The sequence below is a fragment of the Buteo buteo genome, chromosome 9, assembly GCF_964188355.1.
Source record: "Buteo buteo chromosome 9, bButBut1.hap1.1, whole genome shotgun sequence".
Classification (NCBI taxonomy): domain Eukaryota; kingdom Metazoa; phylum Chordata; class Aves; order Accipitriformes; family Accipitridae; genus Buteo; species Buteo buteo.
Genome location: NC_134179.1, coordinates 16034392 through 16174656, shown reverse-complemented (window position 1 = coordinate 16174656; position 140265 = coordinate 16034392). Strand labels below are relative to the sequence as shown.

The window sequence follows — 140265 nt, the reverse complement described above, 5'->3', positions numbered from 1 at the left end:
CTAAGGAAACCATAATAACCTGTGTGCCAGTGTGGACGATCAGCAGTTGCTTGGGGAGAAGCGCTCAGAAGAAAAAGCTGTGGAGGATAGCAAGAAAATAATGCTGAAAATATGTTCTTGCTGTCATTTCAGTTAGTGTTTTAACTGATAACTCAATATCAAAATTAGAAATCAATAGATGAAAAATTCCACATGACAACCAGGGTCAAGGGAACTTTCCCAAGTGAGAAGGGACCTAGAAGGACCAAAAGGAAGGAAGGGAGCAGACATACAAAGTGGACAGAATAACATCTAGTTAAAATAGCAACTGGTTTACACAAAGGGAAACGACCTCTTCTGTACTATTGGACAGAGAGAATGCAGCATCATTAAATAACATGACTTCTGAAAGCAAAAAGAAGTATGCTTTTTAATAAATAATGCCTAGCACTGTAGAAATGAGTAGTGGGATTCAGACAGAAAAGTGTTGAAACCTGAAGAACAAAGAATTTCTCCACAAATCTAAGCATTTTTATGAGACAAAAATCTCTTCCACAGATAGCATAACATTAGCAAAATCAGTGGTCTTCTGTCTAGTTTTTAATGTGGACTGCTGCATTTTTTCAGTAGACCTATGGATCCCTGTGCAGTTCCTGAGACTACTGACAATATATTTGCTTTTCTTAGCTGCCTGTTGCTGCCCCACAAATTCATAAGCTACAGGCTGAAAATCTCCTTTCTGAAGGATTTCAACCCATGGAGCTCAGGACACAGTCATCTCAAGACCAATTAAAAAAAAACAGCTAGTGATGGGAATGGAAAGATTCTCCATTGGACTTAATTATCTAGGGCAAGGAGAAAACATCCCTTTCATCCAGGCATTGCGTAATTGTCTATTATGGGCTACAGTCTTGGCTTTAAAATGAATGACAAAACTCATACTGAATTAAACCGAAGAAAGATTTAACCCATAAGGGTTCAGACATTTTGAAGCATCTGATTTGCCGATCACTGACAAAAAGAACCTGGGAAAAATAGTTCAGTACTTAGACAACATACTTGCAATGTCTGATAAGCCTCTCTCAAAAAAACCCACAAAACAAAACACTAAACCAAACAAGAAACCTGGGCTGATTCTGCCTGTCTCCACAGTGTACATGTGCATTTGTGAGAGGAAGTAAGTTTGCCTGTTGCCCAAGTGGAAGTCCAGGCCATACAGAGAAAATAAATTTTGTGTGTAACTTCGGGGTTTCCTGAGGCTCAGGAATGTGTGTATATATGTTGTATAATGTATATATATTATTAAATAGAAACAGAGTATAGGAAATCCAGAAATAATCAGCACTCAAAAGAGTGGTCAAGGCTATCGTTACAAATAAAGAAAACAGGCTAAGAGACAAGTTACAGTGTGTGTTAGGCTGGCAAACTGGATTTTAAATTAAGTTTTAGCTGGAATGATTTTCTAAAGTTATTTTTAGCCTCAACCATGTGAGAAGCACATGGCTACATAAATACATTCCCCTCAAGAATAAGTTAACAGGGGTGGGGTGTGTGGAAAGAAACAACCTAAACAATTCATTTAAAGTTAATAACTGAGTTAAGAATTTTATAGCTTTGTTTTTTAAACATTTGTCATTAAAGTGTGATTGACTTTTGCGATAACAACCATGCATATACCAACAGTGCATGGGACAGCAGACTGATGAGAGGATTCACATGGGCTCCTATTAGCCTACAGCATTCCTGGGTCCCCCCTTGGAGCTGAGTGAGAGGGGACTTACTCACAAGAGCATTTTGGTGCAGCTGTGGTAGGCTCTGGCTCTGAAATGCTCCATAAAGGAACCTGCCTTTTCCTTTGCTTATTCAGAGAGGGCTTTGGGAGACTCAGCTTGCGCGAAAGCCTCCAGGAATCATTTTGGAAGACTTGCACAAGAAAAAAAGTAAAGAAAAGAAGAGTCATGCAATAATGCTCATACATTTTCACCAAATGTGTTTGGCCTTCCAGTGGAAGAGGGACATGAAAAAGGACTTGTGTGACAGAAATCTAGTCTGGTTTCCCAGCTACATTAGCAGATCTTACAAAAAGGCAATACTTCTTCTACAAATTGGCTCCTCTGGGTAGAGATAAAGATGACAAAGGGCTTGAGCAATTAAACAATATCATTATGTCCTCAGTCTGCAAACATTTCAGTTAGGAGACACTCCTGAGCTTGAGGAGAAAAAAAAAAAAGGAAAAAAAAGGGCGGGGTGGAGAGAGAGATAAATGGGGCTTATTTATTGTGGTTCATTCCCTGACCTAAGAGGTCACAGGCCTGTCACTTGGGTGCTGCAGCTCCCTAGGTCTGCAGGTTGATGAGCAAATTCAGTCCTGGTAGGAGAGTAGACACACAGGACTTTGTTGCTTCTGCAAGATAGAGGCATTTTAATCATTCTGTTAAGTCAACATAGGCACGAAATTGCTGTTGTGATGGTGAATTTGGCTCCCAGTCTGGAGAGGACCCTCTGAGGGGTCTCCAGGACCATCTGTGGCCAACAGGGCCATGGAGCGAGGGCAGCTGGACCTCCATGCTGATGAAGGGCCTGGAGGACTTAGCTGGCCCTTCCAATTTGGGAGTGTTATTATTTATTTTTGTCATGCTGGATGGGAGGTGTAAAGGTTTTTGTCTCATTTTATATGACTACTTTGTTACATTGGATTTCCTGTAGTAGATGATCCACATAAAGGTTAAAATAAATGTAGTCACTATGAAATCCAGAAAAGGGACTTCATTAGCTGAAATGGCAATGAATTGTATTTTTTGGCATGTGGGAGTCTGGGTTTCACCTCCCCGCTGTATATGTCCATGTGTGTATCTCTGACTACAGACTTGATTTTCTTAAACTCTATAGAGATGTTTATCTTTGGTTATTTCTACTGTGGACTACTGGCTTTGCCTCTTTTCAACATACAAATCAAAGACATTATGTAAAAACAGTGCAATTATGACTAAAACACTTTAAACTCTGTTACTGTGATTTCATCCAGATTTTTTTCCTAGGTTTGTATTAACACTCATGTGACTCAATCAGCATTTGTAGCAATAAAATACACGATAATCCCCTGCTGATCCATCATTTGCACCCAGAAGACTTAGGTGGCGCAGCTTGTATTTTATTTCCTTTTTCTAGCCTCTGTCAAAAGTACATGCCCTTGTGAAATGTACATGTGATACTTAGAAATCAAAAGAACAGCTAATTAATTACATCCCACCTCCTCATATGGAAAATGGATCTAAACTAGCATCTAAAACACAATGTGTTTGCTTTAAATAGCCAAACGCAGAGGGACCAGAGAGATCTGTGGGGAATTTTTGGCACCAGATGAAGATTCTTTCAGCCCTCGAATCCCCCACCCTTGAATTCTGTGGTGGGTTAGTAGGGAAAGGATATAAAATTGTGGAATTTTTTTTAAAGGCTTTTCTCTTTGTTTTCTATTCTCCTTGGCTGCGCTCTTATATTTTAATACCGTATAATAGTAAGGAACAAGGAGGGTCATTCAAAAATATTTTTTAATCTTTATTAAAAACAGAACTGCCTTTTGCTGCTGCTGGACCACATTTACCTACAAAGTCCTAAAATGGCTGAAAGAACTGCAACCATAGCTTCTACTTAGGGGTTTTGAGGGGTGCCCACACAAGTCTGAATGACTGCTGGCAGTGGAGAATACCAGTCTTTCGCTAAGTTTTTACATGGTGCTGACCACTTCAGCATCAAGGCATTTCCCAGGGGTCCAAAATTAGATACCAGCATTGCTCTTTAGCTTCTGAAACAAAAAAGATGCTTTGCTTAGGCCTGACTTTTTCCACTTAGCCCCCCTTTCATTAAGGCATATTTAACTTTAATTCACCATGATGGGACAGTAGGATGAATTTAAGGGTTTTGGTGAATGAGGAGGGCATTGCTCACGTATTAATAACTATGAAGTGCCACAACAGCAAGAGATGGAGTGAGTGCTTGGTCTTGGCTGTGAAGTGAGTTAGTTTCTTGCTTCCAAGAGTACATGTACATTTGGGCTTTTTTATGGCTATATACATACTTGCACTTTCAGACTTAATTTTACTGTCTGCACCAGAAAAAGGAACTCTAAAGGCCTGAAGAAGGTTTCTGGAAGAAATAAGGAGGATATAGGGAATATGAGGGTTTAGAACAGAAGGTTTAATAATTCAAACGTTAATATTAAGGGTGGCCCAGCCTATTCCAGTATGGGGGATGGAGTGCCTATATTTGCTTTTCCTTCCTCCCGCATGCTGTACAATCCCAGCATCTATTGCCATTTGCACAAAACAATAAAGCCCCAAATCACTGGAATTAATGGGTTTCTTCCACCTGGGGGGATTTCTATTTCCTGCCTAGTTTGTAAAGCATAATGTGCACCCCCACTTCCATGCCATGGACAAGATCTCAAATTTCTATATTGAAAGAAGTCAAACTCACTGCTAATACTTATTGAGACTAATCAGATGATCCACGTGCTTTGCTTACACAGGCACAGCTACTGGGAATTGAATTGCTGACATCATCTCATATACTCTGTGGAACGTAACATTGAACTATTAAGGAACACTAATATCAATTAGCAGTCGTCTTATTTAAAAACAAGTAAACAAGAATTAAATAAACATAAAAGTTAGAAACAGTTCATTTTAAAAGGAGAAGAATTTAAATGTTTATACACAAAAAGAAGAGCAATATAAAAAGAATTTCAAGCTGGCTTGTATAATGCATGAGGATGTCTGGGATTCTCCATTATTATCTTTGATCTTGAAAAAAAAATTCTCAGAAGATTAGAGAAAAAAATCATTAAAAAGAGTAAAATGCCATGTTAAAATCACAGGAAACATTCTCATTAGAGTGTACGCATCCTACCTCACACTCTTTGATGTAGTTACAATGGAATATTTTTTTTTCTTATAAAGAATGGGGAAAAGACAACTTCAGTACATACTATGTACCTACCAAAATAAATGGATCAACAGCATGTCATCTTGAATTGTCTTGGGAAAAGTATCCAGCAGAAATTACAGCAACATCACAGATATGCAGACCAAGTATCTTAGACCAGTCAAAGTATCTATTATTGCTTGTTTTTATCTTTCTCTAAAGGGAAGCTATGTTTGACCTCTAAGGAAGGTCAACAACTTAATTATTGTACTCAAGACAAAGCTACTCTGTGCACAGGAAACGAAAGCTAAAGAGAATCGCTTTGGAAAGAAAGACATTTTACACTCCTAAATAAATGAGACCTGCAAAATTCAATATTGTTTTCATCCTGACCAAGCCTTCTGGCTGGATGCTAAGTGATGTTCACTGGGTAAGGACAGGAAACCCAGGAGCCTTCCTGCCTTTGCAACACAAGAGTTGTAGCAGGGCAAAGCAGCTTGGCAGGCAATAAAAGAAAAAAAGTCTGTACAGGGAGGGCTCTCACAGCCATACTTCGTTAGAAAGCCAAATCCACTTGCTTGAGAAAATGAGCACCTTGAGGCATTTTGATTAAAAAACCCCCAATCACTTCTTATGCTAGCACACTGCTTAGAAGAGGATAGCTCAGATCTTCTAGAAAGTTGCAATCTGAAGAACAAGGAAGAGGCAAGAGCAGTTAGGCTCTGTGACATGCCACCTTCTGAGAGAACACCTAACATTACTGTTCACCCCAAAAGTCCAAAACAACAAAAAAGAAGAAAAAAATGTGTCTCACCATCACAAAATATAAGCACTGTGCTCTGTTGCTGAGCTTTTTAACTAATACTGCTCTGCCAGCATGTACCTCAGTTTTTACTTTACTGCCATACATAGGAGCTATGAGAGGTTTGATTGACCTTTGAGGTCCTGTCAGTAAAAACACTATGCTGTTATTTGGGTTTGAGCTAACTGGTGCTAATCAGGCCAGCAGGAAGGACAGGCTGTAGCTCATGGAAAGCAAGGAAGGGTACAGCAGGAATGTGGAGCATTAGGGTTTCAGAGAGAACCCAGCGTCACCAAAAAGCACAGAGAAAGGATGCTATTCACCAGTGTTGGAAAGGCATGAAACTTTAACGAGGGTGGTCTGGCAAAGGGTGTAAATCACCAGCCACAAGCCTTTTCCAGAGATAACAATACGCTGCTTCCAGTGAATAATGCAAAGACTGCAGCCCTGCCCTGGCTGAGGAGGGGAGTGACCACTTTACCATCAACCAGACGAATGTCCAGATTACATGATCTTGGAGTGTTCTTAGTCAGGTGGACGTGGGTAAGTGTGTATGTGTGTGCTACCTCTTTCTAGAGCTTAACAATACATTTTTCCAATATCTGTATCAAAGTTTGTGCCCATAGGTAAGCACCTCCATAGAAATGGTCTGATTGATTGTTACCAGTGCAGAATGTTGCAGCTTCTCCGGTGGTCAATGGAAACTATCAGCAAAGTGCACTGTAACAGCCAGGCTGCTTCTGCTGAGCCTTCTGCTTATGGACTGAACACCAAAACTCCCACCACCCATCATCATAGCATGGCCTATTCCCACCCTGCAGCACAGCTAAGCAGCTCCATCACTGCTAGTCCTCTCTCTCCCCACCCCATCCTACTGAGGCTTTGAAATACCTTCCTGGTGTTATATGGAGGAGGTTGGGAAGTCCAAGAGGGTAAAGAAATCCCTTCTGGCTCCTTACCTGTGGTATATCCCCACCTGTGAGGCTGGCTGATGCTCATTTTTGGGCAGTTTACCTGTTCGGTGATGACTCAACTGGATGGTGTTTTCCAAGAACACCCCAGTGATTTACAGTTCATGATGCATTTGCAGAAGTCACATTGAACTTAGGAGTCTGTATTAAAAATAATGCAAATGGCAAATAATAAAGTATGGGACCTGTGGAAAAATCAATAGCAGTCATGCAATGAGAAGCTACCTTAATCCCCACTCACAAGGAAAATCACTTTAGTTTGCACAGATAACTTTAATCCTGGCATTTCTTACCATTTGAATACCTGACAAATTCTTTCTTACATACAAGTAAGAACAATCTGAACTGCTCAGTTTTGAAGGGTTTATGAGCTTCAAGAATGCAAGAGTGATCTTTCCAATCCAACATCACCATTCATCCAACAGATATTTAGAGATGTTCTGACCTCTCTGATTTCCACAGGGCCTCGTTTCTTCACTTACAATTGGCAGAGCTGCCCTAAAACTAAAGCCATCGTCAGGTAATTGGTGTGGTAACTGGCAATGTTCACAAATGCAGGATGTTCACTGCAGGTGATAAGGCATTTCAGAGGGAGAAGAACCAAGTTTCAAGTTCAAAATCAGGTACTTTCTGCCTTTTTCCAACCAGTGGGAAAATGGGGAAAAATTGTCCCAAGTGAGCAAACTTTCACTGAAGTCTGCACAGTGGCTGAGAACTGCATGGTCTGTCTGACAATAATGACCCATTATATAGATTTAACACAAACTGATTTTAGAATGGCTGGGATTGGGTTTAATCTGTCTGCATGTACGTATTGACAAAGCCCACAGCCTGTATCTGGGCTAAAGCTTTCACAGCCGCTGCTTCCAGGATGAAAACTGTCATCTGTAGTCTTTGTTCTCAAATGTATGATCTTGCATTTTGCTGTTTTAAAACACATGTTCAGAGGAGTCTAGTTTACCAAGTGTTGCAAATTGCAACACTTGATCCATCTTGTTTATTTACCACTATGGTGTATCTACAACTTTTCCAGCAGCTAATTTATTTATTTTTTCTTTCAAATCCTTCATAACAATAATAAATAACCTGAGGGCAAGAACAAATCATTGCAGAACCTTGGTAAAAATACCCTCCTGATACCCTTCTGTTATATCTGTTTACTCATTTAATACGTGCTACATTTTGGGTAGTGACATTTTAAAACTATTTTGTACTGCCATTTTTATTATCAAAACTATATTGACTGGTGTCATTTACGTCACCCTCTCTTTAACTACACATTGACTATTTCGCGCATCTGATTTTCTTGCAGTTGTCTCAGAACTGACATCAGGTTAACTGGCCTGTATTTACTTGGGGATGCTGGGAGAAGGTGGTCACCTCCTTCATCCTTCTAAAATAATGAAACATTTGTTCACTTTTAGCTCTTTGGAATTTCCCTAGGACCTTATAAAATAAGGGGGCGCACAAGAGATGGTGATATAAACTACAGACTGCTATGAGCAAGAGAAAAAAAATCTCGGCCTTGAGGCTTGGAAACAATGTTGTAACACTTGATTTCAACCAGATCAGTATGGAAATGGGTAATATTTGTTTCTATGGATTAGTAACCTGTCCTGGTTTTGATACTGGTGTATTCAGCTCCCTTAAAACTACATTCAATTCTGCAATTTACGTCCATCTAAAATCTCCAATGTCAAATTACTGAGTCACGCTGACTCCAGCAGCAGCATGATATGGCATTACCAAGCACTGCCTGGTTTCCACCTGTTAAAGTAAATTTCCTGCATTTGCGCTGAACTGCACCCCAGCTTGCAAGTAGCAGTGCAACTGGCCTGAATTGCAGGATTTTATTAGACCTTCTAAAGTAGGCAGTTTTAGCTGCTTTCCAGTTGCATTAGTAAAGCTTTGCTCCAGCTTCAACTATTTTTAAGGGTAACACACCTGTTAAAAATGGAGACAACTATTCATCCTTCAGGAGAACATCACTGCATGGAGACATCACTAGGAGACAGTGTTTGACAGCAGACATATATTTGTAATCTTTTTCTCAACCTAATTTTAAAGGCTTAGAGAGAGATGGTCTTTGGCTTTTCCCTACCACAGTAAACGAGTTGTCTCCTCCTTCACAATTCTCTTTTTTAAGGCTGTGTCTACATGGGGCCATTTTAATGGGACAGTAGGGTTGCACTGAAGTCACAGAGTGCTCTCTGAAGGCCTGACAGATAAAGAGATGGCAAAGAAAGGGAGTTCCTAGACACCAAGGAGCTGTAGTCAGTAGATACGCCTCAGAGGAACAGCATGAAGTATGTCCTGAAGTACATGCAGCTATGTCCAGTTGACATTTCTCCTATATACACTGGAGAGAAATCTATTATACTGAAAATTTTGCCTTTGACACTAAACCCATCTGAAATCAGATCCTTAACTCTGGAGGAAAACGGGTATTTAAACATTGATATCAAATTAGGAGAAATCCAGCAAGAGAGACCTCTTTGGTTAATGATCTGTCTTTAAGAGACTCACCATAGATTTCCAGAAAACACACAGTAGATTCAGCTGCTTTCCTTCATTCTTGGGAGGGGGGGGGGGGGGGCAAAAAAAAAAAAAAAAAAAGAAGACATAGCTAGAGTTAGAGATCCCTCTTGTCTTTTTTTGTTAGGGTACAGCATATCTGTTTGCTTAGGACATTATTTTCCTTTCATCAAGAAGTATGGTTTTCACAGATGCACTGTTTACATGGGCACAGGGGCAATCTCTGTGCATTTTCTTCCACCCCTACTCACAACAGAAAGAAAAGAAAATTGTATTATAACAGAATAGCTTTCACCACTACTTTTAGGGCTGATCCAATATCAGCATTTCTCTTTCAAGAATAACTCCTACTCTCAACATCACACAAGTAGAACTGCTCTTTATTCTTCATTAAACATCCAGAGGGCCAGATACCCTGCTGGAGTGCATTAGGGTAGTGGCCACTGAGCTCAGATAGAAAGAACTCATTCTTCACCATGGTTTCTTTCAGTTCATTGTTTTCCACAGATGAAGCCTCAAATGCACCTGCAGAGACAGATTCCTAAGCTTGAGAGGCAGTACCAGCTCCATATCCTTCATTTTCACACCTATTTCTTTAAACATTTATTCAGGAGGACAAAGTCTTAAACTACTTGATGACTTTTTGTAAATCAAGAGCACTCCTGTTTGGTGACTATTCCATGGCAATAGAAGTTTGACCAAAAGGTTTGGTCAACAAGAGTATGTGAGGAGTCCCAGTGGTTTAGAGAAGGATGGAGAGCTCCAGCTGTAGACTTTGTGTCTTAAGGTTTGCTACAAATAAATTTATGCCCTGTGAAGTTCCTTCTACTCCTTATATGGTGTTTCAGGACATGTCCTATATCCACTTAAGATTTTCATTGATGTTCCTCAAATTTGTAATAGAAAGATTGCACTGAACAGTGACACAATAGTTCAACCAGACCCCTCTGCTTCTTAACATTTCTGCAAAGACTACGCTCACCACAAATTTGGGAGCACTAGCTGTGATGCACAGTGAGTGCAATCCACCAGTGGCCAGGCAGAGATAGCCAGCCTCTCTCTCCAAAATTATAGCAGTGGAGTCCCAGCTGCACTTTCTCTCAGGTGTTATTCAGATCAGGGGTAGGAACAACCCATAATAACTGCCTGGTTCAACTAATTTTACTGTAATCACATCCCACATCTTCACTGACCTAACTGGGTACAAGCTGTCAGCAAAAATATGCTGGCTCCCTCTTGCAGTATTAATTCTGCAAGCCTTACAGATATTATTTAAAAAAAATGAAAACCTGTTAAAAAGAACATGTCTTTTGTCTCTATTAATAACAAAGGGTGGAATTCAATGTCATCTTGATGCATTTGTTGCCAGAAGAGTTTCCTTCTAAAGTATAAAAAGCCACTGAAAATCAATGTTTTTCATTGATACAGCACTGATAGTAGAGAACTTTAAAACCTTTTGCCATGCTGCTTCTCATGTGGAGAAAGTGGCTAACTCTGTCCATATACACATGGGTAAATGCATGAAGTTCTGTCCATAGCTTGTGCTTTGGGCTGCAGCAAACAAGCACTTCAATTTATAACAGACACTGGAGAATATGAATATTTTCTTTACTACTCAGCTCCAGGAAAGGATAATTACTGTAAGCAAAACCAGATGAAAATCTGAGAATATTTTATGATCCACTTTCATTAAAAAAAATCTCTATTAGCCTTAGAACAATGGGGCCAAATTCACACTTGGGGTAACATCACTGACATCAGTAGAATACTACAATTAATTTGGCCCATGGGATCTACTTGAAAATATTACATACTGTCACACGGATGACAGCCAAATGCTGTGGAGGAAATCTTTCTATACCGACTAATTTGGCTTTAAAAAGACAGCACAGCTGTACAAGCAGTAATCCAGTGGGCTGGATCTTCAAGTGCAACTCTGCTTACATCTGCATTATAAAGCTCAGTTGTAACTACCTGAGAATCTCTCCAAGTGCCTTTTCCAGACCAAATGGGAGATCACAGTATAAATATTATTCAGCACCAGAATGATGCCTATGTGACACTCAGAAAAATAAAGAGAAAGATACTGGGAGGTAGAATTTAAAAGCAACCAGGTAGCCAAAGATCTAAATGAAATGCTGATATCCCTTGCTAATCATTTCTTATCCTGGCTCCTCTCTCTCCCACCAAGCAGTCTCCTGAACCATATTAAGCTGCAGGGAGAATCAACAAGAAAAGCAGAAGGCTCTTTTGCTGTTTCTGTCATCATTTATTTATTTTTAAACAGAAAATTCTTGTCCATTTCAGTGATGACATTTTAATGAATCCATCAATCACTGCAAACTCCAAACTAGAATCCTACATAAGAGAGACCTATTTGTAATACATGACCTAAGCTTATACCTAAGGAAATTAGTTCTCAGGGAGACAATTCAGGTCTTTCATTGCTGTCTCCATGGAATCGTAATGATTAAGCTGGACAGAGCCTTGTGGGTCCTCAAATCCAATCCCCTACACCTAGCATCACTTTATCCCTGCGTTGTTCCCTTGAGTGCATTATCTAATCTTTTGCTGACTGATCGTGACCCACCTTACAACTTCTCTTCCCTGGGCAAGTTTTCACTGTGTGTTGCCTAAGTAAGCTCTTGATCACCCTTAGAGGTCTTCAGTTCCCCTGTAGCAACGATTTTTAGGGTGTTTGGATCCACGCTATCTCCTCTTTCCTTTATTATTTTAAGTCTTTCCAACACTGCCTTTTGCTTTTCTTGATTTCTCACTCATTTGCCCTGTACATCTCAGTGCTGCAGGTTCTATTTCAAGGGTAGCCCAGCCAATGCTGCATCACACCTCTGCCACCATGTTGGGCTCCTCAGGGCACATTCATAGCCAAATCTTTGGCTTGTTTTGCCACTGCTATATGCAGTAAATTCCCCAATTTCACTACATTATGACTCAATTCTTTCCTTCCCTTTTTATGACTAACAGACCTGTTATGAGTTGCTCTCATTACCTTTGCACCATTTCTCTCAGGTTGACATTTCATAGTTCCTTTATGCCTCTGCTTTCTTACCACAGCACTGGTTTTCTTTGCTACTTGTCCTGTACCTACAGGATCTGAGCTTACTTCTTATACCCAGATTGAGAGGATTACTTAACCAGTTGGGTCGAGAGCATTCTCCCTACCAACTCTTCTTCCCCAAGACTCCCCCCAGTGACACCACTGAGATGCAAATCCCTAAGATGATTTTTAAAATAAAATTTGACTTAGAGAAGATCCTGACTTCTGAGCTCTCCACTCTTCACTGACTTATTTTGGCTGCTGGTGATTTAAACTTATGTACACGATTTAAATGCATTCAGTGTGCTGCATCCATGGACAAATCCATGAACAAGTATCCCTGCTGGCTTCAGAAGTATCAAAGAAAGCAGTTGCTGCTCCCTCGTGGTCATCAGCATCATCCCTGTTCTGAAAGTTACCATGGCCTAAACTTTGCTTCTATTTATGATCTTCTATCTACTGTCTGTCTACAGAGATGTTTTTATCTATGCTTTTGGTTAAGTCAAAGTGAACCAAGGTAATGAGGACTCACTACTGAAACAGCTTAAATCAAGCCATGTCTGCAGCCTCACGTGATGACTCGACAAGACTCACATCGGGACATTGTTACAAACAGCAGTTTCTAAAGCAACTGGGCAATCCTGAACTCCACATCCTTTTCCATTTTCTTTTATACCACTTGGTAAAATGTTTTCACTGACTACATCTCCTGTTAGTACTGTCTGGCATGACTGTGAAACCGTTTTAAAACTTAGGTGGCCCCTTGATTTTCAAAGAACAGAAAGAGACCAGAACACTTGTATACAATACAGAAATCAAAACTTAGATGTTATCGCACAGCTGACTTCCTTCTGTGCTCACCATGGATGGCATCACACAGTAAATCTGCAATTACAACGTGAATGGCAATTTCAAAACCTTTAGAAAAAAATATTTTCATATATTGGGACCAGCACAGAATGAATACTTTGTTGTCAGTGTACCTTTAATCTTTTGAGGTCCCTTGACCCTTAGTATATTCATTACCAAGATATTTCTTTTCCCATCTGTTAAAACCCAGCATGAAAATCAGATGGGGCTTTTGTGCCCATTTCTCCCTGTTTTACACTTGAAGGCTGGCTTTACTCACTGTTGCCAATTTTAGTCCTGGAAGGCTAGTATAATAAGTGGCCAAATGGAGACCACCCTCCGAGAAGAATCTGCTTTAGCTGTTTGCCTCTCAGTGATCAAACATGCCCAAATTTCCTTCACAGAGCTAGTTCTGAGGAATTATATCACTTTTCATTACCTTATCATTTTCCATTTGGACTGGAAGAGTTCTGTGGAAAAACTATCGGACCATCTGTATCTTAAAGCATTGTCCTCTCTCTGTTGGAGTTGTTCTAGACCTGTTTCCGCAGTATCACTTATCCTGAATAGAAGACAATCCTTGTTCCCATCAGCTTTCCTTATTTTCTTTGCCACTGGTTCACATCTAACATTCCTAGTTACGGAAGAACAAGGCATCTCTCTGCTTTTTGGCTCCACATTGTTCCTCCCCTGTTCTAAACAACCAAGAGACCTGTCTGCTGTCATGGGCACCCATGTCATACTGGTGTGGTGGGATCTCCTTTCCTGCTTGTCTGAAAATCAGTCTGTCTTTTCTTTCTCCCTTCATTCTCCCCTGGGGAGTCTCAATCCTGGCTGTCTCCACTGTCTTGTCATTTTGTCTTCGGGGGGTAGTTTCCTTTCCCTTCTTCTTTGCCTCTGAATTGTTTTCCTTCTCCAGTTGAACAAATTTGTTGTTCAGCTTCATCTCTCCTGCACTAGCTAATTTCATGCTCTCTCTTGCACTTGGGTAGGGTTCTCCCATGGATAACCTTTCCCACCTTTCTGTTCTCCAGGCCTTCTTCTTCAGAAGGTGTTGTGCTCTAGTGTTTTTTGTGCTGTCTCCTCAGGATATTCCTCAATCACATCTTTGAATTCCTGTCTGAATTTCAAGTTACCTCCACTTGCCTCTTTAGCACTCGCATAATTTCTTCCATGACTTTGGTCAAATTATATTTCATACATATGTACCTTCCATCGTGTGCCACACCCACTGATGTGCAACTGGGAGATTCTACAACCATCCATCATCTTTGTGAACCCTTTCCTCTTTTGTCCATTTCAAATTATTCTTCAGAAGAGCCTAACAGAGTTAGGTACCAAAATTCCACTGATACTAGGTGCTAGGTGCATTGGTTTATAATACATGTTAGAGAAACAGGAGACTATCACAAGCTATTAAGCAATAAAAATCCCTGCAACATGATCTGTTGTGGTTGGACATTTTATTAAAATCCTGGATAGTCATTTGCAAAAAAGCTGACATGCAGAGTTTGGATTTAATCTTCACATTTCCACTCAAACTGTGGCATTGTTTGAACACAACAGCTTTGGGATCCTGGCAAAAGAGTAAAACTGTCCGAGCTGTTCCACTCTGTTTTGAATTATCTCTCTTTTTATTTATTTATTTTTAGCTTTGAAGTCTGTGTACTTTAAAAATCAATGAACATCATATTAACAAGCAGACACTAATTACATTTTAACAAACTGGAAAAGCTTGGCTACAAATCTTTGAAAAGATAAATTCACATTTTAAAAAGCTTCCTAATCCAACTGGCATCATTGTAGTAAGACACCGACAAAGCCTGCACAGAATGGAAATGTTAAAAGAACCTGTTTTCCAGAAATTTTTTCTATGATTTATAATTAGTCTTCATCATTTTGCTGTCTCATACACTAGGTCTGGTAAACAGAATACTTGTGACTTTTACAGCATTAATGGAGAAGTTCCGAGATGTAGAAATTAAAAGATCACTCAGATAATAACAACACTTAGCTCTTTTGTAGGTCTTCTCATCAGTTCAACTTAGTGTTTTACAAATAAATCAGGATCACTATCACAGTTTTACAGAGGGATAAAAATAAGGCAAAGAATGCTAAAGTGTCTCATCTGCAGTTACTTAGCAGAGCAGAGACAGATCAGAACTTGGGTGTCTTGCAACCAGTTTAGAGCTCTGGTCCATAGGTTACAGTGGTTTGCAGAGCAATTTTTAAAATACGGGTATTGGAGCATGCAGTGGGAGTCAGAGAGTTTGTATCAGGATGTTCTGCAGACTGGGAAATGCCAGAAGTGTAAGTAGAAGATCCAGGATCTATGAAAAATATCATGCCTCTTCTGACCACTCTGGCTGAAAGAGTAGCTGCATCCTTGGTATTAGGGTTTTTTTGAAAAGCAGCTCCCACATGAAAGTAGGATCCCCAGCAACATGCAAAACAGTTTCTGTACAGTGCAGAGAGCCAAGTCATCACGAGGGCTGTGTGGTAACAACAAGGGTAGAGTAGGACACACACAGGATACTTGTGTCAGAGCAAGCTCCAGGAAACACACAGGGGAAGCTATGCTTTTGAAATGTCCCCAGTGATTTCATCACTTCTGTGCAATTCCAAAACAGCTGCTGGAGAGGTCAACAGATGAGGAACCCGCTTCAGACGAGAGGCTATCTGCAGCACAGCGAAAGCCACCCGGTGTCAAGAAACACTTACTTACTGCAGTGCCATGAACCATTTAGGGTCATATTGGACCCAATAGGCTTAGCTGTCCACTTTATGCTGTGCTCTGAACTGGTAAGATAGACTTGCTGCTTGCTGTGCTGGGAGTGGAAATGGAGCTATTGAAGATAAGGACAATAGACATGACAGTACTTCATGGTGTGAGAGATCAGTTCTCCAGGAACTGGTGTATACATATACATTGGCCCATTCACAGGATACTAGAGTCAGCTCACATTCATAGCAAATTCTTTGAGACCATTTCAACAGAGGTCATAGAAAAGCAAGCTTCACCCATCACATCTAGTAGCATTGCTCCATGTCACCCATACCAAAATTTCTCTGTCTGTTACTGCAGGTACTTGACTTACTTGTGAGAATCGATTTTCTAGACTTCCTACAGTGTCCTGCTTTCATGGCTACACCTTCTGGTTGAGCTGATTTGCCAGAAAGAAACTAATCTGCTGGAGTGACCTACAGGCCATGTCCTTCTGTATCTGCAAAGAAGAGGACATATTGTCATGCCTGTCCTGGAGTCACATCAGTTACACCTGGCAGAGCAGCACAGGCAGTTGTCACCATACCAGAGCCACTCCCAGCAGTGGCATCCCAGCAACGATGCCCAATGAGGGCATCACAGTTGTCAGTCATGCTGTGCATGGTTGTCACTAGAATGGTGTCTGAACAATTTTCAGCATCAGCACTGTTCTCTATAGATGGTGGCTCCAGCATTACTGTAAACCTGGTAACCCCTGCAGCACAAGTTTTTGAACTCAGGTATACTGATAACAATTAATACTTGTTGGCCTTGGCATAGCATCTGGCAAAAGTGTCTCTCCAAAAAAGATCTACGAAATGAAATAGAGTACCAAGTGTCAGGGACATCTGCTATGGCACCGTATATAACCTGCCTTCTGTTCATAAACAAACTGGAGCAGCACTTGGGGTGCAGTATTTCTCTTTGCCTGCTTCACAGTCACTATTTTGATATTAAAGACCAATTTTTCCACCTAGATGGTTAAAAAGATTTAATAACTCCTGTAACACTTGCACAAAAAAATTTCTTTGCACGCAGCTGGATCTAGTCTAAGTCTCCAGGTCCACCATGTCTCTCCAGATCCTGTGCCTCTACATTACCCTTTTCATTTGATTAGCATGTGATATAAATGGATTTAACATTGTTCCCTTATGCCATTGTCACTGACATACTACGTGTGTAGAAAGAAACCGCTCACCTCTTAGGTAGCTGCTGAGCAACCAGTCTGATTCAGACCCCAGACTCCTCTTCTGATGGTGCCAAATTATTATTTTGTGTGGTCACTTGGGTGTGGTTTTGGGACCATCCTGACAGGTCTGAAGTTCTGTCTCACTAATGGATAGAGTGAGAATCTCATTAGCTTGTGACTGGTCTGCAGTGAGCACAAAAAACACCAGATGTGTAAGTAAATGAGGGAAACACACAGATACTTTTTTTGAAGGCCTCTGGAGGCTCAAACATTCAGCTGCCAATATTGGAATGACATCTGTCATTTTTCAGCTGGTGGTGTGGTTTCTTTAAAAATTGGTACTGATCTGTGTTTTAATTTAACAATTAAACTCTATGCATAAATAAAAAGCAGATCATATATTAGAGAATCTCTATTGGATTTTGCAGCAGGCTAGAAAGTACATAAACACCTTTAGTGTAGATTGCTTTTTTCACAGCATTATTTTGTTTCCTTTCTCAGCAGGACAGGAAAATACGTGATGCACCTTCAAACACACACATTTTTTGGAAAAAATAAAAAAAAAAGAAATAAGAGAAAATTGAAATCCTACCTTAAATAAATCCACTCCCATATCTTGGTCCCCTGTGAAGAGCAGCGGCTATGAAATAGTCCAGAGACATCAGCTTTCAAACCCCTCTGAAATAAATGCAGGCAGCTCACCTCATGGTGACAGGTTGCTCTCATGGTTGCACTCATTTTAAACCAACAGTATTGTCTTCAAAGCAAGATTTAACTGGATCTACACTTGCATGAGTGATAGATCAAGCCCATTCTTGGTTCAACAGCTTGGCCAGTTCAGATTTGGTTCAGCTTAGAAATTTAACACCATCAGTAGGAAACTTTTTTTTGAACAGGAAAGCTGGAAGTCTGCAGAAGCTGATGTGGATACCCGGAAAAGCAGGCAGAGTGAGGCAATGCCTAAAAAGCCAACTGTTACACTTCAGGTCCTCTGCAGCTGCCAGTGTGCTTTCCCCTAGACCCAGAGGACAGAAACTAGCAGAACAGAGAGAACAACATAAAGGGGCAGGAGAAGTGGATGGGGGAACCACCTTGACAAGTTTGATAAGCTCAGGAAAGGAATGCTTTCTAAAAGATGAGGTGGGATGAAGGTACAGGAAAGGGCAAACAATTCAGATACTCTGTCAAACAGACAACGACAACTCTTGAGTCTTCCCATAGCATGAAGGTTAATCAAGATTTTATGTACGATAACAAGATGCTGGAATTGCAGCCTGCTAACAAAAAGTTAGTGTATTCATACTTACATTTCCACTGGATTAAAATATGACAACTTGAGCAATTTTTATTTATTAAAGGCAGCTCTTCTTCAAAACCTTCTAAAACAATTACAGAGAACTCCATCTCCTGAGAACATGCATGCCTGAAGATGGAGTATATTCTAGGAAATATGTGATCCTTATGCTAGATGTACTAATTCCCTAATAAGTACTCCATCAGTTTTTTGATTAAGCTAGCTAAAATAGAGTCTCCAAGTGCTGATCAACTCTAAATCTATTAAAATTGATGTAAATGTGGAAAAACTCCACTGAAATTACACTGGTGGAAAAGCCAGTGCCAGACCATAACTAAGCCCCATGGGGAAAAATCTAAAAGTCTGAAGTTCCTGGGAGTTTATTATTACACCAGTGGAGCAGGGATTTCTCCCTAACTGTTCCCCAAGCCCAGGGACAGTCAGCCTGTAGTTTCTCTAATGTGTAAGGGATGGAAGAAATCAGAAGAGAGCATATAATAAATCAACTGACAGTCTCTGAAAAATAGCTGTCCTGTCTCCTTAATATGAGAGAGAGTAATGTTCTGAGGGCAGGAAGAATTTGGCTTTAGACAGAAAACATTCCCCTATAGGGGGAAAAAAGTGATCATTCTGTTGTTTAATCAGTCTCAGGCCTCTCTTTGAGGGAAATAGCATGTTGCCTGCAACAGCACATGTAATAATGTTTGCTGAAACATAAACTATGGCCATATACCCCAAGATGGAAGGTCAGAAGTCAACTGAGGATCTAGCCACAGATGTTCGACAAGAGAGATCAAAATGCAGTATATCAAATTCAGTACTTTTCCTCAAGGAACAGGTTGCAGAAATTTCTCAACCTATCTCCTTCACAGTAAAGTGCACTCACCCTGCATGTAACAAAGCTGTACATCTCAAATTGCCAGGTTAGTCAAAGACAAAGTTCACTTACCCTAATTTCTCCTTGTCCTGTGCTTGAGTATTTTAGTATTTATACAGTGAGTTTGCTTTTATCCACAAACACAGCTCCCTTGAACCTCTGTAATGTTTTTCAAGTCTGTCTACCAAAGCGAAGAATCATATGACACCATTTAGTCCTCCCCCAGCCCTTGATATATGTTTCCTAAAGCTGACATTTGATATTATGGAATGTGTTGTAATCAATTCTTAAAGTTATAGCACCACTGGATTTTTATTAACTTGCACAACAACAACAAAAATCCAAAAAAAATGGGCCCTCATAACCAATCAGCCTTGTTATATCCTGAAAGCTGCTTTAACAAGCAGGGAGTAATATAGTGTAATTGGTATTCCACAATTTAATTGTTCTGTTCTTAAATCTAATATTGCAGCTGTGGGTTAAGTTTACACCACAGCTTTCAAGAGAACATGAAAGTGTGCTACATCTGTGCAACAGAAAGCTAAACATCTCTCATCTGATGTGTTTACAATGACATTTGATAGCGTGGAATGGTTTGGAGTTCATTCTTAAAGCTGCAGAACCACTTTTCAACGCTGCAGAAAAGGGAAAAAGCCTCCAATCTCCTTCAGACAACTCAGCCCACATAAACCTGATGATAATGCTGCTGCAGGCATTGCAGGGAAGTTGCCGGCTGTAACAATTCCTTCAAGTATCTTTGAGCATTTGTCACTCAGGCAGTGGAAAAGGGGACAAGGACATCTTCCCCCTCAGATGACACAATCAATTATTTGAAAAACAAACCACTCAAAAGTCTGCAACTAGCCAAGTAAAACAACCCCTGACATGCATAAACCAGACAAGAATATGTCAAGAAATGTTATTAAGTGGATGACTTTAGCACATTTAGAAATGGTGGAGTTTTCAATTTAACAGGTGGCAGAATTGCTTACGGCATCTTGATCTTCACATTCTGTATAACTGACAGCTTCAGAATTATGTACTTGTTAGTGAATTTATTAAGCCCATAACTAGTTCAAGAAACTTAGGAATGGGCCCATAAATGTCATCTGCAGTTTGTGAACTGCAAGTATCTGACTGTTTTGATCAAGGTTTTTACAGGAAAGTTAAATGGTTATTAAAATTATTTACTACTGCTACACAAAAAGGGACCAAGCCTGCTGAAGAGCTTACACTGTGATAAGATGTGATAGGCTGTGGGTCAAATGCGTTAGCAGAGAAGCATTTCTGTTTATGTCTAAGCCCAAATTTTTGTACATTATGAAGCTTACAGTGTATTTAAATAGCTGAGAAAGGGTCTGAGGAGCGGAGGAGACATTTTCCCTTTCCCATAATCTGCTGTCTGAAATACATGATCTGATCAGGCTACTTTTCTTGTTCTCACCATGAGACACCTTCTAATATTTTCTGTCCTTGGAGAAATGCATGATAGGGCAACTTAGTTAAAGAGGTTACTTTCTGCTTATTTGTCTATAGCAGTCCACACCAATGTCTTGATTTATGCTCTTTAACAGATAAAAGCAATCTCACTGATGAAGCTCAGTTATATTACCATACTACACTGGAATAAATTCAGTTTTTAAACTTTATTATTTCAGTCACAATTAAGACTATCTGAAGCCTCTTCATAAAAAGGGGCCATAACAAAAGCTGAACATTAGCAACTTGATCAATGGATGCATTCATTCTGCATCAAAAATACCATAAGAAGGACAGATCTCCTGGGGACGCAAATCTGTATCGATATTTCAGTCTCTTGAATACAGAAATTTGATACAATAAAATGCAACACCTGAGCTTCCCCTCCTTTCAATTAACTGCATAACAAAAATTGTCCTTAGAAGGGAAGAAATGCATTCGTGTTTTTTAGTTTTTGGGTTTTCCCCCTTTTCATAGCAACATAATGTTCTCTTCATGGGTGGAAAACTTAATCTTCAAGTTCAAGCCTAGTTTCTTCATACAGTTCAGGATGAGATGACTTGGAATACCGGGAATATTTCAGATGTAGAAAATCACCCAATTCATCCAGAGCATTCAAAACCTGTAAGACCATTATAGTGTGTCAATTCTCTTAGAAAAGAAATGAAGTTCTAGTAACCTCTACTTCACAGCAGAACAAGAAGATCATAAAAACATCAATTAAAGAAAGTTTGAAGGGCAAACAGGCAAATTTTGCTTTCATTCTCCTGTAGTGAACGTCAATGCAGTCATAGATGTACGATAGCATCTACAAGAACAGAAATTACTCCTTCAGTAGGTTATGGTTTATTAGTAGGTATATTAATTGAGGACAGATGAAAAAAAATGACCTTTTTCTAAAAGCACAGGGAGATAATAATCCAGATAAAAAGTTATCTTTGGTTGTGCAAAAGGGATGTGTAAGGCAAAACTTCAATATTTCCCTATAGATCCCAAAGACTCGAGTTGCCACTGCATTTTCTTAGATGAGACTCAGCCCACAGTGCTGATCAGAGTCATCATAAATAGTCTGAACAGTTTGAGATATTTTTAGTGCATTCCATTATCTTCTTGTATTAATATCACAGGCCTAATTAAAAATGCATTAATATTGTAATGCAATTTGCTGAGCTGCATCCCTAGCTCTCAGCAGATTCAAAAAGTAGCCAGGGAACACTATACCATAGAGAAGCAGCTCACTGTTTTGCAGCATCTGATCTACATTCAAAAGCAGACAACCTTTTGGCATCAAAGCAGAAAACGGCAATTTTGATTTTGAGCCTGTTTTTGTTAAGCCACTAAAATGAGCTCAAGAACAAAAAGGAGTAATTTAGCAATGGTTTATGCAGAGAGATAGCTTCAAGGTCATTAAGGAAGTTATTCTTGGGAGCTTGCCCTTTCATGGATTGTTCCTCTTTTTAGTTCCAGGCTGAGATTCAAAACAAATTTTGCCAAAGGGAAAAGTTTTCATTGTGCTTGTTACCTGTTGTTACCCTGGGTTTCGGCACATTCACAAAGTGTTTGTCCTAAATACCTTCCATCTGCAAGTAATTAAATTCAGGGCATTTCCATTCCCCCATACTGTAAGGACATTTAAAGAATGCCACAAGTACTACGGCAATGATCCCACTTTCAAAGGCAAAAATATAGCATGTTCAAGAATGATGGCTGGGGAGTGTTTCAGACCTTCACTGCTACCAGGAAGCAGCAACGGGCAGGTAGCAGGAAGTGAAGATGCAATGATGGCCTCAAAATGTAATGGGCTTGACATTTGGGGGTGGGGGGAGAGGAAGAAAATCAAAGCAGTAACCTCGAGAGATTAGTCTTCAGATCAACTTCATCGCCTATTGCTAGTTACATAAGCCAAAATCTACACAAACAGAAAGCTGGCAACGACCAACACAAGTACATACCTATGCCCTGTTCCGTGCAATATTATCTTTATGGTATTATACATTGTTAATAATTACTGCACCTTTAAGAGCAGCAGGAATTTTACACTGCACACATGTAAGGCAGATTTTTCCATGTTGCTTGAGAGGGGTCTACACTGGCGTGGGAACTGGTCAGCCGGGCAGGGGTCTGGCCTCAAGCTCCACATGAATCTCGGGATGCAAATGGAGAGCCAGGGGCTCTCTGCAGGCACAAGTGCTTGTCTGCATGAAGGAGTGGCATCTTTAACTCGAATGCCTTCCATGTTCACAGATTTTTTGCTTTGACCATCATACTTGTGCAAAGAGAGGAAAAAGAAAGCCTGACATTTAATGTTAAGCCTCTGTGTTTCATGCCTCTAAGTTGGCTTAATCTGAGAATGAAAGAACGTACATCAAGCCAGGCTAAAAACACCTTCGGCAAGAAAGGGAGATGGAAAATTTTAAAGAGTTTATTTTAAACACATTTCTGACTGTGTTGGAATGGAGATTTAAGATGGAAGTCTTAACATACTCTTAACAGTATTTCTGATATCAGAGAAAGATACAGAACTGAGACAGGCCAGACAGCACCAGTTAAACTTCATTAGGTTCAAACAGTTCCAAACAGTTTGGTATTTCCACCTGTACCCCCAAGGCTGTCCCATATACTTCTGCAATTCAAGAAACACGTGGAAATATGGAACGAAAATAAGGTTATGGAAAACTTGATTTTCAATTATTTCCTTATCATTGCAGGTTTCCTACTACTATGATAGTTTTGACCTAGCATTTAACTTTTGTCTTGCTGTGCTCTTCATGTAGGTCTTTATTAGTGCTGACAGATTTGGTCATTATTAGAAATAGAAGAACAAAACAAATTAACTGTCCCATAATTAATTTTAAAAAATAAAATATATAGGGCTAAAATGCCTTTAAAGATGAAGTGGCAAGGCCAGAAAAACAAACGTAAAAATGAATTATTGGGATTGAAAGTAACAGACACACAGCTTCTCCCAACCTCCTTTGCATCTGAAGTTAATTTCAGCAGGACATCTGCTGTGCTTACCGTGTCTAACATCTCCTGTGTATGTGCAGCTGACACACAAAACCGAGCCCTGGATTCGGTGATAGGAGTAGCTGGAAACCCAACCACAACCACCCCGATATTTTTTTCTAACATGCGTCTTGCAAAAGCCCTAAGGAGAGAAGAAGAAGAAATAAAACAGAAGTAAATTATCTCCAATAAACTGACCACAGAGAGAAAACATTCAAGTATAATAAAACAATGGGTAAAATGCTGCCTCCAATTGAAGTGGATGGTAATATTCCCATTGAATTCAATAACAGCCAGAATTTTACCAGTAGGACTGAGATTCTTTGCTGCTTAACAGCTTATGAAGCCAAGTGGTTGTCAAATACTAGAAGCGTGATAGCAGAAAGAGTACTGTAGAACAGACATGATTCAATTATGTCAATGAAAGGCTTTGAGTGCAAATCAAAATGTGTGGGCATTCACAGTCCCTAAGCATGGAAGTTGGGCTTCTGGAAGGTATGAGAGCTGGGTTCCTGCACATCAACAGGAATAAAACAATTTATGTGATGGCTTCTTTTTTCTCGCAATTACTCTGCCAGTTTAGGAACCTTTTGTGTGGTATGTACTAGACCTAGAGCACATAGCCACCCTAATCTACTTGTAAATACTCCCTACAGCTCAACCCTTACGTTATGCTGCTACTGACTTCTGGTCTGCATGTCCAAGTCAGTGCACAGGTGCTGCTTGATAGGTACTGAATGATAAAACATGCAAAGACCAGTCGAAGATCAGATGGGGAAAAAGAACATCCATCCAAAACAATTCATACATCAAAGACAATGTATCTCTTCTCATGATTACAAATTAAAAAAAAAATCCAAATTCAAAATACTATCAAAAGTATTATTCCAGAGCAAGTTAAAAACGGATAGGAGAAATTTTAAAAATTCTGAATACTGGAACAGCTCAAAACTAAGTCCAGGGCCAAATTTAAAATAGAACATAACTACATGATATATTCACCTAATGATGTATGTTTCTCTTGTGAAGCATCTACCACACATAACTACATTTTTCACAGTGTACACCAAATAACCTATGAACTTGGATAGTGTTTATTTTGCCAATAGTTTTTTGGTTTTTTTTTCAGTACTTACCCTATCTTACCAGGCATATAAAGGAGTAATGGGACAACAGGAGAATCATCATTGCCATAAATGATGAAGCCCATTTCATGCAGTCGTCGTCTGAAGTACCTTGTGTTTTTCCCCAGCTGGCGCACTCTTTGGAGCCCTGCAATGAGTCAGTCAGGAGAACAGTCAGTGCAAAGATCATAACCAGAGTCTAGTAACAGGCAAGAAACAGGGCTGTGGGTAACAGTTCAAAAAAGTTTGGCTGAAATGGATATGTTGCTATTTGATTCAGAACAAAACCATGGAATGAGCTAAATACAACTATGTTGATTATTATGGCATTGTAGGACAGATGACTGATACTCCTGTACTTGTGAGGTGCTTTCCCACCAGCAGAAACAGTATGTCTTCTGGGGATAGATAGATGAACAATTCCCTTTATTGTATTGCGCTGAATAAAGCCTACTGAATGACATGCACCTATAGAGAAGTAGTTATGTCTCTGTGGATACAGGACATGTAAATAGAGTATGGTCTTTTCAACATATTCACTATAAAGGGAAACAACCAATGTCTACAGATGTTGATATAGCTGTCAGTATATGCATACCGTTTCTCATTAACAATTTTCCACAGGGGTCTTCTGTTATCTTAGCTAGTTCTATGCATACACATTAGGCTTTTTTTAATTATTCTGTGACTGCAATAAAGCTTAAAGTAGAAAATACTACATTTTGGGTCAGCTCAAACTGATGCTTTTGTTGCAATTTTTTAGACAGAGGAAAAGCATGCAATAAACTTTGTTATTACACAAGGTCTGATCTTCTGCAGAGTGTTACCAACATTCAGCATAACTCCAGTTACTCTAATATGCACCTACATATGTAAACCCTTGCTCAGTTTCTCTGTCCTCTTATCTTGCTGTTATTACCTCAATATCATCATCTGACAACAGACTTTAGTCATTCAAGACTTTCAGACACAAGTTCTGTTCTCTGCATTGCTCCTGGCCTCATTCAGTCACGAATGCACTGATGTGTCACCCAGCAAAACTGACAGAAAAGTTGAAAACAATTATTTTTAATGAAGGAAAAAGACAAAAAAAAGCAGAGAAAAAATGTGCTTGAAAACTCATCTCAGTCTTTTCTTTTGCAGTGTCACTAAGGAGGTGGTTTCTGACAAGTGCTGTTGGTTCCCCACCCATTGCATACAAAAGGGAAGAGCCACACTCAGCATCCCTGTAGGTAAGAGATATAGTATGTCCTTTCCCCATTCCACCTGCATTATATTTCATCAGCAAGCTGATATATGTGCTGCTCTTCCAATGCTGGAAGGTGCTGACAGGCCTGGTGCCACCTACCCCATACCCACATGCTGCTCTTTCCCACCCCCTCCCCAGTACCAGTCCTAGGTTCACACAGCCACACAATGAATTAAGCCAGGTCAGTCATCTGCCTGACCTTGCCAGAAAGAAAACTGCCAAACCAATGTCAAACAGATTGGTTCTCTAAACCTAATCACTGTGCAGCTGCTTGCGCCTCCTCACCAGAGGTGGTGGGAACATGTGGTAAGACTGGGATTTAGCAGGACACATCTCAGCTATGCTCTTAACTTTCATTTTCCTGCCATTCATCAGCCCATACTTTCAATATCACTTACATTATGTCACCAGACATGAACACTGAAGCCTCCAGTACAACTCATTTCCTCTTTTTCTCTTTGCTTTTAAGGTGCCTTTGTACAGATGTATTATGTTTTCACTCTCCATTTAGTTTTTCATCTTACTTTACTTTTCGTTCGCTTCATTCTTCATTTGCTACCTTCTGCTGTCACCTTTCTCTGACTGGATGCCTGTTTCCTAATTTCCCATCTTCCTCCTTGTAACCACAGTGGCCAGTTAGGCACTCGTAGCTGCTACATACCACCTTTGGCAGATTTGTCCTCAGACCACATTCTGTCCCACCACCTGCTGTGGCTTTTCTTCCTATTCCCTCTTGGCTAAGGTGGGGATTGGCACACCTATATAAACCTCTTTTCCATTAATCATTTCTGAGCGAGCATAGGTTTGAACAAGATCTACTGCTTCATCTGTTCTGTATCTTCCTGAGTCAAGTTTCTGTCAGTGTTCTGGCTGGGAAATTTATAGGGAAACTGGGACTTGCTTCACAGTGATCAGTATTTTGCTGAACAAATTAAAAGATCTCATAAACCCAGTGTATTTGCAACTTTATGCACAGAACTGCCCACGCAGACAACCTGTTAGTTACAGTTTCAGTCATTCAGTTTAAAGCATTCAGTGGAAGAGATTTGCTGGGTTAGAAAAGGCCACAAATAGTTTAACCATCTCTCTAATGCTGCTAAAACAAAACCAGCTGTGCCAGAGCAAGGAAAACAAATGAAACACAAAAGCATCCTACTACAAAGCTTTCCAGTCACTAATAAAAACAATAGTCTGTGGTATTTCCAAAAATATTTTTGGTGTAGTAGATCTCAAAGAACCAGGAGGAAATATTGAGGAGGAGGAGGAGAAATGGGGGCAGGGGAGATGGCAAGGAAAGGGAGTTAGAGAAGAACCACAGAATACTGTTTCTGAACTCTAAAGAGAGACTTTTTCCCTTGTTAGAATTTGTAAAGATGTTATTAGCACATCCTGAATGCCCAAATTACAAGGAGGAGGGTAGGAATTAACCTGAACTGGGGGCTCAAAACCACTGCTGCTTCTTGCTATCTTAGCAGCCCCTGAGCTAGTTTCCAAACTCAGTCTACAGCATTTGAAACTACTAGATTTTCAATTAGGAAAAGTTTTCATAAATGCAGATGTTCTTGGCGACTGCAGTTGAAGACTTGCTGCCTTCTCCTTTCTATTCAGCTCTTTACCACATAGCTGGAAACAAAGTGTCAGCCATGCAAGATTCCAGGCCGCTCAGTATTTATCGAACCATATGCGCATGGCCCAGAGTTGATCAGTTTGTCTCTACTTATTTTAGGTACTGGAAAGTTAGACTCCAAGGCAAGAGGGGGAATCCAGCAGAGGAAACATTAGCGCTGAAAGAGGAATTTCAGGCAACCCCCCAAAAGTTGAACACCTCTTCCAATCTTCCCTCGCTAGATCTATATCCTCAACAATTTTGCGATGGGATGGATCCCCTTTCGAGACTCCCTATGGAACTAATTTCAAGCCAGCCAGTGCAAATGCAAAAAAGCCACTTTAATGTTTTAGCAACATCCCAGAATAGTAATTTCATTTGCAGGGATGCATTAAAGAGCCAAATAAAAGATCAGAGCACTCACATATATCTGGAGGGAAAAAAAGCACATTAGGAGACGATTGCTACACACACTGTATTTGTGGGTGGCTGGCTGGGAGGAACCTATTTCTTTACCAAGTGTCAACACTTTCCTTTCTCATGTTAAGTTTTGTGGTCAAGGACCACATACATGCATCATATACACAGCCATCTTATATGCTGTCCTGATAAGAGCAATAAAAACCTTAAAGTTTGTAACTGTATTTCAACGCTCTTTTTCATTCCTTTATGGGATCCTCCAACGTCAGATAAGGAGGCAGATCTGAGCAAAATGTTTATTTTGGTCTCATTGGCCCAATTTTTCCCCCACACTGCAGATTAAACCAGTGTAAGAGTGATGAATTCACTTAGAATCAGATCTTAGTCCAAATTCACTGTGGTATGTTTAATCAAAGACACCGCATTTAAAAACTATTTTCTTTGATTCTTGAGGCTCTGATCTTGCATCCTTTACTATTTATTGAGTGAAAATCTGCAGAGTTGGACCCCTGAGGCAAAACGATCTATCTGAGTATAAGAATTTACCTGGGCGGCACTAATTAGAGGATCAGGTCCTTAGTAAATATATTTGTTCAAAAATTCTTAGTTTGCAAACTTCTTGAGGATTTACAGTCTATGCAAATAGCTTAGAGCACAGCACGCAGGATATCCAGATAGTTATATTCCATAAAACATGTGAACCACAACACAGCATATGTTCAGAGAAAACAGGCTGGATGGGGAAAACTGACCCTTAGCTAATTAAAACTAAGTCCACTAATACTCCAGAGTTTTCAGTGAAGGTTGAACATGACCTTCTTAAGAGCTCTACATCTTTTTATTAGCTGAATTAAGAAGGAACAGAAAGGGAGAAAACTGAACAATAAAGGATTCTTAAATTTCACAAGTTATCTTCACATTGCTTGGAACATACAGTGATACACAGCCAGCTTACTGGGATTTCGTTGAAATACAGGATTAATTACCTGGATGGTGCAACAAAACCAGATTTACTGCATCTGCAATCCACCTACTGCTGGCAAATTTAGAGTTTACATTTGTTGCACTGCTTTAAAAATATTTGGTTTACTGCAAAGTTCTAAGGTGTTGGCAATTCTGGGAAAAATGCTGATTGTATTTTTATTTGACACACATTATTGCATATTGCCAGTTTTAGCTCATTAATTTCTGCAGGCTTTTAGAAGGCTTTATAGCTCAAAATTAATATGGTTTAGTTTAAGGAAAAATGCAAAGAGGAGGCGAGAGAGAGAAATGATAAAAGATAGTGGCTTGCTCATAATATCTTTGAAGCAACGAGCTTTTTAAGAGAGCCACTTGGAGTAACGGACTTGGTAGACGCTTTGTCACATGCCAGGCTATGACTTCAGACCTGCTTTCATTGAGGAGCTGCTCTGGAGTTTGACAGCAGGAAGGCACCCTGACTACGTGTCTGAGAGCCTGATCTCAGGTGGGTGTTACCTAGCACAGCTACACACAATTCAATAGAGTTTTGCTATTTATGCCAGCTGAGGACCTTATCCTAGCAGCAAAAGAGGTAGTAAAACTATCAGCTCTCTGAAACAAAAGTTTGTTTTCCTCCTTCAGAGATGTCTGCTTTTCACTCCTGCAAGATTTTAATAAGCAGAGAAGCTGGCTGCATTCAATTCCTGCAAAAACATTCTACCTTTAAACTCTTCCTGTAGGCTTCTACCCTTGGAAATTCTGACTCACTATATTGAAAACAGGAATAAGCAACCTGTAGCCTTTCATATCAAGTTCTCAGGTGTATTTTAATTGAAGGAGAGCTATTTTTCCTGAACCCGTTCCAGGAAAGATAATCCCACACCATACTTTTTTTTGGCATGTGGTGCATTCTTCAAGACACAAATCCACCTGCTTTAATCTTCTCCAGCTGTTGTTTCACAGAGTCTTTCTAGATAATTAGTTACACAATCAAGCTTTTACATACCGGTGTCAGTGTGTCTCTTCAATCTGTGTTCCTTGGATGGAGAACTCCACTCCCTGCCCTCCTCTACTAACAACTAGATAGTAAAAAGCAAACTTTCATAGGCTGAAAAAAAATTTGGAAAACAATAGCTCTTCCCCACTAAACTGTTGCAGATGGACAGATTTTCTTTTTTTCCTCTGGTTCCATTATAAGAGTAACACACATGTACCTCCATGTGTATTAAATCACAAATAGAATGCTATAAAACTGGGGTGCCTAAAGGAAATATGTTCTCAGATAAAAAATCTTTATAAAAAAATAACTTTGCTGTGAATTGGGGAGAAGTGAAGACATTTTCTTCTACAATCTAATGCCAGCTAGAAACCTAGTAATTTCAACTTAATTCAGCTGCTAAATAAGCCCTTAAGGACTTATTTAGTCAGTCCAATTTTATCTGTGAACTGCTGCAAAACACTTTCCAGACCAGGTTAAGGGAAGAAAAAGTGGCAATTTCAGCTGAAACAGAAAGGAGAAAAATTGTACAAATTCTGTCATTTTTACCTTATTTCTTGAATAAGTCAGCTATGACTATCCAGCAGCTTATCTATATTCAGATATACAATACAAGCATTCAGTGTCCTGCACGAAAGCAGGGACAGAGCAGCCAGCCTTGGCTGAGCCTTATTTACTCCCAGCACAGGTGATTAATCACAAAGCAGGTCAGTCCCGCTGCTGAAAGCCAGCCAGTGCACAACGTGCTCCATCTGTATCACATTAGGTGTTTCGGAAATGCCAGTGATCTAAATGCCGTTAGAAAGGGCACTTCTCTCCTTTATGCTCCTCAGGCTGATAACGGCACTGGATTCCTTGGACAGTGGTAAGCAGTATCTGGAATGGAGGAGGGATCTTTGTGCTCTATCCTGGCAGCAAAGACACCCTTAAAAGGTGACTGTGTTGCTGTCCCTGGGGAAAGCTTAGCTTTCTTTGCTGGGGGACAGGCTATGAGTCACATCCAAGTGTGATCGCATCCCTCCTCTGCTTGCAGTTCATACCTATTTGTGAATGCAGGGGACACCTATCCATGGCTAGGGTCTGCTAAAGGACTACAGCACTGGTTTAACTTTGAATATGGAAAAAGTGACTTCAAATGAAGTAGAATTTGGTCAATTCTCAGAGCTCTTGCAAATCACTGCAAACACTATTACTCCAAAGCCCCTGCTTGTTCAGATCTACTGACCCTCCACGGATGCCTTTGGTTTCCTGTAGGAGGTGGACCGCGTGGCTGGTGGTTCCACTGGAACAACGTGTCTTACTCATTTTGAGTAAAGATGACAGAATTTAGCTCTGTTTCATCAGTCACTGCTGGGAGAACATCTGTGATGTTCAGGTTAGACAAATAATTATCATGACAGCATATTATCATCATTAGCCTCTTCACTGTCATAGTGACTGGGAGCCCTAGACATGGAGACAATGCTGTGCAAACAGGGAATAAATTTGCTTAAGTGCTTTAAATGTAAGCACATACTTATTGGGACTATTAACTTAAAATTTAGCCAGGGTTCAAGCATTCTGCTTGATGAGGACCCAAGAGAAGCAATCACCTCAGAATGAAGCAACAAAATGAGAATTTGAGATGGAACAGTAAAAAGATGTACTTTAGTATGACTGATTCTGCAAGTTGTTTTGAGCAGGTTCAAGGGGTCTGTCACTAAGTAGCTTGCAGTATTAAAGCTTACAGCTATAGTTTCATGATCAGTTCAGTCTGGTGCAGATTTATTTTGCTGCAAATGGGATCGTTCCTCTCAGCTCCAGCTGCTCAAGTCCTGGCACTGGGATTCATGTAGCCATATGGTAGATTGGCTTGGGGAACCAGTTTGGCTGCAGGCTAACCATTTGTGGGAGGGTCACTTATTTTTCAGCTAGATGAGTTCTCTGATTCAGTTCATTGCATGGCTGCATGAACACTAATGCTGGCATAAGGAAAAGGGGCACGAATAAGAGGATAGGCAGGGGGGGAAAGGCAAAAAGGAGGGCAAGACTGCCCTTCCTTGTACCAGTGCTGGTTTATACCAGGTTGTAGGGATGTGAAACTAAGGTTTTTGAATTTACAGAGGACCCTGACAGGCAAAGCCAATGTTTTCAAAAGATTGCTGAGCACAGATAGCAGTGGAAAATGTTGGAAGCTGAGCATTTTAAGAAGCTGGTCCTCCAGTTATACAAAAATCTAAGGCAGACGGAAATGTTTTAAAAAGGAACCTTTTAAAAACAGATCTTTTTAATGCCAGGCCAAAACAGAAAGCAGCATTCTACAGCTTCTCACAAACTGAATGAGCTCAAATGCAAGAACTCAAAGTCTGCTAAAAACAAAAATGAAAACTAGTAGTTGCAAAAAGATATACCAATCAGCACAAATGGCAAAGTAAATTAACATTTTAAAGAAACACTTTCTATCTAAACAACCTCAGGAATTATCTTTTAAGATAACAAGGACAGTAGATTCCTGAGGATAGGGTTTTAAATTTTTCAGCATCCCATAAAAACATATTAAAATGCCTACTGTTCCTGGTGAATTATTGTTTTCCATGCATGAAACAGAAAAATGATGCCTTTGCAAATGCTGCAATTTGCTTTTTACACCACTATAATCTATTATTAGTCACCAAGAAAATTGCTTTAGATTTCCTAGCAGTCTTAACTCTGTCTGCCTAGTGGTTCTATTTTTTACCTATCAAATTTAAGTGTAAAAATATGCTTTTGGTATTCTCAGGCAGAAAGAGGAAAAAAAAAAAGGTCCAAGGTCACAGCTGGAGGGGCTGTGTTCCATGCAAGTAAGTGTACTTGAAAATTTGTGCAGGGTCCAAACACTCTGAGTCAACTACAGTCTCATCATGGGGATAAAACCGGCAAGGCAGCTGCCAAGTTTCCTGAGGTATCTCCAGTGGGGTAATGAGAAGCCATGAGGAGAACATATAAGGAATATTTATATTATGAATTATAAAGAGTAAATGGCATGGGAACTTCTGCTTCCCATATCTCCTAATAAATGAGGGGAGACACATTTGAGATGAAAAGGCCACAAAGGCTTAAGAGAGATAAAATGATTTTTTTTTTTTTAATAGACTATATGAACTGAACTGTGGAACTTGCTGCTTTATGACATTACTAAAGGAAATAGAGCTGCCAGAAGTTCATATGCTTTTGAACAACTTTATTATAGGAACTATGATAGTACCTATGACATTATGTTACCAAGAATAAATGTGTCTTGTTCTACAAGCTGTTATTTTCAGAGAGTCCTGTGAAACACGGCATTGAAAAACACCAGGACTTGTGCTCTACTAAAAATATGATTTTATATAAAACTGGAAATACATTTGCAATTTTTGTTGTCATTCTCTGACTCTTCTGATGCAAGTCACTCAAGAAAAAAAGGACTTGGTCATAGTGACCCCAATCTACCCCTCCCTCCCAGGCAGGAACAACTGTGCATATAATTTTTGAGGGAACTACTATCTTCTCCTAATTGACCATTTTTTGTGCTTCATTTTCTCAAGGCAGAGCAGAAAACATGGCAAAAGAAGGAAACTGTAATAGCTGGCTGTGGGCTCTGCAGTATCCTCCCAGTTACATTCTCATGACATTAATGTCTCACAACTATCACAAATATTGATCTGGGACATACCCATACCTTGATAGATGGTTTCTGTGGGAGATACCATGTCTTCTCTGTATCTTTTTACTTATGTCAGCGCAAGGCTTTTAAAATGAGAACTTCCCATCCAAGTTGGAGTCTCCTGCTACAAAGGAAGGTAAGCAGACATCTTGCTAGTACACTTCCACAGCAGTTTGCTGACCAGAGAAGAACAAGGAATGTCTGAGGTACCAGAACTGGTTTTGGAGAGTCATGTGTTTGCTGCAGTTTCTTGCAGACACATTTCTCCCTCTTCATCTCCTTCCCCACACAAGGCCCTTTTTGTTCACAGCGTCTCCACCCCATCTTCTCAGCCTCTTTATTTTGGTCCTAGTCTCCATCCTTATCACCCGCTTGTTATCTATTCCCTGTTGTGTCTCCTTTGCTTGTCAGAGTCTCTTCTCTGTTAAACCTTCCTGGCTTACCTGCCTAAGTGTCTGACAGTGCAGGATGGATGCAGGTGCTCAGAGCCCCAGTCCTCTGCCCAGGCTCCAGGTGGGGGATGCTCTGTTCAGGCCCCGGAAACTGAGCTGTAAGATGCTCCTTCACTCAGTGGATCTTGAGATTTGTCAATGTTAATTTCAAGTACAGATTTTTTTAGAGACTTGTAACATCACAAGGCTCAGATGGTATTTCACAGACATGGCAAAAATTATAAACTTGAGTGTCACAACCAAAATCTTCATCCCAAAGCCTAGAGAAACTGAAGATCTTCAGGGGGAAAAGGATTTTTAAAGTTGTTCCCCCCCCCCCCCCCCAATTATCAACCCCCCCATATGTATATCTAGCCTTCTTCTGAGGAAGGACTGAACCTTTGTGTAAATATGAAAAAATTGTAGCCTGAAACTGACACCTGCCATTGATATTTCCAGCCAAACAGTTTAGGTTTCATAAAATTATTTTTAAAGTGCTAACCTGTTCCTTCCTTGTAATGAAGCCATAGCCCCTGTGTCCATAAACATCTATTCATATCCTGCAGTTATTTATCCAGTATACTGATCCTGTCCTGGAAATGCATACCCTGATTCCTTTTCTAAACAACTATATTCTTACTAACTGAAAATGAAGGAAGAAAACATGGGAGATCAATCATTTGGATACACACCAGGATAAACACAAGCAGTATCGCTGCATTTCTGGCCTCTGGCATTACTCACTATATAATTCCACCTATGCTTCTCTTTTCTAGATCACCTGCTTAACAAATTAGTGGAGAATAACTAGCAAGAAATTGAAGGGAATGTAAAAGCATCATATCTGGAAAAATATAAAAGAAGACTGTGTGAAGTGCTAAAAAAGATAGAATAAAGAGTTTTCAGAGCAGCAATTTCAATGACCAAATCAGTCTTCCTTCTCTTAGTTTTCTATTAGTCTACTGAGGAGTCAGTCATGAAGTTCAGATGTAAGAACATGCTGGGTTAACACATTTGTCACCCCGTTATTTTGAATACTCTTTTCAAAAAGCACCTTCTAGTTAACATGGATCTTTTTTAGCAAACTCTAATTTCATTCTTTTCCAAAACATTCCCAGTATTTTTTGCAAGGTACTTTCCCCTACAGAAATGCCCTCCGGAGGACAAGCCCATCAGTGGACATCTCTTATAATGGATTCCCCAAATCATCCTGTGGGAAGAGAATGCCATTTGAAATAAATTGCAAAATAAACTCCTTTTATCGATTCAACAGGCTTCCAGAGAACAAAGGGTGCATACCACCCTGTGGCAACTCCGGTTCACTTGAAACTTTTCTGCCAGGTGTCTCTGCTACATGGCTCATGCTCTCACAAGGACGGCTCACATGCAGGATTCACCATTTTCTATGACAGTGGACCAAAAGAATGCAGCCAAGGCTGCTGTTGTCCTTGGACACAAAAATATCTAAGAAGACACAGTGCTTTCTTCTTTCTGTTCCCCCCTCCTTTCTAAGCCACCACCTTCCTCTCTCTGATGCCAAAGCAGCATTGTAGTGTGGTCCAGCATAACATTTTTTCCTGTGTTTTGAGTTGCGGGTTTTTTTTTTTTTATAGTCCACAAGACAGCCTAATGAAGGGAGACCCACATGAAAGAAAAACAAATAGACTAAAATAATGAGTCTGGCTCAGAAGGACAAGAAACATTTTTTACGCATCATAGCCAGTTTGCTAGCCTTTGTGCAATACTCGTAAGTTGTGATATATGATTTATTTATTTGTCTTTATATTAATTTGCATTTCATATTACAAGACAAATTTAAAAAAACTGACAGAACACCGATTTATTTCATAAAGGATTTGCAGAAGACTTAATAAGCACTTACTTTGTGCAGAAATACAAACATCGTGTCATTAAACAGCACTGCTTCTGGAAGAGAAAGGCTGCAAACTCTTAGCCCTAAGACAGTCTCGTCTTGAACCAAGTTCTCCTATTAGCCTGCTCTGAACTGCATGCAGAATCACGCTAGCTGAAGACCATTTTTAAGAGGCTTTGAAGGTTTGGAAATGCTCTGCGTGTTTAATATTTCACTCGCGACCGCTGTGAGAGCCTGCAGCCTGTAACTGCAGGGCAGGCGCAGTGTAAGGCCGCCCTCTGACGGCAAGCTTTTCCTCCAGCTTAGCGCGGGGAGCAGCAGGGGACGGCCTGCACCTTGGTCCCCAAGGCCCAAGCACCACTTCAGAGCTGGTCTCTTACGTTCGACCGGATGTAGGCACCAGCACACGCAACCTCGACCTTTCAAACCGCAAGTCAGAAACGGTTGTTGTGCTCTGACTTCTCTGCCAAAATGACAAAAGCATCGTTTCCTCATCGTCCGCACATCGCGCTGGAGTTTTGCTGCACTTTGTCATTGCACTCAGCAGAATTCAGTGCTGGGACTGGATTCTCTGTCCCTCCTTTGGTACACTAGGGTCTTGTAAATTCTGGCTTCGCTGAAGGGCTGTGATAAATGTCTTAATAGCCTCGTGTCTATCATGGTTTGAAACTTCCCTCTAGGGCACTGCAACTGAAGAGTGCGGAGCAGTACCTCACTTGCTCTCATATAGCCTTTTTCCTTTCTGTTCCCACCTTACCCCAGTCATATCTCTCAGGGAGGGCTAATACAGAATTACTCTGTTAGTCCTACACAAGGTAAGGGAAAATAGCACAGCACGGGGCTGCTGGACCGGTGTAAAAGAGATTGTGATTCAGAGCAGAACCTGTATCTTCAACCGCATGTTACACAATGACATGATTCTCAGGCATTCCTGACAAAACCTGTGCAAATTCAAACCCCACCACTCCGAGTTAGGATTTAAGCCCTAGAACATTGAATACATCTCAGTATCACTTTGATGCAGTAGCAGATAGATATGTCACAGCTATTTTGCTGCTTGCTGCATAGAAAGCATGTTACGCAGAGGACTGGACAGTAGCTGCATCTGCAACTTCAGGAAAGGAATATAAATAAATGTAATTTGTCATAAAGACACCAAGTAGTCAATTCTTTTGGGACAAAATGTACTTCAAAATTAGCTTTAGGACACCATAATTAATGCCTGGGTGAGGTAGGAATTATTATAATCATCTTCTCATACTATCATTTAACATACAATATCTGTTTTGAAATTCTGCACCATGCTTGAGTTGCTTGCCATTTTGAAGGTTCACACTTACAAAGAAGCTAAACTGACAGCATCTAGGCCATTAATGAAGGTTTATCCTTATGAACCCCTCCTACAAAGGCAGACAATCCACACAAAGGGCAACTTGTGTACTTCTATTTGTTGCTGCAAAGCAGAGTGGTGGCAACTACAGAGCGAGAATTCCAGAATGTTTCCATCCCTGCTGCAAGTGGATGAGTGTGGAAAAAGAAATAGAATTGATAATACTTTTAAGTATGATAATTTGGATATTAATTTTACAGTAAGAATTATTTCCTTTGCATTGCATTACCATACTACTTTGCTGCTGGATGACATTTTGTGTATGCCTGTATGCAGTAGATGCTCTGGTAGTAATTGAAATAAGTGCAGTTAAAGAAGGTGGCTTACCTTGTGTTGTCCCGTCTAATCCCATGAGACATTTCATTGCCCTGATGATTTGCTCTGCTACAGGTGGACACATAGATGTAGCGTACACAGCACTGTGAGAATGAGTTCGTAAAAAGTCCACAAGGTCCTTACACAAGCAAAATAAAGCATGAATGAGCTTTGAGCTGGCCAAACAGCAGATCTACCTCTTAACTACCGCAGGAGTGAGAACATAAAAAAGAGAAGAGGATGTTTCACCAGTTATTGGTTTGCTTTCTTGGCTGCTACTTTTAATGCATGGCCTGAAGAAACATCAGGCAGGTGCAAATACTTTACCATATAAGTAGAGCAATTACAGCTGAAACAAAGGTCTGGAATAGAACAATGTTTACTTCTGTGCTAAGACTTACTATAAAGGAGCCAAAATAATTTAAAGAACAATGAACAACTGCACTTAAAATACTACTCAGTTCCTCTCTGGGGATGAAGCAAAGCCTACATGACATCAGTACAGCTTCTCTGCCACAAGATGTAACCCAGGAAAAGCAACCTTACTGGGATCTATCTTTGGCTATTAGCATATAAATTTCTTTCAGTTGCAACTTCCCATCAGTGTGGCAGGGACAGTCATGTTAGAGTCAATATAGTTGCTTTAACATTTCCTTGTGTAACTAAGAGCATAATCTGTGCTCCTACAAAAAGCATTGCTATACTGTAGGCATGTCTAAAGCACCAGCAACTCCTGAATCCAGGGACACTGTAGGAATTCAGTGCTTGATTGTTATGACATCAGTGCATCATTGTTATGACAGCTTATACCTCCCAGTGCAAAATATCAGAGTAACAGTTACCACACTAAAAGCTGAATGCATGCTAGTGAGAAATGGATGAGACCTGCTTGAAAACTGCCTTTGATAAAAAATATTGCCAGAAAAACCCCAAAAGATAGTAATGCAAATTATTGCCAAAAAAGCTGTATGAGTCTATGCCATAAGTCCAATGCTAAGGGTAAAGATTTACCTAACCTTATACGGGTTATGCATTGCTATATTGCAATTGTAATCCTATTGATCAAATAGCTGAGAAGGCTTCTGTGCTCTAGCTGACACAGAATAAACAGTTCCCCAGTGAGTTTTTGGCTGCAGTGAATGTAAGTGTGCTAAGTGTATTGGGCGAGCAGCTGCCACCAAGGCCTGGAAGCCTGAGGCCAAGCTTAGTGATACGCACAGGTGTGAAAAGGGCGACCCACTTTCATTTAAGAAAACTTCCAAGGATTAGATGATGAATTACTTTAGACTGCTTTTCACAGGCCTAGGCTTCCTACAATTTCTAGCTACATTAGCCACATTGTCTTTGCTAAGAGTTAAGCCCTCAGATACAAATTCAGGAAGCAAAGGAAACAAAGAAAAGTGGTTCTTTATGTATTATGATAGCCTGCTTTAAGATCTCCAGGGGCAAAACTAAAAAAGACAGTAAGAAATATACACTTTATACTTTCTTATAGCCCATTTATTCTACTCAAGTGCTACCCTTATTAATTTTACCCTGACAACAACCATATGGGCTGTCTAAAAAGACTTCCTATGCATTCAGCAAACTACTTAAGAAATACATTCAGCAGGGTATGAAAAGGGTAAATAATCAGCAACCACTTGATATTTCTGACAAGCACCAAAACCAATGACATTTCACAATGGTGCCGATTATGCTTTCTCTTCTTCTACACCCCTGGTTAAAACAAGCTCAGCTCTACTTTTTGTTGACATCTGTTGTTGCCAAGATGTTGTTTTGTTAATGTACACACAGCAACTGAGGACATGGATTTTACTATTGCAAAAGGCCCTCAGTAACCTTCTTTCTCCATTCTCCTAAAAAATGCAACTATGACAATCCACAACTGTTCAGGAATTTTATTATCAGCAGATGAAACTGTGGCTTTAATCTCTCAATATTGCTCCACACACTGTTTACAAATGTGAAACAAAGTAACGAGCAGTCTGCATGCAAATTAATGTAGTGAAGTATATTTAGCCAACCACAATGTGTCTAAACATTTCCAAGACAAACAACAGTCATCAGGGTGGCACAGAAATACCCAACCCAAGCAAATTACATAATATGAACATTAGACAAAAATAAGAAAGTCTGACTGTTTGATGTGCATTTGGGATCCAGACAAAAATGGTACTAACTTTAGAATAATGCTCCTGTAAAGCAGTCTATGCGAAAAGATAATGAAATATATCATACATAATAAGAAGGTACTTCCCCCACCTTGATGTTACAATGTTTGTGTTTTTCTTTTACCTTTTTGCCAGCTATATATCCTCCAGCTGCGCCAAAGCTCTTTGTGAACGTTCCCATTAATACATCAACATCATCAGGACTCATACCGAAGTACTCCACAACTCCTCGGCCTGTTGCTCCTACTGCACCGATGCTGTGAGCTTCATCCAAGTAGAGGTAGGCTTTGTATTTCTTCTTCAAGAAGACTATCTCTGGCAGGCGCACAATGGACCCTTCCATACTGCAGATGGAGAGAATCATGGATGAACAACAAATCTTGTACTCTCTTTCTCTTTAAGATACTGCCAGAAAATATAGACATTAATTGCCTTACTCTGTGAAAGATCTTCTGGAACCTCAATTTGTATTTACAGTTCAAAGAAAAATTACAACCCTTTCCCATCTGCAGGGGAGTATAAAACAGTCAAACAGTTTTAGAATTCAAACAATCAAAACCAGTCAAAAAGTCTTTGAACATTTGCAAATATTCAGCATGCCAGAAAAGAAAAGGAAAGCTATAAAGCAAGGGGGAGATACTCAACCAAAGCAGCACATTACAATTCACTATAACACAAATATTGTAAGGAACTGCTATAATTCAGTCTGGTCCTTGCTTACTTCATCGTCAGCTACTGTGGCAATATTTGGGGGTAACAGCTCTAGATAAAATGACTCTGGTGTGGAGGAGTTGGGTCTAACATACACAGGATATGGGCCACATGAGATGCATAGATGGTGCCATAACTCTAAGCAGCCCCAGACTGCAGAGTGGACAGAATTGGGGATTAGAAAAGGGAGCTCAAATCAACTCTTGCCAATTCTTGCTCCCAGTATCTACTATTTAGGAAATGTAATTTGCTACCTAGTACTCAAAAAGAAGAAAGTTTCCATTCATTTTCTTTTTACTTTCTTACAGTCATGCAGGAAAAGGAGATATTCTGAACTTGCACTAATGGTGTATTAAGATTTGCAGAAATAAGAAAAGATGATAAATCTTTTGTATTGTTGGCAATCACGTCAGTAAGTCAGAAGGCACAGAGGAGGTGTACAGCAAAATGAAAGCCCATGGAGGTAAATAAGAAATGCACTCTAATCCCATAAAGATTAAGTATCAATAGTATTGCTGTGAAGACTATTATGTCTTGAGAACCTTAGTGAGATGACTACAGCTATTCTTGGATATGCTCTGATGCACTCAGTATTCATTTCATAATGAGTTAAACATGTTCTCTTCCACTAGCTCTAGTGAACAGGTCTTTAAATGCTAAATGCTTCCTATCAAACACAAAGTGAGTGTGCTGTGTGCCAGGAAAACCACTGCTTCATGGCTAAGGCCCACAGCTAAGGTGTACCTGACTGCAAATGCTACAAGAGTTTCAGCTAAGCAGAAACATTGAGTCTGCTTCCAAACAGCATGTACAAAAGAGCAGTGCAATCAACACAACTTCTTGGCTATTTTTAGATCCTGGACCAGTGGTTTTCACAGATTGTTTTATTGCCACTCCAGCTGCACTATGCAGCTGGAAGTTTGGTACCACAAAAGGAGTAGGATGTGCTTTTAGCACTTGGGAAATTTCTGACAATTTTAGTCCCTCTTCATCCTTTGGTCTCCTCAGTAAGCTTGGAAACAGCTTGGTCTCCAAGTTTTGAAGGAGATCTGCCCATAGGCAAGTCTCCATTCGTTTGAAAGAACAGCATGGGGGAGCAGCTGTGGACAAGGGTTGCCTGTGCTGTTCATACTGGGAGGTTCAGAGAGCCTGGCGGTGTGTGCCTGGAGGGATATTTTTGGCTGTCAGGTGACTGCTGGCAAATCTTGCCCTTCTATCTTGCCCAGCCATAGAATACTGCAGCAAAGATGGGTTGGCTTGTATTGCAAGCTCCTGAGGATTGGGCTTTCTCACTTTTCCCAAATGGCACTTGGCATTGGGGGGAAAAGCAACTTGAACCACCACAGTTATTTTCCTAATGAATACAAGGGCAGAGCCCACAGTTCTCACACAGCCCAGAGTCAATGCATTAGCCAGCTAAAAATTATACCAAACCACTGGGTGTGCTTGGGCATGCAGCATCGTACGTGCTGGGGATGGCAGCTTTTGGCTGCATCTAGTCAGCCTGTAGGTTGGCTATATGGTCAGAGAGTGAGAGTGGTGCCAAGGAGCACTTCTGCAGAGGGAAACGAATAGGCATCCCACCCTCCACCTTCCAGCAATACTTGGGCAGACCAGCTAGGCAGAGAAGGGCAATAAGAGTTTTTCCACATTTACACAGACATCACTAGGCTTAGTGGCTCATGGAGATTCAGATGGGAGAGACAGCATTTAGCTTCAAAAAGACAAGAGTAAAAATGGTAAATTAAAAATACAGAGCATGATTTGCTGCATATTTGTGGAATGGAAGCAAAGTTGTTGCTGAATCCCAGAATACAGAGCTGGTACATGGCTGTTGCAAGATTTAACCATTAAGAGGATTTAACAAAAACTTTTCTTACTTGCATGAGTAGATTTCTCTTTGAACCGTAAGCTGTTTAGCAAAACAAGGCACCTGTATTCATTTTCAGTGTTGATTTACTGCTCTTGAAAGATGCTGGCTGACATAAATGTTACAATAGTGACAGATCCTAACATGGCCTTGAAGTGTCCATGGAGTAGATAAAATGCTGCTGGTTTCGTGTACGTTTTCTCTGCTGCCATTCAAACAGGCCTCAGCCCTCCTGATGGCAGAGACAAGAGCTGTTTTGCTGCCTACTCTGTTCTTGATCTCTCTTTTGACCCTGGAAGATGGTTTGTGATATGAATACCTCTCTGTTTAGAATTGCTCCAAGATAAAGCTCACTTCACATAACGCCTTGGGTAGCCCAAATGGAAAGTTTACTGAATCCTTCTGTGAATATTGATGTCGACTGAGTTTAAACCAGGGAGCCAGAAGTGAACTGTAATCATTTTATCTCAGTCTGGTTGTGTCACTTTTACAAAGCTATTGATCTGTTGCCAGATCTGCTCAAGCACACAGGGCACATCGAAAAAGCTGGGTGCAGACAAACATAAGCTGGCTCTGCCCAGGCCAGATATTCTCATTACGTGGTATTACATCCTGTCTTTTAGCAAAAATTATTAGTTTGGTGGCAGGGATCTCCCTTGTTCAGCAGGCAGGCACAAAAACTTGCTTCAGTACACACTCAGGTTGAATCTACTTCCAGATGTGAGGAGATAATCCAGAATTTTGGGATCACTGAATTTTGAAGCTTGATTTGATCCCTACCAAACCACTGAGATTCTTCCTGATGCAGCTGATAATTGTGGAGCCAAGTGCTTTGAGAGACAGGAGGAGTAGGCTTGTGCTGGTCACTTTGCTTGGTACACGGGCTCGCTCTTGACAGCATATTGACAGTTTTTGTCCAGTTTATTTTGAAACTTCTCAGGAAAAGAGTTTTCTACATCCTACTATGGTACCAGTTTTTTTTTTTCTGTAGGGAAAATTAATTTACTGATATTCAGCCTATTATCTTCTTCATAATTGCATCACTCAACATCTCTAAACATGCCCTCTAGTTCCACCATCCTTTCAACATTTGAAAACTTTATCTGTTCCCCTTTCAGGCTAGTTTGTAATTGGGAAAATCCCTCCTATCCTGACCTGTTACTCCCAAGACATATGCATTCCATTTTAATGTTTACTTTAGGTATTGTTTTCTTACATAAAGCTTGCACATTCATACAATAATCTGTTTTGTAGTTTAAAGCAATAGTTTTAAGGCAACCTTCAAACCCTGCCCTCAAATACAATCCCATACACTGAAACGATAGAAATGTTAACATTTAATGCTGGTCCCTGGCCAAAGACATTAAATGTTACCCCATTCTTTTCTGGAAGTCTAGTCACTTAATCCCAGGAAATAAAAAATAACCCTGATAAATTTCCTATGGTATTGGCATTGAATCCCAATGAACTTCTAATGCACATGAAAAGGCACTGGACAATACCTAACTGATCAGAGAGCTGTTTTCTTAGCTGGAAGGGAAAATACCCAAATTCAATTAAACTCAGGGAAAAACCAAGTGAAAAACAATCTGTTTTGATCAGTTTCTGGTGCCCCATAACTCCTGCCCTGGGCCTTGGTCTACCTGACTCCTAGGTAAATATGTGTGCAAGAGAGCAGAAGCCTACCACAAACCATGTAAGAATACAGTAACTGATTAATCCTGAACTGGAAATGGTGGATGCCAAGGAAAACATTAGCTGGAATTTAAATAATAGAAATATGATGTAGCAAGTCAGTTTAACTTGTGCCCTGGACACTGCCAAAACTTATGCATGCTTTTTGTACTGAGGATTGATGGCTAGATGGTGTCTCTCAGTTTGAAACACAAATGGAATATATTTGCTCCTAGGCTAGTCCAAGTTAAGAACCAGCTTTAACTAGTAGTTACATTTACTTCTGATGATTTTTGTTTCTCTTTAAAATAATAGAGACATTAAGAAGCAAACAAACATATACTTATTGCTATTTTTTGACATGTAGCTTGAGTGCTTCCCAAGTTGAGAGGCCAATTCTGCCTTCAGTTTTAACAAAGCAAAATCTGTGGCTTATGGTTTCAAACACAAGTCTGATTTCCAGAAATGCTCGTGTTGGCTAACAATGACACTTTTCAAATTTTGCCAGCTGGTAATTCTGGGCTTATGCTCAGTGTAAACACTTAAACATACTCCTAATGGAAACAGAAGGCATTTTTTTTTCCGTACCATCGGCTTCACCATACTAAGACTATGGTGTGCCATATAACAATATTTTTTTTAAAGAAGGAAAGCTTAGTGTTTCTTTTGCATCTCTGGAAAAAGCATTTCTGTAAAAATTTGCCAAGCCAAACTTGCAAGTCAAGATATTTTAAGAATGGCTCTGACCAAGTTATTAAAATTCTCTATTAGTTGTCCCTGAAGCATAACCTAAGTCCTTTAAGGGAAAAAAAAAAGAAAAAGGTAAAATTAACTATTGTAAGAAGAATACATTAACAACACTCTACCTCCTCTTAAACGCTCTAGATGAATTTGGCATCTGTCAAATTTTCAAGAAAACTAACATTCTAACATTAGCCAATATGGGGTTGGAAAATTTTAGTCTCTTTTGAAAATGATGGGCCAAGAAAGGAGAGAACCTGCACACAAAAAAAAGTGAAAGTATTTCTGATATGTCTTTCTCCACCTTTTCTTTTGCATATGAAATGTTATTAGGTACTTGCTGGATTAGACTACATGGCCTGTGAGTCTGTTCCCAGCAGTGCTGCAAGGACAGATGAGATGCGCGCGTCTCGGGTTGGCAGTGATGGCAGGGATACAACATGGTGGGGTGTGGTGGTATTCTCCCTCAAGTCAGAGCTGACTTGCTTTGCAACCAAACCACAATCTTCAATTTCTGATCTGTTTAGACTATAAAAACAACTAACCAACCAACCTAGCTACTGCTAGGGCTAGTTTCCAATGAGACACTATTAGAGACCTGAGCTTTGTTTTTCTTTTATTTTATGCCTTTCACAAGCATGGACACTCAGGACATGAGTGGTCTTGACATTATTTAGCCCTTATGGGACAGAAGGAACTTTATGGTTCCTTTTTAGTGAGGTTCTCTGAGGTTTAACATGTTTTTATTTTGCATTCCAGCAGAAGGTTCTTCAAACATTTAAGAATGAAATCTCCTTTGAAAATGAACTGCAAAACTAGAGGAAAACTCTATATCAAATATACATCTGGAAATATAGTTACAGTTATTATAGTTATAAATATCTGACAGTGGGTTTGTCCCACTGCTTGGACCGATCTGTGCTTCTGTGTCACCAGTCTACCTTCTTGCTCCCTAGTGGTCAATATCCAGGGTAAAGGATTTAAAAGTGAACAAAGCTCAGCAGCTGGAGCATTTTCTGCAGGCCATGTGACCGATGGGAATATTTGTCAGTAAAATGTTGGTGGTCCTCTTAATTTCTGCATGATCAAAGTCCTTAAATCTGAGCTTTCTTTTAGTAGTGCCAAGCTATGTTTATTTGCAGTTTTGATCTGTTTATTCTGGTTGAAAGGAGACGTTCAGCATGCTTTGGATCAGCTGATCTGCTGCTGACCTGTTTCAGCTCTGAGTGACAGGTGTTTAGATAAGGACTGATTTGTTCTCTTTGCAGATGGAAGATGTTAGGTAAAAAGAAAGCACTGACAACTATGAAGGTCTGATGACATGAGATTGTAAAAGATTCCTTATGAAAAAAGCCAATCAGCTCAACTATGCTAGCATTTCTCAATAAAATGACTTAAACGACAGCCCATCCAGACTGGCTGTATTTCAGCTACACATGATATGATCCCTACATATAAAGTTTAATGTTGCTTTCATAAACCATGTCATGTCCTGTGAATGAGTGGTTCTGGTTCCCTTCTCTCTGGTGTAGGTGTCGCTGCTCCCCAAACTATCCTTCTCCCACTCCCCCCTGCCTTGTCATCACCACAATAGCCTTGCCTAGATCCCTGCAAACCCTCTTACTGTCCAGATCCTTGCTTCTTCAGCCCTTCCCTCTTATTCATGATCTCTGCCTCTCCCTGCTCCAGCTCTTTGCCAACCAGTGGCTCCCCCTCCATGCCCTCCACCAGCCCCATGGCTGCCTCCCCAGCAACCTTCTCCTGACTTGAGCAGTTGCCAGGATGAAGCCCAGGATGTGAGCCTGGCTGGTGCCTCTGCTTTGCTGGTCAACTTTAGTGATGGTTCGTCTTTCTGGTTGGGTGTAAGGTGCACCACACTAGTGAACTGGAGCTATCTGACTAGGATGCTCTATAATTACATGGTATTATTGATGCTGATATTATCTGATGGATTCTCAAAGGCACTTCTCTCATTCAAATTCCTCCAGGGACTGGGACTACATGAAATATCATTGTATAATTCTTTGAAAGCCATTTTAAAAATTGTTTTTCCTGTTTAAGTGTGAGTCCAATAGATAAAGCACTAATTGCTAGAAAGGTACTGATATCAGTTGGCCTATGTTTAGCTTGAGTTTTTAGATTCTGAGAGCTGGGTAAGAACTGGGCATGCAGAACTTAATTAGTTCTGCGTAGTTATCTTTTGATCTGCCCATGCATAACAAACGACTCCAGAAAACTCAGCTTACTCACTTAGCAAAACTCCTCACCTACTATAGCTCCATGAATTTTATCACATCTGTGACAACATACACCTGCTGATGATCTATATTGCTCTCACAGTACATGTCCCACTCCACTGTGATTTCCTAAATCAACATTCAGAACAATGTACAGGATCTAACTGGAACAAGTTATACCAGGGGTCAGACTGATGTAATGGAAATCAACATATTTATAAGATCACAGAATGTTATTGTAACCTCCACTCTCATCAGGATTTCTCTCAGATACCTAGAGTCAATGTTCGCTTCACTCAATATATCATTCTGTCATGAGAAATGATAAAGAGTACTCATGTTTCTAAAACACAAACATACCTGTAAATGCCCTCCACAAGGATGAGAATTTTTCTCCATGCTCTGCGGCTTCGAGGCTGCCCATATATTATTGCATCCCTCAGCAACTTCTCAAGGCTCTGCATATCTTTATTTAAAAATGAGAAAAAGGAGGAGGGAAAAACATTGACAAAGATTTTTCTAATGAACTTGTGATTTTCTACTGGGCTTTATTTTTCTTATACAGAAAAAGACAACATTAAAAAATATGTGTCCTGAAGACAAACTTCCTTTATTAGTAGACAAGACCCAAGGATTGATTTAATTTGCCTGAATGCAATCTAGAGACAAGGAGAGTTACAAAAAGCTTCCAGTTATGTACCTTATCTGGGAACCTTCTAGAAATTGTTGGCATATGTTTTTATTTAAAGGCAAAAGGGAACCACTTTGCTTACGTACTGAGGCTAATTGCCAGCAGTTCTCTGTATGGGTTGCTGATAATCATAATGTCTTCAAAGGCTTCCAAATAGCAAGTTTTTGGTAGCTTTCCAACATCACTATGGGCTCATGAATAACATGCATTGCTTCAGCAAAGGTTTGGATCAGGCTGTGTGAAGCACATCAGGATGGCAGCGAGAGAAATCTTGTCCTTCTCAAGAAGGAGAGTGAGTAAAAGATTGCTGATGAGAGAGGGAGAGAGAAGTGGATACAAGCACATGGCATGGATACACTAATTTGGTGCCAAAATGCTTGGCACTGGTGGGACTTTGATATAAGGAGGCCTGGAACAGTGTTAGAAACTTAGCTGCTTTCTCAAGGGCTGAGTGTGGGTAATCTAATAAAATTCTTGAAGGAAAGCCACTGAAGTTTTGAAAAACGTGGAAGAAACGAGAAAAAACATCACAGGAATAAAGGTCAGACCAAATGTAACTCTCAGTGCAGAGTTGAAATCTAACCAGCATTCTGGTGTCTCCACATGAATGAACACTCTCCAAAATGAATTATTCTGGTACTTTTCAGGAATGTGGATCGACATTTCAAAATGTTTTCAAAGAACCTCTTACAGAGACTTGTAAAACTTGAAGGAACACTGCAGGTCAGCTCAAATTGTGGGTTGAGAAAATCAATGGCATTTTTTCACAATATAACCCCACTGTTTCAGCAACACACCTTAATGCAGTTATTATAACCTTTTAAAATAGTACAAGGCTAATCTGTAAAATACAATTGTCCAAAGTGAAGAAAAAACACCTCAGATATATTAATATTGACCTATAGTTTGGTTTCTGCCTGACTGGAACTGGGCCATTTGCACAGTAACTGTCCATCGTGAATAACCTATGACCTGAGAGATGGCCAGGTTATGAGCTGAACCTTTCTATCCTGATACCTCACCTCTTGCTAGTACCATTTACTGATGTTGGTAAAAGACAAATTTCTCAGAAACACCCGTGCCACTCTGCACCTCACTGTGTAATCTCTTGACCTAGCAAGACCTTGCTATAACTTACAAAGCACAAAACATGCATGAGAAGTTGCCCCTCACTTCAAAGCTGCAATCATCTGCACAGCATAATGAGCTCCGAGATGGAAATGCTATTATGAATAATGCAATGCAGACAGCACAATTTCCACTAGATGGCAATCAAGGAAATAAAAGTTCTTCAGTGCTTTAAAAGGAGAATTTATAACCCAGCTGAGCATTTGCAGCATGTGCATATTTCATAGAAGAGAGCTGCTCACCTTCTCTTTTGTTTTGAGTAGATAATATTCAGAAAACCTTTTGAGTTCTGAGCATTAAAGGACTCCTGAGGATGACAGAAAGCTCACTCAGTCACATGAAGTAAAATTTGTGTGCCCCCTTTTCTCCACTGAATTATTTCTCTACTGATGTCATTGTTGTCTAAATCCTTTTGGGACCTTTGAAACCGTCCTCTGAATCACACAGGGTCTTTCAATTCAGTATGCTGTCTACATGTCAGATTGGTTCCAGACTTCAGGAAAGTCATTTTGCTCAGCCCTCTGAGCTAAAAGCATGGCTTGAAGATTCAGTTGTTTTAACATACATCCACAAGAGAAAAAAGAAAGGAAAGAGGAGACAATAGAGAGAAATGAAACGTATACAATCCTGTCTAATAGAGCTGTTTAAAAAATACATGGATGTGAATAGTTCCTCTATCCAAACTAGTGTGGAACATGAGTTTGCAGGTAGGGAAGAACCTCTCTGAGGGATGAGCTTGCCTAACTTCACACATGACATAGTCCTGCTGGAATACAGGCTAAAGACATGTCTGTTTGCAGGATCAGGGCTATCTCACTTTGGTTTTGATGTCTCATTCTGAAAAACATGTCTGTGTGACCCTTTCTTAGGCCTGTAACAATCAACACATAATTTGTTTAGGTGCAAATGAATTTTGCTGACCTTTTTACTCTGTGCTTGTAGTGCCTTATTTGGAAAGGGAAAATTGGGAGGAAGAGAAAATCTGTTACCTTTAATCTTCCCGCCAGAAGGCTGCTTCTGTTATTCAAAGTGAAGATGCAGTGCTCTCTATGTGCTTGTGCTTAGACTTTCCAGAAAGTGGGATATACTGAACATCAGGAAAAACAACAGTGCAACCCCAGGTGACTTTTGGATATCAAATTATTTGCCCATTAAATATAGTTAGACTGTGAAACGCTGGGACACTGAGATGATGAGTTGCACGAGTCCATCTTGAATAACCAGTTATGGGGAAACTAACTGTCCTTCCTTGTTTGACCATCCCCAGCCCAGGCTTTTCAGCAGGAATGGGTAACAACCATTCACGAGCCCAGGAGATGGTGGAGCATTTCACTTAATTGATTAGTCAAAGCATGACCAAATCTGTCCTTGTCTCACTTTCTACCTTCTCCTGATGGCATATTGTCTGTATATGGAGGATAAAGTTTCCTAAGTGGAGACAGCAGATCTCTTAGTTTTTTTAGAATTTATCATGGACTTGCATAATCCTTGTTTGGGATCCTTCAGTTACTTCAACAGAAACACCAACACCACAAACTGCCAGTGGGTCGAAGTGAGCCTGGACCTGGGCGGGCAGCTGTGTGTCATGCTGCCTCCAGTGCAGGTGGGACTCCTGGCTCCTGGAGAGGCCCCTGCCCTCTCCCAGGCACACTCAGTGCCTCCTTGCAGGGAGACACGGTGGCTCCACCCCTCATCCTTACATTGCAATGCTGGGGTTGTCATCACCATTCCTCTGCGTGGGCTGGAAATCTCCTGCAATGTCAGCTGAATCCTTTTTAATTAAAATAAACAGGCTGCTACCACCCTTATCACATTCTTCTTTCCTTTGTCTTGTGTTTGCCACTCTCGTTTTCAGTTTCTCCCATTTTGCACTCTCATGCAAGTTTATGCAGGCTACCTGTCCCTTCGCAACCTCCCACGCAACCACCTCTCTCTTGCTGCAGCGCATCTGCTGCAGCATCTGCCTCATCCTCTCTTGCTCTCCCCCCATTGGTACTTTTCCTGGTCACTGTCCTTTCATGGGTGACTCAAGTGGCTAGGTCCAATGCTGTCCCTCCTTGCAGATCCCTAAAGCAACAAAGGGAAACCACTGCAAGGGTTTTGTTGATCTAAACAGTAACTGTAAGACTGTAGAAGGTGGTTTTTGTTCTAGTGAAAACCAGTCTTTGCAAAGTCCCTGACTACTGGCACAGCTCTGAACAGCAAAAGGGTCTCTAGAGTAATTTCCACAAAATCACAGCTTTAAATATCTTCATTTGGAATGGGGTGGTGGGAGTGGTGATTACTGCAGCCACAGTAACAGCCTAAGACTCCCCCCCCCTGCTCCTCAATAAATATATATCTCTGTGAAAGTAAAGAGCACTAGCTCAGGAAAGGTTCCTCTTCACACTTGGCAAGTCAGAAATGGCTTTCTCAAATCAGAGAGGGCAAATGCAGACACAGCATGCTAGGAGCAGGATATACCAGTCTCCTCTCTGTGGCAGCATCTATATGTGTCACAGGGAAGTACATGCCAAACTGGATTAGGCTGCGGTCCACCTATCTGGTGCAATAATCTTGTCTCTGATAGTGGCCAGAGGCTTCAAGGAGGACAAAACCTTGGTGGGTCATGAGCCTTTCATCCTGCTCTGTAATAGCTATAACACTGCCCTCCCTTCTTAAATTCAATGGCCACTTACACCTTTGGAAAAAAAAATATAATTAAGGAACAATCTTATACTAAGCCACTGCAAACTCTTTGTTTTTTGTGACCAAAGAGATTTTTCACTATTTTTCACCTGTTCCTTTATCTCTTTCATTTTCCCCTCTATTTTATTTGCTTGCTTGCTTGCTTGCAGGCATGCGCTTAGAGTTTTCCACTTGTTTTTCCCCTTCTTTCTTTCTTTTTTGCTAGAGAATATATTTGCACTGAAAGGTGAGGCTCTACTGCTGCCTGAAAGTTCTTTCAGTGTTAACTACAACTCCTCCAGGTAGCTGTGTTTTCTCTTTAAGGTGTCATCACAGCACACATATCTGAACTCCAAAGCACTAATTTGAATGAGTAGACTGAAAAACGCCAGAGTTGGATTAACATAAATTCACAACTGTTGTCCAAGTAGGAAATTATATTTTATGTGGAAACCTGAAGAGCTCATACCTGCATGACACACTTCTGTCATCAACAACTTGATTTGTGAGAACCCCCAAAAACCCCTTGCTACTTTCACAACACTCTAAAAAGGTAGGTAAGGAGGAGCTAGGAGCGTACTACTGTGATCCCAGTTTCAGATGTGGGTTCAAGCACCAGATTAGAGGCCAGATTTTCATCTAACCAAGGTGCTTGGTTCTGCCTTGCAATTGCCTGCCCTCCTTGTAGTATCACTTGTTCTGATTGCATGTTGAAGTGCCCTTGCAATGAAAAGAACCAAAAATATTTTTTTCTATATAGCCTGATTTCTGTGCAGTCATGACATTCCCACACACTGCTCATGCAGTTGCAAATCTGAACCTGAAAATGTGACTGCAATTGAGTTGCTTGATGCTATATGGGAAAAATGTAGTAGAATTAGAAAGAATAAACAAATCCTAAGCCTTGTCCAGCACCTTCTTATACAGGCTGATATGAACAGAATTCACTTGTAGTGAATCAGTAGTTAGTCAGTAACACACTCATCTGTCCACTGAATGAACAAAGATAGCCTTTCACCTGATACTGGTATAAGACCCAAAACTGCTGCACCCGATACCAATGTAAGACCCAGAACTGCTGTGACAGAAAACCCCCGATAAAGTCACAAGCTGATTAATGGTTAGCTATTTGGTTTTGCTATTCAAGTTTTATTGGAAGGGTCAAGGGATGTTGGCTAATATTTAACCAAGATAAAGGTCAGAGGTTCTGAAAAAGTGGTTTAAAATATATGGTATTAATAAAAGAATGTCTCAGAAATAAAAAAGAGCAGGTGATAAGTCAGTCTCTCCCTGAGCCAGGAAATAAAAACACCCAAGTGTGTAGCCCTTATAGAGCTGCAGGACCCCCATGCAGGTCACTTGGGGAGGGTGGGACAGGCTCCCTGGAGCCAAGGCCTGGTAAGGGTAACATCAGACACTTTCTGGCACAAAACTAACCAAGGCTGGGCCACTACTGCCACAGAGGTGGGGAGATGTTTTAGCCTTCCACCTTCCTCCCACTGCATACTTGTTGGACTGTGCTGCTGGCTGCATTTCAAGTGTAGAGATGTAGCTCTTTTCTAGCTCCCTAACCAAATCACTGCTTGGGAAATGGTAACTTAAATCGTGCCCACACCACAGCAGGGGAGACAAAAGGCAGATGCTTTATGGGCAGGTCAGAACAATTTTAGCCCACTAAAAACACTACTACATAAATTCAGGACTGCTCAGGTCCTAAAAAAAAAAAATAAAAAAATCCCCCTACACCCATTCCTCAGAGCAGGGGCTCCAGGGAGTTGAGCTTTGCTGTTAGCATCCACAAAAACTCATGAGTCACTGGACAGAAAAAGTCCCTTAAAGGCCAAATACTCTGTGGCATACTGGTGTGACCTTGGGAGGGTGAGGACTAGCAACAGTGCTAATGAGAGCCCACAAGAAGGGAATGGCCTTTTCAGTAGTTTTTAGTTATAGGCCTGAAATGCATTATTCTCCTAAATTTCTGTCACATAGTTGACCTGTAGGTGTGTGCTTATGCATTTCTTTCAGCCCAGGCCTGTAAATTCCTGTCTGTTTACAAGGAAAAGATTGTTCACTGGGAGGCAGGATGCAGGGCACATTCCTATGTCCAAATAAAAATGGACTTATAGGCCCACAGCACATTTTTGTTCTATTATTCACCTTAAGGCTTGAAAACCTTCTCATACACCTGTGCAAAGTTTTTGTCAAAAAGGAGAAACATCCAGATGCCTTTTATTTTACTTAGGAGAAGCATAGAGGTCTAACAATTCCATCTTTTCTGGAAAAACTATTCAGATTTTTTTGTGAAAAGTGTAATGCCTAGGACAGCTACCCACTTACTGAAATAGAATTTCATTAACTTTTGTAAGAATAAGAACTATATGATACATAATTAAGGTAATACATAGAGATTAGTTCTTGGCTTAATAATGAAATAAACATAATTATTTAATTTTGTGTAATGACAAACAGATCCAGTACTATAGATGATATGCTGTGAAATAAAATAACACAGTTTTACAGAATTAGCTACAGCATAGCCTTTGAAGGATTAATGTGCTTCAGTAGCAAGTTTAAAATGACAGGTTTACTCCCTTTTCTGTGAAATATATTTATCATACAACAAAGTTTTCTATAATTTTTCTTTTAAAAATAGTTCTTCCATAACAGGGCGAAAAAAGGGAGGGGACAGAGATTTACAATGCCAAGCTTGTTAGAAAGGGAGGTTACTAGCACACACCTGTGCATGTTTTTTGTATAATATTCAGGAAGTAGCTGGTTTAGAAAATATACCATTGCTTCACTAAATTGTTACATAATTATTTCTCCTCATTTTGATAACCATTTATAATAACTGCAACAAACATTAACAGCTCACCCTTCTCTCAGTGTCTTTTATACACATATGCAACCAACGAAGTCAGAGCCAAAGTAAATATATTCTAGGCAATTTTATCAAGGGTATTACACAGCATTTCAAATGAGGCTGATGCAAGCAACAAGGAGCATGGAAAAAAGTCTGTTCGTCAAGCTGCGTTCTAATAGCGAAAAGGTAACTTCAAAATCTGTTGCCTGATTTGAGTTTATTTTTGTTTCTTCTGCACAGAAAACATCTCAGGCACCAGTGGTGGTACTGCTTGGCATCTCTTTCATTGTCTTTAGTGTAGAGCAATACTGGGTCAAACAGTATGTGTGTGTAACTTGGCACAGCTCCAACGGAGATGAGCCAACTCATGCCAGCACACAACTTGGCTCCATACATACAAGTAAGAATGAAATGCACGTTAAGCCCTAATCCTCTTTGGGATAGGACTCAGATTTATTCTTTGTTTCTGCACCTTGCTGGATAATCGTTTCAACTGCTCATCAAAGGGCCCCAGCCAATGCCCAGGGCCAAGCTCTTTAAAGGCTCATTGATTTCCTTATATGAAATGACATACATCAATCCCCTGTCCTTGGAAAGAAGGTGCAAAGTTTTCTATTCATCCACAGGGCCAAGACAGCATAAAGAACCTTTCTTGTGCATCAAGTAGTATGACATGGATAATGGCTTAATTCCCCTGTTCATAAGCATGACAATGACAGCACTAACATACTCTGACAATTTGGGCATGCGTGTGCATGCCTGTATATATGCTATATATCTACACATTAGCAAGAAGGATAGTCTGGGAGCATAAGCAACAGCTCTGATGTAACAAAACGAACAAGCACCTGCCTAACTGAAAGAACCCTCCCAACACAAGCTGGAAGTTTTGGTTATGTGTGTTATTAATTAATTTGCTGTACTGACTTGTATTATACTACTCCCTGACAGAGCCACAGAGAACAAGGCTGTACTACATTTTGGGTGAAACTGTGCATTCCACAAAGGCAGTGCTGCTGGATTATGCTTTCCACTGCTATCCTCCCCCAATACACATCCTATTTTCTCCAAAGCAAACAGCACATACATACATTTCTGCACATGTGACTTTAAAAGTTGTTGGTGATGCGTAACTCGTGAGTATGATAAAAGAAATATTAAAAAGAAAGAACTTTCTAACCATGGAAGTAACATACTGAGAGACTCACTGTGGGCCAAGAGAGAGAGCATGAATGTGTAAAGTTTCTTCACATGAAGTGCTCTCTAAATACAACTTAGGTTAAGAGTCAAGGCCTACAAAATTGTGATGACAAAAGGCAACACTCGAATTCCAAACAGTATTTGCTTAAGTTTCCACAGTTTCATTTTGAAAATAAGGTAAGGTGATGTCTCAGAAATTGCATAAAAGACTGACTTTGGCAAATAAGATCTCTAATCTAGAAAGCAATGAGTTTTTCCAAAGCAACCTGGATGGGCTTCCACTGATATTTGCTGAGACCCTTGAAGGGACTGTCTACATTTTCCAGTGCTGGATTAGTGCTTTTTGGACAGGTCACTATTATTTTTAGGTTCACACATTATTCAAAAAAAGTCAGCTTTAATTTATCATAAGCACAGCACAGGCAGGTTAGGTATCAGATTCTTGGGAGTGGAATGAAATGCATGCAGCATTGATGGGTGGACAGGCTGAGAACATTTGGATTGGGGTAGTGAGAGGTCATCCTGCAAGATATGGTGCAAACCTAAATTTGAATGGGATAAGGCACAGAACAAACTAAGGAAGTGAACCCAGCTGGGGTATGCTAGAGGCTAATCTATAAATAATTACTTCTGTAAAAACATTCGGGCTCAGATGACCTTTAATTCTTGAATGATCTTCAAAAATTACTTCTTGCCCAAATTATTAATAGATATTAATTATAACAACACCTTATACTATAATTATAGTGTGCTTTCATTTCAATGGATCCTTAGGCCTTTTACAGTATATGCGTAATTCATTTTTGCTCACCTCAGGGCTGAACATGGCACTTAATAAAGAGAAGGGATTGCATTAGCTATTAACAAAGGTGATCAGACCTCTTTTCTTGTTCCTCACCACTTCTCTAGCTTCTTAACCTCTGTTGCAATCACTGCCTGGTGGCAGCAATGGGGATGGAAAGGGGAATTGCAATGGGGAATAAGGGAAAAGAACAAGCTCTTGTCATCAAAGCCAGTCACAATGTCTCTGACAGTAACCACAGCAGCATTAACTAAATAAAAATTAAAAAGCGCAAGTATTTTAGAAGGTAATTATATGATTGCAAAGTTAATGTGTGATTTCTATACTAAAATTATACTTCAAAGAATATTTGGGATGATGCTCATGATATAACCAACTGCATCTTTGGTATAGCCCCCTGGGAATTCAGGGTAACCCTTTCAAAGTAATGCCACATTAATCTAACTCTGGTTGCACTAAACCCGCTAGAAACAGAGGCAGGAAATATGGAGTATGTTTTTGTAAGTATGTTTGTACTATTTTGGCTATAGTGACAATAACAATAAAACCTTTATGACAGCACAGAATCATTCAGCATGTCAAAAAGACACCAACGAGATTAAGACGCTGGATTTTGAAATTAAGGTCCAATCTGATGACCCAGATCAAGCACAATAGCAATTATAGTATCACACTATTAATTTTTCTGCATCAGAAAACAGTCGTAATATTGAACAGTTAATCCTTCTGCCTGGACAAAAGTATTATCTGGGAACTGACAGCAAAGCAAGCATTGAAAGGAAACATTCTTGACTTTAAGGTGTGAACAACTCTGTTTCTAAATATTTCCAACTTCAATACTCACTATTATGCTTGAAGATTCTAATAGTAGCACCTGAAAGCCTTGCACCAAGAACGAGAGAAGTGTGGTTCAACTCATCACTTAAAATGAGGCAGCCCTGTGGAGAAGGAGTACAATAAGCATCTGCATGAATTGGGAGGCTGTTGACATGTGTGCATGTGTGTGTCAGCATAAACGTGTGTCTATGATATAGCATTGCACCAATTAAGCCATAAGTAGTAAACACGAACTGGATTTTCTGCCACTTTTCTGAAGGTGCCAGGATGCACTGCAAAGGCAGGCAGAAACTGTGGGATCAGATTCTCAAGCATTGCCGGGTGGTGCAAAGGGGTCAAGTATTTCCTGTAACTGGAAAGTAGTGAACAACCCTAGTGGAGATTGACTGCTTTATAGTAAAATCAAGTGACATTGCTTCCTCTATCACCTGTCTACAGTCTACTTTGTGTTGCAGGGAAAATGCAGTCACCAACCCATATATAAAGACTGCATGACAGTAATGTAAGGAGGAGTAATACTGAGGCTGGACTGACATCGTCACTTTGGGCTGCAGAAATGAGATCAGGACAGATCAATGCCTCATAAATCCCACCTCCATTAAGATGTGAGTGGAGCCTAGGCAACAGGCAGAGTCTTTCTCTGGTAAATGCATATACAGTTCACCTGTAGTATATTTTTCATTAATTATCTCAGTTGAAAACTTTCTTTTTAGAAAATAAAATAGAAATGCAGGAGAAATAACTTTGTATATTATATGTTAACAGGAGCCAGGATTCACAGCTGAAATTCATGCTGGAACCCTAACTTAGCTCTGCTTTCTATTACACATTTTGTGCTGTGGTTTCATTACTCAAAAGGCTATACAACATTAGGTAAATACTTATTTTGCAAACACATATTATGCCTAGGTTGGGAGATACTCACACAAATCTGCCTAGATACTAGCATGCAGAACTAACATTAAGAGTATATGCGTCCTGACAAGAAAATGTAGCTGCTGGGCTTAATTATAGAGGAAAATTTAGCAATAAGTCTCCCCAACATAGGGCAACTACATAATAGCTGAAATATATATAATATATTACAATACTATATACTATTAATATATACTAAATTATTATATTTATATTCTATATAACACATATAGTAATATCTTTATTTGTGCCACTTATAACTAAATATCCCACCTCTGACAGAGACCTGCTAAGTGAGGGAAAATTATTTTATAGCTGAGCAAGGGACAGGTATCTTATGCTGTTATGTAGGTCTGCAATTTCATAAATTTACCCTTATTAATTCTCTGTATCTGTTCCCTTTGAAATTGCTGGACAACTTCTCCAGCACCATTGCAGATTGAAGTTCATGTTCTCGGCAGCTGAAGCAATTCTCCCTGACCAACCCTTGTATACATATATTTCAGAAACCTCTTGCAAAAGCTGGATTCTTCTTCAATAGTGACTGAAGAAGTGACTTCCCCTCTACACCAGTGCTTCAGAAGAAATCTTGATCATACACCACACAGCGAATTCATTCTGTTTCCACCAAGAGGGAAATACTGTTTCACACTTTCGTGACTCACTTCACACTGTTTCACACTTGCATGAACTAAAGAGGAGCTATCCACTTTCCCAGCTAGCAGCACAGTGTATCTGCTTGTCAATCACAACTTCTGACATAACAAGATGATGGATTTTCAGGCCTTTGTGTTAGGTACCCCAAATTGGAGATGAAGTCCCTTCAACACCAAACAAGAACCCAACTTTTGTCATATGGTCACAACTTTAGACTTGCATTTGCTGCCAGCTTTCTTCGCAGGACTGGCTGGAGGTTTGTTCATCAGGAATGCTAAACACAGTGCTTTCTCTTTTCTGGAAGTGTTGTAAAAAATACCCTAATCATCATGTTTCACCACAGGCAGTTGGGCAATATCTCTGCAAGCAGCCCAAATACTTCATCCCACAACACCTGAAACATGGGATGCAGCATTTGCTTACTTTTTAGGGAGAAGTAACTTCTTTAAGAGAAGCTAAAAAACCATATCAGTCATCCTTAAATAGATGTTAGGTATGTGTGATAGGAACACTCAGAGCTAGAAAAAATGATGAAGAAGCATATGTAAGGTCACAAGGTCATCAGCCTTATGACTCATGCATTCCTGATATCAAGCTTTGTTCCTTGATCAAGCCTTTTCACTTAATGCATGCCCAGAACACTGCAACAGTTGTTAAAACAATTAATAAACAATTATTCTATTTGCCTCTTAAGGAAGTACTCACCTTCCCAACAAGGGCTGGAATATTCATCGAGTTAGTTGCAAAGCCCATGCCAAACACCATAGCATCTTCCACACCAAGGAACTTGGCCACAAGTTTCTCTAGTTCTACATGTTTGTCTAGGCTGCCTGCAGAAGTAAGCACAGGGAATCTTAAATCTCATTAAACTGTGAAAGTTATTAATTCTAAGGACATGAAACATAAAAAAGAACAGGGTGGAACTGTGTCATTAAGCTATATGACATTAAGACCTAAGGAAGGTTTTCCGTTGGTGTCTTGTGCATGTGGGATAATGCAAGAGAAAGCAAACCAACTATAACTAATGCTAACAAATACTGTTGCTGTTAAGGTAGCAAAGCAGTTGCTTTGGGAAAAAGTTTCATTTTTCCATAACAACAACTTTTGACAGTTTATTCTCAAGAATAATTTTTTGCTTTTTTCTCCCCCTGCAATGAGGACAAAAATACCTCCTTTTTATATGAGATGTGGGACAAACATCTTAAGCATTCTTGAGTTCTCTCTGGATGTGAAAGCAAAACCCGATGACAAGAAAATCCTTCCATTTTTTCTTGGGTGCCTATGTATGTGTACAAAATCCTTAATTATGATTTTATATGGATAGACAAACAAAAGTGTTCTCCACCTTTTTCTGCTTTGGAAGGTAAAAGCTATGCCACTCTCCATAATTGATGATAGCTCTCCTCTTTCCTCCCTCCCAACGATCAAACATAAATGATAAGGCAACACTAGAGAACCTTCTTTATCACACATTACTTATCTAATATTAGTGCCTGGAGTCTCCAAACAAATAAGGTGCTCCAGCTATCCAACAAAAGCAATATCTTTCCCACCCAACTCACAATGGAGAATGACAAAATACAAAAGGCAACAAACAAAAGAGTGGTGTTAAGAGATTGAGATAACAAATAACTTTGAGCAGTAATGAATCATCTCAACTTGCTAGCTCTCTAGTCTTTGGTTGCCTGGCTGTGCATTGCAGGTACCAAGGCAGAAGGAACTTTTACAGGATGATCTGTGAGGAAGAAAAGAGAGTGGCCTGTGGATTCTGACAGAGCATTTCCCCTATGAATAAGGCTGTAAGCAGGGAACAGAAGAAAAAAATTAGGAAAGTGAGTATTGTACCTCACTTGTGCTGCACAAATTGATGTCACAAGATAAGCAAAGTGAATTACAATTGATGGAAACAAGAAACCTGTGTTCACTGTGATAGGCAAAGGGCAGATGAATAGAGGAAAGCAGAAGCTTGGCTAGAGTGTCTTGACAAGAATGATTAGTCAGGAAGATGATCTTACCTTCATCAGGGAGGAAAGCTCATAAAAAAAACCCCAACATATAAAAATGGCAGCTGCACAGTTTCAGCAACAGTACTAGCTCAGCTGGTTACAGTGAGGTAGTGTTTTCATTATTTTTTCCTCATTAAATATCCAAAGTAAGAATGGCATTCACTTGGAAACAGAATGTGAAAAATATCATGCAGGTAGGTAACTCTCTAACAGTCAGGGAGATAAGGAGCAAGGATCATGTGGTTTCTGGAAAAACCTGGATTACATGGACAATAAAGAACAGTGGTGCCATGATTTTGCACAGAGCCTGCCTGGGTTCTGCTAGACCTAGCCAACTCCAGCAGAGCTTTGAGAGTGTGTCTGCACTCGTATCACATTGGATGTACATTGAGCTGGGTTGTCTCTGGCTCTGTGCTCTGATAAGTTAGGTAGCATGATGCAGAAAATTTGGCTCTGCAGAACCTCCAGTAGATGTAGGCTGACTCTGCATGAAGCTCTTTGACGTTGGCTAGTTTTTGCATTTGTAGAGCCCGAGATACACATGGATATGTGCTGGCTCTGCACACAGCCACCACTTAGTAGCCAAGCTCCATGAAATACAAAACCACATAGTGTTTCAGAGTTGAGCTGCTCACTGGAGATGTGTGTGAGAATCTATGTGTTAACTTGTAAGCCCAGTAGGTCTCAGGGTGTATTTCTATGGTTCAATATTTTTTACATTTTGGGCCCAGTTAGTCTTCAACATGGCTACAGCACTCATTAACAACTGAGGGTTCCAGCATGGCCAGCTGCTCTAGTGTTCCTTACAGATGTTATTTTGTCGCTTGGGGGCTATTGGCACGCAAACAAAACATGAAGTCTGAAATGGAAGCTTGAAGCCAACCACGCTATAGTCACAGCTTGAATTAGAAGGGGCATTTGTGAAATTTGACCTGAGAATTTGTGAAAGCGTAAGAAGCAAGCAGTGTGTGCTTTGCAAGGCAGGCATTTTAAGGCATAAGAAAATTGTCCCTAACTCTTGCAGGGGTAAATCTGACACTACTGGGGTGGAATTAAATTGCTTTTTGGGGTTGCATCATATGTTTTCGGTTTTTACAAACAAGAGAAGCCTGACTCACTGCAGATTATTCTGTTCAAGCATCTATTAGATGAACCAGAAAGGAACAGCACATTTTTGACCTATTTTTATTGATTTTGTGATGGTGAACAATGAGACATTCTGAAAGTGACCGATTCCTACTTATTATTTACTAATCCTAACAGTGAATGCAGATTATATTGTATATCGTTATTGCCTACAAATCCTGGAATACAAATTGGAATCAGTTGGGTTTTGGTTTGCAAACCCAAAACCTGAATGACAAGGATTTTCAAAATGAGCCCTAGTTTTGAATTATTTTAATTATAATGGCAATATTGTAAGTGGTAAATGAGGTGTGGTGGAAGCAATACAATACACATCAGTACTGACAGTGGGAGGTTTGTGACAGTGATATACATTGAGTAGAGCTGATAAAGCATATCAGCTTGCATTTTCCCAGGTTTAAAGCAAAAGGGGTATTTATTTAATAAATTATGCAATTATTTAATCATATCAGAAGATTTCTCCAGTATGAGTCATTCCTTGGACATCAGATAAACTGCACCAATTATATCACATCTCTCCACAGGAGGAAACAAGGGGTCAGATATGCTCTGCTAGAATGAGGCTTGTCCACTAGTCATCCCAGCTGGTCACAGCAACCACCCCAACAAGCATAAACAGAACTACCAGATAGATGCAAATTTGATTCAAAGGAACTTCCACTGGCACAAGCTGCTACATTTCAAGCTACATAAGAAAGGCAGTAATTACACTGGTCTTCATTAAATACAACCTAAGGAGTATCAAGTCAGGTTATCATGGCCCTTAAAATGTCTTGTATTGTGCTGGATTCAGACCAGCATCATGATCTGGTGAATGAAAAGTGATATACTGGGTTTATTTTTATTAATACACTGTATACACAGATACCTTCTATACTTGCCCTATACATAGACATTAGATTTTTTCCCCATAGTCTACTTGCTCTGATTTTTATGCTGACTACAGCTTGGTTTGACCTGAGAAATGAGGATACAACTAAATAATGTATGCCATCTTACCAGGAAAGATTAAGACAAAAGGGAAAAGAGAAAGCTACCTCCATCTTTAAGAGACAAAATGGAATACTTTCTTTTGAAAGTTATTCCTCCCTGCTGAACAGTTGTATGCAATAGAGTATGGCAGGTGTTATTGTGTTTCAAGATTATATAGGTGTTATGGAAAGTAAAATCAAAGATCTTGTCAAAATTGGACTTTCACAATGTTAGCCACTTCCACAGATTCCTACACTTTTCAAAGCAAATCTGCCTCTTTTCAAAATCTGATGACCCAGGTCTCCATTAACTTGCTGTTGCAGTCTGGGGACAGGGAACATGAAGTACACTGTATTTTGGCAGGCTTTCATAGGCTTATGATGCTCTTGGGTTGAAAGTCACTGTCAGTCTATTAGACAGATAAAGCTTGAAAATGCACTTCCTGTGATCCACACAGCTCATTATTTAGCTTTGACACTTTCAGCTTGAACAAGGTGGTTTATGCCACTGGTTAGTCTGCCCAATACAGTCTTTCAGGTTCTTACATGCTAATGACATGTACTGGTTAAACTGCCAACACTGGCAACAGTATCCTTTAATAGAATTTTTCGTTTGGAATTCTGAGACCCAAAGAAAACAGGAAAATACCTGCTCTCTTCAAGTTAAGAAAAACCTGGAGGAATAAACTGATATAAGCAACAAGTCAATGAAAGAAAAAAGATTCCCATAAAAGCCACTTCCACATATGAGCAGCAACTGGGAATCCTATGGATCACTGATGTGACTCACAAAGGTGAATAAGAATCATTACGCTATGAAAATGATGGTTTGTCAGAGGTATTGTTAGGAGGGTGGGGAACAGAACAAAACACCTAAACTTCCCTGCCACATTTGAAACTTAAGGTCACAAACTCACTCTGGTAAGATATTTGTCAGAGATGAAAAAAAATCTTACTGAAACACATACACACTTTTACAAAAGCAAGATTGGACGAGTTATTACTAGAAGGATGAAGAAACAGAAGATAGAAAGTGTATTATTTATTTACACCATTCTACAAGAGCGGATGATGTAGATGGTCTCACTGTCCTACAGAGCCCACTGCAAGAGCAAAGCCTAAACTTGTAGAACGATACATATTGACAAGGGAGAGGGAGAGGACACAGTAATGTTACGGAGTTGCCTCGTTTAACACTGCATGTGCATAGGAGAGCCCCAAAAGAAGTGGGTTTTGAGGAAGTATTTCAAAGAAAGGAAATGATCAAGCTTTCTTAATGTTGCAACTAGCAGATAGGGCTTTCATATCACAAATATGCTGCGGGTGTCATAGATATAATGATGTACCTGTGTAATTCACTGATTCTCAGAAAAGAGCAGATTCATTTTAACAAAGCTTCCAGTTTAATTTAGATCTTCCAGTTTTGTTTCCTTTTCTCCTTTATAAAAACACAAGGCTAAAATTTAGTTTCAGTCCAGTCTGTTCATGCCAAATCCTGGATGGCAGCATCTTAAGTGTCTGGATATTTGCATGTACTTAGATAACATTATATATTGGAGATATATTTAGATTTTAGACAGGTCACACAACCCTTGGTTACTCCTGATGCCTTCAGTGCCACCTGCCAGAAGATGGACTGTTCAAAGCTTAATCATGCATTGCAAAGTATACTTTTGCAATGGTGAAATAGCAGGAAAAAGCTTGACCCTTTGATCATAAGTTGGATCAGTTATTTATGAGAGGGTAGGCACAAAAAGGAAAATTATGTTAGTAGGAGATCACAAAGAGAGAAAATTCCTCCCGTGAACTGTTTCCTAATTCATAGCATACACAATCAGAAAGTAGCCAAGATTATGAGATATATATATCATATATATATGTATATATACACACACACACATATATATATATACACATACACACACTAATTCTCATTTATGTGGCTGTATTTCTCCTTAGGCTCCTACTTGGAAACTGTAAATTATGGGAACTTTAATTCTTTATCTCTTTCTCCTAACTGAAAAATGGACCATTTATTTCTCAGTACAGTACTGAGTTTAAAATGAGCCCTGACCCCAATTAAAGTGCTTGAAGTAGTATAAAAGAAAGAACGGTCAAATAATTATTTTTACCTTCTTGAAATGCTTCTAGAAATTCATATTAGGCCTTAAAACCTAACAAAAGTAAGTGAAGGGGTTGGAGCTACTTTTGTAGTTTAAATGTTGGCACAGGTTTTCAGGTTTGCTTTTAAAAATCAGATCACAGTCAAATATAAAAACCTCTCAAACAAACAAAAAGCCCTACAACTGAGTGCAAGCTAGGCGTTAAAAGCTAATCTCCTAACCATGCTCTACAGAATGAATCACCCTGCAAGTGTTCTATGCAGGCTCCATCTTGTCTCTTGGTCCAAGGCATAATCACAGCAGAAGGATTTCAAAAGGCAGGAAACCTGCTTGGCTGCTTAAGTAGCACTAATGATACATTTGCTTCTGTTACTCACTTATATCATCTCCATAAGGAATAATGGTGAGTTAGATAAATAGAGCATTGGAACTACTAGCTGCTTGTGTGACAGCTCCTTCACTGCCCTAGTGCTAAGTCTGGGAGCATTCAGGGCATGATAATCTGCCTTACCTTAAAAAAAGTGTAACTTTACTGATTTTATTATCATCTGCAATCAGCAAGCAGGCGACAGTGTTAAATAATCATTTGCATATTTGTCCCTTATAATTTTAATTTATGTTGCTTAGAAAAGGCTGACTAAAAACATAAGAATGACAGGATGGGCTCAGACAAAAGGCTTGTGAGCCTGCCTCCCAACAGTAGCCAACTCCCACTCTAGCCATTAAAATACATTGATTTGCATGGGAAAAAAAGGACTTCACATTTAAGTTGTAATTCTTTCACTACATAGAGGGAATACATGCCATTTCAAATTGATTTAGATTCCTATTTGTTAGCACTTTTATTAAGCTAAAAAAATAACAGTTTTGAGAGGAAGATTAAAATAAATAAAACAGAAATAAAACATAGTATGGAGATTTTTTGGGGGTGGTTTACATGAAATTCCCTAGTGTTCAGAATACTCCAGTTACTTGAATAGCTGGTTTCCAGTTACTTAAATCGTTCAACATTTAAGAGTTATTGTCTCAGACCCAACATCGATTCCCAGAAAACAAAACTTCCTGCTTTTTCATGTCCTGATTGGTTTCTTGACTTATAATGAACTAGCCAAAGAAATAAAAAAATTTACTTTTTCTGCACCTGCAGGAGAGACTGCTGCTGACAAAAGCTGTTTTAATTTAGATTACACCCATGGTCAGTTTTGTCAGATATGGTAGGTGCAGATCTCTCTGTATCCTCCCTTGACACCTCACACAGTAAATGCAGCATCTTTTCCTCTGGCTTTAGTAAGTTTAACCTTGCCATTCTCAGATGCGCTCAGAATGCTCTTACCATTCTAGGTGAATGGTCCTGTCATTCCTTCCAGCCTGTCCCTCTGACCAAAAGGGTCATCATTCTACATCTCCAGCTGCTCCAAAATTTTCTGAAGGAACTTACTTATGCTTAAATTTTTGCTGCCAAGATCTTTCAGGGACTACTTCCATCTCATGTACCACACAGAATTGAAAAGTCTTTCACCTCTAAGCAGACCATGATATCAGTGTTTTTTGCTTTCTGCCTACCGTCTGCAAAAAACCACTTTCACACATTTACCCAAGCTACTGGTCTTAGAGGACATGCCCCAAGCATATGTGCAACTCTTGTCTTTTTAATCTTAGTGTCCTCAAAAACACTGAAAACAGCCAGGTTACTGCTTCATTAGTTCCTTATATGCTACCTCTTATCATAAATAATGCCCAACTTTATAAAAATATGAGTATGTGCATGTTCCTGACTCAGGCTGAATTTGTATGATGATTTGCTAGTCCACAGGTCCAGTATTAATGATTGTACAGCAATGGCCACAGGCCCATAAATAATAATAAAAATTAATACTAAAAAACTAATTACATAAAATAACGCTAAACAACTAGTATTAGATGCACTGTGCCAAACAAAAGGTCCTTTTTGCCTATAATCTTTCATCTGACAGTGGTCTTGTATCAATGTCTGGGGAAGAATGAAAGCAGGACAAAAATATATATAGTTGTATCCCAGCTTCTAACTAATTTCAGCATAAGGACATCCTGAATCAGAAAATAGTTTTGGTATTTCTAGTAACTATCAATGATCTCTCCTCTGCATGTGGCCAGTGTCCCCTGGAATGCAAAGGAATGTAAAGTTTTAGCATCTGCAGTCTTATTTGCAATGAGTTCCTCGGGTCTGACAGGCTCCAGTATGACGAGCTGCCTCCTGTATTTAGATGGAAACCTTCTACCAACTTCATACAACGCCCTGTAGATCTTGTAGTAGAAGAGATAATGAACAGCCAACCCTGACCACTCTTCCACGCCACACATGATTTTGAAGATTTCTATAATTTCCCCCTTTAGGCTCTCTTTGAGCCAGATGACAGGCATTTCTGACAGCTGAACACAGTTAGCTCAATAGTTCTTCATCCAGAAGCTGTTTGAGGCCTTTGACGATCCTTGTTGCCCTTCTCTGACACTTTCCAGTTCTGCTAAATAATGTTTTTGATGAGAACTGTACAAAGTACTCAAGACGACAGCAAACCACAGGTTTATGTAGTAGCATACTGAGGTTCTATGGTTGGCTTTCTGTTCACTTCCTAATAATTTCTAGTATTTGATTTGCTTTCTGACAACTGAACAACAAGCTAATACTTTCACAGAACTGCCACATATAACCCCAAGATCTTGCTCCTAAGGCATAATAGTTAGCTTGGTCTTAAAAAAAGGAAAATATTTTTATTTGAATTGAAAGTCCCACAAAAGCCTCAGAAATGTGTCTTAAATGACACTGTTGTGCTAAGAAAGTGATTTATTATTATTATTATTATAATATAAAAAGAGCATGGAATTAAAAATGGAGTGAAAAGCCTTAAATCTTCTTATGGAGGACAAATCCAGGAAGATCAGCCACTGTTTTTATCAGTTTCCTGTGCTTTTGTGCTTAAACAGGAATGTCTGTTCAAGTGGCATGTGCATTATTATTTTTGAGAAAGCATGAACAGGGCTTCACTGTTCTCACTGAAGTTAATTTCTGAATTATGTTTACACAGTCTTAAGTTACTTTTCTGGGAATGTAGAATAACTGGTTTACATTTAGCAAGGTTTAGCTTCACTAAGTTTCCTTAATAAAACGCCGTTTTGTAAAGATATAAATAATCATGTTAAAACATCCACATTAACTTATTCTGAGAGCAAAATACCTGCAACAACATTCTGATATGACAGCATTTTATACCCACTCCACACTCTGCACAGTTATGAGAGGAGAAGTTTCAGCAGAAGGCCACAAAGGGCAGTTTTGCCATCATGTATTCCTTCAAACATCACTCCAATTGATTTTATTTGTTTCTGTGTTTTTCCCCCCTCTCTGAAATCTTCTCAAAGTAGTGGAATGATCCTTCTCAAAAAGAGAGACCTATCACTGCTTTGAGAGAAATCTTGGTAAAATCCCAAACATGCAGGACACTTACATGCAGATAAGCAGAACTGTACTTTCAAAGTCAATTATCTTGAAATTATAAATATGTTCAAGTGCTTTCTTGGATTAGGACCCCACAGGAAATTTATACCCTTGGCTCCTACAGCTCACTGCATTTTTACTTGAAACCACTTTAGCTCAGCCACACAATAACAGCAAAGGTTTTGAAATGTTATCTGCCCAGGAACAAAACATTCTGTTCTATTTTTCTAGGATGAAGATGGCAAATGATAATTAAAAAAGGTAAGAACTTTCATACAGACCCTCCTACCTCTCTCTTGAAAGTATATGTGTATATATACTTAACTTGGATATAATTTTTCAAATCTGCTCAACAGTGAATCAGAATAGATCTGAAGAAGCACAAGAAGGTAAAGGAAAAAGAAAAGAGGGTATCCACACTACTGATAAGAAGCTATTTTCCTCAGGTCGTTTATACACAGTTCTTGGTGGTAGACAGGCTCTAACAGAGCCAGGGCCAATAAAGTAACTGTTGCTCAGAATTGCTCTGTGGAGCAACCTCTCCTCCACTGACTACACGAGCAAAGGGTCTCTATTAGCTGCCTAGGACAAAATGCTATGACTGATCATCTACACCATCTAAGCCATATCTTAACACTCTGCTTTCCTATTTTAATAAGTCTTGATGTCCAAGCCGCTCTCTGAAATTCACTCCCTGAAAGACTGATACTGACAAGACTTGTATGATGTTCTTTATTTGTAGCCCATTCTTGCACTGTGAATAGTCTAAATGAAGTTCATGGGACTATTTATTGTGAAAGCAATTAGTATGAATCTAAAACATTGCGCAATCTTTCAAGATAACTTTGAGTACTGCACAGGAGTTCAGATGAAGAGAAAGTCCTAGAAATCTGTATACATTGGCTCTCAAAACAGACTAGATTAAGTTAACCAATAAGATTTTTAATATTTGAAGACTGAACCAATCTTTTCATAAAGGGTTTTTCTGAGAATAAGTCAAAGTCATGCAAGTCCTCCATATAAAAAATTCCACAAGCAAAAGATAAAGAATGAGGAACATAAGGCATATTCTTTGACGTACTGAAAACAACTCAGAATGTTCTCAGACAAAATAGAATCCAAGAGAAAAAGATACAGAGAAATGTTCCTTCAATACCTGAGATGACTAGTAATGGTGACCACTTTCAAGCATGCAATTCAGGTTAAACAATATATTGCAGTCACCAGATGGGTTACCTACAAAAGGAAAGTAGGGTCAATCCGTAAGCCCTCTCTGAGTGGTGTCACTGGCATATTTATTATTGGCAAATCAAACAATGATGACAAGATAAGAAGCAGATGACAAGGTTTGCATTATATTTTGACTGGAAATGAGACTTTAAATAAAAACCCAAATGAAATACAGTATTTTTTTCCATAAGATTTCTAGAAGAAAAGAGTTTGCTTTGAGAGACACGGAATGAAAATTTTTCAAGTTGCTGGATGAAAAAAAAAGTTTATAAAAGACTTCTTATGCTGGGAAGCCTACTTTTTTTTTTTTTTGTCAGCTCCCAAGAAAGATCAAGCCTGAAGAGAAACCTCCCCTTGCATTTCTATGGCTGGAAATTGTTTTCTCTGAAATGCAGGCTGATTGCATGATTAGGAATGCAAGGCTTTGTGTGAAAATATACAATTGAAGGTAACACTACATGCAGCCTACAAAACAAAAAAGCAGATAAATCGTAAAGGACATATAAACCAAAAAAGTCACACGGAGCCTTCCTGAATTAATTCCTTAGAGGCACACTAGAAATTTCTATGTTGTGCCCATTAATGTCTCATAAAACATTACAATATATTCTTAGAACATGGGATAAAAAATAAAGTATGTAAAAGCTCATTTTACTAATCAGAACACTCTGTATGTGGTAATTGATATAAATCTGTGATGCAATTAAATTTGCCCTAGAACAATTCTTGAAGACTCAATGTTTATTTTACTTCTTTTTAAAAATAAGCTTGTTACCTCCATCATTAAAAATCCCAGGCCACTATATGACACATTTGTTTTTGCTTTTCCAAAAATCAATAACATTTTTCCTTTTAAAAAAATCCTTATGTGATAATGAATAAAACACAGCATCACTTTTAATAGTGAAACAAGTAACTGTTGCTGTGACTAAAATTCTCTAAGTATCCAATTCCTTCAAGATATCTGTAGGAAAAAGGATATAGTTACAGAAACTTTGGTGGCCATCTAACTGTTTACTCACCCATTTCCTGTCTGGTACTGCAGATTCCTGTCCCATATTTTTGTAACTCTATGGTCACAGTTTTCAAAGCATTGACATCCGTTTCTGCAAAGCCGAGGTAGTTATAAGAACCCATATTGATTACATTCTTGATAGTCCTTCCTGTAAACCTATAATTAAAGCAAATTTTAAAGAATAGCGCAACTTTCCCTCAAACCCCAAACAAAAAGAAAAGAAAAAAACGCCGAGTTTTCCTATTTGGGAATTTACAACCCTCATGCTTTAATGTCCTAAAAGTTTTTCAAGCCTTTCTGTTTTCCTGACTAAATACTGCATCCTGCTCAGAATATTTTCCAGATTCCAAGCTGTAGAAGGCAATATACTGGTATTAGGTGAAATGGTGCTTTTATGGATGTAAATAAATAAACAAACAAAGCCAAGACTTTATATAGGGAACAACATACAGACACTATTTTTTTTTCAAGCAAATTGTCAACAGCTTCTAGAACATCATGAGTGTTCACACACACACACAGAAATTAAACATGAGGAAAATGGTGTGGGAAACACTATGACACATTCTCAATAAGCTAAAATATAGTCAACCTACACATTGTCTATGTGGTGAATTTCCGTATCTATTTAACTCAGTAATGGTTGTGATACACTGAAGTCTTCAAGATGTAAACTGCTTAAAACTCACTGCCAAAGACTCACTGTGTAAGTAAGAAGCCACATTTATGCAATACAAGAAATTATGATTTAAATCCTAACCAAGGGGTACAACAAATTTCATTGCAATATTTTGACTAAAGGTCTGTTATAAATGTAGCATAAGCAGTCTTTCTTGTGCTGACACAGCCAAACAAACCCATTTGTGATAGAGTTCAGACCCTTCCGCACTGCATTTCCGAACAATACTCAGAAGAAAGGGTACAGATTATCAGCACAGTACTGATTTCAGAAAAAAATATGCTGATGTATATTAGTCGAGGACCTAGGTATAAGGGGCTAGATGCAACTTTCTGTGCTTTGCAGATGTATCAGGAGTACTCTTATGAAGATGACAGCTGCTGAGTGTGAGCTGACTCACCTAAATGTCCAGTTGTAATCATCTGTAACGCGTTCCATGAGGTCAAACTGTGGCCCTGGGACACTGCAAATTGGACGATTCCAATTATCCCTTATTCTCATATAGAGGTTTCTGGTGTAAAAGTTCTCAAAATCTTGATAAAGTGGCACAAAATCCTGGTTTGAAAACATGCACAGGGTTATGTTGCTAGGAAAATGTCTGCTTCTGTACCCAAGTCATTCCCATTGAAAAGGAAAAACTGATTCATTAATAACAAAGAGCTGTAACAGCCACATGTTCCTATGTCACAAACAACTCCAATCAGCAAATATCTTACTTTAATTCCCTTGAAATACAGTGTTGGCTTTTTTAGGGGGTGGTTTTTGTGGGGTTTTTTGTTGTTTTTTTAAAAGGTCAACAAATTGGCCTAATTCTCCAGTCCAATATTTGGAAAGTTGAAAATGGAAGAACTCATGATTCTTTCACTTGGAGAAACCAAATGCTACAAATTGAGCATTTTGCTATGTGTGGAGCAGATTGTAAAACTAGGATAAACAACTCATTATATTTCATTAAATGGTGGATACGTTAGATTAAAGCTAGTCCAGTGTAATTGATCTAGGCATTATCGGCCTAGACTGGACATGCAAACAGCCAGTAAAGACAACTAGTTTGGTTGACAATTGATTTCTATCTATGGATTTTACTTGGGAATTAAAGTAAAAGATATGTATGGAATCTAAACAAAGTTTTATATGAAACAGCAACATAGCCTTATTAGATACTGGATACAATAAACTGATAAAATAACATGGCATGTAGTTACATATGTGGGAGACTGGAGAATTAAATGAACACATAATCCATGGTGGATGGCAAAAAGATTTAACTGGCATGTCTGGAATCAAAATAGCTCAACAAATGGCCAAATCATTAAGTAAATTGAAAAGGATATTCAATTTTCCTCCATTATGCCAGGTGTTACTTTACATGATGGATCAAATTGCACAGAGAAGGAGGAGCAACAAAAAAAGTTAACAAAGTTAGAAGGCAATTGAGCTTGCTGACGTGCAAGTTTCACTGAGAACTATGTGGGATGAAAAAATTTCTAAGTCAGGACTTGCAAGAATTCAGGCTACATTCACTTTGGGCTGGGGCAATGATTCCTAAGTGCTCTGTGACCAGCAGTTCAGCAAATGTAAGTCAGCAATTACAAAGATGTATCGCTATGAAAGACAAATTAAGACAGCCAGATGGGACAAAGAAAAATTTGGGTTTAAGAGATTTGGGGAGATGATATATTTAATAATAACACATTTCTGAGTTTTCTTTTTCTGTGGATTGACCTAATACAGTGAGACTCTATTTTTCTGAGATTATTCTGACACTCTTAGAACAAGGTGAACACCTCTCTGGGTGAAAATTATGATTTTACGTATATACAGGTATGTATTCATACACGTGTTTAACTGTACTGCAGTGTGTGCCATTCCTCTCATCCCTATGCAATGTTCTTCTCTAAGATGAAAGTTGTCTGCCTTGTTGTTTCAGCAGATTATTGTACATAACTTGCAAGCAGGGGAAAACGCAGCTGTGGATACATAATGTCTTTTTCATACATACTTTTTGTTGTTCTCTCTCTGCAGCAACGTTACGTTTTTCTAGTCCCCAGGCTCTCATAAAATCTCGCAGGTAGCCAAATATTGTTCCCACTCCAAAACCCAGGAAAGTAAGAACAGCAACATACATTGGTGCCTGTTCAAAGTGCTCAGTAATTGTTTTTTTGTGGAGAGTTCCATTTGATACGCCATTCTTCTGAAAATATAGAAGAGAAACTTGTGATTAATACATTTCATCTCATCAAAGCTTAGATGTTGGACCTCTAGGCAAATCTTTTTCTCTAACACACCAGAAATTAGGAAAGACATTTAGACCTCACACTGCCAGCTGATGCAACCTATACCTGAAGAGGAGGACTTTTAACACTGCAGTTGTTACTGATCACTACAAGTATCTTCCATTTTCTCTCCTCTCCACCAATGTCCTCAATTGCAGGTGTCTTCAACACCACTCCCTTGTCTATTTTGAAACATGAAACTTATGAAAGATTGGCAACATATTATTGTGTAATTGGACAATTATTTCAAAGGTGATTAAATGGAAACCACAATACTCTGTTCTTGTGAGACAGAGCTATAAAAAGGGAAGGGCAGCATTAAAAACTCACCTACACTGTGCCTGACTCTGCTTCTAGAAGTCTTGTGTAACCCATTGCAGCAACTAACCTATATACAACAAATCCTGTCTAAAATAGGGCACCTTTAGTATGTTGTTCTTCAGCTCTGAGGAAGTATCCAAAACAGCTATGATCCCAGACTTCTATTTCTGTTCTGATTTCACAAATGCTTTTAGTCATATCTTCAGTTACCTCTTCCATACTTCTAGGGCTACTTAAAAAAAAAAAAAAAAAAAAAGAGGAGAGAAGAGATACACAGACACCCTCCTTGTTGGAATTAGTGACCCTATTGTGAGCAACTTTTCGAAACTTACAACCATGTGTGGACAAAATATTTTGTCTTGAAAATATTCTAAAATTTCCATTTTCAAATTAAAGCAGCTAAGTTTTTCAGTTGCAGTCTTCTCAAATCAACTTATATTCAGTAGGGTTATCAGATTATTCTTTGGAAGAGAGGCAAATCCCTTCTGCAAAATATGATGACATTTACAGTTACTTTCTAGTAACAGCCAACCTGCCAATTAAAAATAACAAAATTTAATCCAGAAAAAATAGTGCCCTCCTTAAAAAAAAAAAAAAAAGACACAAGACATACATTTTTGAGCATATTATAAAGTAAGACTACCATATGAAGAAGTACCAGTAATACATTGCTGCCTGTGGGGTGGATGAACTAAAAAAGGTAGATTATCTATTTACGTAACGCAGCAAGCTGAAATAGAATAATCATATTAAGAACAACTGCAAATTCACTGTACTTGTCAGACCTAGAGCATTATTGATCTTCATACTGCTTTAAAATGCCTTTATCCTCAAAAGATATTGATTTCAGTAGTAACTTGCTGTCCTATCCTGGATTCACAAAGTTTTCTTGGGAGAGAGAGAAAAAAAAAAAAAAGGTGTTGGGCACAAGATAGAATATAAAGATTTTGAAGGAAACCCAAAAAGGAAAAAATTGCTGGTAGGGCTGAACAGAAACAGATTTAGACTTTGGAAAAACTTACTGCCCTGCAAGGGAGAAGGAATGCAGGGCTGGCTCTTACCATGTGAGCGTAGACCTTTGAAGCAATGCTACACATGCATTCCTACCTCAAGCTAATTGGTCTTTTAGGGCAACCTATTTACCATGAAAAACGTTTTATGAGGATGAGTTAAATACATGGTCAAGTCATATTTCACATGAGCCACAAGAGCTGTGTGCACACAGTGACAAGATAAAGTATTTATTTCATTAAGGATTAAGCTCAGTCATATAACCTGACCTTTGCCATGGGCTAAGAGCATACTTATGGTCACCTATGGCAATTCAGTTGACATCGTAGCTTGTCAAGCTGTGATGGATGTGACAATGCATCTGAGCCCGGAGGATAGAATTAGCATGATGATTCTCTTTATCAATTTTATTAAGAAACACTTTGTTGTTATATATCTTATTGGTAAAGGAAGAGGGAAGCCCATATCAGACTCCTGCATTGCAAAACTCTTCTTCCACAGTAAAACTAGTCTGTTGTGGAACTCTCATTTCAGCTGCTCCTGTTTTATGCAGTCAGTATGACATATGTATTTAAACATGTAATCACTGTCACCTACTATCCTTAATACAAACAGATTGTAGTAAATGGTGTCAATAGTAGTAAAGTACTAAGAATGCAGAGTCAGATAGTGACCCATATTCTCCAGTCTATGAATGATGAAAATCAAGAGTCTTCAAACAGTGCAAGGTTAGTACAAAGCTGGGAGAACAAATACAAGAAAATACAGTGACATCTTGTCTAAAAACTAAAGTGAGAAAAGCAAAGAGCATTTCATCCATCCCTAGCATCCCACAAAAAAGTAGAGAAAGACCCTCAGTATATAATCCCAACTTCCAGCAACTGGTGGCTTTGAAATCTCATGAGCCTGTGTTATCACTTTAATAGTCATCAAGGGATAACTATGAATTTGTTCATCATTTTTGAACCCACAAATACTGTAGAAATGAAGAATTGTGAATTTTGATAATTGATCTATTTTGTAAAAAAGAGTATTTCCTTTTTTTTATAATAAAATTGCCTGATAATTTCATTTGACAATTTACTTTGACCTCTGTTGTCCAGCTTTCCTACTCAACCGATTACACAACTCATAATTTTCTGTACTTAAATGACTTCTGCCTCTCCATTTGTCTCTTCCCAAGCTGAAGAATCTTAATCTATTTAATTCTAGCCTAGTTTAGTGTCCTTGTCCTTACACAGATTTAAAAAATAAAAAAATCTGTATTTTAATGCTCAACTTTGTCTTCCTTCTGCAAAGTTCAATAATATCTTTTTGAGATGCAGAGGAAGGGAATTAAAATTGCATACAACACTTGAGGGCATAGTATGGATTTATACATCTGCGAGTGATGCTTTGTCTTGTTTTCTTTTGCTTTTTAAAAAATTGTTTACATTCTATTTGCCTTCTCGCCACAGTTCACAGTTTCAGCAATATCTCTTATGATTACAATGTATCCTTCCTCAGTTGCAACAAATACCTAATTTAGAGCACACTGCTATTTGTGCATTCTTAGGATCATTTCCACCTCCAATTCATTCATTGTTTTTTATTTAGTGACCTGCAATTTTGTCTACTGTTTTGTCAGCATTACACACTACCAACGAGAACTTTCTGCAATGCTTGTTGTCCAGAGCTTATTTTTCACTACCCTGAAGAATTTGGTATTGTGAACGCATATTGTCACCTATTTCTCCTCATTCCTTTTTCCACACCATTGGTGAAAATGTGAGAGAGCACAGGTCCAATAAGAGATCCCTGAGGGACTCCATTTCCTGCATCTCCCTAGTCACCTTTTCAAAAATAGTATCTTATTTGTAACCTCCCCCATTTCTCTGGCAAAAGGGCCAGCTTAAGCAGCAGCCCAGAGTTACTCAGCAATTTTATGTTTGGCTTCCTTTAAAAATCTCAAGTAACTACCCTTCGTGATATACTAATCCACATTTTATTGGCTTGTTATGATGGGTTAACCCTGGCTGGATGCCAGGTGCCCACCAAAGCTGTTCTATCACTCCCCCCTCCTCAGCTGGACAGGGGAGAGAAAAGATATAACAAAGAGCTTGGGGGTTGACATAAGGATAGGAGAGATCATTCACCAATTACTGTCATGGGCAAAACAGACTCAGTTTGGGGAAAATTAACTCAATTTGTTACAAATCAACCAGAGTAAGTTAATGAGAAGTAAACCCAAATCTCAGAACACCTTCCCTCCACCCCTCCCTTCTTCCCGGGCACAACTTCACTCCTGGATTTCTCTACCAACCCCCCCCAGTGGCACAGGGGGATGGGGTTTACTGTCAGTTCATCACACGTTATTTTCTGCCGCTTCATCCTCCTCAGGGGGAGGGCTCATCACACTCTTCCCCTGCTCTAGCGTGGGGTCCCACCCACGGGAGACAGTCCTCCACGAACTTCTCCAACATGGGTCCTTCCCACGGGCTGCAGTTCTCCATGAACTGCTCCAGCATGGGTCCTTTCCACGGTGTGCAGTCCTTCAGGAACACACTGCTCCAGTGTGGGTCCCCCACAGGGTCACAAGTCCTGCCAGAAAACCTGCTCCATGGGCTCCTCTCTCCACAGATCTGCAGGTCCTGCCAGGAACCTGCTCCAGTGCAGGGTTCCCATGGGGTCACAGCCTCCTTTGGGCACCCACCTGCTCCGGCATGGGGTCCTCCCTGGACTGCAGGTGGATATCTGCTCCACCATGGACCTCCACGGACTGCAGGGGGACAGCCTGCCTCACCAGGGTCTTCCCCACGGGCTGCAGGGGAATCTCCACTCTGGTGCCTGGAGCATCTCCTCCCCCTCCTTCTTCACTGACCTGGGTGTCCGCAGGGTTGTTTCTCTTACATGTTCTCACTCCTCTCTCCGGCAGCTGTTTCTCTCTGTCCCAACTTTTTTCCTTCTTAAAAATGTTATCACAGAGGCGTTACCACTATCACTGATTGGCTCGGCCTTGGCTGGTGGCGGGTCCGTCCCAGAGCCGGCTGGCATGGGCTCTCTAGAACACAGGGGAAGCTTCCAGCAGCTTCTTACAGAAGCCACCCCTGTACCCCCCCCCCCCCCCCCCGCTACCAAAACCTTGCCACACAAAACCAATACACTTGTTTTAGAAATTCTGCTGGCATTCCAAATCAAAATAGTTTCTCAGTAGTCTGCCACAAAGTAAGTATACTTGCCAGGCACAAACGCAAGGAATCTGTTAATACAATGTAAAGACACCCAACGCATAAAGGCTATAGATGAAATTCAAAATGAACGGATGTTTTGCCATGGAGTTTGACAAATCTAAGATTTCATTGACTTCTCAGAAATCAAAAACACAACCAGGATATGCAACTTCTGTGTGTGGAGTCTCTGCTTAGCTTATTAGATCATGCTGTCTTGTACTCTCTTGATACCAAAGGCCACACTGGCAGCTCAGCCTTATAACTCTGTAGCACATAGTTATAGAGAACCTGTGTCAACAGATTTGGCAGCTGCCTTAAACCACAGCTGCAAATTGGATTCCAGCAAGACACTCACAGCAAGAGAATTCCTGGGCAAGATTTTGATGCCAAGGAAGTCAACAGGAGTGATGCCAATGCAGTAAAGTCAGCTTTGAGTGCAATACCTCCTAAATCCCCATATTCTGTAGTTACCCAAAGTATTTTGAAACTCTTCCCTAATGAAGAATCCCCTCCTAAACACCTTCAGTTTTTAAAATGGAGAAATTAAGACTAATAACAAATGTAACAGTGCTATTAGAATGGGCATCAGTATAAAATACTGAATATAATGGACACACAATCTTAATCAAAATAGCTTGTTCTAATAATAATGTAAACTAATCTCAAAGTCTGTTAAGCACACTCCTGGTAACACCTTTATAAGGAAAAGTTACCAAACATGATATTTGCATTAGGAAAGAAAAATAAAAGTTAGCTATGCAATATCATGAATAATACTTAAATATTTGTTCATACTACCCTTAAAGAGAGGAGAGAATTTTTCATTGCATTTAGGTCCTGCAGCCTCTGGAATAGTGCTAGTTGGCATGAGCCAGATTTGTATCAAGGGGAGAGCTTAGAATTGAACAGCATAGACATAGTGTCACGGTGCTAAACCTGTGTGCTGGCCCTGATTAACTTACTAGCTAAGAGGTAACCACTTACGCTGGCTTAAGTTAGGAGTAAACCTTTGTGAGTTTAGTTGCATCAAGGAAACTGAGACCCGAGAATTCATGTTTTCATGCAAGTCTGTTCTGTAGAGACAACATAAACTCTAAAGAAATCCAGAAAACCCAATCTGCTTTTTGAAACCTCTCCTTAATTAAATATTTTTTGAGCTATTATGGCTACTTCCAATACAGTAGCAGTAGCTGCAGACAGCTATATCCTTGAAATAAACCTACTGGGAGAATAATAAAGTCTTTGTCTTTAAATATAAGTTCCCTGCTAGGAAAAAAATCTGATCCAGAATTGGATGAAACTTCATTTTACTCTCCTTCAGTTTAAGAAGAATGTTTCTTCTGTTTCTGGATCAGATTTTATCATGTTGTTGCATACAACCTATTAAAAAAGCCATGCAAGTTGGCTGAGATATATAAAGCTTCCAAGACAGATATATATGTGAAAAGAAAGGTGTTGAAAACTGTGAACCAAGTGACTGCCTCATTTGCTCAATATCTGCCAGATTTCAAGATGACACTGAAGTCTCGAGCAAATTAGGACAGTGCATTGCTACAGCTAAAAACTGATGGGAGAACAGACTGATAATCACTGATGCAGTATCTGATTGCTTGCAGATGGTTTGGTTCTAAACAGATGTTTCCTCCTTAACATTAGAAGAAAACATCTGGGGCAAGACCCTAAATGTAGGTGATTTTAGATGTCCTAGGATGTGTGAGACAGCCACATGGTGATGACAGGACCTATAGAGGTCTGTACCTGTCTGGAGCAGAAGCTGAAGATGGAGTACTGCAGGGTTCCATTTTAGCTGTGAGAAGGGTATGGTCTGGCTGAATCCCACTCAGAGCTTGCCACTGGATAGTCACAGTCTGAGGTGGCTGATGTGCAGTTCTGTCCCCTATGGATCATTGTCACCAGAAGGTTGGGTGTCAAAGAATAATACTGTAAGTTTCTATGCAAACCTACTAGGTTGACTGCCATAATTATTACATTTTCCCCAAATCACCATACCTAGGCATCCATTAGAGACTGGGGGATTCTTAATAATTGTGTGCAGTCCCCAGGAAAAGAAAAAAGGAAAGTAAAATTATGAAAATCAGAAGTTTCCTATAATGACTATACTATTGACACATTGAAATCACTTCACAAATCTCTTCAGTTACTGGCAATGATATCCTTTACTTTAACCACGTGGTTTCTTTTCTGTTACAACACATTTCAGATCTTACAGGCTCAAGTTTCTAAGATGTAAACCAAAAATGGCTACATGGGGAATTCATAGCTTACTGAGCTATACAGACAAGACTTAAATGAAAAATGTTTGTGAAACTTATATGCCTAGAAGGTGCTAAAATGATGGTTGCAGTCTCTTGCAATGTGACAAAGCCACAAGAAGGTATAATCTTTACACAACACAAACTATAAATAGCAACCAAGCCAAAAAACTTTAGTTCTTAGTACTGTGTCTGCAGAATACTTGTTTAGCCTGATTATTGATCTCTGCTGAAGTTTCAAAAAAAATATATACTTGGTAGTAAGGCAATCGATAAGGACTAAGAGTAAAATTTCCAAGACTGTCCAGGAGGTTTAGGAAATATAAGACACCTTCAGAATAATTTAGGAATCCATGTGCTGTTGAACTTGCTGGAGATTTAGAATTTAACAACTCAGGAACTCTGAAGTTTGCTCCCTGTAAACAGTATTAACTGCTGCTTGTTCTGTTCTGCTACTTGAGGTTTGTGTGAAGGTCCTTCATACAAAGACCCTTTGTATTGGGTCCTTTCACCATACTTTTCACAAGCACCAGGAAATGGCTTTGGATTTGTTAATCAACTGTCATCTAAATACTGACTAAAAACTTGCAGCCTCTCTGTACAAATATTCATGAAAGCGTACTACAGGGAAATACCAATAAAGGTATGAAAAGACAGGATCTTCACCTTCCAGACTTGCACCATTTTTTGTCAAGCACAAGTGAAACTCCAACTTATTCACCTTATAATAAATTCTTTTAGCATCAAATAATCAAGTCCTGCAATGCCGACTGTGACACTAATAGTATGAAAATACAGAAGTGAATGACAAGCACATTAGACATATACTGTTAAATAGAAAACATTGTTATATAATTTGGAAAACAATACACTTACTATACAATTTTCAGACTAACACTTTACTCTGATGCTAAAATGATACTTTGGAGTGCAACATAGGAGGTTGGAAGGATGCAGAAGACTTACTCATAAATAATGTTCAGAAAGAAAAGAAGTTGGTAAAAGTCTAGAGACAGCAGTGGCAAGAGGTCCAAACTAGAACAAAGATGAAATTAGAACATGCACATTTCATTGTATTAGTTTTGTAAGTTTTTATGCAGATATTTATATTCATTCAAGAAGTCTCTTAGTCTGGTATGTCAGGGTATGAATTTCTAGCCTGGCACACACTACAAGAAATGTGCATTCTGGCATCAGTGAATGCTTATTTGCAACTATTAAGTAAACTGTCTACTGTGTGCAATTTTTGCAAAACCTATAGATAGGCACATCTTCTTCATAACATTTCATCTGGTATGAATTTAGTCCAGCAAGCAGAACAGCACATTGCAGAACTGTCAAAAGAAAAGCCACATATATCTCTTCACAGCACAGAAGCTTAGAGGCATGCACACAGACTCAGGACAAATGCCAGTAGCAAACCATGAAAATGCAATGTGATGATGGGGACAAAAATCTAAGAAAACACTACTTTGAACTGTAGGTTTCAGAAACGGCAGTATAAACCATAACAGATACTATCCAATACCAACAAACTAAGGCACTTACATCAAACAGTACATGGGAGATAAAAAAAAAATTGCATAGTAAACTCTTCTCCCAATGGCTTTACATCTGTACATTGCAAGCAATAGCAAGAAACATTAGAAAGAAAAAGGAATATGTATGCCTGATACAGCTATTACTCTGTTCACCATCACTCCCAGAAAATTCAAAATGGACTCAACTCAACATAACTAGGAAGGCATGAGGCCAAAGATGGACCTTAAGAATTTCAAATTATTAGAGACAAAACAATGAAGTTCACTACTCAGAGAGATACAAACACGAGAAGGTAGTTCCTAACCTTACAGCAACTACAAAGTAGAAAGCCAGGCACACTGAATCAGACAAAAGAACTGGATAAAACACACAGGTTACAGCAATCCTGACATAGTTCATAGCATCACGTTGCAGCAAGCGTTTGCTATTATTTCCAAAGCTTATAGTAAGCTACAAGATTCACACTGCCTGGCCTCATCAGAATATCTCCTGATCATTCAAATGCTATGGTTTTGGCTTTAAGAATAAACAAACAAAAAAACGTGATGATGAAGTGGTATCACTTCAAAGGCTGTGAGTTTCTGCACATCACTGGTAATGATCTAATCCAGGAAATTTCTTCCAGAAGTTATTTAGCATTTAGAAATATGTTCTATAGGTCTCATATACATTTTTGATAAGAAACTAATTTTTGTTGGGATCAAGACTGTAACTGAATGGAAGGATACCTGAAATTATCTAACCAGACTGTTAGTGATTTTGCCCAGTGTGGATTCTGAGCTAAAATCTACATGAAGCAATCCACCAATTCAATTTCCCTTGTAGTGACTTTGCAAAGAACACTGGAAAATGTTTTAACTAGCATCAAATTGCTCTCCCTGCAAAATTCCCTCATGAAGAAAACACTATAGGTGAACAGACAGATCTTATGGACTAACTTGCATAACTGAATCATCATTGGATCCCAGAGCTTTTCCCATTATATAGTACAACAACTTCAGACAGGGCCAGGATTTTGCACAGGTGACAAATGGAAGCAGTTTAATAATGACACACATATCCCCTGTCAGAATGGATGTGTCCCTGGACTTTCCTGGATCACACCATCACAAGCTTCAGTCTTAATGTGTTAAAACTTCGGAAACAGTCTCAGGCCATCACTGGTTCCTGAGATGACAGCACCAGTTTTGATGAAGACTTCTGGAAGGCTTAATATATCAGGTCCCTTGTTAAAGTATCACAAATGTAATTTACAGCGTTCACACTTCCTATCTGAAAGTTGCATATCGTTAGAATAATTTGCACATTATTCTAATTATTGTGAGAGTTATGCACAGGTTAAGTTAAACCAGTGTGCCCTCCAAGACATTCCTACTATTGCAAGGAGTAACGTATCATATTTTAGAAAGGTGACAACACAGAAAATCATTGCCAATTTTGTTAATGCAATCAGAGTCTTAGCTGGATTTATGCTATCTCTTCCAAGGTAATGGGCTACTTTTAAATGATATTTAAATACAGATCTCTTGGTATACCATGGACGGAGAGGAAAGAAAGAGATATGAAATACCATAATCAGAAAATTACCAATTTAATGATAGGGAAAGCAGAATTTCTCAAGAACAGGTGAGAAAGAGGCAATCAGGATTTGTGTTGCTAGTTTTACAGGTAGGGGAATTAAAAACTCAGCAGAAAGATGACTATTTGGGTAGACAATGTCCTCCTCTGAGCTAGGACATTTTGAGCTTAAGCATCAAAAAAGAGCCCTAGGGGAAAAAAACCCATTCCGAATAAACTCACTTATTGTATAGCACGTAAGATTTTAGGACAGAAGAATTCAAGGAAGATGAGGGAGACAGCCATTCTATAAATGTGCCAATAGTCTCACAACGCATCACAGTGGGAATAAAGTTGAGAAAATGAATAGCTTGACACCTTCAAACACAAAAGAAGCTGTCTTAAGCAAGAAGACAGGAATTCATTTAAACAATAGTTAGGCAGCTTGGTAGCAGTGCCATAATTAATTTCAGATGGGCTATACCCAAGCCAGCATCAGAACTGGCATACATGATCAAATCAGTGCACTGTTGAATTTAACATCATGACAAGGGCTGCAACCCACCTATCCTCAAATTATCTTGCGAGAACCCCAGAAAGTTTACAGAGTAACCTGGATCCACCAACTTGTGCCCTAATGCAGAAAAGCTATATATTTTAACAGATGACAACCAATTACTTACTTTAGATTTTTTTTTCCCCATCTAAAACTCTACAGAAACAGTAACATCCTTCTCTAGCTATTTTTTTTTTAATTTGGAAAATAGCAAGAAAAGGTGGTTTCAATGTGTCATGATTAAGTAATGGCCACCTCTATACCTATGAGGAACTCACAGGTGGACTCCTCCACGATCCCAGAAGTGGTACAACTGTTCTGCAAGAGGCTGCCTCTTCCCACTGACTTCAATTTCTGCCTTGTACAATTGGAAAAAATGATCTGGGACTTGATGACTTCTTAATGTCTACTTAATTGTAATGATATTCATTAACCATTATTAAATTGGCTAATTCAATCTTAGAGCTCAAAACAAAATAATTGTATTCTATTTCAGTTGCTTGAAGATTAATAAAAAATAATCTAGAAATAAATTGTTACATGATTTTTTTTTCTAGTGCACCATACATTAAAATACTCTTTATAAGTTGTTCCAGTAATTATGTAAGTCATAACACTGACAATGAGAATGACTGGCTTTCTCTCATCTGACCCTTCTGTAACTATCAGGTTTGCAGAAATCACCCTTAAATAAACATTCTCCTCAGGTTTTATAGCAGTCAAGATATAGGCAAAAAGGAAAGTCCTCACCCCATCATGCACTAATTTTCATCAGTAGATCCACATCTACCTAGAGGCAAACACCTAGAAGCTGCGGTTCTTGGCTGAAAATACAAGGATTGGGAAAAAGAAGCACACCAGAAATTCAAGAGACACAAATCAGGTGCAAGAAAACTGAGGGAAAGGGGTGACTGAAGCATGTTTTGTTGGTTCAGCAAAGGAAGACATCTTTTCAAATGCATAGCAAGAAGCAAAAAGTCAGTTGAATTAGCCTTTAGATTTGAACATTTTTAATGTGTTTTCTAAGAAAGCAATGGCTTATGCCCTCATGTTACCCCTCTGTCTGCAAGTACTCCTCTAGTAGCTTTTGAGCTCATAGACCAATTTCAATCAAATCTGATGGAAGAATAGAGGTCTTCAAGATATGAACTATCCTGAGAGCTTCAGGAAAATCTGACCTTGATAGTATGAAGAGATCCAAATCCATGTGCTGAAGGAAAGACAGTAACAACTTGGCTCTTCAGCGATTCTTGGAGCGAATTACACAAGCACAAGTGTAATGACCCATAAGCCAGCATCTACATAGCTCTGAACAAGGTTCAGCACATTCTGTCTCTTGCCCGTCTGGAATATGAGGATGTGGTACGCAAGTTGGGATGTTCTGGGGTGGTAGAAGATGCTGGACATGAAATATGATGAAATCAGGCTTCATTAGACCCATTGCTCATGGAAAAAATAGTTGTGGACATTTCACAAGCCTTTATCTTACCTCCAATTATTTCTTCCCATATTGCTGTAGGGCAAATTAAATAACAATACTGAAAACATTGCTACACCTTGGAAGTAGTTTAAGTAGACATTAGGGTATCTTAACTCAAAGTTTTCATTTATACTGATCATAAAATGGTAGCAATCAAGGGACTCAGGAAAAGCAGGAAATGGAACAGCAGAATAACAGATTTCAGGAGAGCACAACTGTACTCAGAAATTGCAGGCAACTCTATAGGAAGTAATATTAAAGCTAAAAGGAGTTAGAAAAAAAAACAGCCATCTCTTACGAAAGTAATGTGAGGGCAAAAGGACAAACCACTCTAATACTACTAAGCAGCATGCAGGTCTCAGCTGAAGTACTCCATCCAGCTTTGGGCAATGCTTTTTGAGAAAGAAGAGGTGAATCAAATGGAGGGAGCTGGGAAGAGAAGCATTAAAGTCTGGTCAAGTAAGTTATGAGGAAGGAATGAAAGAATTTTAATTGTCTGGTCTAAAGAGAAGAGAAAATCCTAATGACAGCAGCCTAAGAGTCTTCAAACATGTAAAAGGTAACTGCAAGACGAAGAGAATAATCTATGCTGTGGAAAGCATCACCATGCTTAAATCACAGCCAAGGTCATCTAAATCAGACATTAGAAAGAACTTTCTACTGATAAAAGCAGTTAAAGATGAAGCTAGAGCAATGGAGGTGTTTAAGATGGGTATAAACAAACCTTTGTCAGGAACATTTTATGTACAGTCAAAGCTAATATTGTTTAGCAAAAGCTATCAGAAGGCAGTGCTGTTAGTCTCTTAACAAAATCCCCAAACAGAGTGGCACAGCTTATGGGCTAAAAAGTTCCAGAATAGCCTTCAAGATATTCTAGCATAAAACTAGGCCTGGATAAAACTGAGTCTGCCTTGTTGTAAAGAAATGGACTAGATGACATCTCAAAATAGTTGATACACATTTTGCACAGAGTGAAATGCAAGCAGATAGAGAGAACCTCTAAACCACGGATGCCGGAAGAAGGAAGTAGAAATACTGAGTTTCTGTTTAAAGTTAAAATAAAATTAACATGACTCTGGCTTTTGGCAACTGTCCATATCTGGAGAATTTAAATTTGTTCAGCACACTTTATAAATCAGTGAACAAAGTTCTGGCTAACAAAGACTGTATAGACTTTTTTTTTTTTTTTTCTTTTGTGGCCACACAACCCCCCCTGTTATCTCTACCTCACTAACATCTTTATGTAACACCATTCTACTATACCAGTCCTCTGAGAGATATGATAATGCTTCTCTGACTTTTCTGTTAGGATAACACTTCTGTTCACACATCTGTGCCTGTGCTCCTAAATTTAGGAAGTACCGAGACAGACCAACAGTAGCTGGCAAAGCAAAGACTAGGCAGGACCATCTAGAAGGGATGTGCTGAAGCTCTGATCAACCATACACTGTCCTGAGCTACCTGACACACTTTAAGAATGACAGAAGATGCCTATACACCAATCTTATTTCTCAAATATGACCATTGTCAACAAAATCCAAAAGGAAGGCTCTTTCTCTCTCAGAAAGGAATGTAGTTTTAAAGCCTATTAAAATGCGAAGATTCTAAAGTACTAGTAAAACAAATAGTCTCGTATTTCTGAAAAAGTTGTTTAAAGTTATACATGATAAGCAAGTCACAGTAAAACTTCACAGAGAAGATAAATAAACCTTTTTCAGAAGACCTCATGTTTCACCTCTACCCTTCCACATCTGCAAAAAAAAAAAAGAAAAAATTACAAACCTGAACAGAAGATTAACTTTGTGCCCTTCTATTATGGCTGCTACAAATATATTTGTGTAATGAGGCAAATAACGAGCAATGACGAAAGGTGCAAGTGTCTACTACTGCGGAAAGAGATCTCAAATTTATTCTGACAATTTTAGTTCATCTAGTAACTACTCTGAGAGGGTGAACTACATACTTACATCCTACCATTTAGCAGAGAAAAATAAATTTACTTCTGAGGAATGTCCACATGTGCAAAGTAATATACATGATCTCACTAGCACGTCCCATGGTACAAATCAGTTGATAAAGAATTAATAAAGTTCAGTTACAGTGGGGGAAAAAAACCAAACAACCTACCTGAGGTCTCATGCACATAAACAAATTTCAGACATAATGCTTCACAGTGAATTCTGAAACAATACTAATATACTCTGATAACTCCTTGTTTTACATTCTTTCCCATGCCACAAGGAAGGAAGTTCTGCACTCCCCTCATTCTCATATAGGAAATTAATCATCCTAAACTGAATTAAGAAATTTTATGTGCCTATCCTGACAGGTCCCTTGTGGACTAATGGAATAACTTTAACCTGTGTAAAAAATCAGTTGATACAAAATCAAGAATGACAAGAGGGACATGCAGATTAACCATCATAATTCAAGAATATATCCCTTTGGGGACCAAATTCATACCAGATAGTATGGCTGTCTCTTCCAACCCCCCTTTTTTCTTCATTTTCATGGATCAAAGCTAATCTCTTAGAGCATAACAGCTGCTGGAAGATAAAAAGTATAGTAAAACACTATTTGCAGTTCCTACATCTTAATTTTTTTTTCTGCATTCTGCTCAGGAGGAAGAAAGTGGAAGCTCTTAGAAAAAAACTCAGGTAGAGCTGCCCAACAGCAGGGACTCATGAGGTAGAATCCAAGGTCTGTCAGTTGGGGAATATGGCTAAGGCACTGTGAGCTCCAAAGAAAGCACAACTCAGCACTCAGGAAACGCAGCTATAGGCACCAGCACAAGGCCCCAAAGAAACTTCTAAAAAAGATGAATCTTGCTTCCAGAAAAACAGAACTGTCAGCTGCAAAGGCTAAACTATGTAATTAGCTTGAGTTACCTGTTTAAATAATTGCCTGAATTATGGGAGGACCTGACGTTTCCAACATTGTTTCTTACTCTTCTCTTTAGCCAGGAGTGTTTCCACTCCAGGCTGGCAGGAGATCACACATAATGCCCTCCACTGCCAAGCTGCACTCCCTATTTTGCAGTAAGTCAGTCTATGTGGCATGTGATTTCTGCAATGCCTGAAGGCAAGGTCTTGCCTCAGTGACATGCAGGGGCTCCTGGCACACAGCTTGTACAGGAGCTTACCAACTGCTTTCTGATGCTGAGTTTTCCAAAAGCAAGACACCTTGGCAGTACTTTCCCTCTGCAAGAGGTAGTGGCCCTGCAGTTGGACTCAGCTCAATCAGAGCAGTGGTCTGGCTTGAGTCTCGTCTACATCCACACAGAAAGAGATGGCAGTTCATATCCCCATCCGGTTATAGAGTCTAATCTCTGAAGCGTACTATAAGCTCTAGCTTTAAGTCAAGTTAAAAAAGAGAAATAAATTAGAAGTTTCTCCTTTTGTATGAAAGGAATGTTAAGGCAGTTCAGACTAAGCTCAGTGCTCAGTATAGCCATGCCCAATGGAGCTGTTGTGTGGAAATGATATAGAAATGTACAGTGGAAGGCATTGACTTCCCTGAGGGACCTTGAAAGGTACCAACAAAAAGTTATACCCATTTCAGAAGAGTTGGAGAAAAGCATGCAGAGAGATTAAATCACTGCATGTCAAATACTCTAAAACATAAATTCTGTGTTCAGGTAGTTTACTTACAGGTTTGCCTTGCCAAATGCATTGCTGCTTCATTCTAACAGAATGACTATAAGCCAAAGCATGGGGGTAAAATCCAGTATCCTCTGTTATTTGTTAATGAACAAAACAGAATAGAAGTTGGGTTTTTTTAGAAAGAAAAACCCCTGAACAATGAAAGAGTATCCAAACTGGGTTTCTACCATAGACACATTGCCCTAAAAGGTAGGGTTGGCTAGATCTATCTCCTGTATGTCAAAATTGCTTGAGGACAGCCAAATAGTAAGATTGGGTCCTACACCATGCCTAGAGAACTTAAAATGCAACTGTCAGGTAGTGCAGTGGTAACTGAAGATATACAGGAAGGTATATAAAATAAAAATATAATTATGCTTAAGGTTCAGATTATCACTTAGGTCTTGACTGGACTGGAATGTCAAAACTTTAAAGTACCCTCACTCAGGTGCATCACACCATGTAGATTATCTGCATTAAAACAGACCATAACCTCTGGGGGAGTAAATTCATGCCAAGAATGGAAAATATTTGACATGGGCATTCCTGCGCTGCCAGGAGAAAGGATCACAGACCACAGAATTCTGAAATATTTTTATTTTCTGTGGGAGCCATTCCAAAAATCTGACTGCTGAGTTTGCAAAGCAGAGCTGAATTATTTTAAAATTCCATATATGTCCCTGTGTCTCTGTAGCGAACGAGAGCTAAGTGTTACCAACTTTTTCCTGTGTTACAAACCTCAGTAGAATAATGTGGAAGGCTTGCATTCCTACACAAAAACCTGCAATTCTATCCTCATTTCCTAAGATCCATCTCAGTCCCACACAGACCTCAAATCTGCTTCTGGTATCTTAAGATACATACTGTACAGGAGACCATATTTCCCCAGAAATACTACAGCTGTTTTGGATTTGGAAGGAAAATTGTAAAATTTAAGTATATTCTTGAAGAATGTATGACAAAATGGTTTAAAGCACTCTTACTAGCCGAGACAAACAGAACAAGGGTGTTGCAAACAGTTACAAAAAAGGTTATGCTAGAATTTTCCTAATGGGAGTACAGTAAAAAGCTGGCGCTAGCAGCCACAGCAAGTATTGCTGCTTCTGTTTTAACTTAACTTTCAGTCAACATTGAAGTATTTCATTTCAGAGTACTACATGTGAGTCAGTACACATGCTGGCTGTGAACTAATTCATGTTTCTGTGTCTGTCTGCTTGCCAGTCCTATTTCTTTGCTATTTGCAAAAAAAAGGAAGGAAAAATAAAGAAAAATCAATTCCCTTCCTTTGAGATTGCAACTGCTTGCAGATCTGCATCTTCCCCACCTTTTGCCATTCCTTCCCCTTGGTTCCTTGCCTTCATCCTGGCTGAGATCACCTGCCACAGACTCAGCCCATCCACCTTTCACCTCCTCTTGGCTTTCCCTCTCTAGCCTCCAGCTATGCCAGCACCCCCAGCAAGCTCGGCACTCCCTTGACCTAGTTCTCACAGTGCATTTTGCTCCCTCAGGCAGCTCCACCTCACTCCACCCAAGCACTACTACACTGCTGAATACAGTTTACTCCTACCTCACTCCACCCAAGCACTACTACACTGCTGAATGCAGCTTGCTCCTCGGGACAACCAAGCAAGCCAGACTCTCCAGTTCAACCACTGCTTTATCTCACTCCCCCATTTCCACACTGACTAGCCAATTGTCACTTGTGAGAGCACTCTTTGTCCCTTCTAATACAGATTTTTTTTCTTTGTCCCTTGACTAATACAGATTTTACTGACCATGACTTGAAAGTGAGAAGTTACAAAAGTTCAACTATGAATCCTTGTCCCTCGTATTGCCACTTGAATAATTAGAAATTGTGTCACGCAGGTATGTCTTATTCACAAGTACGCTTTTCTCATAACAGATGTGAAAGTGGGTCCTAAACCAAACTGTTTATTTATAATTGTAACCTGCCTAGCTTATGACATACAAGCTTTGTATCTAGCTGATGAGTAATCTGAATATGCAAAACTAATGAATATTGGATAAATTAGGTATTTAGGCAGCTCGAGAATTAATTTTCCTATTCCAAAAGTGACCAGTATCCATACATGAGAACCTATTTCTGGCAGCTTTGGGGACATCATTCCATTCCAATGTCTTGCATGTATGTGCAGTTTTGATATTTTTTTTCCAATTTAATTGTCTTTTCAAATTTTCAAAACACAAAATGTTTCAAAGTCCCGGCCATGTTCTTACCTACTCAATTGTTAAAACAGTGTTGTTTATGAGCTCTGCTAAACCTTACACGCTGAACAATGTGGGCTGAAAAAAACCCCCAAAATCACAAACTCCTGTTCAGTTTTGCAATGATCTGCCAGAACATGTGAATAGATAAAGAGCAGGTGTATCTGCTTGTTTTAACCATTGCTAAATGAGGCTAATAAAGAAACAAGACTCCAGCAGTTGTTTCAAGTTAAGAAATAAGTTCTTTGTCCAATAACATAGAAAGTAATACTGATTCATTTGCCTCTACCATGAGTTTCAAGAAATTGTGCCAGAAGATTTATCATCAGACTTGGTAACTCTGTTTTTCATCATGATCTCATAGTAAAAGCAGTTTCCTATTCCAAGAAGGTATAGTTGACAAATACAATTGCCTACACATGACCGATGCCCATCTCTCAATATGTCTGTTGAAATATTGCATTGCAAACCCTGTGTGAGTCCTGTGGAAAATGGCTGGGTTTTTTGGCCACACAGCTAAGTGGGCACGTAGCACAGCCAAGAACGCATCACACTGTGCAATAGTGACTACATGTAGCCTTGAAATGTTAGCCATAAGCCAGGAAGTTGTACAGGGATGGAAAAAAAGGAAGATAGGAATAAGCAGCAAACAGTGAAGTCTGCAAACAAATTATTGTCAGTCAACCGTGGTGATTACTTACTGAGAAGTCTCAGGGTGCAGAGGTATTTTAATTAGCTTCCTCAGTGAAGCATCACTCAAAACAACAAGAAAACTAAAGAACCCTCAACTGTCCTCTGCCAGTCTTTTAAACTACATTTTTGAGGCAGAAGCCTTTCTTGGATATCTGGTTAAAAGCTCTTTAACAGGCTTTCCACACTATTCAAGTTATTCTGTGGGTAGCCCTGAAAAACAAAATATTCTAATTATGATCACCTAAATCTCAAGGAAGTAGTCAAAGCTGCCTAAAGTGCCTAACCATCAGCCTTCAGCCCAAGCTTACAGAAATTACCTGTCACAGAATGAGAGGTTTGTATCTGTTCCATTTCTGTCTTTATGCTGACATCCTGAAACACAGCTCCCACTAGAATGCCGTTGCTGAATAGGTGAGATACTTGATTAACAGGAGGTGAACTGAAACCATGCAGCCTTTTTGAAATGGCTAAACACCAGCCAGATGACAATGGTGAGTCTGAATCTGCTCACCTTTGGATCAATGTCCTCTAAAGATGAAGAACTGATGCATGACTGAATTAGAATTGAACTGCTGCAAAACAGTAAGTATAACATTTAACTTGAACTCAAGTTTCCTCTGTAGATAGACTGGTAGAGGAGAAATTTTCCATGAGAAATGAGACTAAGATACACTTTTCTATCCAGACTTACTAGCTGCAACTAGAACAGGAGATAGGTCAACTGCTTCACACAATACTGATAACAAGTCACTGATATTTGAAAAAGTGGGAAGACTTTCATGAAAACTCCTGTGAATGAAAGTACACTTAATAGATACTGCTCCTATGTGTACCAAGTATTTTACAAGAAGAGGACAGAAAATAAAGTCTTTCTCTCAGAAAGTTTACAGACTAAATAAATTCCAGAGAAATGCAATTATAAGATATGCATCATGCAGAAATGAGTTAGAGCAGAAGTAAACAGAGCACTGTGAACTCTGGGAATAATAAATTCTGGGTTTCTACATGTGTTGCATGTTGACTGACTTTGGGGTCAAATAAAGCAACACACTGACAGAAACTTCCTTCCTATTTGGGACATAGACCAAATCTCCTTTCTACTGCAGATTCTCCAGGGTACTGGAGGAATGAGTTCACACTACAGCTTCTCTTTCTACAGTGAATGTGCAGAGCTTTTCTCCTGTGCCCAGTTGCCTACTTAAAGGAAAGAGTTGATGATACACCTTTGTCAAATCTGACTGAAGATGGCTGACTAGTTCACAAGTTGTTAAGGAGTTGACAGACAGATAGTATCACTAAATAAGTCTTGTTCCTATAGGAAACCAACCAACCAAGATTGTATAATGCTACCATGCTGAAAGAACAAACTATGGAGGTGATTCTTTTTTTCCCCTCATACAACACTCACCTTCCCTAACTACATGCATTTTTACACCTATAAAGTGTTCAGGAGGGAATAAAAATAAGCATGCCTACCTGATGTTTTAAGAACCTGCATAACTTGTCATTGAATGAAATTTTGTTTCCTGTAAAAGTTAACATCTTTAAAACAAAATCACAGGATTACAATGCTTTGTTTCTCATCAGGTATACTGACAGAGTCAAAAAAGCCAAAGTCTCTGATAATAACACTGACAAAATCCAATAATAACATGCTTCACTTCACTTACATAAACCCATGTAATTCTCAGCCCATGAGACAAATTTTCAAAAGGTCTTCAGTTATACTGAATCACAGATATAAAAACTACTAATAGTACCTTATCTCTGCAAATTTTAAAGTATTTTCCACATATTGATGGGCAAAGCTGATTTTTACCTTCTGATTTGCTTGATTTAATTATGCTGTGCTGAAAGCATAAAGAAGCTCATGCCAATGTTTTCAAAAGCATCAATTAATTGATACTTTGGGTTGGGGTTGAGATGGAAGCTGACAGAGCTCCATTTTTGATTTGTCATGCTTGGTAACACCGTCTTGTTCATTACTAGCAGAGAGTGTTGACTTTCACTCTTGCATAACCTCCAGAGATGCTCTCTAATGCAAAAGCCACAGTGATTTCTTTACCAAATCAAACAGGTGATGACAGGACTTCCTTTACATAGTAAGACAATAAAGAGAAGACATTTCTCTTGTCACAACAGAAATTTAGGAAGAGCCAAGAGGATAACAAAGTGCAGAGAAAAGCTTGTTGGAAATGGACAGGGGAACCTGTGTGCTTGGGAAGACATTATACATGGAGAGATATGGAAGGATCTTTATACATCACTTTATGCTGAAAACTGCTGCTGTAACAACAAGTCCTCTGCAAGGTTTCTACACTGAGCACCAATGCCCAAGGGCCAGGATTTTGGGGCCAGCCTGCTCAGCTATCCATCCTTAAAACAGACATATGAAAAAAGGACAGCCTCCTTGCAGCCCTTCTTGATCCTGTACATCTCTGGTTAAAGACAGTCATCTTTTGCTGGATTTTATTTCATTAGCTTTCACTGGTGAGCAAGAGATGTGAGGAGGCCAATTAATTCCTTTTCAGGGATGCAATAAATTACACCTCTCCTGGGACAAAAGGTTTAACCCGAAGTGAAACTGAATTTTATTCAGTTCCCAGAGCACGTCTCCTGTCTCCGAATGCAAACTTACTCATAATTATTTTGCCAAGTCTTATTAATGCACACAGTGTATCCGACATTTCACATACTGCACAACAACATACCAGTTCCATTAATATACATATGAAAATAAAGTTAGATTACAGACTTGATAAGCTTTCTATCCCCTGAAACCATGTGTAGATTTTAAGAACAAGCAATTACACTTATCATATATCAGCAGCATACTTGTCACAGAATGAAAAACAAAAATGTTAACTTTTTTCTTTAAAAGATGTAGATTTTAGTAAATGCTCATTTTTTGTTTTGGAATCTGTACTTGTTCCTGCTTGGTTATGGGTAAGAATTAGATTTTAGAAACAAAGGTTCTGAGTTCAACTTGAAGACACACTGTTAAGACATGTATTGAAAGCCAAAGATTACTAATAGACAAGTTCCACCCATGTGGGATTCTTCCTAGATTATTTGATAAAGTAATTTCATATTTCTGAACCTGGGATGAGACTGGACTATACACACACACAAAGCAGAATCTTCTTTGTAACACCCCTTATATATTCACCAACAGGTGCACCAACCCAATACTTAAAAGGCTTATAAAAATCTCACTATTGGTTCTTTTATAACCTAAAAGAAGTGAAAAAAAAACCCAGGGATGATGGTCCATAGGTGAAGGATGATTGTAATTAGAAGAGAGTAAAAGGGGTGGAGATTGCATGAAAACAGTTTGAACAGGGTTTGCTTCCTCTGTGATCAAAACAAAACAACAAAAAACCAAGAAGATTTCCTCCTACGGGATTAGCACACCCTGGTACCTGCTAGAAACTCTCAAACAATCTTGCCACCCACATATGCAAACAAAGCAGCTTGTTTATATAACAATGATGCAAGGAAAAAATTGCACAGGAAAACAATGCCTTATATAAAGAAGATACAACATAAAGAGACATGAAGACACATATTTTTGTGCCATAATAAAACGTTCACTTTGAGCTTGCCTGCTGTCAATAGATTGCTGGAAGTTCAAAAGCTCAAACTCATGAACTTACATGAATATGATCTTAAAAAGCTGGGAAAATATATTGAATTTTCAAATGCTTTCTTTGACCATGAAATGCCTTCAACAAAAGCTCATTAATTTTGAATTGTTTTGTTGTTTGGTGTTGGTGTTTGTGTAGCACCTGAAACTTTGAGGCTGATCAGCAGGTGGCCCAAGTAGGAGATATATTTGATCAGATCACAGGGCTGGGATTCTTTCAGGGAACAGCTTACAATGAGGTACAATGTGACAAGCATGGGTGGTCTTAAAATTATTTCTCAAGTTATATTCCCTGGCCTCCAAGGTTCCTGTCTAAATCGTTAGTCACTGACACATGGCTGCTAGGACTAGGTGAAAACATCTGTATCCTACCCTCTCCAGGCAGTGGCTTGGGTGATCTTTACAGACATCCCCTACAATAGTGTGCACAAATGCCTGATTACAGCTACCTTCACCTTCAGGAAGTGCAACCTGGGGACTACAGAAAGAGAAATGTTCCTTTCAGAAGACAATCACAAAGGTTTGTGGAGGCACAAGGAATGGACAGGAAATTGGAATACAGGGACGGACTGAGGCACTTTCTTACAGAATAGCCCCAAGAAACTCAAGAACATACAAATGGCTGCTGTGATTCCACGTGTAGGCTGACAGCTTTGCGACTGTGAGAAAATTAGCCAGATTGAAGTCTCAGATAGCTATATGTGAGTCACAGAAAGGGATATATGGCAGCTCTTCAGACCACATGAATCATTAGCAGCGACAGGGAAGCAGAAACTCAAATGGAAGTTACTGGAGGAAGCAGAGTGCAGCATGATGTCAGCTGAAGTGGCTACGAGTCTCAGGTCCTCACCACAGATTTGTCTTTCCTGTTGCTAAGTGAATAAATCCTCACTTCTTGGTAGGCTGAGGGGGAAAAGCAGATTTTTAGGCAGCGGGGGAAATGCCAGAGCACATAGCAAAGCCTGTATTTGGCCAAGCAAATGAAGGAAAGGATACAGCTGAGTAATTTCCAAAGACTGAGATGATCAGAACAGACAAGGCTTTGCTGTGTTACACTGGATGTTCTCCCAGAATTTCAAAATACTTCAGGAGGGAGAAAGTCGCCTGGCCCAAACAGGTTAAACATTACTTTGTGCTGAAGACATAGGTGCACATAGATGGTGTCTGTCCTGGGAAGTCAGCTCTTCACCTTGGAGTTTTATACTAAAGGTATTTTACTGAATGCTCTAGGTATCTGGCTGAAGCAATACATCCTAAAGTGCGAAACAGTCCAGCTCCTCTTCGGTTTGGCACACAATACTGCTGGTTCCTGCTGCCTGCTTTTCTCCTTAAATGACATTTTTCTTCCCAATTCAACATCCATCCCATAACAAAAACCCTCTCAGACAATAGTTTCACAAAACTTCTGGCTTGGTTGCTTTCTAAAAGTGTTTTCTGTGGAAAAATTAGCTTCCAGGAATGGCAGGAATTCTCTGGCTGAAGCCACTGGTCATTGTAAGGAAATTTAATTTCCTGTTTTGCTGGTTAATGCCACAGTCCTAGCCACAACAGAAGTTAATTTTCTTTAAAAAGAAATTAAAAAATAATAATCCATGAGAGAGTTCATATGTCTGTTGGCAGCAGAAACAGACCTGCATATCATGATAAATTAAGGTATCTTTATGGTTGTTTAGTACCCTATAAAACAGGATTTGAATCACTACTGCACACTTGCAACAGCAAGCTGTGAAAGGCAGCATGGTGTTAACCATTACTTTGGCGAAAATTCAGATTTTATAGAGACTGTGGGAAAATAAGGGAAGATTGGCAAGGAGGATTTTAAACACGCTCAAGTGACCTGCAGCTGAGGTGTAGAAAAACACATACACCATACTAATTATTGTTTAGCCTAGTGTGTTGGACAAGTAGAACATCTGTGTTTCAATAACATAGGCCTGTGATAGACTTGGAGGTACCCTATCGAACATGCTTGAGATTCCTGCCCTGCTGTGGGAAAGATCAAAGCACAGTGGTAAACTATGCCTGCGCGAATCCCTGAAATACAGGTGAAAACAGCAGGTTCAGTGATCGTCTAGCAGAACCAAGCTCCCCAGTGCCTGCATCCCTGCTTGTGTGCCTCTTCCTGGGTGCTGCTTTGGGGATCCCCTGGTTGGCGAGGTAACAAAAAAAAAATTTACTCTGCATTTCACCTGTGGTTTTGTGGTTGTTCCCGCATTCTGCCTGTGCTGGCTTAGCCATTTGGTGTAGTCAAGAGGATCCAGGAACAGCCATGCCATAGCCAGCAAAAAAGTTGGGGACTGAAGAGGCTACGATGGTGACTCCCTGTATTCCAGGATGGCCCAGTACTGAGTGGTGGACCCTCATGGCCACTTTCCTGGCTACATGGGCTCCGCCAGAAGCATGACCTGAAATAGATGGTGGGGTGGTTGTTACCCCCCAGACAGTTGAAACAGGTATGCATGGATTGCCATGAAAAGTGGGATTCGGATTCTTCTCGTAAGTTAATGGGGAGATTGGGATGGTTATTAGTTACTGGTCTTAGAGGTCTTGACTGTGAAGTTGTTGCATTACAGAGTATGAGAAAATTGGAAAAGGAAGTTGGCACTTTACAAGATGCAAAGACGATCACACAAGAAGTAATTATTACTGAAGCAAAGCAGCGCCATGGGCTGCAAGATACTGTAGAACAGTTGATAGCACATATTGCTAATAAATGGAGCAGGGGAGTGAGCGAGTGGTTGTGTGGTGCTTAGTTACAGGCCAGGGTTAAACCACGACAGTCCTTTTTGGTGCCTGACGTGGGCCATGAAGAGTTCAAGATAATGATAGATTTGATTAGAATGTGCTAGATGAAATTTATAGTTGTTATTGCTGTTTAGCTATTAATTGCCAGGCTTCTGTGCTTGCCATGGGCCTTGCTTGCCTTACTGTATGTTAGAGTCTAGTGCTCGTTAGTGGCTGCTTGTTGCTTTTGCTTCTTGCTGTACTGCTTATCATCTTACTCGGATGTACCTGGGAACATTTTGATAACAGCAATGGCTCATGCATTGATTATGGGATTCAATCCAGACAGGGTAGCATTAATGAGAAGTATCAAAATGCAGCTTTTGAGAGGAGCGCCCGCCTCACTACAACACTTGATTATACCAGCAGTCACAAATGCTATGGATAATGTAGGTGCCCTCACAAATACCTTGAGGGAAATTGGGGCTATAACTCTGGGACCACCTGTGTGGGTGGTTAATAAAGGAAAACTGGCAAAACCAAAAGGAGTTACATCACAGGTGATGAGGAAACAGTTGTGGAATGATCGTGTACAAGCCAGTGTCCCATGATCAGAAATAAATAGGATTACATCAGAAATATTTCGCCAACGGCAAAAGTTAGTGCCTATGCAAACCAGCCAACTGCCCCTGGCCCCACCACCAACTCTGTGCCCACCCTTCACCCCTGCCTGTCACCTCAAGGCAAGGCACTACCCGGCAAATACCAAAACAGCAGAAATGAAGGTTTGGCAGGTCCCTGAAAACTGCTGCCACTGTAGCCTCTTATCATGAGGGGGACTGACACCCTTATGTTACTTTAACTATAAAGTGGTGGTCTTGGGGGATTTTACATGTGTTAGCTCTGGTAGATACTGGAGCTGAGGTTACTCTATTACATAGTAATATTGATAATAAAGCAGCCACATCACAGATCTGTGACTGGTGGGAAATCTGACCCCTGCCCTCTGAGCTAAGGTTACCTTAATAATAGGAAATGCCACTCCATTTACAACAACAGTGTTAATGTTAACGGTGTTGCCTCAGTTAAAGAATATATCTTGGGTATTGATGTGTTGGCAGGACGAACAGTTGAAACTTTAAATAGTTGCTTCTGCTTTGGGACTTTGCAAAAGGGATTTACTATTCGATCTGTAATTGTCTTGTGTGGTGGATTCCCAAAGCTGGATCCTGTTGTGCTGCCTGTGCCTGCCAAAGTGGTAACTGTAAAACAATATCGTGTACGGGGCGGGGGGGGGGGGGGAGAAGGAGGAAATTACTCGAACCATTCAGACACTTCAGCTAGTGGAAATCATTAAGGAAACCATGACTGCTTTTAATAATCCTATTTGGCATCTTCAAAAATGGAGAATGACTGTAGATTATAGAGAATTGAATAAAGTCACCCCCCCCGCCGCCACTTGCAGTTATGGTACCAGACATGGTTACTCTTACAGAAAAAATCAGCAAAAATTTACAACCCTGGAAGGTGGTGATAGATCTTGCTAATGCTTTCTTTTTGATAGCCATTACGTATTTATTAAGTATGTGCACATAATTGTACTATTTGTATGCAGCTATATATAAGGTCATTATGTAGGCCATGGGGAAAGATAAAACAGGATCAGTGGGCCTTGAATACCTCCAGGTTGATTACATGGGTCCCCTGCCCCTGTTGAGGGGTGGCAATATATATTCACTGCTGTGGATACAGTGTCAGGACCGTTTTTTCCTAAACCCACCAAATATGGTAATCAACATAGCACAACTGAAGCATTAGAACAACTCATTCATCAATACAGACCTCTTCACTAAATACAAAGTAACCAAGGAACACACTTTACTGAACGTAATGTCCAAGATTAGGCTCAAGAGCTAGGGACAGATTGGATATTCCACGTTGCCTACCATCCCCAAGCTAATTGATTGAAAGAATGAATGGGATGTTGAAAGAACAATTAAACAAGCTAACCAGTACTAAAACTTTACAACACTGGAGTTCGCAACTTCCTAAAGCAGTCTTTTTGTTAAATAGGCAAAATATTCATAATCAAACACCCTATGATCATATTACAACACCTCCAGTACAAAACATGGTGAGGATTGAAATTCTTCCAGATGGTATCTCTCTCAAAATATTAACTACAGGGGAAATGGAATCATTTACACCAATGGATTGCATGGTGGGACTGTGACCTATTAGTCTAGATGTGAAGATTCATATAATAACCCCTGAGAATGCCATATGGTTCTGTACCCCAACTTCTCTTATTTTACATCCTCTATTGATATCAGATTCTTGAGTTCTTGTATTTCAGGTATCTTTGACAAATGCCTGTGCCTTTTCTAGTGGAGATAGCATTGGAACAGTGTTATTGGTGTTGCAAACCTAACATTGAATTGAAGTTCAATCTGAAAAAATGCAAGCGCATAACTCTTCAATCTGTGTTGGCAATTACCCCACAACAGGTTATCAAACCCGGAGTGATATTAGCTGAAGGAGCTGGAGCAACAGCATATGTATTACTACAAATAGATGACACTCCTGTTTTCTTCCCTTATCAAAGGCTGGCTTGTTACGTTTTGTAGTCTCGTACTACAGGCACATGCCCTGGACACATTTCTGAGATCAACATGTAACTACTTGGATCTGTTTGGCTTGTACTGTAACTAACTCATCTGCCCTTTGTATTGAAAGAGGATTAATGGCTGCAGATCTTTTGACAATGTGTTCAATTGGCATGCCAACCCCAGTAGCTGTATTACAGTATTATGCTATGCCAAGTGCTTTTGATATTAATGTTCCTCATTGTTATTTTTTCCAAGTAGGTAACAGCTATACGCCAAAGAACATTATACAATCAATTGGTGGTGGACTATCTCCTTCTTTGACACCATAAACACTACTCTGATTTTGAAAGCATATGTTGCTTCAACATAACTCGTGAATCAGCCAGCATAGAAGACACCATTCAACGTCTCCAGGACTTAATGCATCAAATAAAACAATCTACTGGTGGTGCCTGGCTGGCTGAGTGGTTTAATCCTCTGACAGGATGAGTGGAACACCTGATTCAAAGCATTATTGTAGAAATAAGTTTATTCCTTTTTCTATATGCCTCTGTAAACTACCCTGCCCTACACCCCACAAGCCCAAATGGACACCTCCAGCTTTGCCAGCCCCAGTGAAAGTGGTCCCTTGAGTGAGGGGGTGGAGTGTGGTAAAATAACGGAAGATTGGCAAGGAGGATTATAAACATGCTCAAGTGACCTGCAGCTGAGGCGTAGAAAAAACACATACACCATACTAATTATTGTTTAGCCTAGTGTGTTGGACAAGTAGAACATCTGTGTTTCAATAACATAGGCCTGTGATAGACTTGGAGGTACCCTATCGAACATGCTTGAGATTCCTGCCCTGCTGTGGGAAAGATCAAAGCACAGTGGTAAACTACGCCTGCGCGAATCCCTGAAATACAGGTGAAAACAGCAGGTTCAGTGATCGTCTAGCAGAACCAAGCTCCCCGGTGCCTGCATCCCTGCTTGTGTGCCTCTTCCTGGGTGCTGCTTTGGGGATCCCCTGGTTGGTGAGGTAACAAAAAAAAATTTACTCTGCATTTCACCTGTGGTTTTGTGGTTATTCCTGCACCCTGCTTGTGCCAGCTCACACGGAGACCCAGACAGTCCCTAAACAGCCATTATCTTATCATTCTGCCCATTATATTAATGAAATTGCTTCTGCAATGGAAGGCAGCCACCTACATCCCTCACTGACATAGCAGGTAGAAAATGTGTATTACCTTACTTGTGTCTGAAAGCTACACTGCCACTTACAGCTTGCAAAGGTGATTAATTCTCATGCTGAAGGGACATAAGTAGACTGGCAATGGGACTAGCCACTTCATGGCCTTCTTTTACTAATTACCTCTACTGAGCTACAATAAGCTGCTTGCCAGGTAATTACCCACAGAAGCCCTACTGGGTTTCTGCATCAATTCTGTCCATTTTTAGATTGCTGCAGCTGACTCCCACCAGAGAAATGCTGCCTCCTTACACTAAAGGGTCACAGACTCACTTAGACCAGCTGAGGGCCCACCCAGTCTCTGATTCATCCTTGTGTTCAAAGGCAGGTCAACACCAAATTCCCAGCAGGGTGCTCAAGGTTTTGCCTGGATGGGTCCTGAAAGTCTCCATGATGGAGGCTCCAGAGAGACATGTCCCAGTGCTGTTATCTGCATCTTGATTTTTTTTTTTTCCCCCATATATGAAACCTCTCTAGCCTCCAGGCAAAGCATAAACCATTAACCACCACCCTTTGAGCCCAATGATCCAGCCAGTTATTAACCCATACAGCAGTCTACCTGTTGAGGCTGTAATGTCCCAAGTAGCATATGAGGACAGTATTGCTAAAGTCAAGGTAGATGACATTCGTCACTCTCCCCTCATTCACAAATCTAGTCACTTCATCATAGAAGACAATCAGTCATAATTTATCTTTGGTACATCCGTGGTTGCTATTCCCAATCACCTTCTTCTCTATGCTCCCAGAAACAACCTTTGCTAGAAATGATCTGTCTTTTGAAGACAGGTGGAACATTTGCCTTTCTTAAGTTATCAGGGAACTCCTTTGATATCCATGACCTTTCAAAGATCATAGTGTGTGATACCACTATGACATCAGCTAGCACACTTGGATGCTTCCCTTCTGGTCCTGTGCACTTGTATGGGTTGAGATTTCTCAAGAGATCCATGACTCAGTCTGCTCCCACTACTGGTAATTTGATGACACAGAGGCTTGGAAGACTTTGTTGGTGAAAACTGAGGCAAATAAAGCATGGAGTACTTCAGCCTCACCTGCGTCTGCAGTCACTAAGTCAACCACCCCATGCAGCAATGGGCCACATTTTCCATGTTTATTCATTTACTACTAATAGCAGTGAAAGGTCTTCTTGCTTCCCTTGATATCCCTTGCAACTGTTGACTCCAGGTGAGCTTTGGCTTTCCTAACACCATGCCTACATGCCACTGCAATGTTTCAAAATTCCTCTTTCATAGCCCATTCCTGTTTCTACTCTCGTATACCACTTTTTTTACACTGGAGCTCCATCATGGGTTATCTGGTTAGCTAAGCCAGTGTCCTGATACATTTACTTGCTTTCAAGAGTACAATGATGAGCTCTTCTTGTGCTGAGAGGAGGTTGTCCTTAAACACCTGACATACTAGGTCTTTCAAGCCAAAGCAAATCAATGCATGCTTTTTTTGTTAGGGATTAAACTTCCAGGTGTTAACAGGGTAGTGACTCCAGCCCTACTGGAAACTTACTTATTGTCCAATGTGAAAAATCTCTAGCCTTGCATGTAAAGACACATGCAACACACTCAAAGCATTGCTAAAAGAGTTGTTGCCTGTTACCTGTATCTACACACTGGTCACATCTCAGTTTGTGGAAAGACGTCTTCAACATTTCCTGCTTCCAATGCATTGAGCTCATCACATAGCAAGGTAGATGACAGCAACAAGGGTGTGGGTCTGAGACCTGTGATTATTAGCTGAGAGTGCTGGTGCAAAGCAACACATTTCTGGGGCTCGAAACCAAGGAGAAGAGAAGGCAGGAACTGAGGATGAGGAGGTCATATCTGTGGTGCAGCTGAAGCAACAGGTGTAGTGGTTGGTAGAGAAGTCTGAAAACCAATTCTCAATATCTTCCTGTTGTCACTACAGCTATGAAACCCAGAGGGCTTATGGGGATTGCACTTTCTACTAATACATGCACAATGGAACAGGCCCAAAAGGCTTAGGTGCTGCAGGTGAAAAAAAATTGGGGCCAGCAAAGTCACCTTTTAGTTTGTTTTTACACAAAGCAACACTAAAAAATGAAGATATTTCAGAAAAAAAATTATTCTGGTGGTAGATCATTATGGTTGCATAGCTGAGGCTGCAAACATTTGGAAAGGCTGTAGTCTGACCAACCTTAACCCTCCCTCCTTTCTCTTCTCTTATTAATAAGCCTTATCGCATGACTCTAATTGTAGGAATTAGCTTTTTTTTTTTCCTGCAGCACTCATTAACATTTATATTGAGTTTGCATCCAAAATGTCCCAGTTACACTAACTGCTGCAAAAGCACATGAAGTAAGTGCTATGTATATATGTGAGAGGACAGAGCACAAAGAAATTACAGGGGGCATTTACAACATACAAGAAAATGATTCCTGTGAGAACAGTTGCATGGCATATACCTTTCATGACTCTATTTTTAAACAATCAATGTTTTCTTTAAGATCTTCATTGGGAAGTAAGTGACATTGTAGTGCAGAGGGGAGAGGAAGAAAAGCAGGGGAGCCAAAAGCATGGAAGGGACTGAGACTAGATGCTGGAGTATTGAATCAATAGCAGAGAAGAACAGTTAGGAGGAGGTCCAGATGTCACAGGACAGAGGGTAAATATAGTCATCTTCCAAATTTTAGAGCCCCCAAATGCTGGAGGCTATCACATTTTCAGGCTATCAAATACGTGGGGCAGATATTATTGGGTTTGATCTCATCCCAGGCTCTTTTTTGCTTTCAGAAAGGAGCTTGAAAGCCCTGGAAAAGGCTGTAGTCTTGTTCACTGCAAGTTTCTTGCAAGCTACTGCCATTTTCAGTGCAGAACAGAAAAAAATGAATTTGCAAATAGCTTCATACCATATTGGAAGCTCTCTCAGGCACCCAAGGGAATGATCTATCAAAGAAGTAGAATTGTTGCATGTGTACTGTAGGAAAAAAATGTTTCCACCGGACAAACATATTTATTGTTTTAAAAATCCAATGTCCCCTACAATTGACACCCAATCGACAACAATATAACAGCAGAAGAAAGCATCACTAGGAAAATACCTTTCCCTGGCTACTACAGCTACATAAGTTGGCTATTGAATTGTGCTTTGGATAAAGACAAGTCCAGGTACAGGTTCTGGAAGAACACAAAGCACAAAACACAAAGCCTGTGTTACAAGCACTAATGAAGTGGAAGACGTGGCCCATGACCCACCTCCCAGAGCTTAGGTCTTACTGTGGCCCAACTTCCAATGAAGCAAAGATGCAGCATGGTTGTGGGGTTGTGGTTAGGCCTGGTGTCCATTACAGCATGGGAGTCTGTGCTATCAGCTAGAATTGAGTGAGTCAGACTTAAAATAATCACAGAATCTATTCAAACAAGCAGTCCCATGCCAAAGTGGTATATCTCTTCCCCAAAAGCAACAGCTTCTCTTCTGGTAGGATGTTTCAATGCTTCTTTATCACTCAGCTACCTCCTTTCTTATCCTTGCTATGCCACAGATTGCTAGGAGCAAAGAAAGCCTCCCTACTCCCCCACATTTGATCATCCCTAATTACCTTCCCCAACTCATTAAACAAAATCCTTTCTTTGGAATCCTGGGGGTTTTACTGTATCAGAATTGCTTCTCTATTTCTGTCATGCACACACAGACACACAAAATGTTCTTACATCATTAAGATGCAAAACACATTGTTACTGAACCAGTGTTTTCAAAAGCAGTGTTTCCAAAGCCAGCATTTCCTGAAGCCAGTGCTTCCTGTGGGCTCCCTAGACAAAAAAGGTTTATGGAGCTGATTTCTGCAAAGCCTGATGTTCCAGTCAGTCAATTGTGTGCAACTATTGCTACATATTCCTGGCTTAGAAGCCTTCATTGTGTCATGCCCTCACTGCAGCCTCTGTACCACCAGTTGCCTCTCTCAAACCAGAACACGTCTCCCTCCTCCCCTCCACGCAAAGTAACACAGCTGTAACTAACCCCAGGAGTTTCAGAACTGCCACAAGTCTCAAGTGCTAGAACGAGCATCATCAGTCACGTTCCCTGAATATCATAGCACTATATTTCCCCTCCTATGTAAGGTGTTTAATGGTGAATTAATTTACTGAATGGGCAGTAAAGTACATATACATGTGTGGGGGTGTGTGTCAGAGTGTTAGGGGAAATCAGGGCAAGGTGGAGAAAGAGCAAAAGAGGAGGAAAGAAGGACTATGACTGGAATCATGACAAACTTGGGTCTGGTTCCTGCACAGGCTTCCTTGTGCATCCAGTTGCCATACTCCCTGATCCTCAGATCCCAGTTGTAAATGGGAAGCACACTTTGTGTGCAGATATAAACACACTGGAAGACTGTGTGAAGTTGCACACCTACAGCAGTAAGCCATGTAAACAGATCAGGTAGGAAGGAACAGTATCTGTTCCTGTAAAATAGGATAAAGCATAAGTACCAAACAGGGTGAGGCAGCTGGGGTGGGGAAACAGACCAGACAGGAATGGGGAGATTCCTACCAGGAATGAGATTCCTGGTTCATACAGAACTCTTGTCTGTTATTGTTTCCTTCTTTCCCATTCTGTGTTTGAAGCAGGAAGAGAGGGGAAATGGTATGTATCTTGGAACACAGTGCTAGACCCAGACTTACCAAATCTGCCTTTGGTAAGTCTCCTGAACTTTCTAATGCTTCACTTCCTCACCACTTCCTCACCCATGGATGGTATTTACCAGTGGTTCAGTGCTTCTTTCACGTGTCACATGGCAGGGCAAAACCCCTTCTCCTCCAACCCTACGGTGCTTGTAAACTTCACTAATCTAGCAGGTACATCTACTAACATTTCCTTCATTTCTTTGCCACCCCTTTCAGGCTAATCTTTGTTTCCTTTTTGCTCACCCTCAGTAATATTCTACTTTACTTCTCCAGACATGTCTTTCCTATTAAGAAGGAAATCCTAATTAATCCCCTCCTGGGAGCCGACTGCTTTCAAAACAGCTTATTTGCAGCAGGTTAACAATAACTGAACGGCAAGGCTTAGTCCTCGAAATTTGCCACTCAAGCTGAAAGCAAGGATTTCAGACATCACTGGGGCAAATAGCTAATATATAAAATGATGAGGGGATATATGTGATATATAAAAGGATGCTAGATTAGGTTTCTGGAAGCAAATCACAAAAAGGACTTTTTCAATCACTGCACAAGCTTTTTTGCTTTCCTCATCCTACACAAGCCAATGATTAGGAAACACCCATACCAAGGGAGACACCTAAAGCCAGACAATCATTAGGCATGACACTGGGCGTGCCTTCATTAGAGTCCTAGGTGCGTGAGAGCCCCATTTAGAGAAAGATATGATAGCAGTTTATTTGTAAAACAGCAGAACCCAGAACCCTCACCACAGTCGTCGTCTAAAGCTTTCAACAGGAATGGTCAGGTGAGCTCTCAGGCTCCAAAAGCAACCTTCTCCATCCCCTTCTCACCATCACACCACATTGTAAAGCCAGCCTTTTTCTAGTCACTACATGACTTTCTACTAATGATCACACCAAGATCCAGAGTTAGGACACTTCAAGACAGATAGTATGTTCCCAGTCAGAGCAGGTATCACAGACAGGCAACATTTAAGATTTGGGCTCTTTTGGCAAAAGCATACCTTTGGTTTGTGGTTCATTCTTTAGGATGCTACATGCTAACTGTTCCACAAAATGTTCACATAAATGGGAAGTGCCAGTTTCAAAGAGAACAGCTTGAGAAAATAGTAAGTAAACTGACTTGGATTTTAAGCAGTACAAGGCTGGAGAGCAGGCATCAGTAAAGTGCAGGCATCAGTTAAACCAACCTTGCAGTAATGTAAACATCAACTAAAGACAGCTTCCCCTGCCTACATTTTTTTGGTTATACTTGTACAGTAATAAATCACACTTTAAAAACCACTCCACACACACTTTAAGTTGATAAATCAGCTTTCCACTAGTGATTAATACATCACAAAGTCAACTCTACCATTGGTTAAGCTTTAGAAGGAAACTACTACATTTCAGTGTGCATGTTTGTTGTGTTTGATATGAACTAGAGGCTAGTTAGTCCCTGGCACCAACAGTACATTGCATGAACATTCACAACTCTCACTGCAGTTTAAGATGATAGAAAAAAAGCAGCTTCAGGTCCCAAGATTATAAAACTTAACACACAAGCCTAATCCATACAACCTGTTCAATGGAGACTAAGGCTGCTGTAAAACTAGCTTAAGTAATATTGCAACTACCTATTTGTTTTCAATATTGAGGCAATTAGGGGAAACAATTAAACCTTACCTTCATTCCTTTAGTAATTCCATTTTTCTTATAGATTCCACTTTTTAAGAGGTTGTTTTGTTTCTGATGATGATGATGTAGATGTCCATTGCAGACAGCACTGGGATTAGCCATCTGTTTAAATTAGTCAGATTCTCAGTTCTTAAGGGTGTCTCAGGTCTTTCTACTGTAAGAAAGACAGTGGGACAAGCAGATAAAGTTCTTGGTTAAGGCCTGAAAGGTATCCAACTGGTCTGTCAGGATTTTCCGGGATGAGAGGAGGAACTATCTTTTGCAATATCTTAGAAACTTAAAACTGTTTCTTTTATACACCTTCAACCCCAGCAAGCTAGAACGCAAAATACATAGCAGGAGGTGTGCTCTTAAAATCTCTGAAAAATACTGCTCATTGCTGGCTATTGTATGACCACGGCTTCTATGAGTCAACAAAACTGCCGCAGCTATCAAGAAGTGGGTGGATTCAGAGGCGGAGACACTTAAAGATATATTACCTCTTAAATATCTCCCAGTGAGGAACATTACATTTTTTTCTCCTGATTACACTCAACGTAGAGCTACGTTACTCCATTTACAGTAATAAAATGTTTTGAAAATTTAAACAGAGTAATCTTTAAAACTACATGGTTTATCTTGCTAAGAGTACATTGGCTGGGAAAAGTAGTATTTTGCTGACTAGAACAGAACAACTTTTTTTTCTTATTTTTTTTTTTTTTTCTCTTCTTATATAGGTATCATGATAAACACAACATTAACCCTGCAAGGAAATGGAAAGCATTTTAGTATTAAAATGCAATTTCATCTAGAGCTAGACACAATACATTTGGCCCTATCCTACAGATGCATGCACAAGTATTACTAGAGTCAGCTGTCCTTCAAACTCGGTTTGGCCAGTAATGGGAGAAATGGTATGCTATTATAATTAACAAGAAATGGACTTTTATAAAGTTGATTAATTTAGTTTTAAAACAAGTCAGGCTTTAATCACATGTGAAACTACTAAGGAGGACTAACATACATCCTTGCTTTTAAGACAAGAGTTTATTGATTGTGGAGATACTCACATACATTGTCTTTGCTGAACAAAATTCTCATGTTTCAGATTTTAGTGGCAAAACATAAAAGTACAAGCATCTCTGGCAGCATTGGATAGAATCCCTTCCTCCCCAAATAATTAAAATTAGTGTGGAGTCAGATTAAAGGAAACTGTATTACAATATCCATTTTGGAAAACAGTAAGGATGAAAGGCTGTGAGAATAAAAATACTTGGAGTGTTTTAATTAGAAAAAATTACTATGTCATCTTGGCAATGAAAGGGAAGTGATATACAGAAAAAGCAGCCTGCAACTTGAGTATGTGGAATGCAGGAGATTAAATGTTAAATGAACCACTATGAAAATATACAGGGAAACACGTTGCATCGGTTTTGAATATATGTCTTCGACATGTATTAAATTGCTCTATATTGCTATGAAATGTATTTTCTCCTTTGAAGTGATTTGCGAAGTGGGATACCTTCAATGTGTTGGAAAACTTTTGGTCCCTACCTAAGAGAGACCTGAACTGGACTGTATTTAAAAGAAATATCTGTGCATCTTTCCTTCTGCATTTCACCTCATTTCATTCCACCCAGTGGTATGAAGAGATTTCCATTAAGATCTGTAGAAAACCTTCAAGATACACTATAGAGTAGCACCACTGAAAAAGCAGTCCATCTCTAACTAGGTTTGATTTTTATATCCTTGGAAAGAAGCCTTTTACTTACATATTCAAATTAATGAGACAGTCATAGTTTTGATCAAGAAATTATCCTGTTAACTGACTAAAATGACACAGAAGCAGTAAAACACCAAAATGTTTTGCTTCACAATTACACCAGATTCACCATCAGAACTCAGGTTTCTTGGGTTTCATCTTTTTGTGTTTTTCCTAGGCAAGAATGCCTCATTTCTGCATGAATCAGTATTTTTTAGGCTTTATCAAGGCATCTGTAATGATAGCTCCATTACAGATTAATTGCGAATATATAGTGATAGGATACTTTGTTGATCATGATAAATGGCTAGGAGTTCATACTTGCAAGGAAGAGACTAAGATGAGGACAAGCCAGAAGTAGGTGGAAAAAATGGTCAGTATAATACTTCCCTGCATAACTATCACCTATGGTACCGTGATAAGTGGAACAAGATAATGTAGAGCATGCTCTCTGCACCTGGTAAACCCCTCCCGCCAAGAAGCATTCTTCATTTGGGAATTATTTCCTTGATTGTCACAGCAAATCAAACATATGTAAAACATGCCATCTGCTCAGTCAGTTACTGATGATCTTGACCCTGTTGTGATAAAGGCAAGATAAGAAAACTTACCAGAGTAGTGTTCTTCCCCTTAACAGCTTCCAGTGTCTCAGCTAGCACCTCTGCCAGGTACACTTCCCAACAGACTCAGCACCTTCCAGGGCACAAAGTGATATAATTAACATCTCATATGTGTCTTATTCTTTTCTTTTCTTTTTTTTTTTTTTTTTTTTTTTTTTTTTTTTTTTTTGTCCCAGTTAGGTTTATGTAGGAGTGGAATCTCTGATTAGACAACAATTCAGATGATGCAAATTCTGTCTCTAGTCCTGGGCTGTAAGTTTACACTTGTTATCTATTTCAAGGCCCACAAAATACCTGTGCCCTTATATGAATAAAATAGACATGCTATATTAATTTTAGTTTTCAATGTCTCTAACATTTAAGATCACAAAAAAGCAGCACTTAAAAAAAGAGACTACATTTAAATATGAATTTAAATGAGCAATTTTAAAAACCTCAGAGAACAGTTGTCCTTTCAGATTTCTTTTAACCATGCTCTAAAAGCCAGAGCTCACAAAACAAATACCACTAGGGGCTGAGTAAAATTCCTGCCCTGGCTCCATTCAGAGCAAATGATTTATAGAAGGGATGAGTCTGGCCAAATACACACAGATGATCTGTAAACAGGACATGGTATTTCTCCTGTAAAAAAAAAAAAAAAGTTGAATTGTGCCTTTCAGAACTCCATCTTATTCAAAACCATCTGTTACTCAGGCTTCTACATCCGTATCTATCATGCTACCAATTAGCTGCATCTAAATCTATACTCAAAAATATGAGAGCTTATGCTGCCTGGATACTGGAGGAAGGACCCAATGATTGTGTACTTTTCAACACCAAAACCACCATGAGCAATACCCTGCCTGTTTTTACCGTTCTAGGAAGTGGGAGGAAAAAATTTACTATGCTGACTGTACAAGAACTGTGTGTATTTAAGCACAGGGGACTGCAGTCCCACTAAGATTATATGTCTGCTTCACTTTAGGCTTGGGTACTGGTCAAGTAACAAAGTTGCTCTTTGTACATTGGCAAGAAGATGGCGAATTTCTAAGGTAACCATCAGACCACACACGGTGTTCTATGTAGATGCTAGTAAAGTTAGTAAGACATGGCTACAATTAGTATAAAACTGTAAGAAAACCACCACTGAGTTCCCAGGGTCTAAGTTTTATTCCTTGCTTTGCCATTATCATGTTAATGCCACTGGGTTTTTGCTGAGTCATCTCTTGAAATTAGGATAAAAGTATTTAAATCCTTTGTAAATGCTCTGAGACAAATTACTGAGGAGTGTGGTGCAAAAATGAAGCAAAATATATACAGTTAATTAGTCGAGGTTTAACAACAGAGAAGAGGGAAAAAGGAGGGGTAGGGCTCTGTCTAAGCAGTCTCTCAGTATTTGGAGAAAATCACTTTCCTGCTATGCACTGCCATTGTTACACAGGATAGGTTAAAAAGGTTGATCTCTGCTGATGCACTCAAGAAATGGGGACAATAACATTTAACCTTCCATTAGACTTTTGGCCCAGTCAGACCACTCAGTCATTAGAGTGGCCACAGGTTCCCCACTTATAATAGCACTACTGGATTACCTACCAATAAAAAAAACAACAACAAACATGTTGCAAGAAAGTGTGAGAGCTGATTCCCAGAAAACTGTAATATCCTAGGCCAGGAGGATTTCCACAGGATTCCTGCTCATCCCAGAGAACAGTTAGTTACAGCATAGTTGTGAAATGGTCTTGCAATCTAGTTGCAAGATCTTGATAATTTCAGTTCACGACAGATGCAAATTTACATCCGATGTGAAACAATAAGGATCTACACAAAGACATCTACTAGCTTTATGCTTATTTTTACTGGACAGACAACAATGTCAAACAGCAGGTGAAAAAACTTGGAGCCTAACTCTATTCCTTTGTTAAAAGTCATGGTTCTAATAATATTTAAATCAGCTGCAGAGCATGCCCCAGTAGTGGAGTACACAGTTAAAAAGCCTTCTTGCTCTCCCGATCACTTTTCTTACAACAGAAGCCCACCTTACAAATTCTGCATACCATTGATGACTTATTCTCTGATTAGGATCCCAGTATGCTTGGTACCTGTGGACACATGGATATTGGAGAAAATTCCTGCCTCGGATATGTAAATGACTTAAGATCCAGCAACACCAGCAAGGCTAAAATAAATGAACAAAGAGTGAGACACCATAACAACAAAGCAACGCAAGCAACAGCAAGTACCATGTATCAGCTGGCCAGTCATGTCCCTGAGTGTCTTTCCAGACTGTTCCAGACTTCATCAGCACTGTCTGTAGGCTAAACTTCCTAAAAGTTCACATGGAAGAACCCCTAATCCACGTTTGCTGCTTTAAAGCATATCTAGCCAATACATATGTGGAAATGAGTAGGGATATCACCCTATACCCGGATGTAAAACTGCGCACACCAATGCTGATGGATCCCCTCAAGTGCCGTTGCACAACTGCGCCTTGAAGGATATAAAATATGCTTTGAAATTGGTCATGAAATAATCCTAGAGCATCTCAGAACCAAGATGCATAGCAAAGGTAGATGCACGCAACCAGCACTGCAACAGAGAGGACATGGTACAACAGGCAGGGCTCCTCCAACTCTGGCAGGTTCGTGCATCATCTACAGAGCCCTGGGGCTGGCATGGCTGCCTTTTTTCACCTCTGCAGTCTGGGAGCTGGAGGGGAGAGAAGGGCACAAACAGGGTCCCCAGGGGTGAGGTAGAGGAGGATACATACTCTGAGTTTCATCAGGTATCAGTGGCTGGGAAGATCAAACACAGGGAAAATTTTTTCACACATTTTACAACTTTGCTGGTTTGTATGAAATTCTAGAAGAGAAGCTGTGAGATCCCTAGAACAGGAAGGTCCTGGCAACAAGGTAGTCTTGCACCACCTAAAAAATAAATTTCCTTGAATTTGTGGAAAAATACTCACACTCTGGCAGGAAAAGCACAGCTGGAAGTGTAGGCACAAGTGCAAGAAGCCTTGTTCAGCTGTGAAAGCTGAACTAGCCCTAAGAACCAAGAGCCAGGGGAGCAGGCAAGGACTTCGAGAGTGCAGTCTGACATGCTTACAGCTGCTGCACTGGAGCCTGTTGTTGGACCCAACTGTTGAACAGACAGATTAGACTTATATAGTAATTTGATTGCTCTTTATAAAAACCTTTCTGGGTGAAGCAAGAATACCAGTTTAGGAATTTTATCCTGTCACCATGTAGAAATGACTACTGTGTGCTAGGAAGCAACTTTTTTTTTCCTATTTATGTAAACTTTAACTTTTGCTCTACAAGTGCGTATCAAGTCTTGATGAGTTTTCCTCAACATTGCTCGTGCTCTGAGGGACATGGCAGTTGCCATTCTGCTGGCAGAGGTCCCTCTTCCACACCTCAGACTGCAACTAAATCTTAAAAGGGATGGAGGACTCTTTAAGGGCTAGTGGATGGAGAAGTGTTGCTTCATAGCTCGAAATGTGGCTCCAGGCTTCTGAACTGCATTGGTTTTTCCTAAGAGACATTTTTAGAAAAATCATTCTGGCTTATGAACTACCAGGGTGCAAGAACTTCTTAGGGATCATGGATATAGGTACCTAAGGAAAGAAAGCCTATTGTGAAAACTTGCAGTCTTTACACATAGATTCACACATTTGCAGGGTCTACAAAAGATTGAATATTTCTTTTGGTACACTATAAAGCTACAGCACTCCATGCAGCTGTTTTGCATCACAAAAACTTTAACTGATTTTTTTCCCCAAATGGGCCTTGAAAATTTGTTGTTATTTAGTATGGCAACAGCCCAGATGAATTTGTTGATTCTTTAATCACAGAGATGGGACATTACTAACCTACTTTCAGGCTCAATACCTCAAGGAGTGACACAACAGCATGATTCTATGGGAATTCACATGCACACAGCAGGTACATGAAAAGAGCACTTCCACAAATAAAATACAAAATTCCATGTTTTTTCAGGCAGTTGGCATTTTCTGCCCTCTTCTCCCTCATCTGATCCCCTGTCTCTAAAAGGAAAAAAAAAAAAAAGTCTATAAGCCCCCCAAAATCCAGCTGTGAGCAGTCCTGGACAGGTGTCATCTTTGAAACCTGACACACCTCATTAATCCTTTCCAGTTCTTTCTTTGATGGATGGCCCAAGGAAGCTCTGGGGAAACAGCATGAAGCAGGCAGAGACTTGATCTTTTACATTTTCCACCTGAATTTCATCTGTATTGCTTTATCATTGCAATCTATTGTTTTTCTCTTTCCTTCCTTTCAGCAGACTTTTGCAGATAGGCTCTCAGTAATGCACAACAAACTTTTGGCCTTCATCCTGCTTACCCACAAAATTCTCAGTAGGCTCAGACCCTCAGACCCCCCCCCCTCAACACACAGAGTAGCCACTGAAAATTTTGAGAATTCATATTGGATAGCACTAAAAAAAAATGTTTGCATGCGTATAAGAAAGGGAAGAGATTTCCAGTTATGATCACAGGCTAGCAGCAAAGCAGTGATATATATGAGTATTTATTGGGAATCAAAGGTTTACTTTGATGTGAGTAAAGCCACTGAACTGGTCAGAGCATGAAATCTACAGTATACAGGCATAAATCAATACACCTGTTGAAAAGACACAGAGAGCTAGGTGCCCTGTATGAACACTTGTTAGACCACCCAGGCTGGCAGTTCCATAGACTTTCAAAAACTTTCCTTCAGGCTTATAACTCCTATAAAGACAGGGGTGAATTCAGTTTAACAACTTGATTACACTAACTATGTTCATGAAGGGATCAGAAAATGTTTTAAAAACAAATGACCGTTCTTATCTCAGGAACTGTTGGCTTAAGGGACTGAAGAGAAGTGCCAGTGAAAAAAAAAAGAATTTTTTTCAAAACCACTGCTGAGAGAGGAATGAAGTGCTAGTAATTTAAATGAAGATAGGTTTCTACTAATTGTTCACTTGGAGGAGAAAGGAGAGAAAGTTTCCTCACGCCTACGTGAAAGTACTTGTTTTCAAAGGGAAGCTCAAACATTGCTGACTAGAGCAGATGCTTTATTTATGCTGCTTGCACACCCCTGGTGCAGAACATGTTCGGTATTTGGCTTCCCACCAGCTCTACGTCTCTTGTTTCGTATTTGTTGTAGGCTTTTCAGAACAAGGCTCTCATTTTACATATTGAACATAATGGAGCTCAAATCACACATCCAAGTGTTTATATAACACTGGAAATAATTTGTATTTTCTTGAAAAGCAGAATAAACTACAGCAGAGAATTTTGCTGTTTGATATCAGTGCAACCAGGACTAGTTGTGTGCACCAGTGAAGTTAATTCAAAGCAGACAGCACCTCATGAATTGCCAGACCATCACTGATAACCCAAGTACTTTCAGTCCCAGTGGACACATCTAAAAACACCAAACCAAACATGGCATGCATAATATTTCTCATTTTAATGTTGCATTCTATTAAACCCTCCCTGGATGCACTTAGTGTTAATGTTCCAGAGCTACAAGGAGATATATTGAAATCTTAATGTACATTTCTTTGAGCAAAAACAGTGGCTAAAAGGAGATGCATGAACTAAGCAGAGCTGTTTTGCTAATTTGAGACACTAACGTATGTCTGAATGCTAGATCATTTGACTGTTGGATAGCAAGACCTTTGCTTAGGTGTCTTGTTTCTGTCATTTTTGTTTTTACCACTTTAATATGTAGCTGTTAAAAAGACAAATACAACATATTTCTTGCTAACCACAGATGTCATTCCCTCCTCAATTAGGGTTGAAGTCTCATTCTACTCTTGCACTATAATAATACATTATTTAAGTCAGTATATTCAGTGGAGTAACAGCAATGTGGATAAGTTACCAGTTGTGGCAGACATCTTCAATTTCTAATGATTTTTTAACCCTAACTTTTGTCAAAAATGTGTCAGCAACAAGTATAAGTTTTGGTGGACTTCTGAAAAACACTTTAGATTATTAAATCCATAGATCATTTATTATAGGCTAGTAAAAGATGACAGACTGGCATATTATAACCAGACCTAAGCTTCATGTATCAGCATGCACACATCACTTTGGATGTTATTCTTGAACTATGTAAGGAAACCACACATTTCAAACCTTCACTTATATTCCAGAGCCATTAATGAAGAAATGTACTATCTAGGCCAGAGTTTAGATAAAATTAATAAACTATTTTCTGTTTTTGTCCTTTTTATAACCAGAAGTACATATCTTAAATATCCTAAGTCTGCATTAGCTCAGTTATGTAAATAAAGGAGGCTGTAAGTTTTGAGTAGTAAAAAAACAACACTAGGCTTCCAGGTAGCCAAGTTTCTACTAGTTAATCAGATGTATTATGTTATGAAGGAAAAGCATCATAGTCTAGGATAACACAGTAACCATGATTAGTAGTTTGGGTGTCTTCTTGGCATGTGATTCTTACAGATATTTTTGGAGGTCAATTAATATTGTAGGGCTGTGCTTGTCTGGACCATTTAGATCTATTAGAACTTAGCGTAAGGTCCTCTGCTGTTTTGCTATCACTACCATTATTTTTGTCCTTCCTTTTGGTATTTTTAGAGTCTATAAGCTGGAAATTAAGTTATAATATCCTTTGTATGGTCTAAAATGTTTGCATGTAACCATTGACTCTGGATATTTCTCTTGAGAAATGAGACTTCTAAATTCTTCTTTCTTTCCCTTTTGTTTATTCTACCACAAAACTTAAATTCTCAAACCACATGTACTCTGTATAAACAGTCTGCCATTATCATAACCTGATCTACTGGAAATTCAGTCACGATTGCGCTTTTCTCTGAAAACACCTACTTAGCTTTACCATTTTTGGTTGTTATGTAGATGACAATTATTTTATCATTGTTTTCATGATTTACTGCATACAGTCAATATCAGGTACTGAAATATCATAAAACAAGTTTAAAATAATAATTATTCGATACCTTCTCCTTTCCAAAACTTTTAGATGCATTTGAGTCATATTTTCAAGTACTAATGCAAAAATCTTATATTGTTATTGGAAGCTGGGAATCTCTCCTGACAAAGTTAAGTTCTAACAGCCCCATATCACCATCATTAGAAACACAAGCTTTGCTGCAATATTCTCAAAGTGTTACTTTGGGGTTTGCAGGGGAGATGGAATTTTTCTGTCTTTTTCATTTCAAAGAATTCTGCTAACTCTTGAGTGCAGAGAGAAGCTGGTACAAACATTTTTCTGAGATCTTTTCAGATGGACGTACGGAACTCAAATCAGATAATACAAGGAAACACAGAACAAGCTACTCTGCTTGTAGAGAAAAAGTAACAGATATCACCCTGGGTTCAAATCCCCAAACTTTCATATTTGGGTAACTATTCCCACCCTTAGCACAAGAATTACAAGTTTACCTTTTTCCATTCACTGTACAAAATAGTCTTCTGGCAGATAACCTCAACACTGCTAGAGCACTCAAGAGTAAAACAGGTAAACAGTTTATCACTTGTAAAGGGGCCAATCGGAGTTTATCCACATTTCACTTTCCAGTCTGGATCAAACAGTTAATTTTATTCACTTTTTATTTACCAAGCAAGTAATTTTACTCTTTTCTTTACTTTTTTTTCTTTTTTTTTTTTTGTGTTAAGTACATCATTGTGAATACTCCTATTCCTTCCATACTATAAGTACGTCCCTGACAAAAACAATGTGTTCACCAAGGCACAGAAGAAACTTCATAAAGACTCATAGCAATAAATATCTTACACCAAAAACTTGTATTTGGTGTTTGTAACAACCTGTACCACAGGCCCAACAAGTTTCCTTTTTTGTGGAAAAACAAAATCTGCTTTTCTTTAGTTACAAATCCTACATCTCCTTGTTATTTCATGATGTGCAATAAGATGACAGGAAAATGGTTGCAAGCCATGAACATATAAATATACTGTCTGCCTAGTTTCTTAAGCAGTATTACCAGAACTCGTTCTCTGAGCATATCCACATGTCAATCAGCTGTGAGTACTCATAACATTAGGAATTTGTTGGGATTTTTGACATATGGTACATGTATCTAGTTAGGAATCTGTACCCATCCCCAGGACATTTGTGGCATCTGACACTTTAATCTCCTTGCACGGATTAAGACTTTATAAGTTGCACAGCTGAAAAAGTTCTGTCACTATCTTATGTCACAGACAAAAAATACTTGACTGGAATGTCATGGTCAGACAAAATCAAGAGTAATACAGAAAATCGGGGCTAGACAAAAAGAATAACAGTACTGTAACTAAGAGCCTGCTGCAAAACTACAGCAGTAAGCACAAGTAAGTCTAGTATACCCTTTTGCTCTAGCTTCTTCCACTTACAAGTATTGTGCCATTACTGCATTCTTACCTAGTATTTGATTGTAAAGTTGAATCTGCAATTCTTACTCCTTAAATAAAAACCTTCATGTAGCTAGACCCAGTGAAGTCAATAGAACTACTCATCAAAGCCAAAGGCTGAAAGAACTTTACAAGCACCAGGTAGAGGAAAACCCTGCTTCTCGGGACATTTTTCTACTGACCTCTTTCACCAGAGTTGTGATCCATAGCCAGGTAATCTCTATAGCTGTCCAAGGCAGATTTCAGTCTACTTTTCTGAGACCTCCTGCCTGTCAGGCAAATTTGTTTGCTGGGCTCCATAATTTGGAATGAGCCAGTGTGGCATTGTCACTGTTTCAAGTCATTGACGTGATGAATGGAGCAGGGACAGATCTGTGCCATCTGTTCCTTCTCTGTGTCATCACCACATCAATTCAGACAAGTTGTTCTTAGCTACAAACATCTGGAACATTAAGACAAGTGATACTTAATTGGAAAGACAAATCTCCTTAGTATTACTAATAAAACTGAACCAAAAGACATAGCTTTAACCTATGTTTAATGATGAAATTTCAGTCACTAAACAGGAAATTAAGAAATGATTTCACACAAAGCTTAAAGGTTATTGGTCACTGTTCTTGTAATGTAATTGTTCGGTGCTTCTAGAAGCATGAGATTTATACAGGCCCAAATGAGAACTAGTAATGCTACCCGGTTTAAAAAAAAAAAAAGTAGCATCGCAAAATACCCCAAATCCATTTTTTAATCTAACAAATGTCTCCATTATGCAATTCTTACTCATTCAATGAAGCACTTCATATGATTAGACCCAGCGAGGTCAATAGTTCTACTCATCCAAGTAGTAGTTATGCTGCAAAACTTTTTTATTAGCATTAGTAAACTTAGTGACATGATACAATAGAATATTTACCTTCCCCATTGCCAGTGAACGAATCATTTCAAGATGTGACAAAGAATTAGATTATTGTGTTAAATGTGACTCCATACATGGGCTATCTATAGTCTCATTTCCGTTGTCATTGCCTAGAGTTTTGTTATTCATCATTTCAGTTCTGTTCATCCTTTCTCTTAAGGAAATACAGGTTGAGAGAGAAAAAAACCCCAAAGCTGTGTTTATTACCAGTTATTATGGTAAAGAGCTGGTAGCTAGGTTGCCTTATAAAAACTAAAAATTTTTCATTCAGTTGCCTCATGATACTTCACTATTGTTGACATTAGTTATTTTTACCCTACACAGTCAAACAGATGGAAGAAATCAAATTATTGTTCACTTTACCTACTTAGTGTAAATTTTCAAAAGGTTTTCCAGCTGCATTTTTTTCTATTTTCACTTGTGCAGAACTTCTTTTGACTTTTGAGAGTTTTGCTCCACCTACGGCTCTGCAGACTTAGTTGCAATTCTGTTTTAAGCAGACTTAGCTGCAATTCTTTCTCGATCTCATGCCTCACTGAAGTTAATGGAGCTCTGAAGAGGTATGAAGGGTCAGATGGGAGGATGAAAGGGTGAGTGAGAATTCAAAAATTCATCCTAGAAATTGGTTCCAAATGCAGGAGTGGCAATGTTACAAAATTTTCCCAAGAATTTTTAAAATCCACAAAGTTCTGAGATGCTTTTTGAAGTTGGTTTAAACCTTACATTTAATCGCACTATATAATTTTGTTAACAAAATAAAATATTGTGTTCCTTTCTTGAGGTTATTTGTATTTAAGATTTAGTGTACAAATCTGAAACACCCTGCATTTGTTACAGAACATTTAGGAACACACTCCGATATTCCAAAAACACTGTCATGTTTCAGGAGCTAGGACTCCCAAGAGTTCAGCTCAAAGCTGGTACATATACCAGTGTGGCAGTATATCCCATCCCCCCCATCCTGCCAGCAGGAAACAAAACTTCTCCAGGAAGGGAGAAGGGGAAGGAAACCCTGGAGGCTGCAGGTTGAAATTTGAACTGGCCAATTGAGATGCGCCAGGAACACTGAGGTGACCCTCCTAGCCAATAGAATTAAATGACCACAGATCAGATTCGACAGGGGTATAAATGGGGTCCCGCCGGAGGACATGTTGGAATCAGTCCTCCTCAGAGCAGTGGGTCTGCCATCGGGAACTCCCTCTCGGGCTGGGGCACCGCCCGAGGTAACTCCTGGAATGAGAGAGCCCTCAGCTTTTAGGTGAGTGATATGCACGTTTTGAGCCATCACGTTAAATCTTGGGGATTCTTAAGTTGGCTGTGTAGTATTAATTCTGTTTACATTATGGAACCTGTGGTTTTATAAAATGTTAACGGACTTCTAACTAACTTTTGCTGAAGAATAAATCTAGTTTTAACACCTGTTGAATTTGGTTATGCGTGCATCCGTAACAACCAGAGAATAAAAGAATCTGAAGTTTTCCCAGAATAGCAGGTTCTATTTCAATACACTAGTTTCTGTCACAAGATTTTCATTAAACACACTCATATTCTTACAGGAAGCTAGTTTATGATTGGAATCTTTTAACTGTCATGCCAAGACACTGGAAAACTAAAGCTTCTTTCCTATGGTGTTCATTTGTTTTTATATTCCATGTAATCTCTATTTTTAATACTATGCAAGGTAAGTTTGACAGATGTCAGTAAAGAACTGGAATCAAGGGATGCTTTTTTCCAGTCTCTACAGTTCTCTTTTGAAACAAATCCCTATGTCAAACAAAGCAGCATATTGTATATCACTGGAGAAGGCTAGGCAAGTTGGGCCTCAGAGTACTTTTAGGCCGGCCTCATTCCACTCTCCAGCTATGTGCATTCATCCCTTAGCCTGGGAGGTGACTATTCCAGTTATATTTAGCAGCCTGCTGCTAGCAGTGGATTTCAAAGCAACCTTTTCTATACATGAGACTGTAACCCAGGATAGATGTCTTCCGCTGCTTTTTCAATGCTGCTAAAATTTCAAGCTATTAAATGATCAACTACAACTTGCTCTGAGACTAGTGCATGTCCTTCAGTTCTAGCACTTTCACTGTAGCTAGCAGACATCTAACCCAGTCTTTTATCTTGAGTAGTTCTTTTCCTCACATGCTATTCACTATGCTGGCAAAGAGCAGCTGATATCATGGATTTACTGCAGCATTAATGTAGTTTCTTTGCTTAAGGTTTCCTTCCCTTCCTTTTCTTTGCTAGAGGAAAGCATGTTAAAAATAGAACAGAGGTGACTCGAGACTTCTGACTAGGATAGGGAAAAACTGAATAGTCAGCAGGGAAGGAGAGCACTGAGGGTGGGAGGAAGATTTATAGACTCTGTTTTCATTGAAAAGAGGTGTATAGAGGAAAGGGGTGGAGCAGGGACTGAGAACTGTTGGGAGAGATTCTGGAGACTGAGGTTTACTATCGTACTTCCGGGAAAGAAATACGAGGAAAAAGGCCTTATTTCTTCTTTCCTTGCCACAGCAACTGCCATGCTTCAAACTCCAACCTTTCCCTAGTCTGGTCTAGCAGCTAATTTAGCTCCTAAGGTTTCTAGTCCTGGTAATGGAGACAGCTGAGCCATGGCCAATTTACTGCACTAGCTGCCCTAGATGATTGCCTCTTTTACATTATACTTAAGGTAATCATTAAACAGATCTGGCAGAAGCACTTGTTTTTGAAGGCCAGTTTCTATAGTCCTATGAACCAACTGACTTACATCAAGAGCATTAGTAGAGTATGTGCTACTCCTTGTCATGTAAGAATTTCAGAATTCTGATACTGTTTTTAACCTTTTAAACACAGTGTGAAGATTACATCTTTATCACTAGATTTCTGAGGCCAGGAGACACCACTAAACTTGAATTATTAGATTGAAGATTAGTACACTTTTACTCAGACAGTTTGGTGCTCTCCTAGTCCATAACCTGGTGCTCTATTAGTCATCTGGGTTTGACTTAAGGATCTCTCAAGAAAATTCTGTGATTTAATCAGAATTCCTCAACAATTGAAAATGTAATACTTCAGCAATATGCTCAGGATTATGCAGGTCCAGATTTTGATGTTTAAGACAAAGACACAAACACACACACAAAATCAGTAGTTCCATGAAAAAACAAAATCTAGAGGGGGGAAAAAAATAATCCTGTGATAACTCTGCAGTGAGTCATGGCCCTCTCCCTAAGAAAACACATGTGCCTCTACTGAGTCCTGCTGACTCTAGGCACTCTGTGCAGATCCAGATTTACACCCAGTCTCAGACCAGAGTCTATCCAGGCCTTGTTTAAGTTTGATTGTATTCTTACTAGCTTAATTAACTGTGTCTTACTGAAACTTGACAAGGAACTTAGATATCCACCCTGACATCAAGCACGAAAAGTTTCAGAGCAAACCCACCTTCCACACAATGCTTAGGGCAATACTGTAATTATACTGCTTCCTGAAGGTAAAGATAAATTCCAGATTTCATATAGTATAGAACAGCAAGCAAATAATCCACACATTTCTTCTTTTCCATATATGCTTAATTAGAATTGTCAGTGGACTTTACAAGAATTCAAACCACTGTTTCTTATCATGACCTTTTGATAACACAGAACACCTTTGAATTAAGTATTTTTATCTAACTAGTCACTCCCAGAATACCAGACAAAGTTTTTCTTGCAAACATACCTGCCTTCCTATTGTTACATATGTACTTTGAATATTTCTGATCAATACAGCTGTTCACAGTGTAAAGGTAAGGCCGAGAATAATTGTTTAGAAGATACAGCAAAATTCCTGACCATTCTTATAACGTTTCTCAAATCGTGATTATTAAATGTGGTTACAGTTTGGATTCTAGCGAGTCTTCTTTCCAGGGTCATCATGGCCTTCCTTAGACTTCATAGAGTACCTTTGTCCCTCAGCATCACCTTCAATAAAATCCAAGTTGTTTTGCTGTCTTGTAATGGTACAAGATAGCTAATTATTGCTGAGTTAATACCAGTAAAAAGCAAAGACTTTTGCGTTAACACTAGCTGATGTGGCAACATAAGTCAGGATACTGCCTTGTTTAGTCTTTGTTCAGATAGTGATGATGTTTGATCCTGATGGAGGGTGTATTTTATCAGATACTGGGATTTCCTAAATCATTCACCAGGACTATGAAGGTTTCCTAGTTAGTTCAAAGCTGGTACTGTTAATATGTATTTACTAGACTCACATTTGAGGTAGATAGTGCAAGAGGACTCTCTTCCCACACTCAGCATTGCCAACTGTCACAGTTTTATCAATAATCTAATCTCATTTAATGTTTTTTCCTGTGGTCTCAGCTCCTGGAGCTACGGGACTTTGTAAGATTAGCTTTATACTTTTTTTTTTTTTTTTTTTTTTTTTAATGACAGTAGAGGAACACTTGAGTTAGTGCTTTTTGCATTTTCATGTGTTCTTCTACAGGCACAAAGACAACAACATAGTATCTTTATAAAAGCCGAGATTTTCAGATGATAAATGGCTGTGGGAACTAGGCTTCAAGATGAACAACCAATATAGTGAGATCCACGTTGAACCTGAAGCCTTGGCAATTCTGGTTATGCAACATTTTGTAATATTTATTACCCTCTGAGACTGAGTTTCAGTGTTTCTCCCAATAAAACCAAGTTAATAAATTGCATTTTTAATTTTCAACTGACCTTCTACACTTGAATTTTATTTTCATAGCTTAGTTACAGATAAGAAGCAGTTCACATTACTATTTCTGCTGTCCAGGGAACTAAAATCATATTTCATAGAATTTTTCTGTTTCAATATTTCTTTTGGGTCAAATGCAAAATTAAACCCATTCTAGTTATGCTTTTTTTGTTTACCTTTTGAATTTGTCTCTAAAGGGAGATGATCCCATAACTGATAGGCCATTTTTATAGTGGGAGAGAGAGGTTCAAATTCATTCTCTGCCAGATTCATAACAGAGATTCTCAGCCCTTTTTTTCAGCAGGGACTTAAACCATGAGATTCACTGTCTTTCTTTCACTGTCCCACACTACAGCGAAATAAAATTTTATTCATGTTCCTCTAAGGAAAATTTTTCCATGAAACAGATGCAGAAGGATACAGAAGTATTGGTTTGGGAAAATAAGTTCAAAACTTTCTGAACCTTCTATTCCTCATAGTTTTGTTATACTTTCCATTTTTAGCAGTTTATAGCATGTTTTTTTGAAATAAATATAGCATATTGTAAAATCAGCTATAGATCCACAGAACGTAGCCTTCAATCCTTCGTTCTCTTTAACTGAAGACGATTTAGATTTTTGTTTTAGAGGGCACTTCACTGTGGCCCATTAATATTGGGCTCAAATAAGCCACTGAAATAGTACATTGCAAGGTGTAGGCTCTTGCTGTAGCTGTCTTGGTGCTCCATCTTAGCAGCTTAAGTTTCATAACCAGTAGGATCAATGTCAAACAGATCTCAATGAGGCACAAGCATTAACCAAAATCTGGAAGAGCACTTGGTATAGCTATTCCACTCATTCCAGTCCTTTGGCAATTGCTGTGCTATACTCCTAAAACTAGAACAAACATGAAGTGGAGCTTTTCTTGGCATACTATAAGATCTGAGATATTAGTGTAAGCATATATTTTGTGTTCACTAGCTTTTTACAGTTCCCAAGAATCTTCTTATCTAATAAGATGTCACAGACATGAAGGCTCATTTTCATATTTATTAAAAACTAGTTATATAAAACTGGAGGAATAAAGGACCTTAAAACTGCTCAGATGAATGAGCTTGCACTGACCTCTGATGGCTGTGAATGTGTATAAAAAATGGTCCTGCAATTATTTGTGCTTCCTTAGGAGCTACAGTGCTCTAACTAAAATAATGTTGACATGACAAGAAAATAGCTCATTTGAGATGGAAACCTAATGATTTATAAAAGGGAGTGCTGGCATTATATTTGCTTTGCATCATCATTTTCTTCTGAAAGCATGGTAAAAATTTATACAAGCCAAGTGTTGGCAAAAAAAGTTATTTCCAATGGAAAGTCTGTTTTTCTCTTTCATCTATTTGCAAATTTCACAAGAAGGTTTTAATAAAATGCCTGTCCACCTTATTCCTTCTTTATAAATGAGTTTATATTTCTGATCATAGGGCAGAAAACACATGAAGGATGAAAAAACTACTGTCAAGATTTTCATGGCTGCTGAGTTCACAACACACTACGTAAGACCCAATTCCTAGCACTACTTAGTTGGGAGAAGGACATGAACTTAAATCACTGTCAGTATGGTAGAAACTGTCTTGTGATCTTTGGAATGGGCCCACCTGGGCCACCAAAAAGGTTGGCAGAGCAGGGGGAGAAGCCACCCTCACTCTGGCAAGATTTTCTCCCAAGGGTTTGTCCCTGAGGCAAACTCTGAGAATTTCTAGAGCTTTATCCAGGAGTCTTACTAGCAGAAACTTGCAGCCTCTTAAGTGGAAATATCACTCTTTATTAAAAAAATACAACCAAATAAACCAACATATGGATCTTGTGAAGACAGCCTAAACAAGCCCCAAAAGCCTGACAGAAGAGCTTTGGGAATGAAAGAAACGAGTGCCTACGGTCCCTATCTGCAGGAAGAAGCTCCAAACCAAACATTTACTTGAGTATCTACCACCAAAGAGTGTAGAAAAGAAACCACCTACATTTTGAGTCAGTCCAAAAGAATCACATCTCACAAAAGTGCAATGGCAGAAGTGGAACACAGTGTACATCAGCAAAGTTTCTTTTGCCTTTTTTAACAACATACCACTAAGTTTTCAAGAAAATCAGCTGGTCACCAGCATACAGTTCCTTTCTAAAAAGCTGCACTGTGAAAGTGCCATTTGCTCCCTCTATATATCCAGAGTCACATTTGCTGACTTGGGTAACACAAAATATAAATTAAAAAGTGAGGCTTGATTCTCTGTGCTTAGGTTGAATGACTGCAGAGTGAGAGGCTTTATTTCCTCTTGGTTCGCCATGTTGCAAAGAGCAAGGCAGAGCTGAGGCAACAGTAGGCCCCCCATTACAGCACAGGATAGGGCATAAAGATGGTGATGAGAAAAGCACTTTGTATATGATAATTTCTTATGACTTCTACCTGTGTTACCTTGAATAGACAGAGAAAGTCATGCAAGTGTGGTAGAAGAGGTGATACGGCCTCTTGTCCTGAAGTACTTCTGGTGGCATCAAGAACTTGTTACAGTGCTCAGAACCAACAGTGAACCACTGGAAGAAGCATACGTGAATATTGACATGAGACCAGTGTCACTTCTGTGTTCCATCTCAACTCCATATTGAATACCCCAATACATACAAGCTGCCTCAGGAAATCTATTCAATCCCTTAAAAAAAAAAACCCAAACCCTCCAAAAACCAAAAACAAACAAAAAAAACCAAACCAAGAAAAGCCACCAAACCCACATTGGAGCGAAGTAATGGCTCATAGCAGATTCCACTAAACTAATCCTCTGGCATAGCTGGGATTCAGTGTAGAAACTGGGAGCCCTCTCACTTTCTCATGTTGAGTTAAATGTGGATGTTCAGTGCACATTTCCTCCTGCCAGTTGGGTTTTCACAGAAGATAGCACCAGGAATATTTAAAATTAAAAGAGAAAGAAAAAACCTCTTGGCCTCTCTAATCAATCTGAAAATTCTTTGGTCTTAAAGTTGAGTCCAAATTCATTCAATTTAAGAGAAAGATTCCTATTTGTTTTGGTGGGCACTGAATCAGGTCCTTGGAACTCAAAAGCGCAGATGGGAACACAAAATCAGATACAGAATTCCATTTTGTTGGATAGTCTGACTTTTCACAATTTTATTTTGTTCTGCTTTGGAGAAAAATTCATAATCTTGAAATACTAAACAGACTGGCAATTCTGAAATGCCTTTGATAATTTGATATTAAACCTGACAATATAGCATAATATTCTGTCCAAATAAAATGAAATGAAAAAGACAAAAGTAAATAAGAAAATACAAACAAAATCAATTCATTAACTTTTTTGAAACATTTACAAACATATCTGTCAATGGTATAGTTGGGATGGAAATATTCCTGCAAAAAATTATTTTGATGAAACTACATTTTTCCGAAGGAAATATAAAGGCAGCAGTCTTGGCATAGCAACCCTGATATCCTAGACATTGCCAAAAGCCTATCCCGAATTACAGAGGTTCAGTTCCTCTGCAGGGAATGGACAAGGAGGGTTTTATGCCAACTTCTTGTTGATAACGCAAAGCCATTAAAAGGTTCTTTCAGTGTTTGGTTTAAATTAGAGGAGCCTCAAAACTGCACAATCTGACTGTATATGAAGACAGGGACTTTAAATGTTGAACTTGTCAGACAGGATCTGAATCCTTCTGAAAAGCTCTTGCCAATCACAGCTAGCTGGAACCTGACACTGAATAAAGCACTTTTACTCAAAAGAACCTTAAACCTAAAGTGGTCATTGAGAAAAAACCCGGACATTGAGGAAAAAATCCCAGCAAAGTCACAGCATCCTTTCTGCACTTATTTCCACGTTCTTCAAGGCTTTTTATGCTGCCAGAGAAGCAGGCTTCGGCAAAATCAAGAACTTTGCTTGTCTGATATATCTGAGACTTTTGTAGCGTGTTGAAATATCAATACTTTTGAGCTTTAAATACAAGCAGATGTGATTCTATGTAAGAAAGGATAGAGTAAAGTGGTCATGAAAGAACATGCTCTTAGCTTACACTACTTAGATTTTTGAGAGGCAGGCCATATTATGTGCTATAAATTGAGTGAGAAAATACAGCTGGCATAGTACAGTATGGCACTTGGGTAAAGTCTAAAATCAACCAGAAAAGTACACATTTGCAAGTGAAGAAACAGAATACCATGAGTTACTCAAGTCACAATTCCTTTTGCCAGAGAACTGTTGAAAAGTGGTGCCTGGATGGCACCTGGGGACCTGCTGCTGCACAGACAGCAAGCATTTGAACTTGCAAGCCTTTGAACTACAGCCTGCTCTCACATAGATACATTTCAACATCCAAAAATACACCCATTTCATGTCTTACTTTAATAAGAATGGTACATTAAAGTGTCCTGAGAATACAGTGGGTAACATGTATATGTGTGTGTCTATATACTTTAAAATTAAAAGACAGCATATACACACACACACACATATACACATCATCTATGTTGGTTTTAATTTCTGCCCTGGCTTGGATTGTGCCAGCTGGATGGTGGGTTAATGTTGAGTGTAGTGATTTAAGACTAGAAATTCAAGTGTATGTCTTCATTTAGTGGAGTGTCATTAATACTGAGAATGATTTGTACAACCTAAAAAATTAACAAACATCTTGGGTCAAATAACTGCTTCATCAAATGACTTTTACATCAAAGTGTCACAAATGTATTGCAGAACATACAATTCACAGTTCATTTTCTGGGATAATCACACAATTAGCAGGAAAATTGGCCAATTTATCAAAAATCTGATTATGTTTGAGAGCATTATGCTAAATTCAGCTTCTGCTCATTTGAATTTTGGTTTATGAACTACCACTGTTAGCACAGATTAATGCTGTTGCAAGAGTGGCTTAGATCAAATCTATACCTAAAACTTTTTGAAAGAAGATGATAAATTTTGTTTTACCATTCAGGGGAGGAAGTAAAACTAAATTCACGCTTAGTGGAAGATTTTTCAGACAGTGAGGCAGTAGGCTTTTCTAATCTATATTGGAAAGGATTGAACACTCATCGACTTCTTTACTCTCTTTAGGAGACAGAAGAATCTTGCTGGTAATGTATTTTCTAGAAATATATAGGACCACTTGAGCTGAAACACTTCATGCACTTTGTTGACCTCAGAATTATGGTTAACTTTTGTGCTATTATAAAGTTAGACTATGAGCTAGAAAGTTCTTTATAATACTATGGCTCTTTTCAGGGCACTTGATGCAACTTAACCAGAACATGGGTTGTTGGGAGATATGTCAAGAAAGGAATGGGTAGCCAGATGAACTTTTAAGAAAATAGATGAGAGATGTTTCCAAGTTAGGGAAGTACAACACACTAATAGAAATCAATCAGTGTTAGTACATAAAATAACCCAGTATAACTTCTTTAATAGTATAGTCAGGAAATTCTAGGTGCAGTGGGAAGGGAAGAAAGATTAAGCATTTTTTTTTACAATGATATACAAACTTTTTGCCTTTTTGTACAGTGAAATGAAGAAGTTGAGTAGCACAGGAATAGGGTCAGGATCCTGACCTATTAATTCTTATTTAACAGAGAATAGAAACAATTAAGTAAGAAGTATGGGAAATTGAGTTTGTCTATTTAAGTGCAGGAAACTCAGAAAATCTCAGGCCTGCCACTCTGGGGTGGAAGGATAAATTGTGCAGAGGTATCAAATACTGTTCTTATGTTAATTACACCTGCTTCAGTGGAGAACAGATGACCGTGACACAGGAAGCCCACAGCTGGATAAGCACTTTAGAAGTAGCTAAATCTGAGCAGGTATATCTGGTAAGGAGAACAGCAGAAATGCCACACACAAGTGAATCAAATTGAAATATACAATTGAGTAATGAACCAGGAGGAGGAAGATTGTTTGCCTGTGGGAAAAGATAAATTACTTCCAAGATAAGTATTGTACCATCAGCATTGTGATCTCCATACTAGCATAACCTAGGAATGCTGCAGTTAATTCATTCATTGATCAAGATGCGTTGTGTTTTACCTGGGGTAATTAGCACACAGAAGGTTGTGTGAGGTGGTTTGTTTTTTTTTTTAAAAAAAAAAAAAGCAATGTCAGAGTACTTCAGTTTTACTGTGAGATAAATTTATCTAAGTCAATCTCAGGCAGATGTATAGCACTGATCTTGTAAACTGAAGTATCTCGCTTTCACTATATTTTACCACAGGAAAACTAAGGTGTATTAGTTACCCTGAGGTTAAAAAGGAAGAAAAAAAAAAAAAGCTGCTTCAGCCATGGCGAAGACAAGTAGTCAGTTTAATTTATTGTAAGGCAAGCAGAAAGTTTGTGCCTATATTAGAACATAGCACTGGCCTTACATACTTCGCAAGAGGCAAGCACCTGAAGTGTCACCTTCCCCTTCGGTATTTGTAGTGACATAATCCACATTTCTTATCTTGTTCTAACACACTCATCTGTCTTGAGCAACGAAGGCAAAACCTGCTATTTTGGTTTTGGGGTCAAAGGCAAAGGTTGGAGAAGGTTATTAACAGAATCAAACATATTCAGAATTGCTGGGAAACCATTCTGTTCTATAAAAAAAAATTGGTTTGTTTTTTCTCCCAAATTCCTGAGGGTTTTTCTTTTGCTTTCAGTAGATGTAATGTAGCTATTATCTTCTTTTGAAGCTGTTTTACCTTGCCTTCAACACAAACTGATACATCAATTCCCAAATTCTACTCCCAATTGCTTCTGAGAATGAAGTTATTTATGCAGGATAAAACTTGCACCTTCCTCTGAGGTTAGGGATCAGTCCCTCTGACAGCAGCAATCAGCAATTCAAAAATGGGTCATTTAAATTAAAGGGAAAAATCCAGGCTTTATAGATTAAAATGGAAACAAAGTCATGAAATTCATATTAAATATAACATAAAATCAGAACCAGACTAGGTCTTTTTTGTTACAATTTGCTGACTAAGCAAGTATAAATCCTTACATAGCAAAAAGGCCAGCTTCTCTTAAAACCAGCACACAATCTCTCAGGCATCTCCCTGAAATTGTATAACCTTTTTCTTCTATCCTTTTAGGGGCCTTGTGTTCAGGCAGGAAGACTCTTCATTAGCTAATGGAACATGAGGATTACTTCTATTCTGATAGTTGCGTATACAGAGACTGGAATGCCTTTCCAACTGAATTGCTCATTGAGTTTGGACTGAGACCTCAAGATTTACCTCCTATACATATCATGAACATTTTATTGTATCAAGGGTATATGGCCATATCAAAGAGTAATTCCGATCCCCTGCTAGGGGCTATAGAATTTTTAATTAATAAATTCTGCCTATGTAATTTCGAAACTCTTAGAAAGTTACAACCTGAGTGGCAAGCATTCAGCTCACAGTAAGGTCTGTAGGGATGTTAACAACTTGGCCTACCCCAGCTGGTACCCTTGTACTTCCAGCTGTATCAGTTCGGTATCAGCTGAACCTTATTTAGAACATAATATTAATCTGCTGATGATAACATATGGGATAAATGCATCACAGTCAAAAGCTGTCACAGTCTAAGCCAAACTACTGGGAAAAAAAATCCAGCACAGGAATTCAGAATATGAGACTTAATATTATCTCATGGAATGCAGTGGTCAAATCCTCAGTGTTTGCAAACAATTTGAATATCTCCACCAAAGCAATCCCATGTCAAATACTCACAATGGATGTCTGACATAAAATGTGGCAAACAAACAATTAGTGCAGATCAACCAGTATAGCCTTCTGCTCCATTGTTTAGCATAACCAGTTATTTAGATACCTTTCTTATTGTTCAGACAACCTTGCCTGTCTCCCCTTTACCTTTTACAACCACTGGCTGTTATCCATCCTTGTGATTTCACTGACCTACAAAAGAACATGTGACAGAACTTAAAACAGAGAAAGAAACAAAATTAATTCACACCCATTTTAAATTACATTAGAATTTACAAGTGACCTTTTACTTGACTCTAATTTTTAATTGAAGTTCAATCTATTTGTACTCATAGGAACATGTAGGGTGTGATTTTCAACACTGGCTCAATTTTTTTAGCTTAAGTGTAATTGGCCTCAGCAGAGACAAAAAAAGGCAAGCCAGGGAGCTCTTGAAAATTGCAGTTTGTGCCAGATAAAAACCACTGATAATATTTCCATTCAATTCACTGTGGTTCGGAGCTTAGTCCTGAGGACCAGCATGCAGCTGTAATGGCTAGTGACAGCAGTAATAAGCGAGAAGCTTACAACATCCCTGCCCAAATACCCAGCACCATGGTACCGTATCAAGAGTTCTCCTTTGTGTTATTGTCACCTGGAAGAGAGATAACATGTGCTCAAGCATTACACTGAAGACTGAGGTAAGAGGGGCAGCCAGTATATCCACTATTTTATCTTTAGCTACTAAAAAGATCTGGAGACAGACAGCAGAGTGACATTACCTCCTTTGTATTGGGAACTAAGCCTATCTAAATGGCCCCAGATCTAAGAAAGCTACAAAATCAGTTCAAAATAGAAGTCTGGCAGAGTATTTCAGATGGGAAAGAAGATATACTGGCTTAGACCCTCAGCATGAATGGCAATGACATAAAACTAGGCTGATTTATCAAATCATAAATCTGGATCAGTAGATCTGGGACAACTAAAGACCCAATCTCTGACTGTATCACTAGATCATCAATATGATGGAAAAGGTTTTTAATAAAAGCCAGTAATATACAAAATATAAGGATCCAAGATATCTAATCCAAACTTTACACTAAACCCAACTTTTAAAAGCTAAATATGATTGTGATCTTCACTAACATGTTCTTTACAATATATACCTGAAGGTGTCATACAAGTCCAGGGACAAGCTAGTCTTCTGTTCTCCACTGACATGCATGTTGAGATCAGCTGCGCATTTGCTCTCCCCAAGCAGTGGATCAGTGCTGAATCCACCATTTTTGATGGCAGCTGGCCACATAGTCCTGCAGTATAGAATTGTTACTTGTGAAAAGATGCAGAAAACCTCTGTACAACCAGTAACATGCTGATGACAAAGCCTTGCTTGCACCCCAGATGTCTGCAGCACTCCTAGGACCCATTTTCACATGTGTACACTTTCTTTTTAGGGGACTTAATGCTCAGCCTGAATTTAAACTGTCCACAAACACCATCTGCCCTTGCAACGCGCACTGTACTTGTTCCTTTGTGGGCTACCAGCAGCCTACACTGGAACCTGGAAACCAGGCATGTTGCTGCGCAATCCAACAGATGGCTGTCTTGCATTTCTTTCCATTAACAATCACATTTGCTATATAGAAGCAACTGTCACTGTTCTCTGGAGCCTGTTTCCCATCATGATTCTACATGATATTGCAAAAAGAAGGAATAAGAAATTCCTGAAACCCTTCCACTTTGTATACAGAAGAAATTTTAACTATGACATGACTGCTGCACCATTTAAATATGAGACTGCTACACTAAACATTTTTTTTTTCTCATCAGGCCTCATCAATTACAATACCAGATTTTTTTCTACTTCTATTTAAACCATTTCAGTCTGTCTACACTCAGTAGAAATAAAACAATAAACACACACAGATATAATCATCATTCAGCATAACTATGTAAAAGTACCTTGTCTATACTACTTAGGAAATCAGAAAAATGATCCAACAGTTTTACCTGGCCTTCAGAATCTATAAGACAGCAGCTATTTATAGATCCTAAGCAGACTTGGCTAAACACCACAAAAAATAGTGAATAATTCTGTCATAAGCACTGTCGGCTCATTCAGTTATTATTTGTGGCTTATTATTATTAATTGCATATGCGTATTTGCATGACAAATGTTTTTAGCCCTGAAGATGTTTATGATTCCTAAATACTTCACAAACAATCAGTGAATAGTAATCTATGATGAAAAGTAATATTGTAAGTCATTAAGGGTTACATGTTTTTGGTTATTTTCTCAATTTAACAGGCTAAATTATCTAACCAAAGTGTAGAAACAGAAGACTTGCCTAAGCAGACAAATCAAATGCCTGAAAAAATGTCAGATTCTTAAAGAAATAGTAGCAGGGGATAGTTCATAAAAAACCTTTGTAATATTTTTTTTTAATTGGCAAGATTTATTAGATTTTTTTAGCAATTAACATATTCATAGAAAAACCTGATCAGTTCAGGAACAGGCAAAAGGAAAACAAAGATTAATCAGTTCATTAGTTGATCAAGAATAATTTTGAAACTTCTAGTCCATAATGGACTTGAAAAGATTTACAATTGATCACCATTGTCAGAGTAATCCCCCTAGACCCGCCCCCCCGCAACTGCATTCTGGATAACTCCATTGTTCAACAGACATAATAAACACAACTTGAAAGGGTATTTAGTTCAGATTAGTGGAAAGAAAAGCTGAAGACAAACTGAAACATACTGCTTACAGATATTTGCATGGATACCAGTTTTAATTCAATTTTGTCTGTATTCACATTTACGGTTGGCATTCCACAGAGAACGTGCATATCAGACATATACCAGCAAATATTTCTGTAGCAGTCACTTGAAAACATATCAACATTTCTTCTTCATTACCCTCTGCCCGCAGAAAACTTTGTGGAATAATCCTCCCTGCCCCATTCTAAATGCTTTAGCCAAAAGCAATAATATTTTGGATTTGAAGCACATTCTTGGAGCTTCACAGAATTTGCACCCCTTTATATGCTGGGGTGAAAAAATAACATGCTTTCTCCTCTTAGGAAATACACGTAATGCAAGATAAAATGTAGACTTTAGGAAGACAACCCAGGGAGAAAAATAAAGACATAGGACAATATGATAGCAATTTGTCATTAAAACGCTTATAGTTTTGGTCATATTATTGGTCAAAAGCTGAAAACCAGTTAGGGGTTGTAATTCCATTTTCAATTATTTATGAGGTTTTTACAGAAACTTACTCTTTCTCAGAAAGTAGACTGTCTAGATTAAAACTATTTTAAAAATAAGTATTTCTGGTGGAAAACAACACAACCAAACTACATAGAAAAATAGTTTCAAATTCACTATTCTAGGATAAAAACTAGAATCCTGATTAAAATTTTTATGGCTCAGCCATTAAGAGAACAGAAACACTATTACATGACTAACATGTCAAATCAAATAAACTATTACCTCCTCTAAACAGATGTCAAAAGGAATTTACAGCTCAAAGTTACTCAGGTAATCATTCTAAACAGCAAATATATTTGGAAAAAAAAATCCACTGCTAATTTCAAAAGAGAAAGAAAAAATAAAATTTATCGAATACAATTTCTGCTGTTACTTACCATAACACACCATTCTTCAGTATGCAGTTGCTAGGCTTACAAAACTGTGCTATCAGATGAAAAAGAATGAGGATGATAAAGCAAAATGTAAAAGGCTTGATTTTTTTCTGTCATAACAGAAGAAAAATACCTACAGTTACTTACTCTGAGGAGAGTTCACATGATATCAATTCCTCATCTTGCCTTTTCCCTCTCTCTCAGTAGGGGATCTTTTTTGACATTGTAGAGACCAAACATGAGCATGAGGCCAGTGGAAGGGGCCAGAGTCAGAGAGAAAGAGGCAGGTAATGATTTTGCAGAATGCCTTTGCCTGAAGTCTTTCATCAGAGTCCAATCTCCCCAGGTTGCCAAATACTGTGAGGACGATGATGAAGAGCATGGACCTCAATAGCCCACCAGGATGGTCAGTCACCCAGAGGAAGTCAGTTGCATGCAGTACATTCACATGCTGGTGAACAAGAACAGGCAGAAGACCAGGGATGTGCTACTGATTGCAGTCATGATATCCCTGAGGTCCCTTTGTTCCACGCACCCTGACGCTTCATCCTGCAATAACATCTGGAAACAGGAGAGTGAATAATGAGCCCCTGGGTTGAACCAGCATAGCTGTTTTTATAATCTTATGCTCCCTGAATGGAACTCGCATTTCTTCTGTGAGTGGAGAGAAGACAATCACGCCTTTACTGTTATGCCTGTGTGTATTTTTTGAAAACACATACTGCACAGCAGGTTTTTCATCTGCAATAATCAATGGCCAAGTATTTTTGTGTAGCACTAAAAAGAAATCAATGGCCAAGTTTTTACTGGAAAAATATCTAGCCCACATTTATGTCACACCAGAATATATTAAAAGACAGTATATTTGTGAAGTGAAACAACCACAGGTAAGTTGTTCCAGTAGTTGACACAGCTTGTAGTTTAAAGAAAAGTTTTATGGTTTATGTAAGTCCTTGTACAGTGGGGACTCACAAAGCAAACATCAACACAATCTTTGCTGAGAACCAATCTCTTTTCAGACTCTGGGCAACTCTTAAAATCCATGGTCTCATCTTGCATACAGCAGGCTTCTTTCTTGTATGACTTTATTTATTTATTTAAACAGAAGACTGTTTTCTAGTGCCAAGAAGCTGGGAATTGTCCAGACTGCTGGGTTCTGCTGAAGCTGCATGAACTCTTCACAGACACTCATCTCCATATCTGGCTAATATAATGATTGATAGTCAGTCTCTCATTACAAGTAGGCTATCACCCACAGGTGAATGATCACAGTCAGGTCTCCTCAACATACTCTAAGGTTACCTTGGCATCTAGATGAAACTTAAAATCCTTAGCAGTCAAAAATAACTTCTGGCATTAGCTGTGGAGAAGAGTGACATTCTGCAAGTCTTCCCTGTAAGTGCATTGAAGAGGGCACTATGGAGAGGGACACTATGGGATATTGCCAGGACTCCTATCAATACAAGTACTTACTCATTCCAATCTTCGTGGACACTATCAATAGCTCCTTCTAAGCAGGCTGGATTTCATATTTATAGCTAATGCATGCATAATGGAGCTATCAAACCTTTTGTTGTTACTTCAATTTGCTTTCACATCAGTTTGGCTAAAACTTGGGACTTTTCCCTGCAGTCTCTATCCCTTCTTTTACCAAATTCCCTCCTGATTCAGCATAGTTTAACTTTTAATGTTTCTGAGTTGAAACTAGCGAGAACTGCTGATGTGAAAAGAGAACAGACTAGCACTGCATTTCTAGATATGGACAGAACACCTCATGCTATGGCAAAGTCTTCAAGAGAGTGCTCCTTACTCCCAGAGCTCTTGAGTTTCTGCAGCCACTCACAGCCCTGCCCAGGAATTTCCTATTAGGAAATCCATCATGGTTTTTGATGTTGGGGATGATGGGTAGACTGCATTCTTTGACCTCCTTGTCAGGATGTAGCAGCTTTAGCAGACCATTGTCGCTGGAGTTGATTTAAAAGGTATAAGAGAGGCAATTACAATTTGCCTACATGTCAGCACACTTATCTCATTTTAAGAGTGTTGATAATATTAGGTTGTTATGAATAGATTTTCCTCTACTTTACATGTACTTATACTTGGCTATTTCAGATTAACTGGCAAACCACAGAAAACTCATTCCTAGATACAATATGGTCTTGGAAGATTCTTACAGTGCCCACAACCCAGTAGGTCTTCAGTGATACCTAAATGGGTGAAAACTGCATGGGTTATTTCAGAAATTGGGTAACAAAGAGGTTCTGTATGAAAGAGGTGTCTTCTAGTTATTGTTGTCACAGGAAAAAAGTAGTTTATCTGTAGTTTATCTCTCTTTCTGTAGAGATGCGGGAAGATCACACAGATCTACACCCAGTTAGGTTAGCTTCATAAAACCTTTACCCTTCCTTAAATAGGGGAACCATTCTGGATCTTCCATACTCTTCTGGAGAAGAAAAGATTTACCCCTGGAGGAACCACTGGATAACAGAAGTAGCAACTATAAATACAGTCGGAGAAAACTTCCTACTTTTCTAACTGGAGTATGTTCACAAAAATATCTTTAAGCAAGTCATAACTTATAGAATGATGTTGGTATAAAAAACTAACCTTCACACACTGAAAACAAAAAAAAGGGAGAAAAATGGTATAAAAAAAGTCACACACACACCAGAAAAAAATCCATTATGTCAAGGTCGGTAGTGAGTCATCATCATTTCCTCCTTCCTTTGCATTAACATTTGTCTTTTTTGACTATCATGTGCTTACTAACCCCCCAACTTGAACAGCACATATGAAGAGCATGCGGGCCATCCCCTTCTCTGAGGATTGTCTCATAAATAGATAGGTGAAGTGATTATTAAAACCTCACTAGAGGTTCTTTCACTTAAGGCTGTGAACAATAAGAAATTGACTGTGATTGTAGGAGGTACATACTTCATTGCTATGACAGATGCACTATAAACATTAATTATTCCCAGTCTTCTAACAGAGCATGTATGTATGCAGCTGATCAGATGGCAGCCTGCTCTCCTACCATTCAGTTCACTTCCACATACACTGATAAATTTCTAAAAATATTCTCTCATGTAAGCCATGTTCTCTCATGGATTTTGCTCCTGCGAATGTAGCATCTCCTTATTCCCAGAACTGCTGTGATTTTTATCAAGCTTAACTTGATAAAATAATCTTCAGACTAGTTTCAGACTAGGGGCTAGGACACTTTTAGGTTTATTGACACTGTTGTTAGTAAGCTAGACAATAAAAGGACAATGAAGGATGGCAGCACTGTGTTATTAAAATGATTTGATCTTCCTTACGACCTTCGATTTTGTTGCTGGGGTCAGGATATAGACAAGAGACAAAATCATAGAAATAAAGAACAGCAAGAGTCTTTAAAAAAATATTACTAGTATCTTTCTCCATCCAGCCACTTACTGGAAGAGTTTATGAATGAACACTCTCAGTTTCCTGCGTCAGGAGGCTGACAAGGAAACACAGGTCCTTGAATCTATGAGGTGCTCATTCATATTCAGCCTAAGAATAGTTAAGAGTCAAAATTATCCCCACAGAAGCACTGTTCATATTAAATGAACTTGCTGAAGTAAAAAAATTTTTCCAGGAGGTAGAAATACCATGCTCCTCATCACAACTGGCACCCTTTAATCCCTTTTAGAAGAGATCTGATTAAAAATAAAT

General features: G+C 39.2%; 1 protein-coding gene across 2 annotated transcripts; it reads right to left on the bottom strand.

Moving 5' to 3' along the window:
• Positions 1 to 19993: 19993 nt before the first annotated feature.
• On the bottom strand, positions 19994 to 109372 carry SPTLC3 (serine palmitoyltransferase long chain base subunit 3). Of its 2 annotated transcripts, none has more exons than XM_075036779.1 (12): positions 108873 to 109372; positions 73567 to 73755; positions 71965 to 72119; positions 70893 to 71041; positions 59628 to 59752; positions 57358 to 57451; positions 47523 to 47628; positions 40054 to 40273; positions 37768 to 37894; positions 24860 to 24995; positions 23736 to 23865; positions 19994 to 21339 (listed from the first exon to the last, which is right to left on the bottom strand). In XM_075036779.1, the coding sequence occupies exons 1-12, from the start codon at positions 108984 to 108986 to the stop codon at positions 21226 to 21228; spliced, it is 1659 nt and encodes a 552-aa protein (XP_074892880.1). In that variant the 5' UTR covers positions 108987 to 109372; the 3' UTR covers positions 19994 to 21225. The 2 variants fall into 2 exon arrangements, with proteins under 2 accessions (XP_074892880.1, XP_074892879.1); XM_075036778.1 differs by having other exon boundaries at positions 20159 to 21339; positions 73567 to 73758; positions 108873 to 109368.
• Positions 109373 to 140265: the final 30893 nt, after the last annotated feature.

What these genes read in the sequence shown, in the direction of transcription:
- SPTLC3 (XM_075036778.1), bottom strand. Translation starts at nt 108,986, where the DNA reads ATGGCTAATCCCAGTGCTGTCTGCAATGGACATCTACATCATCATCAT. An exon ending in CAGAGAGAGAACAACAAAAA is followed by an intron (nt 72,120 to 73,566) that starts GTATGTATGAAA and finishes TTTTCAAACCAG; the next exon opens with GATTTTGTGCCACTTTATCA. An exon ending in CAGTACCAGACAGGAAATGG is followed by an intron (nt 59,753 to 70,892) that starts GTGAGTAAACAG and finishes TTACTTCTGCAG; the next exon opens with GCAGCCTAGACAAACATGTA.